This window comes from Lepus europaeus, chromosome 9 (genome assembly GCF_033115175.1).
Source record: "Lepus europaeus isolate LE1 chromosome 9, mLepTim1.pri, whole genome shotgun sequence".
In the NCBI taxonomy this organism is placed as follows: Eukaryota; Metazoa; Chordata; class Mammalia; order Lagomorpha; family Leporidae; genus Lepus; species Lepus europaeus.
Window position 1 is genome coordinate 72,916,073 of NC_084835.1, and position 144,179 is coordinate 73,060,251.

Sequence of the window (144,179 nt, forward strand, 5' to 3'; positions counted from 1 at the left end):
CAATGGACTTTGTTATTCACAGAACAGCAAGTAGCAAGAGCATCAGTGTACCTGCATAAGATCCCCTTGCTGTCATGTTCCATAGGAATGATGGGGATGAGCCCAGTTGGGAATGTTACATGAGAGGATTCCTGATCTTAGGGAACCTGAATATTTTATAATGAACAATTAACATATCTGCTTTTACTCCAGGGGAAGATACAATCTTCATCTTCTGAGACTATGAGCAAATAGGTCTTTTCTTCTGAAGAGAGATACTATCTCTGTCTTCCAAGCCTGTTGCTTTACAAATACCCTTGAAAAGATAGTCCAGGAGAAAGGCAAATAGAGCATCACTCAGAAGATGTGCATAAACATTAAAGACCCATGGAGACCTTGCTTCCAACATTATCCACCCCTCATTTTTACACCATCTTGGCTTCTGATGAATTTTCCATGAGTATTCCAATCTTTTGGCCACTCTAATTAATCTGACTGACAGAGGCTGGGACCAAATCCAGTCAATTTGTCTCATATAGCATTTAATTAAGTCCACTGTCAACAGGACAACTCCACACAGCAGGAGAAGGGCAGCCTGCAGTAGCCTCAACCCTGGCCCCAGTGTTCTGAATCCCACCAGCTGAGCAGATCCCATTAACTTAGAAAGTCTCCTTTAGTTTCTGACTCGACATTCCCACTTGGCTTGAGGAATTAATTTAGGTACAGCAGGATGCATTAGCAATTGCTCAGACATTGCCTTGGCCTTTGCTATGGTTTGAACATGATTTGGCCTCCCCTACCACATACAGATGTTTAAACTGTAGAGTATTATGTTAATGGTTAATGGATCGGTGTTAATGGCTGATGGCTTAAGGGCAGAGGCTTGATCCAAGTATGGTAACTGAAGGTGAGGCCTTTGAGGAGTGATTGGATTGGATTAGGTTGCGAGGGTGGAGTCCATGACTGAATCATGGTGGCTTTATAAAGAGAAAAACGGAGGAGGAGCAAGCTCTTTGTTTCTCTGCTTCCTGGCTTCCCCTGTGATTGTTCGTCTGCGATCCTCCAGCCTCACTAGATGGACTTGATCTTGGACTGTGAACCTCCCAAACTGTAAGCTGAAATAAGCCTTATTCATTCCTAAGTAGCACCTCTCAGTTATTTAGTTGTTGGGCTGCAAGAACACTGGAGAAGAGGAAGTCTAGGGCAGTTTTATCAGTAGCAATCCTGATCATTGAGTTGAGGCTGGTTTCAATGCTTTCACACAGTGGTGTCACTGAACCTTTCAGCTAAACTCAGAGACATCGTTTGTTTTACTCTTTCCAACTGGATGACTCCCATGGTAGAGAATGCTGTCCTTAAGGTGTGCATAAGTAATAAAGCTGCTCTTCCTCTGAGAAATTCAAATAACCAATGGTAGTCTTGTTTTGGAGCATCTCCACAGTACCTAAGGGCTCCATAATTTTCTGGTGATGGTTGCTTAAACATGTGACTTGAAATATTTTATGATCACTCCTAAGATATTTTGTCTAAAATTTAACTGACTTGTGTATCTACCATTCTCTACCTGACATAACAAGTCTAGCAAAATAGTAGGGAGTGCTCTCAGTTCCTAGAGCTCCCGTAGAAAACACCTTTAACATGTCTGGGTGTTTCCCCCCACTACTATCTCCATAGCTGTCACTATTTCCACATCTGGCTACCACACAATAAATCTAGTCCCTGGAGTAGCCACGGTCTCCCAGGGAAGGAAGCGTTGTTTACTATTGAGGTGCCCCTGCTTCCCTTTCTGGTGGGATCTCTATCAGTGAGAGGGCATCAGCTGACAGTGCTTCAACTAAGGCCTCCCACTTGGCTGGTAGAACTTAAGGTTCCCAGTCTAGCTCATGTGCCCTTCTTTTTAGCTGGCAGTTAGTCCAACCTGTCCTGTTTGTTCAGGCTATGAGATTAGAGGCATTCTCATGAGATTAGAGGAATTCCCATGGAATGACTTAGTGATAGCTAAAAAAGTGGTGGGGAAAACATCCAGAGGTATTGAAGGTGCTATGTATGGGAGGTAAAGGACCTGGGGCTATTTCCTACTTGGCTTTCTTTTTTTAAAACATTTATTTTATTTATTTTAAAGTCAGAGTTACAGAGAGAGATGGAGAGACAGAGAGAGACCTTCCATCCACTGATTCACTCCCTAAGTGTCCACAATGGCCAGTTCTAGCCCAGGCCAAAGCCAGGAGCCAGGAGCCACCTCCACATCTCCCACGTGGGTACAGGGACCTAAGCACTTGAACCATCTTCTGTTGCTTTCCAAGGCACATAAGCAGATAGCTGTATAGGAAGAGGAGTAGCCAGGACTCAAACCTGCAGCCATATGGGATGCTGGTGTCAGAGGTGGCAACTTAACCTGTTAAGACACAATGCCTGTCCCATGCTACTTTGATAGACTTCTTAGAGCCACCTGGTGGAGCACAAAAAGACATAAAAGTCAATTAAATTTAAGGTGCTTACATCAGCATGAGAGAGACACTTGAATATTTTTCTTCATGAACACAGTCTAGGGAAGTTCCAAAAAAGGCAAGTATCATTGGTGTTCTTCATACCCCTTTCCCTCCAGGATTCCAATATGTTCTCTTATCAAGTGTCAGCATTGTTATTCTCTTTCTGTAACCACAAAGTAGTATGTCCTGTTTCAGGGGTTATAATGGTCCCCCTTTTTTCAATCACTCTCTACTCACACTTGTACCTTTTTTGTTTAATACTTATATTTTTACTCATTTGAAAGGCTGAGTCTGACTCTCTCTCTCTCACACACACACACACACACTCACACATACACACATACACACACACATCTTCTATCTCTCAAGTGGATGGCAGGGACCAGTGTATTTAAGCAATCAACTGCTACCCTCCACAGTTTATACTAGCAGGAAGCTGGATCAGAAATGCGGAGTAGTCAAGACTAGAACCAGGAGTTCCAATACAGTATGTAGTCATCACAAGTGGCAACTTAACCTGCTGCACCACAATGCCTGGCCCACACATCTATACCTTTCATTCAGAAAGGTCAGCTGTGAGAAACTAAAATATGTTTTTATTAAACACACAGAAGCTCATCATATCCCCCACCTTGGCACATATGGACCACAGCAGGGGACTTGGTGAGTAGTAGAATCAACCAAGCCATTTTCATCCTTAAGCTCTGTTGCCATTTTGGTCTAACAAAAGAATCCAGGAGGCTAAGCCAGAATGAAGTTTGAGTCCCCTATGCCTGCTTTCAGCTGTGCTTCTACCCAGAGGGTAGTCCAAGCAGTCCTGCTTAGGGCTACCGTTAGAAAAAGAACGAGCATTATGCCCAACAATGGTCAGGCGGAATCTAGGATTTTCAATATAGGCTAATATATAATCATCCAACCCTTCCATCCTTATTATCTCATAGGAAGTGGCCAAGAAGAAATAACTGCTTTCTGGGAAGAACCGTAGTCGCTGACCAAATTGCCTTGTGAAGGTAAGTGTACCAGGAGGACGTGATCGAGGTCACGTCTGAAGTCTGAGCAGGCCTGGTTTCCAACTCCCTATGGTACCCTACATCTGTGGATGGTCAGGAGTATGCAAAGTCTATTGAATACCTCAACCTTTAGACCATATTGGGACACTTTTGTGATAAAAGGTGCACCATTATCAGACGACAATTGGTCTAGAAAGCCAAAAACAGGACATATTAGCTTCAAGAGTTACAATTAGCTTCCTCACCAGGAGATAAACGGATCAACTTTTGGCAGGAGTCACAAGTTTGGCATGTAGTGGTAGCTTCTGCATCAGAAACATAGAATGTTTTACTTTGTTTGCAGTCCATGATGGTGGACATGTTGCCACGTCTGGGAAGATGATGGATGCGGGCAGCCATGGTGGCAATCTGGACATTGCAGTCTCCATCAAAAGCTTGCTTCCAGCTGGTCTCATCAGAGCACAGGCTCTCACTGTGGGCATCCACAGGAGCGACCCAGATGGTTTGATTAGCAGCCATGATATGTTGCCACATTTCATGGCCCCGCAGCGGGGTGCCTTTAATCTGCCAGTCTGTAGTTATCCAAATGGCAGACTGTAGCTAAGCCATTGGCAGGAGTCCAAGAGTTGGGAAAAATATAATATGGTTCATCTAAGGGAGTATTGGCTAGCGCTATAAGAATGGCTTTGAATTCTGCCCACTGAGTAGAGCGATCACATTCTAGTTCTGCATGGCTGGCAGTGGGCACCATCAGGTTTTAGGGTAGCTAAAGCATCAGTGAATTAGGCCCGGACATTTAGGGGAAACTGGAAGAACCAAGGACTGCACTAAATCAGTGGTGGAATGGGAGAGAAAATTTTCCCTACAAAAGGGCTACTGCTTTTTTTGTGTAAAGTCAAACTATTGTGGGAGTCAGGATGGCTTTGATCTTTTTTGACAAGTTGGGCTTATTGGGCTTTCTCACCTTGTTGGTCACTGAATTCCAGTTGGCCCAGTCCCAAAAAGGAATGTCATAGAGTCACGAGAGCTCCATGGGTCAGGTATTCAGTTTAGACAAGAGCCCTGTAGCAAGCTCATAGCTGGTTTCCAGAATGGATGGACCTCTTAATCATGTCAGGAAAATGACAAGCCCAATACCCAAGGGGGCATCTTTGGGCAGAAGCTGCTTCCCTTAACCAGAGGCTCCAATAGGTAAAAACCATCAGTCATAGAGACTCGTGGCTCAAAGTGGTCATTAGGGTTGGTAGAGTTGGGGACTCCCAAAATATAATCAATTCTCTCTATGTAGTTTTTCATGATTGAGAGTCTCCCTTCCAACACTTATGGGTTGGGAAAGTACAAATATTTAACACATCAGTTGTTATTGTCCATTCAGAAGTAGAAGCAACAGTAATCATTCAGATCTGCCCAAAGATTCCATCACCAAGGTCACCTTAACTTCTCTTGTTGACTGTGAACCTCACTCAAATCTTATCAGTTGAGTTTGACTTCTTCTTTCTCCCGTGGGACAATATAGTGATGACTTGGGTGCCTGTATCCAACAGTGTCATAACAGTATTATTCCTCCCCCTTGAAATTCTCCTGCACTCATGTATGGTGCATATATCTTTTGTTCTTTCTCAGGGACCTGCAGAACACCATCTAAACCTGTAATCTTTTTCCTTAAAGCAGCTGAGGTTATGGTAGATACAGAGGGATCCAGGTATGCAGGGACAGAGCAACTCTGGGCCAAAGAGCAAAGTTTTTCATTCATCCTCATGTTTGAATGATCATTTGCTCTCAGCAGAGCCAAACAAACCCATAATGCTCTAGGTCTCCCAACATGCTCATTGCAAACACCATTCATTTCAGCTCTACGGAGCCCTTGGCTCAGCATCCATAGCCATCTTGCCTTTTGGCAGGGGCCACAGGCTTGCTGTCCCATCATTATGTTTCTTCCTCCTGAACTCCTGAAGAATGCTGAGTAACAACCACAGCACCATGTGAGTGTTTCTTCAACCTAAGCTCTTCTGTTTGTGTGTTTAATATTCATTAGCATGTATTGCTCACAATTTGCCTGCCACTTTGGTGACAGCATCCTACCAGATCATATGGAGTCTTCTCACATCTCAAGAGTGCCTATCAGGGTCCTTTTCTTCTCCCAGAAAGCCAAGTCTCTGGCAGAATTTTGTTCTCATCACCAGTAATAGCTGTCAAGAACTGGAAGAAGGTGAGACTTGGCCAAACTTGCAAGCTAACATGTTAGCCTACCAGAGTTTCATGGGTGCTGGCAGGAGATACCAGACTTCTGGGTCAAAGACAAAGACCTTCATTACTCAGAGCATGGCAAGTGGCAAAAGCATCAGTACATGTGTGTCAGCTTTCTCTGTCCCCAAGTCTCATGAAGATAATGGGGATGGCCCTTGGTGGATGCTTATCTACTCAGTGCATCATGTCACAGAAGATGGTTCTGGGATTAAGGAACAATAAACATGCCTGCAATTTGCACCATAGAGATATTATCTTTTTCTGCTAAGGCTCTTTGTTTTTTCCCCATTTTTTAAAATTTATTTTTATTAATATAAAGAAAACAGTTCATATAGTTCATAGACACAATTCTAACAATATGATACATCTCTTTCTTGCTCCCTCCTGCCTTCCTTCTTCATTCCTTTTTCTTTTTTAATTTTTGTGATGGCATATTTTTAATTCACTTTATAATCACAGGCTTAATGCTTCACTAAATAAAGAGTTAGACAAATAAAAGTAGAAAGATCACTGTTCATCAGGAATATAGACAAGGGTTATATGCAATAATCAAATTTTGAGATGTCAATTTAACTCATATGCCAAGTGCTTTTCCCTTTAAGATTCATTTATTTATTTGAAAGGCAGAGTTACAGAGAGGCAGAGGCCAAGAGAGAGGGAGAGAGAAGAAAGAGGTCTTCCATCCGCTGGTTCACTCCCCAGATGGCCGCCACAGCTGGAGCTGTGCCGATCCAAAGCCAGGAGCCAGGAGCTTCTTCTGGGTTTCCCACGAGGGTGCAGGGACCCAAGGACTTGGACCATCTTGTGCCGCTTTCCCAGGTGATAGCAGAGAGCTGGATTGGAAGTGGAGCAGCTGGGACTTGAACTGGCAACTATATGGGATGCCAGTACTGCAGGCGGCAGCTTTACCCGCTACACCACAGCGCTGGCCCCCAAGTACTTTTCTAAGTGCTTTTCACATCCTGTTTCACTTAATCCTTATGAATATCTCAAGCAATAGCAGCAACAATGATTTCCATTTTTCAAATGAGGAAACAGGGTGTGAATAATATTTTTTAAAAAATTATTTATTTACCCTTGTGGCGCTGGCACACCGGGTTCTAGGCCCGGTTGGGGCGCCAGATTCTATCCCGGTTGCCCCTCTTCCAGACCAGCTCTCTGCTATGGCCTGGGAAGGCAGTGGAGGATGGTCCAAGTGCTTGGGCCCTGCACCCGCATGGGAGACCAGGAGAAGCACCTGGCTCCTGGCTTCAGATCAGTGAGATGTGCCGGCCACGGCGGCCATTGGAGGGTGAACCAACGGCAAAAAGGAAGACCTTTCTCTCTGTCTCTTTCTCTCACTATCCACTCTGCCTGTCCAAAAAAAAAAAATTATTTATTTACTCATTTGAAAGGCAGATTTACAGAAAGGTAGAGGCAGAGAGAGAGAGAAAAGGGGAGGGGAGGGGAGAAGTGGGGAGGGGAGAGGAGAGGAGAGGAGAGGAAACGAGAGACAGAGAGAGAGGTCTTCCATCCACTAGTTCACTTGCCAAATGCCCACAATGGCCAGAGCTGGGCCAATCTGAAGCCAGGAGTTTCTTCTGGGTCTCCCATATGGGTTCAGGGGCTCAAGGACTTGGACCACCTTCTACTGCTTTCCCAGGCCGTAGCAGAGAGCTGGGTCGAAGTGGAGCAGCAGGGACTCAAACTGGTTCCCGATTGGGATGCTTTCACTGTAGGCTGCGGCTTTACCGGCTAGTACACCACAGTGCCAGCCCCCAGGGCATGGATATATTTGTGATTGTCACCCAGCTTGAAAACAAGGAAGCCAAGATTTGAATTCATACAGTCTACTCCAGTTTCAGTGGTTTTAAGCACAGCTCAGGGGCTCAAGTCTAAAGATGAAATTCATTTATGTTTTTTATACAAATAGCCTGAATTTTTAAACAACATCTTTAATAATTTTGTACATGAAATGGAGTTTCATTATGCAAAATTTTCCACTTGTGGTGCCGTGTCATTTGCTCAAAAGTTTTGGATTTGGGATCAGTTCAGAGTTCAGATTTTTGGATCAAGGATGTTCAAACCGTACTGCTCTGTGCTCCCTATGTGAGGCCTAATAACAAACTCTTGCTCGCTGGGATGTTGCATTAGGATTCAAAGAGTTGTAAGATGCCTAATAAAGTGTTCTTTCTATCTACTTTTGCTTAATTAAAAACTTTAAAAAGATTCAACTTCTTGGAATTTTCTTTTTGTATCATGGTAACAACGATTTGACTAAGTGGAAAAAGATGTCCCCCCCCCCCCAACAGAAAGGGAGAAAGGCTGCACAGTGGGTACCGTGTGGCGACAGGGATTGGCGTGAAGGAATTCAACACGGCTCCTCCAGGCTGGGGAGGAAGAGCCACCACCCACAACGAGCCTGGACGCCCAGGTGTCTGTGCAAAGGCTGCAGAGTTGCAGACGCTGGCTCTGAAAGTGCTCTTCCTTCATCAACTCCAGATGAACCAAGCCACAGAGAGCACAGCCTGAAAGAGCCGCCTGAGAAATACTCCAGGAACTGACAGCCGGGGCCCCTAATTCATGGCAGCCTAGAACAAGGGAAATGTCTTTGTGCTCTTGTCCTGGTGTTGTAGTTGCGCTAATCAGAGCCGCTGCTATCATCACCGTATAGATCAGTCCCATGGAGGGCTCCAACCACAACTCCAAAACAAGAAAAAAAAAAATCCTGTGGTTTTAAAAGAAGCTTAGCCAAAAACGCAACTTTTAAAAGCCTATACATTTAGTGAGTGCAGAACAAGTAAATCTGAAACATATTTGACGGAGATGTACATCTGTGCCACGAATTCTCTCAAAGGCTAATTTATGCATCCCTGCATGATGCTGGCGTTCAATAGATATTGACGTCACACTGCTTAAAATCATTTCAAACAGACACTTGGGAAAAATGAATAAAATGACTGATGGATTTCCCGATTCAATTATTCATTCCTGAGGGATGTGTTTTCTTTATGATGACACACTTTTTAGATAAGTATGGACAATTGTGTTGTGGATTCAGTAACTTTGAGGTTCTCATTGCATTTCCTTGGTGATGGACCCTGCTGGAACAAAGGTAGTTGGTTATAGACAAGTCCTGTTAATTGGGCTGCAGTGAGAAGTAGGTCAAGCAGAGGTGAGGTCCACTCCTCCCATAATGCTCTCAATTTATAGGTCTTCAGAAACTGTAATCCCCCACTAGAGTTAATGAATGGAAGATGCTGTTGTCCTTGCTACTACCTAAAATTATTTTATTCAATCAATTGGACTCACATTGAGGTTGTGATCGGAAAGGCACTTTGTACATACTACTGTTCCAGCAACTCCTTGTGTCTTATTTCTCTGTTTTCTTATTTCTCTACACCTTCTAGTCAGTTGCTTCCTCAAGGGCCATGACCATATCTAAGCCATCTTTGTATGCCAGCAGCTAAAGCAGTTACGAACACATGTTCCTTCTAGTTCTGCACACTTTCTCCCCTTCGCCATATACATTACTTTTGCTAAAGGCACACACAATTAGTCACATCATCTTAAGTCCTAGTTCTTCATTCTTTGGTCTGACTACCTATAATGCTGAATTCCCCTATAGATTTTTTTTAAAAGATCTATTTTATTTATTTGTAAGGCAGAGTTACACAGAGAGGGGGAGAAACAGAGGGAAGTCTCCCATCCACTGGTTCGTTCCCTAGATGGCCATAACAGCAGGCACTGGGCCAGGTGGAAGCCAGAAACTTCTTCTGGGTCTCCCATGCAGGTATAAGCGCCCAGGGAGTTGGGCCATTCTCTGCTGCTTCCCCAGGCTGTGCATTAGCAGGGAGCTGGATTGGAAGTAGAGCAGCCAATACTTGAACAGGTGCCGATATGGGATGCCAGTATTGCTCTACTTACCTTTCAGAACTCGGCTCCGAAACCACTGCAGAGGAATGTAACAGAGAGTCTTGGGGAAGCAGTCTCGGTTCCCATGGCCAGAGGATTCCTGTTTGTGAGACTAATGCTGCAAACTATGTAATTGAAGAGACTTCAATTCTGTTTCCATGGCATCCATTTGTATTGTCATGACTGTTTCTCAACTATTTTGATGACAAGTAGAGAAAGTCTTCAGAAACTTATAACAAATTCCTCATTCATACATTGACTCTATCCTATGCATCTCTCATGTGGTAGTTAAGGCTCCCTGGAAGCTTGATTAAGATGCTGTCATACTGTACATGAATGTCTTATCTGGTCTATCTTTCTTTCTCTCACAGGCTCTGCTACCTTGAGTACTGTGTGTGCCTCTGAGGAATTAATATTTTTGGCTACTAAGTCCTGGACTTTGGTGAATTCTCCTGCTCTGGGGTGAATTGTGTGAGTGACCAGCTGGATTATCCACATGCCAGCCCTGTGCATTGCAGGGCACTGTGCCTTTCTTTTGATAGATCTACAACTGTGTCTATCTAATGAACAGAAAGAAAACAGATTTTTAAAACACATCAAATCAAATAATAGAAAACCAGAAATCTCGGAGAGAGTGTTCTAATTATCTTGGATTTGGTTAGAGGTTAGGCAATCTTACATTTCTTTTAAGAAGGGAATTGCTAAATAATTGCTAAATGCTGATAAATCTGCCACAGGTGATCATGTGTTCTGGTTCATTGCTGAACTAGTAATCCACAGATGATGCAAGTCTCACCTTAGGGTACCAAGTTCTTGTTTCCAGACACTTGGAATTTTCACCTGGAATTTGCCCAAGTCTGGAATTTGGAGAGAATCTGGACAATGAAAACTGAAGGGATTTGTTGGGTGCATTTACATGGAGCTCCTGGGGCACTGTGTGAATCACGACCTGGCTCCAAGGGGAGGGTGGGTACAGCTGCCCTGGCCCTAAGCAGAGTGCGGAGACATTGGTGCGACCTCTCAGAGAGCATGTAAATGGCTTCCTGAAGTTGGCCGGGCCAAAGGATGGGGACTCATTGCTGAGAAAGCTGGGCTGGAGAGATGCCTCTCCTGGAAGTTCCCAGCCTTCTCTTCCTGACAGTGAGCGCAGAGAGCAGGTGGCTGCACTGAGATTGGCCTGTACTTCTTCAATTTATTGGGGCAAAGTTCCTATGTTTCCCATTAGCCTGATGAAGGCGTTTGGGGGAGGCCTCCCTGGAGTTGATTTTGTTGGTGCTGGTTGTTCTGTCTTCTGCTATAATATAGTCTCATGTACATAAATAAAGCACATGAATATTTAAAATTATTAAACATTTTAAAAATTAGGATGCATAAAATTAACTGTGAAAATGACAGCTCTATGCATGAACATGTATGCAGATTTATATGTAACCAGGACTACAATCAGCATACAGTTTTGCCGTCCAAAAGTTCCCTCCCACTGCCCTCCAGGCCCCACACCTCACAATCATTATCCTTTTTCCCCCAACACTATAGTTTTTGCTTTTTTTCAGAATGTCATAGAAAATTGAATTGCACATTGTACAATCTTTTGAACGTGAACGTGCTTTCTTTTTTTTTTTTTTTAAGATTTTATTTTATTTGAGTGGTAGAGTTACAGACAGTGAGAGGGAGAGAAAGGTCTTCCATCCATTGGTTCACTCTCCAAATTGCTGCAATGGCTGGAGCTGTGCCTATCCAAAGCCAGGAGCCAGGAGCTTCCTCTAGGTCTCCCATGTGGGTGCAGGGTCCCAAGGACTTGGGCCATCTTCTACTGCTTTCCCAGGCCATAGCAGAGAGCTGGATTGGAAGTGGAGCAGCCGGGACTAGAACCGGCGCCCATATGGGATGCTTGGTGCTGCAGGCGGAGGATTAACCTACTGTGCATGGCAGTCCATTCCTCTGTTGCTGAGCAGTGTTCCACTGCGTGGATGTACACAGCTTTTAGGTTGTTTTTAGAATTTTAGGTTGTTTTTCAAATTTGGCAATTATGAGTAGTGTACAAGTTTCCGTGCAGACATCAGTTTTCATTTCTCTAGGGTTAGACCTAGGCTGCATGTAAGTGTATTTTAATTATAAAAGAAGCTGCCAAGTTATTTTTCAGAATGTCTACACTGTTTCGCATTCCTAACAGCAGTGTATGAGAAACTGTTTCTCAGTATCCTCACTAGAGCTTGAGATCGCCTTTGTCTTTTTGGCTTAATCATTCTAATAGGTGTGTGATATCATCCTATCGTGGTTTTAACTTGTATTCCTCTAGTAATTACTGACGTTGAGTCTATTTTCACATTCAGAGACATCACTCATGTATTGTGTGACTTGGGTGAGCAGAGTGTTTAAATTTCACTGATTTGTGCGTGTTGTTCCTTTGCTATTGTTGAGTTTTGGGACACAAGTTCTGTGTGAGACACGTGACTTGCAAATATTTTCTCCCAGTCCGAGGCTTGTCTTTTCATTCTCTTAACAGTGTAACAGTGCTTTACACACGGCAAACATTTTTACATTTGATTAAGTGGAACTTGTCTATCTTTTATGGGTTATACTTTTGGTGGTTGCTCTAACAGCTCTGTATGACCCAAGGGTTAATAAGATTTTCTTCTATGCTGTCTTATGGAAGTTTCATAATCTTATATTTACATTAAGATCTATGATCTAAATTTTGTTTAAATTGTCAAGGTTCATTTTCTGACATACAGATTTTAACCATTTCAACATCATTTGCTGAAAAGACTATACTTTCTTTAATGAATTGTCTTTGCCCTTTTGTCACAAATCAATGGACCGCCGGGGGGGGGGGGCACCGTGCCACAGTGGGTGAAACCACTGCTCGGGACATTCACAGCCACATTGGAATGCCTGAGATCAAGTCCTGCTTTGGCTTCTCACCCAGCTTCCTGCTTAATGCACAGCCTGGTGGGCCTCAGGTGATGACGCAAGTACTTGGGCTGCTGTCAGCCATGTGGGTGATGTGGAGGACTTCGGCCTGGCTCAGCCCTGGCTGCTGTGGGCATATGGGGAGCGAACTCACAGATGGAAGATTTCTCTCACTCTGTGAGTCTTTCAAATAAATACAATTAAATAAACTTGAAAAAATAATCCATTAATAAGTATCATTTATATTTAAAAAAAAAAAAACAGGCCATAGCTGTGTGGATCTCTCTCTAGACTTTCTATTCTCTCCCAGTGATTCATATTTCTATCCTTTCACCAACTGCACACTTGCTTGTCACTTTGGAAAAATCTTAAATTCTCTTGGCTGTTCTGGTTGCCTTGCCTTTTTATGTAACTACACAAATGGTAAGTGTAAAGTGTGCTGAAATTTTAAAAACATGAGTGATTGGGGTTGGCCTTGTGCAATGGGTTAAGATTCTGCCTGTGATGCTGGTTCAAGTACTGGCTGCTCCACTCCTAATCCAGCTCCCTGCTAATGCACCTGGGAAAGCAGAAGATGGCCCAAGTGCTTGAGCCCCTAGACCCACGTGGAGAGACCCAGATGGAGTCCCAGCTTCTGGCTTTGGCCTGGCCCAGCCCCAGCTGTTGTGGCCATTTGGGGAGTGAACCCACAGATGGAGATTTTTTTTTTCTATCTCTGTCTCTCTCTCCTCTGTAACTCTACCTTTCAGCAAATAAATTTTAAAAGGTATAAAAAGTGAGCAAGTCATGTAATTATCATCCAGACAGCAATAAATAGCCGTGGCTTCCCAAGTCTCTTTCATGTGCTTTTGAATGCTGTGGGACACAAGCAGGATCTCTCTGAGATTTATCGTAGTCAATGTGTGTATAGCAGTCACTCATTTTTTTCATTGCTGAACGTAGTATTAATATTTAATAGCATGCCCTGATTTATGCATATATTCTGTTGCATAAGGAATTTGTGTGGTTTCTAGTTTTTGGCTATTAGGAATATTGTGGCTAGAATATGTTCTAAGAAATTATGTTCCATGTTCTAAGAGACTATATGCACACATTTCTATTGGGTTCCCTAGAAGTGGAATTACTGGGTCGCAGAACATGGTTACATTGAGCCTTCATAGATATTGCCAAATAGTTTCCCAAGTGACTATGAAGAGAGAATAAAAGAACTCTAAAGAATTCCCTAGTTAGAGTGCTAGCAGGCTGAGGCTGGCAGACTGAGGCTGGTGGGCAAGGCAACTGTGGGCTAAGGCTAGCAACCTGGAAGGTGAATGGCCCTCAGTGTCCTGCCTGCTGCTGGCCAGGCTTACCATAGGACCAAACTGAGATGAGCAAACTGGAACCAGGAAAAAAGGAGTGCTTCCCCCATCTGGTGCTTTTCTGGCACCCTCTACTGACAAACCTTAACTAACCTTGTGCCAGCCTGCAATGCAGAAATGGAATCACAAGCAAAGCACTGAGAGGCATATCTGGGACTGAGAGATAATTGGCACAATTAGATTCATTTTTTTAGGCAAAACAGGAACATTTAGATTTTCTAATTCTTAGATCATCTTTGATAAGTTGTGTTTTTCTTGGAATTAGTCCATTTCATCTAAATTTTCAAACTTAGAATCATAAATTTATAATAACCTCTGTATCTTTTTAAGTGTCTCTAGGGCCTGTAGTGATAGCTTCTGTATGGATTTTTAGCCTTTTTCCTTCTCCAATTTATGTGTTTAAGACTACAAACTTCTGTCTAGCACTTCACTTGCTACATGTTTCTGTAAACTGTAACTTTTTTTTTTTTTTATTTGACAGGTGGAGTTATAGACAGTGAGAGAGAGAGAGAGACAGAGAGAAAGGTCCTCCTTCTGTTGGTTCGCTCCCCAAATGGCCGCCACGGCTGGCACTGTGCTGATCCAAAGCCAGGAGCTAGGAGCCAGTTGCTTCCTCCTGGTCTCCCATGGGGTGCAGGGCCCAAGCACTTGGGCCATCCTCCACTGCCTTCCCGGGCCACAGCAGAGAGCTGGACTGGAAGAGGAGCAACCCGGCGTCCATATGGGATGCCAGCGCCGCAGGCGAAGGATTAACCAAGCGAGCCACGGTGCCGCCCCCCCCCCTTTTTTTTTTCTTTTTAAAAAACTTTATTCCTTCTGGCTACAATGCCTAAACCTGTTTGAGAATGTCTCCACTTAGCCTTGTTTTTGAGGGTCATTTTATGTGTACAAAATTCCAAGCTGGTAGTAATTTTACTGCAGCTCTTTAAAGACATCAACACATCATTTTATTACCTAAATTTTGTTTCATGGTTTGTATAAAATCATTAGGGATGATTATATTTTATTCCCCTGAAAATCATGCCTGTTTTCTGTTTATAAGATACTCTTAAAGTAGATTAGTTGTGTTTATATTTAGTCACCACAGAATTTGCAGTGTCTTCAATTAAGTGTTTTATTTATTTTCGCAAACAGCATCTCTTCTGTTTGCTCATCTCTCTCTTTCCTTTTTAGATTCTAGTTATACTTACAGAAGATTCTAGTTATACTTACAGAAGTCATTCCATCATATCCCTTAGGTTTCTTAAGCTCTTCATCTATATTTATTATTCTTTTTATTTATTGGAGGAAATACCAATCTGAATATTTTCTACTAATCTATATTCCAGATCACTAATCTTTTCTTCTGCTATGTCTAAAGTATTTTTAAGCCCAATTACTGAATTCAGTGTGGTATTATTGAATTTTATATTTTCTAATTGATTATTTTTAGGTTTCAGTTGTTTGATGAGATTTTCTATAATGATACTATTCATACTAAGCTATTTATAGTTATTTAGAATTATATATGCAATAATTCAAATATTCACCTTTGCATTTGCTCTAACATCTGTTCTTTTTTAACCATTAGCTCTTGGTCATTTGATCTTGTGTTGTGGCAGGCTTGTCATTTTGATCTACTGGCAGACATTCTGTTTGAAAAACCGGGCATGCTGCGACTGATATCTCCCTGTAGAAAGTCTTTAATTTTTTTTTTCTGACAGGCAGATAAACCGCAGGAAGATGATCATGATCCATTGGACTGGGGTTTCAGACTCCATGTGAGAGCTCCTGAGAACTGGTTTATTTCAGGTTTATCTTTATTCCTGGAGACTATCCCTTCAAGGATCTCAAGTGTAAGCCAGTATATTTATTTGGGATTCTCTTTCTTGGCAGGCTACGAACTTCAAGTTTTGTCTTTCCAGTACCATGAGACTACTGAAATGTCTGCTTAGATTTTTAGCTTCTTGGCGGCTGCTTTTTGCTTGTTTTCTTGGCAATGTGCCTCACACATGTGCAGCTGGAAGTTGGAAAATACCTCAAAGAAAAATTGTCCACATAATACCTACTCTCCATCTCTGCAGGTAGCTTTTCTTTCAGCTCACGATTCCTCTAGTTATCCTGGCCTTGGTAGCCCCGTGCATCAGAATTTGACTTCCTGCCAATGAGACTGTTATAAACTCGTGTTCAGCTTCTATGTTCCATGAGGCAAATTGGCAAGTGCCCTGAATGGGGCAAGTATGTGGTGTTCACTTCTGTTTTCCTCATTTCCAGAATTTTGGTCTTTCAGTATTGAGGGACACTTGGGTGGTACCATGAAACTCTCATAGGAGAGTATATGTAGGGAGGACTTCAAGAAAACCAGGGGATGGAAGAGAGGATGGGAGCAAAAGAAGAAAAAAGTTCAAAATTGCAGAGGTTACAGATGGTTGAATCCCAGCAAGTGACCCTCAAATCAACACACAAAAATGCCCATGAGAAGAAAAGATCCAACTTCAAACATCTGCTTGGCCCAAAGAGCAAGAAACTATCTCAGGGCAGTACTGGCTCAAGTAAGGGAAGGGATTTCTTATTTCCTTTTCTTTTCCTTCTTCCCACACTTCAATCAAACTTAGATGAGTCACAGCAAATTGTTAATAGGGGTGAAGGAGAGGAAAAAGAAGAAAAACCCAATCCCCACCTCCCACACTAGCCTACAGTGTGTCTGTGTCACGATAAACCACTCAGTCGTGGAATTACTGACATTTTCCAATAATTCACCAGGTTGTCCCAGCCCCATTTCCAATGGAAGAACACCTGTGTCACTGACACCCAGGTTCTGGTTGGCTCTACCTGGTGGCATGAGGGGCCTCTCAGAACGAAGTTTGAAAGGCAGAGTGGGTCTGAAGGCTGATAACGTAGAAACCCTGAACATGAATCCTGAAGAGCAGACTTGATTGAACCCAACATGCTGATATCATTTTTTCCCTTGCATTCTGAACATTTCCATTCTGTGCCGACTAATTCTATCTCACTTCTAAGCATGAAATAAATATAGCAGCCAAAAAGGTGTTTGTGTCCCACTGACTAACGTAATACGCGTAGTTGCTAAGCAGGAAATTCCAGAATCCTCCTGTGGCCCTGCCTCCTATTAGGCAGGAAGAAGCTTCTCCCCAAAGACAAAGTTGACCAGAGCCTCATGTCCCCAGAGGGCCTCTTTGGAAGTTGGTCTTTGGAAATTTTTGCATAAACATACTCCCACCCACCTGGCTCATGAACAGACCATGAACAACTTGGCTTTTCTTCCCAGAAGAGCAGTTTTATGTATGAGTCACTTCTGTCTCTTTATTTTGGACTTTCTGCCCCAGGGGACTTTGAGGATTCATCCAGTGCTGTACTGAGGATGCCTTCAGCACTCAGCAAACAATGAACAATAGAAAACCTACTGAAAAGGCTTATTTCTCTCCTGGTGAGGCCTGGGAACATGGGCCTGCTACCCAGTTCAATGGAAACCAAGAACCTAGGCCAAAGTCACACAGTGCCACAAACTCACAAAGAGATTTGCCACAAGATGCAACTCTGGGTTTCTGAGTGGAGACACGGCTCAATTCAGGTCTGAAAAACTCCATGAGGGGAGGTCCGGGAGAAATTTCCATGGGAGCAGTTTGGAGCAGTCATGATCCTAGACCCCATTTCCAGGTTCACAGCTGCTGTAGGACATGTACCTCTTCTGGAAAGAAAGGGGCCATGGCAGAGAGACATCACCCAAGAAGAGAAGGTTGCAGGGAGAGACACAAGGGGGCGCAGTTGGGGCAGAATGAAGAACACACAAGGCTTTCCTATAAACATCCTTGGTTTGGTCCCTGGGCCCTTAGTGGAGGTTCCAAAGTTTTGCCTTAATGGATTTAGTGTCAAATTATTGGACTCTCTGCCTGTTTTCAAAATCACTATCCTTAAGGCAGCACATTAGATACGAAATTTGTTCCCCCACCAGCCAGATATAATAAATGAGTTTTTACACTTACATTCTTAATCTAGTAGACTGAGCAAAGCTTCTCCTCTTCTAGCTTAAGTTTCTGACTATGCAAACCATTATTAACATCTTGGGGCCCCTGGAAATATCCCAGGTCCCTGCGGGTGCTTCCTCGAACACGGCCTCGCTAACATTTATCTGTCTAACGTGAAAGGTATCTCTAATGATCCCAACTGACATTTATTCAGTGCTTCTCACTCAGCAATCCCAAAGAGCTCCAGCAGCTGATTTACGGGCTGTCCACGGAGTGGAAGTGAATGGTAATGACCACGGTGATGAGGATGGTGATGGATCACCCAGGCTCGGGTATTTGATATGTCATGTTGTTTCTGGGGCATTTCCAATTTCCTGAGCTTCCTGGTGATTAGAAGCATAAGGGTAAGAGAGTGCTCTGTCCATTTCATGCTGCATTTCTCAGTGGAGATGGTTCTGATTGGGGCCTTGGGAGGCCTTAATTCTCTGTGCCCCTCACACAAATTTTAGTAATGAGCAGAGAGCAGACATTTTGAAACGCTACAGCGGGGTCGGGCTGCATCCCTCTTCTTACGGGACGTGGAGACCTCTACTCGCCTCCCTTCTCTTAGTGTCTTCAACCGCCGGCCACGTTGGGCAAAAGGGAGGAGGCAGAGCCTGGAGAACCTCTCTCAGTTTACGTAATCAGACCCAGAGCCTTCTGGTTTTATTTTTAAGCCATGGAAGCACTGCTCCCTTTTCTTTGTAAGCAAAACTCTGTAAGGAATCCACACAGGAAGCAGATAAAAGTGAGTTGTTCTGCTCCAGTTGCCCTGCCCCCATCACCAAGGCCTCCGACACCTTGATGGAATGCCGCGGACTTCCTGGGTGCTGGATTGTGACCTACACACGGGCACCTTGGATGCTTTTGCAGGCTGCCCACTGACTTTTGAGTAAATTATTGAATAGCTATGCTCTCCCTCTGTTTCATCTCTACAACAGAGACAACATACTCTTCATTAAATATTACAATTAAGGCTTTTAAAATTAAAATGTACTACAGCTATAATAACAATGGGGATAAGAACATTCTAGGCATACTTTCAAATAAATCTTCTCTTTTATAACTGCATTTCACCCTTGTAACCTCCATATGAAGAAATTACTAGTTTTATTCTGTTTAATAAAATTATTTTAAAAATTAAAATTATTTTATTTGAAAGGTAGGGGGGAGAGAGAAAGAGAAAGAGAGAGAGGGAGGGAGAAAGAGAGAGAGAAAGAGAGAAAGAGTGAGAGAGAGAGAGAGAGAGAGAGAGAAAATCTATCTGCTGTTTCACTCCCCAAATGTCTACAACTGCTAGGGTTGGATCAGGCTTAAATCAGAGCCAAGAACTCCCACCTGGGTGGCAGGAATCCAACTACCTGAGCCATGGCCTGCTGTCTCCTTGGTATGCAATTTGCAAGGAAATAGAATCAGGACTAGAGGTGGGCCTTGAACCCAGGCATCCCAAGCAATGGATGGGTTGCATCCTTTAGGGTTGCATCCATTCACTGCTATGTCAAACGCCCATCCATACTGATTTTCTCACTTTAAATGAGAGACAGTGAGGCACAAAGAGGTCATGCGAACTTTCCCAGGTCATCTAGCCTACAGCTGGCGTGGGCCCAATGCAGCACCAGGCAGCCTGCTTCCAGCCTCCTGGGAACTAAACCTCCATTGCTCAGTTTTCAGACTTGGTAGTGTGTTTTTAAAAATTTCAGAAGCCCAGGCTAGTTCATTCCCAGTGCCTGGGGGTGCAACGTTAGTGACTGTGTTTGTTAGAGCTCCAATCATGGGTTGAACTGTGACCTCTACAAAATAAATGTTGAGGCCTTAACCCTGGGTAGCTCAAAATGTGATCTTATTTGAAAAAAAGAAAAAGACTTCAAAAGTTTGTGGGAAAAATGAAACTAAGATTTAAGTTTATTTGGAGGCGAAGAAAATGAACTCCATGCATCATTTTTAACTCAGACACATTGTCCCTGAACATTTTGATGTACCCTCATAAAGTCATTGTGGAATATACTACTTAAGTTAAAATGAAGTCATACCAGACTGCACTGTGCCCTTAATTCAGTCTTATTGGTATCCTTACAAGAAGATGGCCATGTGAAGACAGACACACAGGGAGAAGGCCACATGGTAATGAAGACAGAGGTTACAGTCACATAGCTCCAAGCTAAGAAATGTCCAAGATTGCTACAAAATGCCCACAGTTAGAAGAGGCAAGGAAGGAGTCTCCCCTACTGGTTTCAGAGAGAGCATTGCCCTGTTGACTCCGTGATTTCAGGCTTCTGGCCTCCCGAACTCTGAGACAATCGATTTCTGTTATCTTAAGCCATCTACGTTATGGTACTTAGTTATGGCTGCCCCAGGAAATGAAGACAGCTCCCTATGTGATTTCAGTGAGCACATGGATTTGAGAAGCACTGCAGGATTCATCTTTCCCCTTCAGAATTCACTGTGTAGATGGGAAAAACACTGTCTTGACTAGGGCCGGCGAAGGTCATTTGCCCTTCTTTGCTAACACTGGCTATGTCACCCTCTACGAAATGGGCCAGTGTTGAGCAAGTAAATTGAGAAGGAAGATGATCGGCATGAATGGAGATTTAGAGAATCACTCTCAAGGCTAACCAGATCGATTTCTCCACCAACCCACAAGTATCTTTCAGGATTTACATCTTCCTTCTTCTGGACTCAGGGTGGATGGGAGTTTCTCTTGCTGTAGCCACTGGCTTTATGGGGTTAATGTGTCTTGGACCAAGGAGGGGACAGTGCAGTCCACGTTGCTCAATTTTTCTGCTGTCTTTGCTGGTGTAACTCCTAGGTTCATTCCCCAGCTTCCTCTGCACATCGTTAGGCAACATGGGGAGACTTTTGTGCACAGTGCCTGGTACAATACAGGGACTTATTGCACAGCTATGATGCAGAACTCTGGACATAAGCAGGATTGAGTGGAATCAGGAAATAATAAGACCAAGTTTGGTTTCCTGATCTTCTAGTTCCAGAAAGAGGTGCCTATAAGCAAGGAGAAAAGTGTGGAGGAAATGACTCATTATCATCATTTTGATTTCCTAGCACTGGAGAAAAGAAAGGATATGCTGTTTGGACGAGGTCAGCGTCACTGGTGATTTGAGTGATTGGAGCCAGAAAGAGTGTGAAAGAGATTGGTGGACTATTACCATGGTCTCCTACCTGATGCTCTTCCTACCACTCTATCCTAAACATTGCCTTGATCTCTCTCTGCAGCACACGTTTTTATCAAGTTATTCAGCTAAAAATTTTTTTCCTATGACGTTCCATTGCTTAAAGAAGCAAGTCTCAGTGCTTTCTTGGGGCAATTAAAATCCTCTACCCTCGACCCATCCCGACTCTCCAATCTTTCCTCTCATACTACTTCCATCACAGCACATCAGCACTCCTTGCTGCCTTCATTATCCCCTCTGCAAATGGCCTTTGTCCTTGGGCTTTGTACAAGTATCTCCTAGAGTCAGGGCCCATTTGCTGTGTGGCCAACAGTCCTTATTTCTTCAGTGCACTTTGCCCTTTCAACAGCCTTATCCTCCTCCCTCCCAAGCCCCCTTCTTTTCTTGCACTCACAGTTTGCCTGCCTCCTACTCCACCTGCATATTCAAGTTAAAACTTAGATTATTTAGAAAAGATCAATAAGCAACTAATTAAATACATGTAATTGAAAAGAGTGTGGTCTGCAATCTTAAACTTGTAAACTTGGAGTGAGAACTGTGGTCTTTGAATTTAGCTTTCTGTAGCATGAGACTCAGAACAGAAGTGACATTGGGAAAGCCGCAGCTTCTCAGGGCCAAGTCTAAGGCTATGGTAATGTAAAGGCTTTAGAGAAGATATCAAGAATGTGCAAATAATCAGAGCATGTGAGTAGGAGGCTCCTTCAACACTTAGCTTGCCAGTAGGGAGGAGTTTGGGGGAACCTGGACCAGTAATTGTCTGTGGGCTAACTGACCACCTTTCTGAGTCATTCTACTCACCAGCCAACTGGAATTTAACAGATTTCTCTAATCTTGATTGAGTTGACTCAGGCACTGTAGCACATTTCTTCTTAAACCCAATGACTCCATGGAATTAATCAAACTGCAGGTTTGTCTTTTATAATCAGTTTAATAGTTGCTTTCTGCTCACGAAGGACTCCATGCCTTCATTAAATCAGAAGGGCTCAGCTTTTGTTATCACATGCCACCTCAATCAATACAAGCAAGAGCAGGTCTCTGCAACGAGGATGCCAAGCGGAGGCCCTGATAACCAGTGATTACTAAACACCTAATTATCTTTCTGCTTCTTAGGTGGCTACAGGAAAGTCTACTCAATGAGGAATCAAAGCTCAAACTGCAGGGAATTGAACCCACTTTAAAAACCCTTTATAAAATCTACTCTGTTACTTTCCACTCTTTGTTTTTCTTATTTAACATTTTATAATAAGCATTTTATAATAAGCAAAATGTTCCAGGAAACACAAAATGGCACCCAGAAGTTGGCCAGACTGCAAACCATCAGCTTCGTGGCAGTTTCTTTCTCAAAGTGGGTAATGTTTCCGTAGAATGGTGGTTTTTGAGTGCTGTGTACCAAATTAGTCTCTCCCCATTCACATACATGATAGGATTGTATTTCCTGATGGCCTTGTTGTTGAAGTCACGTGACTGGCTTTAGCCAATGAGTTGAATGAAAAAGCAACATGTGTTAATGCTTTCCTGGAACATCAGTGTCAACATGGGACACTTCAGGATTTAATTTTTTCCTTTGCTACCTTATTAGTCTGAGTTCTCCAGATAAATAGAACAAATTATTATAAAAGTTGATATATTTTACATAGGGAATGAAAGGTAAAAATAAAGATACTTGCTTGATATACACACAAATATATATTCACAACAAAACAAGAAAGTGGTACTCATAAAAACTATAGTCCTCATTTCTGTAAGTAGGTGGCATGCGTAACTATCTTCTCCCACTACCCCTTCTGTATTTCTTTGGCATTTAGTGAGCACCTCAGCTGGTTATTGTACTTTACCTAGTACAGTGACCCAAAACTTCATTTCTGAAGAGGCTGAGTCATTAGTAACCTTACTTGAATTTTATTGTTGGCATTCAGCCTCTTTTTTGGGGGTTGTCTGAGGGGCCTATTTTTGCCATAACTTAGCCTTCACTTTAGAAGGGATATTTCAACACCATTGGACCCTTAATAATTTCACCAAGGACCTTGAATTTTTAACCTATTTCCTACCCTGGTATATGCAAGTATCTTAATAACATCATTAGAGTAGTTACTAACTCTTGTTCGCTAGGCCCACTCAGTGCAATGTCCTTAATGTAATGAAGCCATGTGACATTTTGTGGAAGGGAAAAGCTATCAAGATTCCTGTGAATTAAACCATGACATGGGGCTGGAGAGTTGATATGCTCCTGAGGTAGGACAAGGTGCATTGCTGGCCTTGTTAACTGAAAGCAAACTACCTTTGGTGGGTCTCAAGGACAGATACAGAGAATAGGGCATTTGCCAGGTTAATAGCTGCATATCAGGTACCATGCAATGTGTTACTTTGGTTAAGAAAATCACCACCTTGTTAAGCTCATGGTAATCTGCTATCATTCTCTAAGGCACAGTGCAGTCTAAGGCACAGATCAAAACAGGTGGATTGAATGGGGATGTGGTGGGAACCAACACCTGTATTAGTCAAGGTTCTCCAGCAAAACAGACCAATATCTGTTGGTTAGTGTGATTACGAAGGTTGAGATACCCGATTATCTGCCGTCTGTAAACTGGAGACTTAGAAAGGTGTAGTTGTGGTCTGAATTCAAATTCCTGTAATCGGAGTGCCAAAGACGTATATTCCTGTCTGAAGGCCTGAGCACCAGGAGTACCAATGAAGTCCCAATCCAAGGGCAGAGGAGAGCAATGTCCCAGCTCAAGCAGTCAGGCAGGGTGAATTCTCCACTTTTCTTACTCTGTTTAGTGTTCCAATGTAGGTAAACTGCCCGATCAACCTTAACCAGTCTACCAATTCGAATGCTAATGTATCCTGGAAATACTCACAGATGCATCCAGAATAACATTTAGTGAAATATCTGGACATTTCATGCCTTCAATTTGATTCATGACATTAACTATCACACCACTCCTACCTTGTTCAATCCTTCATGGTAGCACTAGTCTCTGTAATTCCTCCAGAAACATTGTACTGCATTTGGTTTACTATTTTCCTAGTAGAGACAGTTCTAGCAGCTTATGATTAATATTTCCCATAATAGCAGCTCTTCTACAAGTCATGGAACCAATGTGGGGAGTCTGCCAGATGCTGAGTCTATTATAACACTGCATTCCAGAACTGGGGAAAAGCCACGGATAGGTTTAGGGTCCCACCGGATCTACTGCAAGATGGGCTCTAGCCAAAACTCCATTGATCACCTGAACACCTTAAGCCCCTGCTCTGACTAGGGGGCCTCGGTGACATTTTGGGTCTTTTTGAATCAGTATTAATTCAGAGCCCATGTCTAGTTGTTCTCCAACGTCCTGTTTTTCAAAGCACAGCTGCTCTGGTGAAAGACCATAGTTCCTTCGGGGGAATGCTAAGAGAAAAAGTAACAGTTTGCATTTTTAGCAGTGTACTAGGATCCTTCCTCATGGGAACCTTCCCCCCCCCCCCCCCTAGACTGTGGGTCTATCAATGGACTCAAGCCTGGGAACTGACTGAGGTTTATGCCTCTGTTTTCATAATTTGAATTAGATTTCTGTTCACTTCACCTAGAACCTTTCTGCTTTTACAAGTTAAATAAGAATTTGGTAGACACCTTATATATTTTACTTCTAGGAACACCATGATTAACTAGCCACTGACATAGATCCAAGCAAGTCAGACTACTCTGGCTGCTGCTTGATTCCACTATTACAGTAATCACACTCACCTTGCCCTTGGACTTGGAGTGCTGCCACTTGGCCACTGCTACCCTTGGATCCAATTCCTCCCATTACATTTGTTTTCCAAATTCAGTATCTACAGCTCCCACTCTAAGTTCTGACCTATAGAGAAATGATCACTGAGCTCTTCAAGATTATCAGAACTCCCCTCACAGATTTAATTCTCACAATAATGGTGAAAGACTTGTTTTCTGGACTCTAGCAGGGTGGGTGAATGGGTCTTGAGTGACACATCCACTCCAATATCCCAACCCTAATCCTTTGAATCTTTCCTTGTAGGTTAAACCAAGGTACATCTACCATTTCTATTTTGCTCCCTGTAGGGTGCCTTTTGGTCCATGATTCAGCCAACCAACCAAACCAACTGTTAAAGTCCTCCCTAACTTCCTGAGTTGCAATATTAAATGCAGAATCTCCATCTAGTAGGCTGCTATCAATACATGTGACCAGAGCCAATACAATGTTTCTTCCACAATGTCCATTCCTATACATGTATCTCAGATTTCTAACTGTTTAATTTAAAAACTCAGGCAATTCTTTTGGAGTATATCACATCTCCCCATGGTTACACTTTTTATCTCACACTTAGGGTCTTACTGGGACTTGAATTGAGTTTTAGATTAAGAAACAAAGAGGGGTGATGAGGGTGGGTCCTCAGGATAGTCAAGTTGTCTTGCATGGAAATTACTTCTACTGAGGTTAGGGAGGTCACTTCCACTGGGAGAGGGGAGGCCTCTCCTCTGGCAAAGATGATGTGTCAGAATGTAAGGGCTCAGTGTTTCCAGTTTCATTAGGGTCTTCCCCCAAGACCCTATTCCTATGTATAGGAGCTCATTCTTTCCCAATCAATGCTCTAACTTTAACAGTAGCTACCCTGTGAGGAAGGGAGTTGAATTTGCATGCAATTCAACAAGTTACAGGACGGGATTCTGTGTTTGATATCAGCACTCTCAGTCCCGGATAAGGGTTTCCTTTATGGCTCATATAGAAGTTTTTAAGATCTTTTATGTGATCCTTGAGCTGCGAATTCAAATACCTGAGCTCATCCTTTTATTACTGTGTCCAGCAGCATTCGAATTCATCCAATCTAATGATTCATTAGTTTTCAAAAAATGTTTGAAAGTATCACGTACATAGTTACCCAGCTCCTTGCTTCTAGTAAGTGGTTGATTAGGAGTATCCAGTGGATAAATTTTCTGTATCACTGTTGCCAGATCACTCTGCAGTGTATTAGTGCTCTCTTTGCTGCTGGATATAGTTATTTGTGTCCTTAAATCTAACCAGATTAGAGAGCCAATTTAAAAAGCCCCAGAACCAACTCAGAAAACTCATCTTTAAAATTCCACGTCTCTAGATTTATTCTCATTAACAAAACTGTATCTGTCTGAATTTTTCAGAGAAAGAGAACCAATGGGTTACACAGATATCATCTAATATGAAATATACTCCTACTCATATCAAAAGGCATATTTTAAAGAATTGGCTTCTGCAGTTATGGAGCCTGAAAAATCATAAGATCTATAGTTGGCAAGCTGGAGACCCTGCAGAGCTGATGGGATAGTTCTGGTCTGAGTCTGGAGGTCTGTGAACCTGGTGGTGACTCAGTCCAGGGTGAGCCAGAGGCTGAAGGCAGAAGGAGACAGTGAGTGAAAGTGGGGATTTTTCTTTACTCAGACTTTGTGTAGTTCAGATTTGATGAAACTCACCCACATTGAGAATGGCAATCAACTAGGGGAATTCTACTAATTCATATGCTAATCTTTTCTAGAAACATTTTTCAAGGTTTTTTTTTTTTTTTTTGGGCAGGCAGAGTTAGACAGAGAGAGAGAGAGAGAGAGAGAGAGAGAGAAAGGTCTTCCTTTTTTCTGTTGGTTCGCCCCCCAAGTGGCCGCTATGGCCAGTGCGTTGCGGCCGGCACGCTGCATTGATCCGAAGTCAGGAGCCAGGTGCTTCCTCCTGGTCTCCTATGCAGGTGCAGGGCCCAAGGACCTGGGCCATCCTCTACTGCACTCAGGGGCCACAACAGAGAGCTGGACTGGAAGAGGAGCAACCAGGACAGAATCCGGTGCCCTAACCGGGACTAGAACCCAGGGTGTCAGTGCCGCAGGCAGAGGATTAGCCTAGTGAGCCGCAGTGCCGGCCAAAACACTTTTCAAACACACCCAGAATAACATTAAATAAATATCTGGGCATTTTGTGTCCCATGCAAGTTCCTCATAAAATTAACCATCACAACTACTATAATTGACAAACTAGAGTTGGCAGTTCTGTTAGCCTAGGTCCTGCAGATAATAATGAAGAGCAGAGCCCCAAGCCAATTTACTAAGGCTATGTAGCATGAGCAGGAAATCACTCATTTTAGCCACTGATATTTTCATTTTTTTACTATTATAGCACAAGTTAACATCCTAGTTAGCTAGATCTTCAAATGATTAAAAAACCTGTGAGATATGTAAGGAAGACATTGTTATCATATTTCATATACTATTGCTAATTTGAGGACTTGCAAAATGAAATTCTAACTCAAGCTTCTTTTCTGGATTCACACTTAAATGTCTGACTGTCCCACTTGGTGTATTCACCTAGAAGTCTCAAAAGATACTTCAAAATCATGTCTAAAGTCAACCTGTGAATAGTTTCCAAACATGGACTGTCTCCTGTCTTGTGTCATCACCTAGACCAGCACCTTCTCTTTTGTTAAAGTCAGCATCATCATATGCTTCTTCCTTTAAGAGGACATAATCCTCCCATTGCCAACACCTGATGATTCTACTTCCGGAACATCACTTGTCTTTATTTCTCCATTTTTACTGTCAACATTCTAGGCTAAGCCACCTGTACCTATCATTTAGACGACTGCAAAGGTCCCCAAATAATCTCTCCATCTCTATTGTGTCTTTGAAATAGATTCTGCATAGCAACCAGAATGATCTCAAAAGATATAAATAAGATCATGTAAACCCCCTTTCCATGACTTTCTTAGAAGAAATAGCCACATTTCCTACTGTGACCTAAAAGGACACATGTAGACTCCGTCTTCCTATCTCTTCAGCCTCAACTCTTAGGTCTCCATTTCCTGTATATATGTAACCATCTCTCAGCTACTAGAACAAACCAGTTTTTTTGTAGCAGGTATCAGATCCTTTGCTCTTGCTGTTGCCTCTAAAATTCTCTTCTCTTGGGTCTATAAATTGTTTATTTCTCCTTATGTCTTAGGTCACAGCTTAGCTATCACTCTTTGGAGAATCCTCAGATCTTCCTATCAAGCATATGCCTCAATATGTCCACAGTGGAACACTAGTATTAATATTAATACTAATACTAATGCTACTACTCTTTATCCTTAGAAAGAAATTCTGCACTATGTGACAATATGCTCAATGGGTGAATCTTAAAGGCATTGTGCTCAGCAAAATAAGTCAGCCACGGAGCGACAAATACTACATAATTCTTGTCACATGGCTATCAGAAATTGTCAAATTCATAGAATCAAAGAATGGAGTGGCAGTTGCCAGGACTGGGAGAGGAGGAACTGATTTCTAAATCAACGGGCATGAAGTATCAGTCAAGCAAGATGAGTAAACTCTAGAGATGTGCTTTGTGACATTGCAGCTGTTGTCAATAATAATGCATTATGGGTACACTTGAACATTTGTTAAGAGGGTGGTCTTTTTGCTAAGTGCTCTTCTCACAATAAGAAAAAAAGGACTCTTACCTTTCAATCATTTCCAATTATTTTTCTCAGAGTACTTTATCATGATCTGCAAATGTTTGATTTACTTTTGAAAAAATATGTGAGAAAACTTCAAGAGGACAAGAATCTTGTCAGTCTTGTCGTCATCGTTAATCCGGGTACTCTGAATTGAGAGTGCATGCAATGCCTTCAAAGTGTATTTGAATGCATGAAGGCATGAATCCTTATTGCACAAATGAAGAAAAGACTCAGAGGGCGCAGTGCTTGCCCAAAGTACACAAATAGCCAGTGGCAGGGCTGGGTCTCTTTTCACACTTTCTGATCCTGCAGTTTGTGCTTTCGTTCCATAGAACATTGACTCTGAAGTTGCCGCCTGAAAAGGAGAAGAAGGTAATTTTCTTGGAATCCATTTTTAATTAGAATCTTGTAGACTCTTCCCTTTTCTCTCACTGCAAAAAAGTAAAATGGCTTTGCAACACCAACAGCCTGGCTAGTTTCCTCATTTTTCATATTATAAAATGTTATTAAACTATACCACACAGATAAGTACTAGAAAAATGGCCAGATTATTTTCCTAATATAAAATTAGCCAATTTGCCTGTGTACAGGATTGGAAAGGATGCATCCCATTCAAGTGATTAACCTCTTAGTTAATAAAAGCAACAATTTTTTGTGTATAAATAACATAATAAAAGGAACATTTATACCAAAGTTATATAGCCCTCCCTTTCCTCTGTTCATCTCTGTAATTGGTAAATAATTCATCAAACTCTGAAATGAATTGTGCTCCCACCCACATCTCTTCATCCAATTATTATGAAATAGGAAAGCAGATTCTTTCTCATGAGATAATGAAACTGTTTGGAGCTTTCTTGAATCTGTGCAAGGCTAGACATAGGACCCAGCCAGCAGGGGCCCCATTGGGTAACGGAGCAATTCTTCTTCCGGTTCTGGGGAATTAAGCTTGTCCTTTTAGTTTGACCTCTTATGCCCAAAGTTCACGTATTTGTCTTTCCACTGGAATGTCCATAAATACGTCCTGGTAGGAGTGTGACTTGCCATAGTGGGAGCAGGCTTGTGCTGTGGAGCCAGTTGGCTAAAGACGGTCATACGACTTTTGTATCAAATGAGTTGCACAGATTCATTTTTACAATGCTGATGAGCCACAATTCCTGGACACAGAAATGTCCTTTCATGTTGTAAATTATGTAAGATTATTGCCGAAAGTTTCTTCTGGGAGCTATAATTTTTTCCCCTTTGGACTTCTTCATGTGTGGAAAAAATCCTACATTAGATATAAATTAATATACTCTTGGGCTGATGACCTTTGGTTTTTTGCCTTTTACCTTTAAATTGAAGTAGAATAATGCCCAACATAGTGCAATTTGCCTTTGCAAAACTCTTATATATATGTCACTATAATTCCCAAGGATGGTCTTGCTAATAAATCCCATTAAAAAATCCCTTTTTCAGATCATTTTGCTCTCTCTCATGAGTTCTGTTTAGAATTTTATTGTTATCCATACCCAACAGCGTTAGCCTCATTGTAGATGGATCGCAGAGGTTGTGTACTGAACTTACAATCGCAGTGTTTATACCTGGGGTTTCTTTATTTTCCCTCCAATGCATTAGAGTTTTATGGAAAGAGATAAAACAGTTACTGCCTCCTTTACCACAGCTTTTTGAATAGCCTCTTCAGCTTGAGGTTTATGGATGCTGAAAAATCATCTTAATTTGCAGATTGTTCAAGCACTGTTTTCTGGGCCTCCTTGCACGAGTCAAGCAAAGGGGGATATGGGAATGTCAGCAGCAGCATTTATGACTAACTCGGTGGGGAAACTTTTACTTCCGAGTCAAGATGGGAGAATTACCCAAGTGAGCTGGTGCAATGTTATGAATGAGATTCAGCCGTGAGCTTTCATGCTTCTTCATTGCATCTCTGGCTAATTGAAACATTTAGCTTTACCGTTTATACCATGAGTATTCAAACTTGAAGCAGATGCTTTCTGTTTAAAAAATGATTGTTCGAAGATGAGGCAATGTTGTTCCTGCCTTAAAACATCCCCTTCTCTTTTCAAATAAATACGCTGTTTCTCACCGCTGCTTGAGAAACAAGGTTGTGAAATTCTGGTCATTTCTGCTACTTCTGACTGCTCTACAGACACAAAGACATTTCTGCAGAAATGAACAATGGGAAAAGAACCATCCTAGAATTGGATTGACTGGACTTGCTAAAGCAAATATGTCTTAATCTTAATTAACCAGCTTTGGACATCTGGATGTCGGTTGCCGGCCTGCCACACGGGTGCTTTATCACCAGTGTCCTCTGGGTAGCTACCCTGAGAATTCTTCTCTGTAGAGTAAATTCTTTCTATCAGACACTGTACCACCATAGCCCAATCCACTGCAGGGAAACTTTGATCAAGGTCAGGACAAATGGACTTGGGGGATTTCTGGTTGAGAAGGGCAGCTATTTCTCTACAAGTAACGGGGGAGCTGCTCTGCTGTGTCTGGGAAGGGCGTCCTCCTCAGAGCGAGGTGCAGGCTTGCAGCTGCTCTCCCGCTGGCACACAGAGTGGGAGCGGATGCTGTCCTGTCAGCCTGATGAGATGCAGCCTTCATGCCCTCGGGCCCATCCCCGACCTGAGGGTTACAGCATTCAGCAGAGAATGGGCAAAGAAACGCTCTTCTGCACACAGGTGGTTTTTGATCCCCTACCTCTCTCCTCCTGCCAGCTTCCCAGTGTTCCAGGTTTCTTCCCTTCCTTCTGCCTTACCTTCAGAATCTAGCTATCTATTATCCTGGGCCTTTAAAATCTCCTCTCTCACTTTGATAGACGACATACACAGAATGAGTGGATGGGAGATTCCTCTCTTTTCTCTCTCTCCCTCCTCCGTTCATATAAAATGAAAATTTAGGTTTATAAAGAAAATTACAAACGTACTCCTGCATCTGAGCCACATCCATGCATGTATGTTAGCCCCACTTTACAGATGAGAACACTGAGGACCCTGCAGACTTAAGTGATTTATTTCATGACACACAGCAAATGAGGAGTAGAGCTGGAATTGAAGCTTAGGTGTGTTTGACTTCAAGAGCCTTGCTCAACCAACCCTTTCTAATAGAATCTCTACAAGGTTACATGATTTCTTAAACTCACTAAAATTCTCTTATTCACAAATAACCTTTTATGGGGTCAATTTTTCAGACAAAATAGGTTTCCAGGAGAGGTTTTTTTTGTTTTTAATCAGGCTTAGAAGCGAGAGTGGTTCCTGCAATCCTTGCAGTGGGCAGGCTGCCTCTTCCATCTTCACTCATAAATTCGGTTTTGACTGGGACCAGACCGTGATCAATAAAATGTGGCTGATTTTATGCAATTCCTGTTTCATTTAGGTGATGTTTGTGTGTCTGCTGCTCTTCACCATCCTGCTTTCTGTGATTCTGAGGCTTTTGGTGGATTTTCACATTTTGCTTTCTGATCCTGGCCTGGTTCATCTGCCCCCGACCTTATCTGGACTGCCCTGTCATAGCCAATGTCCTCACTGCATGCTTTGTCTCCATTCCGGCTGTATGGTTCATTTATAATCACGATCCCATGGTCTCACTCTTATCTTCTGAAACTCTGCCCATTATTTTTTCGGTTTATTATTCCTTTGTTGGCCCATCAGCTATTTGGGCTGATCTTCCCTCCATATTTCTCCAAAATGGACATCTGCTAGTTTGATTTGTTATGTCCAATTAAGGCAACAGGATGTCGGGTGAGATTTTTCTTGTGCTCTCAGAGATAGAACTCAAACCTGGAAACAAGTAGGCATTAATAACCTTCACCTTCTAAAGAGATCTGCATTGGTTAGCTTGGGATTCCACAACAACATGCTATAGACCGGGTGGCTTAATCAATATGAATGTGTTCCATAATGATTCTGGAGGCCATTAGTCCAAGATTAAAATGTTGGTAGGGTTGGTTTCATCCTAAGGCCTCTCTCCTTGGGTCATAGATGCCCATCTTCTTTTGCCTTCCCATGGTCCCATCTGTGGATGTCTGGGTCCTAGTCTCATCTTTGTATAAGGACACCAATCATATTGGATTATGGTTTACCCCCTATGACTTCATTAAACTGTACTTGCCTCTTTAAAGATCCTAACACCAAAAACAGCCACATTCTAAGGTACTGGGAGTTAGGACATCAACATATGAGTTTGGGAGGGAGGAACCCAATGAAGCCTATATAGCAGGATCCAATGGCTCTTTGGAGTGCTTTAAATGCTACCTGCCTTTCACAGTCAACTGACCCCATAGATCTGTATGAGACAATCACTGAGTGGGATGAATTGGGGAGGGTAGGGGGGCAGTCAGTAGGAATTCAGTACTGATTTTCTATGAAGAGAAAGGGGATGTGGTGCCTCCCTTCTTGCTTGTAGGCCACATGCAAGAAATACCAAGAAAATCGGTGGCAAAGATTGGGATGTGCCTGTAGAAGTGGTATCTGTCCCAGCCCCTGCTGCAGGTAATTGCATAGTCTGCTCTGCTAGTTCCCAGTGGAAAGAGGTCAAGCATGGTGAGAAAGTTTCTGACAGAGTTTGCTGTCTCTGCTGAAGTTTGGAGGTGCCCCTGACCTTAGTGACTAGTGTCCATTTTCTCCAAACGTAAGGAGCTTGCTGGGGTAAACTGCAGGAACACACAATGAGAAGAAGATCAGAGAACCTTCCAAGTGCCAATTCCCTGAAGCCCTTTGGTAACTTAAAGAATCATCATTGATTCCAAGATCTCAAATGAAGAACCATGGAGATTAAAAAAGAGGCATGAATCATAGAACAATGAGGCGACTAAAAAGAAGTAGCCATTTCCTCCTTCCCAGAAAGGAGTTTTGGGAACAGAAGCCAAAGAAATGCATGACTTTCCCCCCCTCTGAAGGGGTCCTTAGTGCACTAGGGGATGTCCAAAGAGACCATGAACACCATCTACACATCCAGGAGCATTGCAAAGATGATGACATCAAACCAAGCGAGAAGGAGACCACCCAAGAAGTCAGACAATTGCAGTGGAAACACCTGCCATCTCTTCTATCCTTGGCCCATGTCAGCAAACCAGAGGGGCTAGTGGTCCAGAAGAAAGAGTAGTTGAAGTGTTCAGAGCAGACTGTGCCCCTCCTGCCAGCTCTCAGCTAGGGGAATAGAACTGAGAAGACCCTATAGCCCTTCCCTTGGGCAGAAGCCTGTCTACTCCTCAGTGAGTTGTAAAGTTAAATAATTATATTCGAAAAAAGATTACCACATTGGACTGTATTGGGCTGAATATTTAATAGCTGAAAATGCCCAGAAAGCTGTGGGTTTTGCTGTAATACTTGGGGCTGAAAATGCAGGCTTCGCATCAACATGAAGGGAGCAATTGGAGAACAATAGAACTGTTGTATCTAAATACAGTTTAGACTGTTCAATCATAAAATCATACTTGATTGATGTTGAAAAGCCACAGTGGGTGTTATTGGTCATTCCAAGTCATTGGCTAGATTTCAGGTGAAATGAGATTTAAAAACACAATAAGAAATGACATTTTGTCGTACTTTGGGGAGGATTTATTTCATTCAAAACCTTAGTTGCAAGGGATTATATTGAAATACTAAAGATTCAATGGAAAAACATTAGATAAAAAAATTCCTTATCTCAGCTAGCCTTCTCAGACAATATGGTAGAGTGGAAGGTGTGAAGGCTCAGAAGATCCGGGTCCTACTGTCGGCTCCATCCATAACCACTTACATCAAAGCAATCACGTCTTTGGGACTTATGGTATCTTCATTTCTTTCTATTGTCACCCTAATTCAATAAGCATTTGCCAAGTCTTTTATGAGGACAGTAGGTTTTAGAATTAGACCATGTAGGTTAGAACCCAGGCATTACTGCTGACTGCCATGTGATCAAGCTACTTATCCTTTCCAAGGCTCTGTTTTCTCATCTTTACCTATGGATGTGGCAATTGAACTGGGTCACAAAGAATCAGTAGAATTTCCTCTATAAAATGGAGCATTTGAGCTATCTGATGTTGAAAACCTCTACAATTCTGAAAGTCTATTCTGTATAACCCCACAGGGAAGAGAATGGATTGCAACAGAGTCATGTGGCTTCAGATTATAAAGATGAAAGCATTTTCAGGCTCAACACCAGATACAATACTTGAAGAGGTTTTGGATCTTGCCTCCTAATTAAAAAAACAAACGAGTGACTTATGTGGTTGGATGGTTTTGCTGCGATTCTGTTGCAAGTTCAAGATGAAGTAATCAATGATTGTCAAACACACACCTGACCATGGACAACTTCAGGGGTTTTCTAGTCTTATTCATTCAAATATGTATCATTACCAATTTCCTTTCACTTCTTTCTATGGTCAATTACTGAGTATTAAAGTCTCCACATGTAAGTATAGATTTGTCTATTTCTTATTTTTTAGTTTTTGCTTCAAGTATTTTGGAACTCTGTTCATCAACAGAGTTGACACAGAAACATTTAGAATGTTATTAATGAGCTCACCTTTTATCATTAAGGAATTCCTCTATCTCTGTCTCATCTTGAAATACTTTGACACCTTCTGTCTACTCCAGCTTTCTCATGGGTAATGTTTGCATTATATATTCTTTATTTTTTATGTTCAAACAATATGTGCTTTTAAAATGTCATCTCTTTAAATTTTTTAGGATTTTAATTTGTTCTTAATGGATTACATGTGATTTGTAAATGCAATTCCTTTTTGTAAAAAAAGATTTTATTTATTTGAGAGAGAGAGAGAGAGGAACTTCCATCCATTGGTTCACTCTCCAAATGGCCACAAAGCCAGGAGCTTCTTCTGGGTCTCCCACGTGGGTGCCAGGGGCCAGGTATTTGGACCATCTTCCGCTGCTTTCCTAGGTATTTTAGCAGGGATCTGGATCTAAAGTGGAGCAGCTGGAACTTGAACTGGTGCCCAAATGGGATGCTGGTGCTGCAGGCAGCAGCTTTACCTGCTATGCCACAACACTGGCCCAAAAATTTCATCTCTTTTAAACAGTATGCATTTGTTTCTTTTTATTTCCTCTGATGATCTCTGCCTTTCAGTTACAGTGATTAGTCTGTTTAGATATAATGTAACTATTAATACGGTTAAGTTTATCGCCTATTTGTCCCTTTGTTATTTGCTTTTCCCCTCTCCTCTTCTGCTATCTTTTTGGTTATTTTCAGTGTCACATTTTGTCTCTACTCCTGATATATTAGCCATGTATTGTTGCTTTTTTATTGCTTTCTGAATTAAACTGTGTTTCTGATTTATCACAGCGTACCTTGGATTTCTATTACACTTCACACATAAGAAGCCTACTAAGGCATCTCCCATTTGCCCTATAGCAGTCATACTTTCTCTTATGTGTGTTACAAATTCCTTTTTAAAAAATGTTTATTTTGAAAGGTAGAGTTACAGAGAGAGAGAGAGAGAGAATCTTCCATCTACTGGTTCACTCACCAAATGGCCACAACAGCCAGTGCTGGGTCAGGATGAAGTCAGGAGCCAGGAACTTCTTCCAGTCTCCCATGTGGGCACAGGGGCCCAAGGACTTGGGTCATCTTAGATCCACTGCCTTTCCAGGTACATTAGCTTAGCAGGGAGCTGGATCAGAAGTGGAGAAGCCAGGACTTGAACCAGTGCCCATATGGGATGCTGGCATTTCAAGCAGTGTCCTAACCCACTATGCCACAATGCTGATCCCAATGTGATACAAATTCCAAAATACACTGTTAATATTTTTGCTTTAATAACCAACTGTCCAATAAAGAAAAAGATGGGAAACAATTTGTTTATTCACATATTTACTGTTTTCAGCACTCTTCAATTTTCATGTAGGATTGAGTTTTGGTAACATTTCTCTTCATTGTGAAGAAGTTCCTTTGATAATTTTTGTGGTAAGGTCTGCTATTGATGGATTCCTCTGTGTAAACTGTCTTTCTCTTTCAGTTTGAAGGGTGAGCTTAGCTGGATATAGAATCCTATATTGATACCTATTCTTTTAGCAATTTAAAGATGTTATTCCATTGTCTTCCACTTTGCATTATTTCTGAAGAAAAACTGCCTTCCATATAATTTCCATGAATATAATATATCTTGATTTTTTCCTGGGTTCTTTTAAGACATCTCATTATGTTTATTTTTAGTAATATCACTAAAATATGCTTATCTAGGGTTTCCTTCATACTTATCCTGTTTAAGGTCTGTTGCATCTACTTGCACCTGTTAATTGATACCAAATTTGGAATATATGACATCATTATTTCCTGAAACATTTTTTTTTCCTGTCCCAATCTCTTTCTCTCCTTTCATTCTGTTGCTCCAGCCACACATATGTTAGCCCATTTGGTACATTTTAAGAACACTGAGGCTTTGTGAATCTTTTCTCCAGTGTTTTTCTTTTAGTATGTTGGTTTGAAGAGTTTCCAGTCACCTAAGTATTTGACCATTTCTTCAGCAGTTTCTAAAATGTTGTCAACCTCATGCACTGAATGTTTAATTTCAGATATTGTTCTAATTCCAGAATCTCCCCTTGATTCTTTATAGTTTCCATTTCTCCTGCAGAGCTTCCCTGTTTACCCATATGTCCATCTTTTTTCATTAAATTATTGAACATGTTTGTAAGAGCTATTTAAAAAAAATTTGAAAGGCAGAGTTATGGGGGAGAGGCAGAGAGAGAGAGAGAGAGAGAGAGAGGGAGAGAGAGAGAGAATGAATCAATCTTCTATCCATTGGTTCACTCCCCAGATGGCTGCAATGGCCATATCTGTGCTAGGCTGAAGCCAGGAGCTTCCTCTGGGTCAGTCTCCCACATGGGTGCATCTTCTGCTGCTTTCCCAGGCATACTAGCAGGTAGCTGGATCAGAAGTGGAGCAGCCAGGACACAAACCGGTGCCCATATGTGATGCCAGCATCTGAGGCTGTGGCTTTACCCATTATGCCACAATGCTGGCCCCTATAAGAGCGATTTTAAATCAATTTTTTGTTAATTCCCATAATTATATGTATCACCTCTGAGTCTTTATGCTGGTGAGTTTTCTTCTGGCTATTGGTCACATTTTCCTGCTTTATCCATGTCTAATAATTTTTAGACTATGTGTGAGGCATTGTGGATGTTACACTCTGATAACAATTTCTCCCCCTTCTGTGAACAAAGCAGTTTCATACTGGCAGAAAGCTAAATTCCTGGTAAGTTGGCTTCATTCCAATAAGGCTTGCTTTTAGACCCTGTCAGAATAACCCTATTAGCATGGGTCCTTCCTGGGTCTAAGTGGAATGTCTGGGGTTTTCAGAGCCTTCTTTCCACTCTGGCTGCTCAGAACTTCATTGTCTCCTAGGCCTGTGCATCTTCAGCTCCCTAGCAGCTGTTCTCTGCTAGGTCTCCCAACGTCCAGCGCTGTCAGTGTGATGATTAATAGTTGACCAAAGATTCAGGGAAATCCTATGGAGATTGGAGAGCCCCTCTCTGGCGGGTTCTCCTCTCTGGTCCACTCCACGAATTCCACACATCTCTACAACCTTAAATGTTAATTGAACTTAGAATTAAAGGATATTCTACATAAGTGAGAACACAGCAATTAGAACAAAATTAATTCTATTTTTTTAAAAAAGATTTATTTGAAAGTCAGTTTCAGAGAGAAGGAGAAACACACATGCACACAGAGGGAGAGAGAAAGAGATCTTCCACCTGCTGGTTCTCTCCCTAAATGGCTGCAATGGCCAGGGCTGGGTCAGGCTGAAGCCAGGAGCTGGGAGCTTCATCTGGGTCTCCCATGTGAGTGCAGGGGCCCAAGCACGTGAGCTACCCTCTACTGCTTTCACCAGGCCATTGTCAGGGAGCTAGATCAGAAATGGAGTAGCTAGGACACAAATCAGTGCCAAACGGAATGCTGGTGTTGCAGGCAGAGTTACCCACTATGTTATGGTGCTAGCCCTGAATTATATTTCTACAGTTAGAAAAAGTCAGCTATTACTTCTGTCTCCTTAGTAAGGGTTTCTCTGAAGTCTGTACGAGTGCTCTTTTTTAGGAAAATCATTTTGCAGATGAAGTCTAACAGTAATTACAGTTTGAAATCTTCATGTCGTAAGTTGCTGTGTTAACTGTCTTACATGGATTACCTCACTTAATTGTCAGGACAGTCCTCCCAGTGAGATTTTTGATTGGGATGAATTTTCCTGTACTAATTTATTTTCTCTAGGCAGAAAGCTAAGATTAACATGGACCTCACCTTTTTGTTTTTCTCATTCTCTGTACTTTGTAAAATGCCTGAAAAGAGTTGTTCATGTTTCTTGTCCAGTTTTTAGTTGATTATAGTGGTGAAACGTTCTGCTTCCTCATTGCTAGAATTCGAGGAACTTTATGAATATATAGTGTATTTTATGGATTATTTATTTGAAATGCAGGAAGAGAGAGAAAGAAAAGGTGGTGGGGGAGAAAGAGGGAAAGAAAAAGAGAGAGGGATCTGCCATTTACTGTCTCACACCCCAAAATGGCCCCAATGACGAGGGCTGGGCCAGACCAAAGCCAGGAGCCAGGAACTCCATTCTGGTCTGCCACATGGGAGGCAGGGACACAAACACTTGGACCATCTTCTGCTGCTTTCCCAGGCCCATTTGCAGGAACCTGGATTAGAAGCAGAACAACCAGAACTCCAACTCATGCTCTGATAGAGAATGCCAGCCTCACAAGTGGTGGCTGAACTTACTGCGCCACAATGCTGGCCCCTAGATTTCAACATTGTACCAAAATCTACTGATTCAAATTCTCCAAGGTGGTTCTAGAAAGTGCCCAGCTTGATTCTGCTGTGGACTAAGGATTTGGGCCCACGAATGCACACAGCCTTTCCAAGTAACATCAAGCTTCATTTTGGAGTCTCAGCGGATGTCTCTTCTACCACGTCCCTCTGGGAGGTCCATGAGTTAGCCGGGTTTCTCCATCATGAAGGATTCCTCAGTCTCCAGTCTACTTTCAATCTTTGATTTCCTTACTCCTGATCATTAGTCCTACCAACTTAAATGATTCCTTATATTCATGTTCACACCTCCAAAATCTAGTAGATATTTATTATGTCCCCTGCCAGTCATCATTTAACCAGGGCATACATATTTAATTATTTTAAACACCCCCATAAATCAATCCCCTGAATGCCACACTCACACTGCTTTTGATTATCTTGTCCACTCTCTGGACATTTTTCCTTATCATCACGTTTCCTTGAGGAGTTAGACCCCTCTTCTCCTGTCAGGGTCAACCGATCTGGACTATTTTTTCTATAAGCTAGCAGACTTTTTATTACTATCAGTCTATTTTAATTATAAATAGTTTTCAAGCTTCTGATCTCTCTTCTTTCACCGAATAAATGTACTTAAGGCTTTGCTTTTAATTCACAAGTTAAAAATACGTGCACATTCTTCAAGTGGAATGAATCCATTATAAATCCTGTGTGTGTAATTAAACAATCTTAGTGTCCCTAGATTTCTCTGTCATGTCTGGCACCTGGCATTGCTTCCTTGGAGGTTTTCAAGTGTGGACTGTAATACTTTCAGAATAATGAGAATTCAGATTCCACAAATCACCCAAAGCCAAACATCAGTTTCTTTGGCCAGTAAAGCATGCCCAGTTAGCTGATGGCTTTCAGAGGAGCTGACAAAAAGCCTTAGATAATGCACTGAGTATGGTACTGTTTAAGGCCATCACAGTGTGCTGTAATTATTGTGGCAGGCTCCTTCCTGTCTAGAATATCTCCCCGAACAGTCGGGAATGTGTCTTGGGGTTGACAGGTGGCTAGATTCCCCTCTGTGCTAGCGAGGACGTTAGATGTTGCCAGGAGAATTTAAAGGAACATACCCAGTGTCTTAGCACTTGGATTGTTCTGCTTTCCCCCTTAGCTTGGTGCAATATGCATTTCTTAGGCACACGCAAGAGAAAAGCCTCCTTTCTCTCTTTTTCCTGAGCTCCCGTCCTCACCAAGGCACATCCTCCAATTTGCTGGCTGCCCCCGGGGTCCGTGCTCACTATGTCCCCCGACAGCCCTGTGCCCATGTTTTATGCAAAGATGTGAGCAGCTGGCCATCAACCCCCTGAGAGTCTGGGGCTTTTGTGTTCCAAAGCCTCTTCTCTGCCTTCTTTTCCCTCCCCTCCTGGCTTCTAGGCCGTGTGATCTTTTCCTCACCGCTCCCTTGTGTCTGCACTCACTGGATGTGCTCTGTGTTTTTCCTTTTTTACAAGCCAGGCATCCATGCTGAAGAATGCGGAACCTTCCTAGAAAGTGGTGGATAAACACAGGGCGTGGTGGCACAGAGCACCTGCTACTTAACAGGTCCTTTCTTGGCTGAGCCTCTGTTCAAACCTTTTCAAAGAAGTACCGTATCACCAGGCTCACATCTGAAGGGGCACCCTATCATAGTGGATGGCATACTGGGGTCAGAGGGCAGAGCCTGGCACAAGGCTTAACTCGGACATTGTATATGCAACTCTGTAATAGCAGGAGTTTTATAGATGCAGTAAACTCATCAGCCTGCTCAGACTTTTAGTCCAGCTCTTCTGCTTACTATCTTTGTGACCTTCAGCAAGGTCACCTATCATCAGTTCTTTCATCAACAAAATGGATGAACCAGGGTTATGAAAAATATTCAATGAGTCAGCAGACAAGAAGGGCTTTAGAAAATCATCAACCATGTAATAAATGTAGAATAAATGCTCAGTAAGAAGTAGGTTGCCTACCAGTAATAACATCAGCTTTCTTATTAGACACTTCAGCAGTTCACCAGCTTCTGAACGAGGGCACCTCAAACGAGTCATGGAAAATGGAACCACAAGTTTATTTTGGTGCAAAAATTTTTGAAATTCATACACACAAGAGGTCTTTAAAAACATAGCAAAAGCAGATAATGAAAAAATAATTATGCATGGATTTCAAAAAGTTTTGCACTACACTTGTCTTTTCATTTCTCCATTCACTTTTTGAAGTGTCCTATGTATAACTTACTCCAATGATTTAGTATATGATGTTGTAGGCATAGAAAAGAGATTAAAATTCAAGTCCCAGCTCTAAGCCTTATTGTGAGTCCATGGTGGGAGGGGGTCCTTGTGTGCACGGATGGTCAGACCAGTTGACAAAGATGACCATGCATTTCACCCAGCGAGAAAAATGGCACAGAATTCAAGACCTAGGGTGTGGCCAATGTGAGGCACAGAGACCTGCCCTTGGCCCTAACAATGGGGAAATTAAACCTAGAAGGTAGACTTGTTGGCAAGTTTAAGTAATCCTGAAGCAAAAAGAAGAATAAATTAGATATCTCTGCCTAATGTCATCCTAATACTTTCCTGTTTTGAGCCTGTTCAGGAAGAATAAAAGGCTGTTCTAAAATCCAGAAATCCAATCTTTAAAAACAAACCAGGGGTTAATTACTTCTCATCTAGTTGGAAAGTAGTTCCCTACAGTAGTAGGGAAACCTCCAAAATTGAGAGAGGCCATTCTGCAGGTGTCTACCAGACCCATGGGCACATTTTCCCCCAACACAAAAAAAGAAAAAAAAAAAAAAGGAGACCTCAGGTGACCTATCAATCCAAGCTCCCCTGCCCACCTTGACCTTGAGCCCATTTGGAGACTGCCGCTGGCACCCATTACAGGATCCACTCTCATTCGTTAGATGGATAGGCATATTGGAGGCTGAGTCCTGCACAGAGCCGGGATGGGGCAGTGCAGAGTCACAGTTGGGGTTCATCTTTGGAACAAGGCCCGATGCTCATTAGAACAGAATCTGGCCCTAGGAAAAGTTTGCGTAGCTCAGTTCAAGGACTGAGGTTCGAGCTGCCTCTGATTGCCTCTGACCCTGAGAGAGAAGACAGAGATGCTCTACTGTCTCCTATTTATCATTCTCAATGGGAACCGTGTGGGCAGCTTCCATTACGCCAGGCCAAATTTAGACGAATGAAAAGGTCGACTAAGTAATTATTGATTTTATATGTGTGCATAAATTAGAGCATGGAGTCCTTTAGTTACTGCTAAAAATAAGTCTTCTATGGATTGGGTTTGGGAGGCAGAGGGCCAGTGTAACAAGGATAAAGAAATAGCTCTGGTGGTAAATCTGTACATTGGATAACTCTTTTCTGATGATTCTCATGATGGTTCAGGACTTACATAAAAAAAAAAAAATCAACCAGTGGGGCATTTTGGAAATCTGTAAGAGACTGAGCAAGGCAAATCAGAGCCTTTCTTACTCTTTAACCATAAAACTTACATAGGCCATAATCCTTTCAGCAACAAGCTTCTCTCTCAAACGGCAATGACTTACGGATGCTATTCTGGGGGAGAACTAGTCCATATATTAGTTTTCTTTTAATTATGCAGCTGTAGCAGTAAGTCATGCATGCATTTTATGGGGTTTTGTGAATTTATCATTGTTTCTGGGAAGTCAAGAATTTATTCCTATACTGTGGAGCAATTTTCTCTGGTTAAAATAGAGAAACCATACACTTCTATCTTAAAAATGAAGAGCTGGTATTTGAGTAGAAAATTCCAAGAATCTAAAAATGAACTCAGCCAAGGTTGTTAGTTAAAATTGATGAGTGTTAAGCATTTATATAACACTCTAGAAAGTTGTACTGCTGGAAAATTAGCAATTGCTAACATGCTTACAGGGGGAGAAAATTATAGTGGTAAAAAGTTTTTTGTTATCAAACATGGTACACTTGGGGTGAAGATGGATTTTTAAGTTTTTGAGGTGAATCCAGTTAAATTATGTGACTATCTCAACTCCATTTAGATTTGGGCGATTTGAAGCCAATTTATGCATTATGTGTGCATCTTAAATTCTAGATTACAGGAATTCTCTCTCTTCTTGGTTAGTAGTTCCAGTAATGCTGAGAAGCAAGATATCTTCTTGAAGCTTTACTTGGTGTTCCACAGAAGTAGCACCAGCTAGGGGCAGATTGCTACACTCTACTGCTTTAATGAGCCTCAACCTTTCCCAGACTGAAGAAGTGAGGATTAGCATGGCAAGGAAATGGGGTAGCTGAGAGAGAGTGGGGCTCTGTGAATGCAAATGCCACTCTCCAGATCCACGCGACCCCTACAAAGAGGTCCACTCTGCACTCGCCTTCAGGTCCTCCCCTAGTCTGACACTAAGAGAGTTTGGGGGCTCAGCATCTGGTCAGTCTTGTTGCTCATTCAGCTGCGACATTGTACCCTAGTTTTCCTAAAGTGATTTCTTCTTTATGCAGATGATCCAGCTTCACATTGGATCTACATCCTGGTAGCCAGGTCTGTCCTGCTCCTTGGGGCCCTTACTCTGTCAAGTCCTCTTAGAATTGTTGCCTTCTGCTGCAGGTTCCTGACCCAAAGTTAGGAGGTCTACAGCCTTACCTATCACTTAACTCCTGCTGGACCGAGAGGTGCCTGCTTCTAGAATCTTCATGCCATCCTTTGCAGTACATGTAGGGACACCCTCTGCCCCTTTGGTCTGGTCATCTCCCTCTTCCACCCCCAGCTTCTTTATGACAACTAAGAAGCTGGCAATAAGCTCTTATTGTCAGGATTTTCATTTCCAATGTCTGCCACAGTGCCTAGTTCATAGAGGACATTTAACAAACATTTGGAAAATGAATGAATTCATCCTACCTGCCAGCCAGGACTTCCTTTCAGTATTTGTTGGCAAAATCATCTTTTCAAAGATTTCTAGATCTCAGCTCACCCAAGTTTTCCCAGCTTGCCTTGTCCTACCATGAGCTGGGACACAGCACCAAGCCATTGTACCTCTTAGGTAAATTAGTGTCAGTGGCAAAATGTCCCCTCAACGAGTCATTCTTTTCTCTAGACATTTTCACTGACTTGCTTTAGTTGTGTTTTCACCATTGCCCCTGGTTTTCCCCCAGAAACTTTAGTAAAATTTTTATTTCATCAAGTCAATTCATACCAGAGCACCAGTGATGAACAATTTGAGGCAATTAACCAGTAAACTTCAAGGTATAGCCCTGGGGTATGGGTAGTGAGCCAAGAGGAAGGTCAGCCTTCAGGTATTGTAGGAACGCTTATAGAAAAGGGGACAGTTAGCTTGAGGACTCATCATCTTAAGGAGGTCGTGTGTCTGATGCATGAAAGGTGAATACCTCTGTATGGAGCACATGAGAGAACTGCAGATGATCTTGCCTGAGGGGAGCATGTAATGCTATGTTGGAAGTTGACCCTGGGTTCTCCTCCAGACCCACTGGTGAAAGCCTGGCCATGGTTGATGCTCTGTGCCAACGCCTTGGATGTCTGATTACTGACCCTTCCCATCAAGGAGGAGAGCAAACCTCAGCCTAATCTCATCAAGAACATTTTCCCAGTGGGGCCTCATCCTCGCCCTCCTGCAGTTACTCCCGAGTTCTCTGCTCTAATGGTGTTCCTCAGGATCTGCTTCTAAGGCAGATGGAAATACCATGAACATCATGCTTGTCTCCCTTGTCCCATTACAGGAATCCTACTACTTTGGCCAAAAGCTGGTTTGAAAAATTGTATGGCATAGTTCTGTCCTCTAAATTTGAGGGGGAGTCTTTTAGGGTAGGGATAGTGGTTCTTGGAAGAGTCTGTACTGTTCTCTGGAAGATGTTATATCAGTTTGTTATGTCTGAACTTCAGCCACAACCTTTCCCGGAAGCTACAGCCAGGGTACTGAGTTTTTATTGAGATTCTGAGAACTTCGTTGACTCTTTTAGAAAATGATAGAAAAATTGTGATAAGAATCAAGTACAACTTTTGAATTAGATTGATGCTAACCATAATGTGTGGTATCATTTTTTTTGGTCCCCCCCTGTGAAAAGCAGGAAAATATTCTAATTTATCCTGAAGGCAGTACATCCATGATTATAATATGTGTCCCCAGTTTACTTTTAATTATTATTTAGATTAAAAAACAATTGAGTGGAGTACTGCAAACTCAGCATGTGCCACAAGGCCATGGCTAGTGGACGTCTCTCCATCACAGATAGAGTTCAGGATTCAGGCTGGATACCCCTCTCCCAAACCCTTGGTAGAGGAAGACACTGTTGAACATTTTGAATCACTTAGTCAAATGTGACAGTCTCTGCAAAAGCTTGGTTTCTATGGATGGAGAAAAAAATCAATGAGATAAATGATGGATTTGAAGGCACCTCACAAATTATAATATGTAGGACACACAGAAAACATGTGATGGGAGTGTTGGGAAAAAGATAAAATTCTAGCTTAGTTCTAAGCTAGCAAAATTATCCTTGATTTAAGAAAGGGACCTAGAATCATCTCTTTTCTAATTGATGACTTGGGTAAGGACTAATGGGAACTAGTGGGGTTTCCTCTTTGACAAAAGAATCAGATACTTTGTCTGAATTAGCAGAGAGCTACCAGGAAGGTGGGTATCTCAGTACTGGCATCAGGAATGAGTTGAACTTATTGACTGCTGGTACATCTTTATCCACAGCTCACAATCCCATTGCTCCATGTCACAGCCGCTACAGTAGAATGCAATGTGACTGATGTAATCAGATGTGCAGTGCACTACAGCAACATGTCACGTTGCAAAATTTGAAAAGAGAAACAAGTTTCACTCTAAATCGGGGTTGAGTTCCTTCTCTCAACTAGACGGTTCCATTTTCAGGGCAGGCAGTTTTCTGTGTTGACCTTCTGGCCAAGGGTATAGTCAGCAGGGCCAGTCTTTCCCAAAGGTGGTAACCCTTGCACATGAACTGGAACCTCACGTACTAGCCCCCACCTGCTTTTCAAATCAGCTTGCCTCACCTCTTTCCACAACAAGGCATTTGCTCCAGGGGCATTTGCCACACAGCTCTGATTACTTGGAAAATAAAAGGTACTCTATCAGTTCCTCAATGGCTTTGGGAAGATGTGTATGGAAATGAATCTGTCTTCAAAGGAGGAATTTTTAAGGACTCTAACTGATTAAGCAAAGGCAACGCCATTCAAGTATGTGTATAATTTCCCCCAAATGAGAGCTCATGAGAACGTATGGTTTTTGGTGTATTTGTTTAACGATCGGCCAACTTTCTGTATAAGCTTTCTGCACATAGCAGGGTGAGTGAGGGTGATCTTCATGACCCTGTCTCATTAACAAGTATGAGTTACGGGAAAGGACTCTCAGAGGCTTGGTTCAGTGGAGACGTACAGTCTCTTCTGCCTCAGGTGGGTCATAGTGGGCTCTCTCCCCACCTCTCCCTCCCTCCCTCCTTCCTTCCCTCCCACACATTGAAGTTTCTAAAATGTTATATGAGGCAATGGCTCATTTGCCTTTAGTAAATGCAGCAAGTTGATCAGTGGTCTTTGGAAACTGACAAATGAACAGACACAAATGGTGCTGCTGAGTGTGAGGTGGGTGCAGGGATGGTGCCTGGCCTCATCTGCCACTCTCCCTTCCCTACCCCAACCTGATTTGCTGACCATTGCCCTACAGCACAGAATCAAAGGCCATGGGAATTTCATGACACAGATTGTGGCGTTCGGCTCACAGGAGACCCAGAGTGCCTCAAGACCACCAACATGAGCTGAGCAAAGAACTCCGCCCTCACATCATCCTCCCAGTTCAATGGTGTTTTTTCCCCTGGGCTGGAGTCACTTAAGCTCTTTCACGGTTCCTCTTCCTATAGATCTGCTTTTATAGAGGGCTCAGGAGGACAAAACCCCTTTCTTCCATGGATGCATCTCCCTCCTCACCCCCTTCCTGCTAGTTGTAGCCCCTCCATCAGAGGCCACAACGTCCCCAGCGGAGGCACCAGTAACACAGGGTTGACAGACTGGTGTATGGGTTCTTCCGATTGTGGAACAGAAGTTTGTCCGTCACTTCCATTAACTTCCCATTTTGCCTAGTTTCTTCTCTTTTGTGCCTCTCACTTCTGTATTCTCTCCTGACTCTGCCTGGCTTCCCCTACCCTTTGCCTCCATGGGCCGCACCCTACTCCATTTCCCATCCTTTCATTCCTTAGCCTCTCCCTGACCTGACGTTGGGCCCTCCCTCCCTGCCCCATTAAATGCCACCTCTCCCATGTATGGCTTTTTTGGAGCCTGCCCTTTGCTCAGTGATGGCTGGCTAATATGAGAAACCAATCTGTGTTAATGTTTCAACGTGTTACCACTCGCTAGCCACTGCTAGTGACTTAATGAGATTTCCAGTTTTACTTGTCTCATCAAAGGTCCTCTATTCAATTATAAACTCTGCAAGGGGGAAGCACCATTTGCTATTTCTTTGTTAACTCCCAGAGCAGCCACATAGCCTGGACTCTGACTACTCTATACATTGTTGTTGAATGGGCAGACTTGAGTGAAGAGAAGGTAAACAGATTCTATGACAAAGTTGCTTTTCAAGCAATGCCAGTCAAATAGGTTGGCAAGAGAAACTGGTGAGTCTTTCCTAAAAAAAGAGCTTAAAAATAACCAGACAGGATAAAGGGACTCAACCAAACCTTCAATACAGATTGCCTTAACTAAAACAGCAGCAACAAAAACAATAATATTATGAATCCACAACCTGGCTGAGAAGTGGCCCTGAAATCAAAGGTTTCTGGTGGGCATCTCACCATCTTCTGGGAAGGTTTGTTTTGAAAAGTACAAAGCAAAACTGCTTACAGAAAACACGTGTCGTTAAAGCCCTGGGGCGCTGCCGAAGTGCATTAGCTACAGGCTTGTTGAGTGCAGTTTCTTGCAAACTGAGATGCAGGAAATGAAGAGTCTATTGGACTGCCCAGTAGAACTTTCCCTGCTGGAAATGCTGCTATGCCTGCCACAGTGGCTGCAGAGCACTGAAATGAGATGAGGCTGTATAACTGATAACCTGTAACATTTTTATTTTCATTTAATTTTGCATCATAAACAACTTCATATTTAAGTTTAAATACTCTTATTTTTTAAAAGATTTTATTTATTTGAAAGGCAGAGTGACAGAGATCTTCACTCCCCAATTAGCCACCATGACTGGAGCCAAGAGCCAGGAACTCCATCCAGGTCTCTTATGTGGGTGGCAGGGGCCCAAACACTTGGACCATTTTCTGCTGGTTTCCTAGGGACATTAGCAGGGAGCTGGATTGGAAGCAGAGTACAGCAACTGGGTCTTGAACCACTACTCCAATATGGGATATTGGTGTTGCAGGCAATGACTTAACCCGCTGTGCCATAATGCCAGCCCCATCTCCTATTAAATGGTATTTAACTTGAAGCATAATCTGTTGTCAGGAGTACGGGAATAATCATGCAATGATGTGCCACTTAATGATGGGGACGTGTTGCGAGAAATGCATCTTTAGGTGCTTTTGTCCTTGTGTGAGCATTATAGAGTTTTATACAATCTAAGATTACTACGGTGCTACTAGGCAAAATAACCTTATGGGACCACCACCATTATATATGCTAAAACTTTTATTTTTGACAGTCAGAATTAGACAGTGAGAGAGAGACAGACAGACAGAGAGAAAGGTCTTCCTTCTGTTGGTTCACCCCTCAAATGGCCGCTACAGCCAGCGTGCTGCGGCCGGCATGCCACGCCGATCTGAAGCCAGGAGCCAGGTGCTTCTCCTGGTCTCCCATGAGAGTGCAGGGCCCAAGCACTTGGGCCATCCTCCACTGCCTTCCCGGGCCACAGCAGAGAGCTGGACTGGAAGAGGAGCAACTGGGACAGAATCTGGCACCCTAACCGGGACTAGAACCCAGGGTGCTGGCGCCACAGGCAGAGGATTAGCCAAGTGAGCCGCAGCGCCGGCTTATTTGCTAAAACTTTAATTAAATAATACTGTTTTACGTTAGAAGAGTGTGTTTGGATGCCTGTAAAGGGGAAGTGGTGTGTAGTATAGCATAGTATAGAAGAGTACAGTACTGTCTCTACTGCAGAGGACATATTTTAAGACCCCAATAGATGCCAAACTGTAGATTGAGCCAAAGCCTATATGTATTGTTATTTTTTATCCATGCATACCTATGATAAAGTTTAATTTATAAGTTAGGAGCAGTAAGAGATCAACTAATAGTAGACTAATTATAAAAATGTATAGCAGTAAAAGGTAACTGAATGTTCTTTCTCTCAAGAGTCAAGACAGGGGCTGTTGTGATGCAGTGGGTTAAGCTACTGCCTTCGATGCGGTCATCCAGTATGAGCACTCGTTTGAGTCCCAACTGCTCTACATCTGATCCAGCTCCCTGCTGATGAGCCTGGAAAAGCAGCAAACATGGCCCAAGTGCCTGGGCCCCTGCCACCAGTGTGGGAGACTTGGATGGAGTCCCAGGCTCTGGGCTTTAGCCTGGCCCAGCCAAGCCTATTGCGGCCATATGGGGAGTGAACCAGCGGATGGAAGATCTCTCTGTCCCTATCTCTGTAACTCTGCTTTTCAAATAAATAAATAAATAAATCTTTTAAAAAAGACAGTCAAAAGCCAAATACTATATTGATATTTTTGGACCATGGTTGATTGTGGGAACAAAATCACAGAAAGGGAAACCACAGTTAAGGGGAGGTCACTGAACTGGGCGTCTCTGGTTTCCTGAGGCAATTGCCGCCTCTGCCACCCATTTGGACCTTTGTTATTTAATTCATTTGACTGCAAAGCAATATACCAAAAGAGTATTTATATAAGTATTTAAATTACATAGTGTTGAATCAATTTACCACTTCTAACAACACAGGAAAATCCATTGCTTTGATACAGACTTGTTAATCTTACTCAGAATTTCTTCATCTTTAGCTAGTATTCAAGTCCCTCATTCTCATCAGTCACAGTTTTTGTGAATACCTAGTAATTCTTGCACATAAGAGATGCTTAATAACTGCTTGACGAGAAAAACGAGCTGCTTTCTGGGTATAGAAAGTCTCTTGACTATGTAGCTATAGGAATTGAAGTCATACACTAAGCTAATGTAGTCTTATCACTGGATCTTTTTGTGTATGAAGGGATGTATTAAAAAATAAGCATTTGTTGTGACTCTGTGTAATGCTAGCTCTATAGTTATTTGCTTCTAAGAGATTTTCCTGCAGTTAGGTGGCACTAGTACTTCAGGCCTGGTTTGGAGTTATAGGAAAAAAAGACTGATTTGAGAAGATATTGTACTTCTGTTTATCTGATCACACGTCATTAAAATTTTCTATTTCTGGTTTAATTTCTGATGTTGTCACTTCCATCCTTACAAGAAAATACTAGACAAATGGGAAATCAATAGCCTTTCTACTATTCAGAAAATTGGAGTTGTAGGGCAAGCCTCCACTCCGATATCTGGAGAGATAGGCCCACCCAGAGACTTGCCAATGACATCTGCTTACCTGAAGCAGGAGCTGATGGAGCCATGGACTGGTGAGAACACTCCAGAGTCATTCTGATGAATTGTGGAGGCTAAGTGTGGACTGGCCTGAGAGTGAGATACTCCTGGAAATGCAATCTTGAGAGAGGCCCATATTTTCTTGGGCTTTATCTCCAGGGACCTTACTACATCCTCATGGTTAAGATCTGAGAAAGGCTCCCTCCTAAAAATAGCATGAAATATACCAGGAGGCTTCTCCATAATAAGACCTACTTTTTAGGGGAGAAGCCCTCAACGGAGGTTCATCCGGTTGAGGAAGGGCATTCTTCCCATCGCAGAACCTACCTTCCTACCTCACTGAAGGGGCTGGGAATGAGGACCATAGTCAACAGAAGTCATGTTTTCTTTTTTTAAAAATTGTTCTTATCTATTCAGAGACAGAGACAAAGAGACAGAAGGAGAGAGGAAACTCTCATTGCTGGTTCACCACAAATGGTTGCAATAGCCAGGACTGGGCTGAGGCTAGGAGCCAGGAACTCAATCCAGGCCTCCTGGGTGGCAGGAGTCCAATTCCTGAGCCACCACCATTACCTCCCAGGGTCTGCATCAGTAGGAAGGCTGTAGTCAGGAGCCGGAGACAGGTATTAAACCCAGGAACGCCAGCTTGGGATATGAGAGTCTTAACCACTGGGCCAAATGCCCACCCCAACTTCTTGTGTTCAAGGAAATAGGTAGTGAACGCCTCATCTAATGCAGGAAGTAGAGTGCAGGTGGGGAAAAAGTGATAGCACTGGAGAAGCACCTGTGAAGATCAGAGCCCCATGACACACATCACTGAACACTGATATGCAACTGCAAGTTCATAAAACTCTCCTTCTGCCACATCAACAGGGCTTCGTTGTAATGGCAGCTGGAAGAGCTGCAAGACACAGGCTCCCTCTGAGGAGGAGTACGTAGCACAGTCCAAAGTCCAGAGGATAGAAAAACCAAGGACAGGAGAGGAATGTGGATCTCTGGCGCTTGCAGCTACTGTAAACTTAAGATGTAGTCCAATTCCCAGACAGATTAACACAAATCCTCCCCCTGAAAGGCCTCTCCACCCTGGTTCATGTCATCCAATACATTATGTTCTGCTTTTAACAAAAACAAGGCATGCCAAAATGAGAGAGGAAATGCAGTCTAAAAGACAAAGCCATCGTCAGGACCAAGTTAACTTATAGCAATGGAAAATGGGCCAAGACGTGTCATAACAGAATATTGGAGACTGGGTAATTTATAAAGCTTGGCTCAATGGTCTGGTGACTGGGAAGTCCAAGAGCATGGTGCCAGCATATGCTAGGCTTCTGGTGAGGGCCCCTACTACTTCAACTCATGGTGAAAAGTGCAAGCAGCAAACTTGAGATGCAGCCTGGCTTTATGACAGTCTGCTCTCTCGATAACCAATCCAGTCCTGAGAGAAAGGCATTAATCCCTCCTAAAGACCTAGAGCCCTCTTAGAGGTCTTACCTCCCAACACTGAAAAAATGGCAATTCAATTCCAACATGAGTGTTGCAGGGGCCAGTTTACATTCAAACCACAGCAAGACAGTTATTGAGTTAGCAAACAGGGAATCTGATAACTACAGTTAACATGTGGAAAAGTAAATAGGCAAGGAAAGGTAGAGAAGGGAAACAAGAGATAAATTCTAAGATAGGGTCAAACGGAACTGCTAGAAACTGAAAATATGGGGCTGGTGTTGTGACACAGTGGAGTAAGCCACTGTTCGCAATGCTGGCGTTCCACAGAGTGCTGGCTTGAGTCCCAGCTGCTCTACTTCCGATCCAGTTTCCTGCTAATTCTCCTCAGAAGGCAGCAGAGACAAGACACCCAGTGGGAAGCCAGTGGGACTTGCTGATCCTGACTTCAGGCTGACAGCCCCAGTTGTTGCAGACATTTGGTGAGTGAGCCGGAAGATCTCTCTTTTGGTCTCCTCCCCTCCCTCTGTCACTCTACCTTTCAAATAAACAAGGAAATCTTTAAAAACAAATAAACAAACAAACTAAAATGCTGTAGGAGAAATGAAAAGTACTTTCATTGGGACCCTCAGTAGACCCGGCACAGACTTGTTCAGAATTAGTGAGCTTGAGGATAATGAATTGTGAACAGAAAGAGGAATGGGAAAAGAAAAAGAAAAAAAAAAATGGTGCAATGAATTTGAAGATTCAGTAACCAAGGAGAAAAATTAGAGAACAGGGCAGAAAAGAATATTTGAAGAAATAATGGCTGAGAATTTTCTGACATTAATGGCAGACACAAAACCACAGATCCAGGAAGCTCAGAGAGCATTCTGCAAAACCAGACAAGAGAGCATCTTGAAAGAAGCAAAAGGGGAACCCTTAGCTACTGACAAGGAAGGAGAAGGAATATAACGTGCTCATCAGAATCCATGTGGGCAAGAAGAGAGGAATGGAATTTCTTTTTTTTTTCCTTTTTTTTTTTTTTTTGACAGAAAGAGTTAGACAGTGAGGGAGAGAGACAGAGAGAAAGGTCTTCCTTCCGTTGGTTCACCCCCAAGATGGCCACAACGGCTGGAGCTACGCCGATCCGAAGCCAGGAGCCAGGTGCTTCCTCCTGGTCTCCCATGCGGGTACAGGCGCCCAAGCACCTGGGCCATCCTCCACTGCCTTCCCGGGCCACAGCAGAGAGCTGGGCTGGAAGAGGAGCAACCGGGACTAGAACCCGGTGCCCATATGGGATGCCAGTGCCGCAGGCAGAGGATTAACCAAGTGAGCCACGGTGCCAGCCCCAGAATTTCTATAATGTTGAAAAAAATAAACCATCACCCTAGAATTCTATATCCAGCAAAATTATCCTTTGCAAGTGAAAGCGAATAAAGGCCTTCACAGTCTCACAGAAACTATCTCCTACAGGTCTGTCCTGCAAGAAGAGGTAAAAAGTTCTTCATGCAGGGAGAATGATATAGGTCAGAAGCATGGATCTATATACGGAAGAGTGTCAGAGAGGGATAAATGAAGCACCTGTCCCCGAGTGAACAGAACCGCATCCATCTCCTCTTGGCATAACAAGTACACACAACAAGTACATCTGCTAATCATGATTCTATTTTTAAATAGAATGGTATAAAGTGCTGAATTCTGGCAGCATAGTAAAAACAAAAATACACAATGGATTTTTTTTTTGTAGATTTCTAAACAGTGAACAGAAAGTTTAGAACCAGCACGAAGATACTGATTTTATAGCTTAAGAAAGCTGTGAAACTTGCTTATTTATGGCTACGTATATAGATTGTACATATAAATATTTGCATTATTCTAGTGACATGAGATATTGGATAAGCCAAGGATTTACTCCATGGAAGATATGATTTCTAAACTCAAATGCTTTAATACTGTTAAATTAGAAAAATAAACTTGCAAAACAAGGATTATAAGCAAAGACTTTACACAGGAACTTTTTCAAGGGAACAAAATCTTGGGAAAAAAAGTGGTGCATTTTTACATAGTTTTTGAGATCCTTCTGTGTGTTGCGGCAGAGATACCAGGATGATTAAGTCTTAACAAGCTCATTGTATGGAGGTGCTATTTGGTATTTTACACAACAAATAACAGTGTTTTCATTGATAGCAGAATTTACTCCCTACTGAATTTCTGGAGTATGGTATAGAGACTTCTCGATGAGAGGAACAAACCACTTATTTATAGATCACCTCTCTTGTCACAATGCCTAATCCTTAATAACAGGTGCACAACAAGTTTGCTCAATAGAAATTTACAGCATTGGCAAATCACCACCCTCAGGACACATCTGGCCAGTGGGCCAAACCCGGCCTGTGACCTGTTTTGGAAGAGCTCTAAAGGTGAGCATATTTTCTATAAGGGGATTTCAATAAGTCTGGAAAAAGAGTAAAATGTCAAGTTTATTTTGTACAAAATTATTGAAATTCATGAACACATTTTTTCATAATATGCATTTTCCATAAACTTTGGAAGACTCCTCATATGCATGAGTGTCAGATTCTTTATAACAAAATAAGTTTTTGGTGACTTTCAAATATTTATTTATTTGAAAGGCAGCATTACAGATAGAGGGAGAGATGACAAGAGAGAGATCGATCTTCCATCTGCTGGTTCACTCCCAAGATGGCCACAATGGCCAGGGCTGGGTGAGACTGAAGCCAGGTGCTTCTTCCAGGTTTCCTACCTTGGTGGCAGGGGCCCCAGCACTTGGGCTATCTTCCACTTTTTCCCAGGCCATTAGCAGGCAGCTGAGTTGGAAGTGGAGCAGCCAGGACCAGTGCCCATACGGGATGCCAGCACTGCAGGTGGTGGCTTTACCCACCACAGCCCCTGCCCCTAAGCTTATGTTTTAATTCTACTTTTCCCACTCTTTATTTCTTAAAATTTTTGATTCACATGTAATATTTGAACATTTTTATGGCCTACAGTGAAATATTTCAATACACATACACAGCATAAACCAATATAAGCAGGCAATTAGCCTTTCCATTTTCTTCTGATTTGGAGCCAATCAGCTCAGCTCCCTCAGTTCTTTATATAACATACAGTGTTGTCAATGATAGTCCCCCCTCTGTGCTGTGCAACGCTAGAACTCAGTACTCCCCTCTGACTGTCTTGGTACTTGTTATCCAACTCCCTCTATCCTGCCTCCCCTAACAGTCCTGACTCCAGTAATAGCTTTTTTAAGGTCAGACCAACCAGTGCTTTAAACTTCCATATATGAGAAAAAGTATAAGATATTTGTCTTTCTCTGTGTGGCTTATTCCAGTTAATACAATGGACTTCATTTTCATCAATTTTCTTGAAATGTTAGGTTTTCACTCTTTATTTTTTTTAAAGATTTATTTATTTACTTGAAACTCAGAGTTACACAGAGAGAGAGGAGAGGCAGATATATATATATATATATATATATATATATATATAGAGAGAGAGAGAGAGAGAGAGAGAGAGAGAGGTCTTCCATCAGCTGGTTTATTCCCCAGTGGGCTGCAATGGCCGGAGCTGTGCCTATCTGAAGCCAGGAGCTTCCTCTGTATCTCTCACAGAGGTGCAGGGGCTCAAGGACCTGGGCCATCTTCTGCTTTCCCAGGCCATAGCAGAGAGCTGGATCGGAAGTGGAGCCGCCAGGACTCAAACCAGTGCCCATATGGGATGCCAGCACTGCAGGCAGCAGCTTTACCCACTGCACCACAGTGCCAGCCCCTTTCATTCTTTTTTATGGACAAATAATATTCTATGTGTGTATACCCTGCACTTTCCTCATCCATTGATTCCCCGATGGACACCTCAGCTGATTATACATCTTGGTTATTATGAGTAATGCTGCAATGAACATGGGAGTGTAGGTATCTCTTTCACAGGCCAGGTTCATTTACTTTCAGTTTTCTCACTTGTGGGTAAATAGCTGATCCCAAGATAGATCTATTTTTAGTTTGTTTTTAAGAGTTTCTATACTGTTCTCCATAATTGCTATAATAATTTGCATTCCCACCAGTAGTGCATAAGGATTCTTTTTTATTCACAACCTTGCCCACATTTGGTATTTTTTTGTTCTTGTGATAATAGCTATTCGAACTGGAATGAGGGGATACCTCATTGTGGTTTGGATTAGCATTCCTTTGATGACTACTGATATTAAGTATCTTTAAATGTATCCGTTGGCCATTTGTATTTTTTCTTCTGAGAAATGTCTATTCAGATCTTTTGCCAATTTCTTAACTGGATCATTTTTTGTGGTTGAGTGTTTTAGTTTATTGTACATTCTGGATATTAATCCATTATCATATGCATTCTGTCAATTGTCTTTTGTTTATTTGATGTGCACAAATTTCTTCATTTGATATAATTAAACTTATCTTATTTTTGCTTTTGTCTCTTGTACTTTTGAGGTCTTATCCAAAAAGTTATTGCCTATGAGAATGTCTTCAAGTGTTCCAACTATATTTTCTTTAGTAGTTTCATAGTTTCAGGTCTGATATTATATCCTTAATCCATTTTGAATTGATGTTTGTATGGGGTCCATCTTCAATTTTCTGCATATGGATGCCATGTTTCCTCAGCACCATTTAGTAAGAAAATGATCCTTTCTCTTGGCACCTTTGTCAAACACCAGTTGGCTGGAGACACATGGATTCATTTCTGAGGTCTCTCTTCTAGTCCTTTGGTCTGTGTGTCCATTGTTATAGGAGTGCCATGCTGTTTTGGATGCTCTAGTTCTGTAATGTCTCCAGATCTGGTATTGTGATGCTTCCAGCTTTGTTTTGTCCAAGTTTTTTTTAGCCATTCAGGGTCTTTTGTACTTCTATATGAATTTTAGGATTGTTTTTCTAGTTTTGTGAAGGTCCTTAGTATCTTGATAGGGATTGAGATGAATCTCTAAGTCACTTTGGGTAGTATGGAGATTGTATTGATATTAATTATTCTGGAACTAAATATGTGAACTCTTTCCATTATTGGTATATTCTTCAACTTTTTTCAAATCATTGTTTTGAGATTTCCATTGTAGAAGTCTTTCCCATCTTTGGTTAAACTTATGCCTTTTTCAGTGGCTATTGTGAATAGGATTGCTCACATAATTCTTAGTGAATTCATTATTGCTATGTAAAAATGCTATTGATTTTTTGTGTTGATTTTGTATCTTTACTGAATTCATTAGTACTTATATTGTTTTGATAGAGTTTTTATATTTTTCTGTATGTAGAATCATGTCATCTGCAAATGGATGATTTGACTTCTCCCTTTCCTACTTGTGTGCCTTTTCTTTCTTTCTCTTACCTAATAGCTCTAAAACTTCCAGTACTAGGCTGGATATGAGCAGTGGCATTAAAATCTTTGGTTCCAGATCTTATAGAAATGTTTTCAGCTTCTACCCATTCAATATGATGTTGGTTGTAGATGTCATACATAGCTTTATTGTGTTGAGATATTTCTTCTATACCTACTTTTTAAAAGATATCTATTATTAATGGATGTTGAATTTTAACTTTGTTTTTCTACATCTATTGAGATGATTATTTATTTATTTATTTATTTATTTTTATTTGACAGGTAGAGTTATAGACAGTGAGAGAGAGAGACAGAGAGAAAGGTCTTCCTTCCGTTGGTTCACTCCCCAAATGGCTGCTACAGCCAGCTGACGTGCTGTGCTGATCTGAAGCCAGGAGCCAGGTGCTTCCTCCTGGTCTCCCATGCGGGTTCGGGGCCTAAGTACTTGGGCCATCCTCCATTGCCTTCCTGGGCCACAGCAGAGAGCTGGACTAGAAGAGGAGCAGCTGGGACAGAATCTGGCATCCCAACCGGGACTAGAAACCAGGGTGCCAGCACCGCAGGTGGAGGATTAGCCAAGTGAGCTGAGGTGCCAGCCTATCCGGTTTTGAAATTAAGGTAATGCTGGCCTGGGGAAATGAGTTTGGAAAAGTTCACTCCATTTTAATTTTGTGGAATAGTTTGAAAAAAAAAATGGTGTTAGTTCTTCTTTAAATGTTTGGTAGAAATTGGCTGTTAAGCCCTCTTGTCCTGGGCTTTTCTTTGTTGGGAGACTTTCGCTTACTGAGTCAATCTCATTACTCGTTACTGGTTACTGCTCTGCTTAGGTTTTCTGTCTTCATGATTCAATTTTGCTAACTTAGCTAAGACCCAGAATTTTATCCATTTCTTCTAGATTTCCCAATTTGTTGACATACAATTGTTCATAATAGTCTCTCAGAATCTGTATCTCTGTGGTATCAGTTGTAATATCTCCTTTTTATCTGATTTTGTTTATGTAAAGCCTCTTTTTTTCTTAATCTAGCTGAAGGTTTATCAATTTATCTTTCTGAAAAATAAAGTCTTCATTTTATTGGTCTTTTGTAGTTTAAGTTTCTATTTCATTTATTTCTTTAATTTTTATAATTTTTTCTCTCTACTTTAGGTTTGGCTTATTCTTATGTTTCTCGGTCTTTGGAGTGTATTGGTAGGTTGCTTATTTGATTATATATACATTTATGTAATAGAAATCACAATATGTATAATATATATGTAAATATATTATATATCAATATATATATTTTTTACTATAAATGTTCCTGTATTACTTTTACTACATTCCATCATTTTGTTATGTTGTGCTTCCATTTTCATCAGTCTAAGACTTTTTGAATTTCTCTTTTGATTTCTTCAATGATGCATTGTTCATTCTAGTGTTTTCTAGTCTACATGTATTTGAGTAATTTCTGTTTTTTTCATTGTAGATTTTTAGTTTTATTCCTTTGCAGTCAGAAAAAAAAACATTTAAAAAAATTTTTTGAGACATGTTTTTGTGATTTAACATATGGTTCATCCTAGAGAATATTTCATATGCTGATGAAAAACATTCTGCAGCTGCCGGATGGAATGTTCCATAAATATCTGTTGGGTCCATTTGGTCTATAGTGTGGTGTAATGTTTCTTTGTTTATTTTTTGTCTGAATGATCTACCCCTTGGTGAAAATGGGGTGTTGAAGTCCCCCAGTGTTATTGTGTTAGAGCTTATCTCTCTTTAGATCAAATGACATTGGTTTTACAAAATTGGGTATACCAGCATTAGATGCATATACATCTATAATCATCATATTTTCTGTTGAATTGATCCTTTGGTCATTACATAGTGAACTTGTCTCTTCCTACAGTTTTGTTTTAAAGTCTATTTTGTCTAACATAAGTATAGCTACTCCTGCTTGCTTTTGGTTTGTTTGTGTGCAGTATCTTTTCCATCCTTGCACTTTTAGTCTGCATGTATCTTTAATGGTGAACTGAGTTTCTTGCAGGCACTCCATTTTGGGTCTTACTTTCCTATTCATTCACCCAGTTTGCATTGTTTTAATTAGAGAATTTGGTTTGCATTCAAGATTATTTTTGATAAGTGATGGCTTAGTCCTGTCATTTAAAAATTTTTCTTTGAATATCCTTTGCTCCTTTTCTAGTGGATTTTATACTTTCACATGTTCTCATTATGATCCCCCCCCCTTTTTTTTTTTTTTTTTTTTTGCTTTTGTATGTTGGATTCCCTTAAGTAGCTTTTGAAATGCTGGTGTGGTGGTGATGAATTCCCTCAGCTTTTGGTTGTCTTGGGAAGTCTTTATTACCCCTTCATCCGTGAAAGATAACTTCACTTGGTAAAGCATTCTTGGTTGGCAGTTGCTTTCTTTCAGAACTTGGAATATATTATTCCACTCCCTCCTGGCTTGTAATGTTTCTGTTGAAAACTCTGCTGTTAATCTAATGGGGCTTCCCTTAAAAGTGACCTGGCACTGTCCTCTATGCAAAGTTTAGAATTCCCTTTGTATACTTAAGCATTTGACTATATTGTATCACAGTGAGGTTTTCTGGGGGATCCTATGGGCCTTCTGTACTTGCATCTTTCTCCAGGTTGGGGAATTTTTTCCAGCTATTAGATAATTCAATAGTTTCTCTAAACCCCTACTCTTTTCACCTTCAGGAATCTCCACAATCGGAATATTAGTTCATTTAATGTTGTCCAAAAGTCTTGGAGTCTATCTTAATTATCTTTTTTTTTTTTAGGATATTTAAGAGATTTGTTTTCAAGTTCAGATATTCTTCTGCATGATCTAGTCTGTTGTTGAGCCTTTCACTTGTATTTTATTATTTGACTTACAGTGTTAATTTCTAAGATTTCTACTTGGTTCTTTTTCCAGATTTCAAGCCCTTTACTGAACTGCACATTTATACCATGCATTGTTTTCCTGGTTTTGTTCAACTGCCTATTTCTAGTCTCTTGTGTCTCTTTGAGCATCCTTATTATTCTAGTGAATTCTTTATCAGGCATTTCATCAATCTCCCTTTCTTTGGAGTCTATTACTAGTTATTATTGTATCCTTTTTGAGGGTATCCTATTGTCCTGATTTTTTTATACTTCCTGTGCCCCTAACATTGGTATTTTTGCATTTGGGGGTTGGTTCTTTCTACCACTTTTAACAAATGGATCTCATGGTTTAAAAAAAAAACACACAGGACTTTTTCCTCAAGACATAATTCGGGTGTTCATTTGGCAGTCTAGTTTGGCTTTATTTTCAGTTCAAGGCTGTAGTATAGTTTACCTATATCTGTTTCCACAGTAATTTATGGCAGCATCAGGAATGCTTGTGGCATTTTTCTTAGCCCTGGCAGCAGTTCATGGCTCTCAGCAGCAGTGCATTAGGTAGGATGCAGGGTTACCGGGGGACTGGACTTTGGACCACTGCTACTAGGGTTGTAGGTGTGTTGGCTTGGAGACATGGAGGGTTGCTTGGGTATCTGCACGGGCAGAGGCATTGTTGGGATCATAGTAGCCCCAGCCCAAAGTCCAGCGAAGATGCCATGCCAGGTTTCTATGCAGTGTCTTGACTCCCACCTACCGTTTCTTCCCCCCAAGCAGATAATTATTCTCAATGTAATGCTGCCTGGAGTTGGGAAAGGAATGGAGTGAGTAGCCCTGTGGCCACCTCTGCTGCAGTGTTCCATCACACAGCCCTCCAAGGCCAGTGGAGCATAGGGTAGGGTCAAGTCTTGCTTTGTTATGAGCTCCCTGTTGCTGAAATAGACCCATAGCCCAAGAGTGCTGCAGTCAGTCACAGGTGATGGTGGCCTGGATGCCAGTCCAACTGACTGGGGCCAAGGGTCTCTTCTTGGGATTGGAGCAGATTCACTGGCTCCACCCACAGGCACTGGCCTGGGGACAGGGATTAGTATCTGCCCAGTGATGGTTTCACCAATCCAAGATACAGTCCTGTGCTCACTTTGGTGTCCTACTCTGGCATGGCTGAGGTATTACCCTTATTGTGTGCCCGTGGTTGTGGGGAGGGCTGGGGAAGGCAGTCCCATGGCCCCGCAGGCTGACACTAAACTGGGCTGCATGTGAGTCTTCCAGCTACAGGGGCCTGTGCTGCGTCAGGGTGTATACTAGGTCTACGAGATGCTGGTAGTGATGCAGGCCAAAATGAGTCCCTCCCACCAAAGTGCACCTCTCAGCCTGATGCCAGGGTCTCAATGCAGCAGGCCAGCACTGAGCCTCAAGGCAAAATTCTCAATTCCTTCTTCCATCCTACTCCCCAGCTTCTGGAGTCTTGCTCTACCGTCTGTCTGAGGGAAGAGGGGTGTAGGCAGTTTCTTGGCTACCTAGGCTGATGTTAAGCTGGGTTACACCTGAGTCTGGCAGCTGTAGGGGCCCACACAGACTCAGGATGTACTCCAGGCCTGTGAGAAGCTGGTGGTAATAAAGACCCAAAAGAGTCATCCATCTCACTGTGGTGCAGGTCTCTCCCCAATGCCAAGGATGATCTAGAGGCTGAGTGCTGGCTTTGGCATAGATGACTGGGTCTCACTGCAGCAGGCCCAGCTCTGGGCTTCAAGGCAAAGTTCTTAGTTAACTTTTCACCCTATTCTCCCAGCAGCTGGAGTCTTGCTCCAATGCCAGCTAGAGGTTGGGACAAGAGTGGTGGCAGAAATCCATTGGCCAACTGACTCAGGAGGGTCCAAAGACCCTATCTGTTGTACGGACCCAGGAACAGAGGTCCTGGAGCTGTGTCCAACTCTAGGTTTCACCATAGTAGACATGGTACTAGGTTCCAAGTCTAAGGTCTGAACCTTATTCTCTTTCCCTCTTGCAAATGAGAGCTATCTCTCTCCATTCTGCTGCTTGAAACTGGGAAAGGGGTACTGTAGCAACTCATTCCCTTCTGCCTTTTCAAATGAGTCTTTTCTTAGTATCATACTAAAACCAGGCACTTGGTCTCTCACTGGCTTCAGCAGCTCTTGTGAAGGTGAATATGTGCATGAATAGCTGTTCAGATTGCTGACTTTGTGGGGGTGACATTTGCCGGAGCTTCTCAGCTACCATCTTGCTCAGCCCCCTTACACAAACTTTATGAAGTTCCATTATACATTTTGACTGTGCCCATCTACCTCCCTCCCTCCCTCACACACACACACACACACACACACGCACACACACACACATGCACACAAGGCTATTGTCAGAAACCATATGTGAACACAAAATCTAAAGTATTTATTATCCTTCTGTTACATAAAATAACTGCTGAACCTTGATTTATTGCAGTATGCCATTTAAGTCTTTTGGAACTTTATCTTGGAATGAGATTTCTTTTCATGCAATAATATACATTTTTGCACTAAAGGCTTGTCAAAGCCATCTTCCTTGGATTCCAGTGGTTTTGTTCCACCCCAGTAATAGGCGGTTGGGTTCTAGAACCCAGCTTGGGTTCTAGGCCATTGAACATGACCTTCTTAACTTGCTTGTTTAATTTTACACCTGGACCAGCAAAAAGATGGTGCCCTTTTCTTTGGTTTCCTGGCAATTCCTGTACCATGCAATTGGAGAGAGAATGACCAAGAGCCAGTCTTAAATGACACCAACTTCCTGCTCTTTAAGATGTCCCCAACTGCTTTCTCTTGCTATCTGTTTTGTTTGCATTTCATTGTTTCCTTCTTGACAGTGCACACTCCTTTGCCTTCCCATCCAGTCTTCAACTTGAACACTCCCTTCAGTGACGAGTACGGCTCACTGGCCAGGCATAGGAACCACTCCAATTAAACTCACTCACAAGCTGTGTCCAAAAAAAGCCCATAACTCCTGCAGTCCAGTGGATTTAAATTTTTTTAAAAGTTTTATGAAAAATAAAAAACCACCACCCCACATAAGAGCATAGTATGTCATTTGATACGTGTGCATACTTGAACTAAATTACATGACTGTTGAGGACAGAAATTCATTCTTTGTTCCCCACTCCTAATTCCACCACATGCTCAGCAAAAACTGATGAAACAAGAAGAAGGGAAAAGCATTTGAAGGAGCCTTGAGTTTTTCAAACATGTCTCACCCTTTAGTATCAGAGCTGATGAACTCAGCATCGCTGTGGCTACGCTCTGCGAGGGGAAGCGTATGTGTCTGTCGAAAACACGAGCCAATGGATAAAGACAGGCTGTCATTGTGCATCCCCAATCTAGAATTCTGGAACAAAGTGCCTGAATATAGAAGTGATGAATATTTACACTGGAACTTTCTAACACAGCCTATGGGGACTGGGGGGGGGGTGCTTTGCACAGTGGGGTATATTGCTGACTTTTTACGTGTCTCCAGAGCATTGCTGATTCAGGGGATATGCAAGTAACCTCTCACTCTTTTCAGAATTTGCCATTTAGTTCACTTTTATTGTTTGTTTTTCTGGGAACCAAAGGTCAAACTTGTTATATTTGTGCCGCACCTCCTATATGGGAGGTCAACAGAGACCTGGATCTTGGTCTTTCCGGCACTTCGCCAAAGCCGTGGGAGATGCCAGACTTTCCCTTCCGCCCAGGGCCTTTGGAACTTTCGTTGGGTTTCTGTTAGTGGAAGCACACCACCAGCTCTGTTTTTCACTGGCAACCCTTATTTTTAAGAACATGTATTAATTTCTCGCTCTAGCCCTCTCCAAAGGCTCTCCCACTCCGCTGAACAACGTCTTACTGAAGATAAAAGATGTCAACGTGGTGTGAAAAAAGGAGGGACCTTGTTTTTGTTTTTCCCCAAAGGCCTTATTTATGGGTTTCAGATGGTGGCAGGGATGTTTATATGAACCTTACCCAAACTGCCTGAACCTCCTGGGTCTGAAAAGATCAGGCTGCAAATTTCATGAGAACAGAACTTTTTCTACAGGATGGGGGGAGGGGTAACTAAGATTTCCTGTTCCTCCCGTTTCAGAGCTGCTGGAAATGAGACAAAAACTGTATTTCAGGATTTCAGTACCTGGTCCCAGCTGGAATGTGGACGTGCAGATGTGCACAAAGAAGGGACACGTGCACTTATGCTCACACCCAACACAAAATACCTGTGAACAGGCACCATCTGTACTCACGGAAATGCTATTTCAGACACTCAGATAGTCCGTTCCCCATCAAATGAAATGGATTCAAATTCTAAAACATTTCACAAAAGCCTTTCAAAGTTTCAAAACCAAACCAAACAACAATCCAGTTTGGAGTGGAAAGGGTTAGTTCATTATTATTTTATCCAGATTGGCCTGCTTATGCCAGGGGGGAAAAAAAAAGATGGCAAGAAACAAAAACTCAAACCCAACCACACGCAAATGTAACCTATTAAAAGCCAGGAGCAGTGTGGCATATTAAGCCTTGACTTCTACCTTCAACAGCTCCCCTTCTTTGTCGATCCCTTCTTCCTCACTTGCTGAAATCAATTGTTTTCAAGTAGATTGGGAGCATCCCCATCACCACGTGGCAGGCAGATGAATCCAGGCAACAGCACTGTCCTCGGAGGACACGGATTTTGCCCTGCTCAAGTCGGCATAACATATATTTGGGGGAGGGGTAGAGGAAAAAGGTTTTAAAAGAACCGGAGTGGAAACGATGCAAAACTACAAATTAAGTGAAGTATCGGATTAGCGTTCAAGTCCCTGTCTGGCTGTTTGAGGCCGACTGTAACGATGTGACTTTGATCCCACGCAGGTTATTGCTCACGGAGAGCAGCGCCTCCAGACATGCACATCCTCACAATGGCTGGCCCATGTGCAGACGTGGAGCCAGCAGGTCATTAATGGGTGGCGCAAACAGGACGGGCCCATGGAACACGGGGAAAGCGAGAGTCAGAGTTTCCAGGAACCACTTGCAGTTGGCAGAGCTCTGATTGGAACCATGTGACAATTTTAGGCGATGTACCATAGGCAGCCAATTTATTACATATGGCAATATGATTAATGGTATCAAATGCCTTTTTTTGGTAACATCCAAGAACACTCCGCCAGCCAACTGCTTGGAGTCCAAGGCAGTGAAAATCTGTTCCATGAATTTAAAGTCAGGCAGATGAGGTTAAATGAGAGAGGGCCAGACGCCAAGGCAATGATTACAAAGTAAGTTGTTTCAGGAAAAAAAAAAAAAAAAGCAAAAGAAAAAACAGTATGTTTAAAATCTGGTCTTGAGCAAATCCCATCCTGTCCCCACCTACCCTGACCTATTTTTCTCTTTTCCTTTCGCCTCCTTGTTTCTTGATGTCAAAACCCTAATAGCTACAGTCTGGAAGACATTTCTGAAGCCAGGCTGTCTTCCATTTGCTCAGAACCTTTTTCAGGCTCAGGCAAATCCACACATGACCACCAGCTAGAGCTTTCCTTGGGCTTCTGCACCAGAGACCTGCAGATAAGGTAGAGCAAGCCCTATACCCCATCAGAGGAGATGGCCTTCCAGCCTCATTGTACTCCCTTTGGTAAGCAGGGGTCCCCTTTGCTCTGCTCTCTGTGAGGAGGATTGCCCGGGACTTTCAATGTGATGCAGGTGACAAGGAAGAAACTGTCACACTCATGGGCAGAGCTACAGAGGGAGGGAATAAACTGTGTGTCTGTGTCTGTGTGTGTCTGGAAGGCAAGAGTCTCTATCACTTGGAATTTCAAGAATGAGCATCAGGAATGGGGAAGGCTGTTAGAAGGCAGGGTCTCAAGTTATAATGTGTTCCCCAAAGTGTCCCCTATAGCATACAGGAGGTGCTTACTACATACAGAATGAACATCCCTTATTCAAAAATCTGAAATCCTGAATGTCTTTTGCTTATTATTTATAACCCTGTTTTCCTACTAGACAATGGTCTTTTTATCTGTTGAATTCTTTATTTAGCAGAGCCTTTAAGGCTTTGGCTATAATGTCAATTAAATGTTATCTAAAAAAATAAGATATCAAGTTTTTTTTTTTTTAAAAAAAAAGGAAAAAAAAAAAAACCTAAAATCTGAGAAGTTCCAAAATCTGAAAACTTTTAAGTGCCAATGTGGCTCACAAGTGAACAGTTCCACATCATGAAACTTTATTTCAAGTTGAAAATTACTAAGAGCATTGTATAAAATCACCCTCAGTCCAGGGATATAAGACGTATGTGAAATATAAGTGAATTTTGTGTTCAGACTTGGGTCCTATCTCCAAAATGTCTCATTACATTAAAAAATACTTCTAGTCCTCAGCATTTTGTATGAAGGATGCTCAACCTGTATTTGTTAAATGAATGAGTGTAATTGTTGTGTATTCTTGGATATTTCTAGTGGATACATGTTCTTGTGTTAAAGTGTGTTACTTCCCTTTGTAAAGGACACTTTTCCTCAAAAAAACCACATTTTGATTGAGGATCTACGAGGCACTGGAGGGATTATTCATTAATTGGTTAAGTCTTTCAGACTATTTATTTAAAAGTATCTATTCTATAAAATTTAATTTTATTTTCATGGGCTATAAATTGGTAGATTGTAGTTATTTCTAACAGATGAGATTGACTGCTAACCCTGTGGTTTGTGGATTTTTTCCCCCTTTGTTATAAGAACTGAATCTGGTCAGTTATTTGGGGATTCATCTTATTCCTCGGGGCTCAGTTCTCAAGCTGTCAGTTTGGAGTGCTCTTTAGACCTTATCTGCAGGTCCAAGATTGCATCTCTGGCCAGAGAATTGCACATGCAAAAACAAAACTTAAAATGAAAAGTACGAGTACATAATGAAAACACATGGAAGTTAGTGACTGATCCAAGCAGGAGAGCAACGATGTGTTCAAGATGAGGCAAAAGGGTCTTGGAATTGCGAGTGGACTCTACCGTGAAGGGATAGGGCAATCACGTTATGACCGCCACCCGTGGGGACCGAGGTGTAACCTTGATCAAGATTCTTTCTTCAACTTGCTCTGTTGGAGTTTTCAACCCATTCCAAAATACTGCCTGTATGAAGGCTGAGTGACAAGTGGTTTGATTGTATTCTAGTACCTTCTCTGGGACACCACTGTCAGTTCATTGAAAATGGCATGAAAACCAGGATTTAATATTGACCCTCTTCCCACCCACCCCTGGCCCTTTGAAGTGAATCCAGGCAGCACTGCCCTCTGAAACACAATTTGTCTTGCGTGACTCATGCTCATTTTTAAATAAAGACTTACTTTTGTACCTTTTCATTGAAGGCTGAAACGGAGCCCTCTCTGGTTAGAATTGTCAGGAGCCTGCTGGTCCTGCTGGGCATAGAGTTGTGTGCCTTTTTAGACCTTCACTGCCAGGGAGTGACACAACCGACTTCCGTTCCATTTCTTTCCTATTGTAGCCATCGTACCTTACCCCGGACTTGGTAGCTCTCAAAATAGCTCACATGTCTCACCCCCACAGTTCTGGAAGTCAAGTGTCTGAAGTGGGTTTTACTTGGCTGAGACTGGCGTGTGTTTGGGGCCGTCTTTCCCACCAGAGGCTCTAGGCGAGAAGCAGCCCTCTTCAGCCCAAATTCTCCCTCCTGGAAGCCAGAAGTGTAGTGAATCCAAACCACCAGCTCCACGCCTGCTGCCACACCTGCTTCTGAGCTCAGGTTTTCCTCTGAGAAGGACCCTTGTGATTTCATGGAGCCTGCCCAGATAACCCAGCGTAATCTTCCATCTGAAAATCCTTAATTTCACCTGTGAAACTCTTTTCTACCAGGAATAATAGATACATAGGTTCTGGGGATAAAGGCATCTTTATTTTTAGAAAGCTTTCAATAAATATAAATTTCATAGGTATAGCTTTTGGAATATAGCAGTTCTTTCCCCCATATCTGCCCTCTCACCCCCACTCCTGTCCCATCTCGTACTCCCTCTCCGATCCCATTCTTCGTTAAGATTCATTTTTAATTATCTTTATATTCAGAAGACCAAGTCTATACTAAGTAATTATTTCAACAGTTTGCATCCACACAGACACACAAAATATAAAGTACTGTTTGAATACTAGTTATACTGTTAATTCTCATAGTACAACTCATTAAGGACAGAGATCCTATATGGGGAGCAAGTGCACAGTGACTCCTGCTGTTGATTTAACAATAGACTCTCTTATTTATGACATCAGTGATCACCCGAGGCTCTTGTCATGAGCTGCAAGGGCTATGGAAGCCTCTTGAGTCCGCAAACTGACAGGGCCATGGCAAAGTGGAAGTTCTCTCCTCCCTTCAGAGAAAGGCACCTCCTTCTTTGATGGCCTGTTCTTTCCACTGAGATCCTGCTCACAGAGATCTTTCATGTAGGTCATTTTTGCCACAGTGTCTTGGCTTTACATGCCTGAAATGCTCTCATGGGCTTTTTAGCTAGATCCAATTGTAAGGCATCTTTAGGCACCACTATTGTGCCTACCACAACCATTAGGATGTAGGAAAGAAGAGAACAAAATAACCAGGAAGTCATCCAATAAGGTGATGGTGAGAAAGCAAGAAGCGGGCAACTCTTCTCTGCCTAGCACTTCAAAATGAAAAAGCTGCCTCTGCCTCCTTGAGTTCTTGCCTTCTGTGTGCTTCATTCATAATTCCACTGAAAGCAAGACTTACTGCAAAGAGGACAGCTCTAATTGTGTATCTACTTTGTGACAAGCTATCATCTATTAATTTTCACAAGGGGTAGGTGCTGTAATTGCCTCAACTTTACTGACAACAAAATAGAAGGCTTAAGGAATTAAGTCATTTGCCCAATGAAGATGCACAAATCCATGTCTATAAGATTCCACAACCCCCGTACTTAACCACTGCATTTTTTTTTCTAGTCCTAAAGTCTTACAAAGGAAAGAGAAGAAATGAAGGGGGATAGGATAGCAGAGAATTTTTTTTCTGTCCATCTCTTAAATTGGCTCAGTTTAAAAACACAAGTTACAACCTCACCTCCTATTCTTGGGCTGATTGTTTCATGACTTATTACTGGCTCACAGAGTGCTATGTACTGAGTTCCTGGATTAGGCCTAAATGGGCCTCAGTGACCATGTGTCTTCTCAGTCGGGTTTTTTTCCACCAGTCTCAGGGGCTGGGGAGAACACATCTACCCAGTGGCCGATGGCTATGCCATTTAATGCTATTTTTTCTGTTTTAAAAAACTACGCTGACTACACATATCAACAAGCTTCCAAATGAATAAAAGCCTAGCCATACATTACTTTATATAGTTAAAAATGCCTTTCCATTCTAATTATGCTTATGTAGTTATACTATTAAAAATACGAAAGTTTAAGTTAAGTTAAAGTAGTCTTGTTAGAAACTGGAAGCAATGAGAAAAAAATGTTTTCAGCTTACATCAAAATGGAGGGATGAATGACTTTTGTGCAATATTTACCTAGTTTTTATGCATAGTGTTCTGCAATCCAAATTCTAATCTTTAAAGGATCTTAAATACAAGAGACACAACCACGCAGTCATGGGACCCATTCCAATTGCCAAAATTTGCCTCCGTAAAGCAGTCACAGCTTATAGAGTGTAATAGAATTGACAGATGTCAGACCCTGGTGAGGGAATATAATCATTGCCAAACCTTCCTGAAAGGAACTTTTGCTGTAAATGTTGGGTACAAGTAATTCAAGATGTAAAACCCACAAAGAGCCCCAAAGAGGCAGCAGCTGCCTCAGGCTCCACAGCACTTTCTGGAAATAGAAGAAAGCATTAGTTTTGCTTAATTATTAAGATAAATATTTGTTTATTATATTAGCAATAACAATAACACAACTTCTAAAGAAAAAGACTCAGATTCAGGAAACTTTGAGAACAAAATCATGGCCTGGGCAAATGGCCAGTTCTTTAGACTACAAATCTTCATGTATAGAACCTATAAATAATCACAGAAACACATGTGAAAATAAAAATTTTGCATTTTCAAGTCCTGATGGTCAGATTAGACCCATTTGTAAAGACCCAACATTTGAGTCAAAAAACTACACAAAATGCTTGTAACCTTTATCACTTAGTTATTTTCATTTTATTTAAACCAGAGAAACATATAGAGAGGTGGAGAGAGATCTTCCATCTACTGAATCACCCCCCCCCCAACTTCCTGCAACAGCCAGAGATGGGCTAGCCTGAAGCCAGGAGCTCCCTCGGTTTCCCCAAATGGGTGTCAGGGGCCCGAGTACTTGAGCCATCATGGTTGTTTCTCAGGGTTCATGATAGCAGGGTCCGAATCAGAAGCAGAGTATTCAGGACTCTAACCAAACCAGGCACTCCCATTTGGGACACTGGTTGCCCAATAGGGACTTAACCACTGTGCCACACATCCATGCCCTTTGCATTAAAAAAAAATCCAGTTGCTGCCATGTTTATCATTAGTGCCTGGAACGTTTGGGATAAAATGATTTACACTTTCCCCAGGTTTTCCTCTTGTCTATCCATAGCCCCAACAAGGTCATAGTAATGACATGGGGCCAGGATAGGCAGGAAGTCGAGAAAGGAAATGAAAGAGCTGGCCAATTTCCTGCAGTTTCTGTCTGTAGCCCTAGTGCCCAAACTCCACTCCCTTCCATGTACTTTCCCATGATGCACCTGAGCCTTCTACACTATGGAGAAGACGCCTCAAGCATAGGTACATGGAGTTCCACATGGGGACACTATAGAAATATTCCCAGAGGACATTATGCACACTGAACCCCATGCAAACTCCCTCCCATTTGTATGTTTGACCAGGGCACCACCCCAACCTAAATAAAGGGGACCACTGGGCAGGTGAGCAGCTCTTCTCTTGCTCACTGTCCTTGTGCGGAGACCAGTCTTGCTGTCTCTCCCTTTCTCTCTCTCAAGGGGCATCTTTCCTTTTGGGGTTGCTCACATACTCACCTTAATGTATACTCACTCTCACTTTAAATCAATCCTGCTCCCATTATTCCTCTATACTTATGTCTCTGCTTTGAACTGTTATCTCACATGGGGCCAAGAACCTAGAATAAAATGACGAGGAATTATATTCCTACAATAGTAAGCTAGCCCTCCTCTTTTGGTTTATAAAGAATTCTCTCTTCTTTGGAACCTGCAATTCAATGATCATTATCTCTAGTACTTACATGGATGACACAAAGTTGTAACTTGGAAACTTGCTTTTGAATAAGGTCGGGGTAAGGGAAGCAGACTGGTTCATTTTATTTTCATGTTTGCTATGTTTTGAATCAGCTTTCACCATACAAATAAATATATGGGGGAACTGCAAGAAGTTTGTGGGATAGAACTAAATTTATTTTGGTACCACAAGTTTTAAAATTCATGAACAGTATTTTCATGCTATGTAGTTCCCCAGGAACTTTTGGAAGACCCATTGTAAACAGCCAACAAGTTTAAAAGCAGAAATTTGGACAGGTACGATGTATGGGTGACATCGCCTCTAAGAAGGTTTTCTCCATACTGTGTCTCCTCCACAACCTGCAGGGTGCATGTGGAGAACCTGGATGCTTGTTAGAATGCAGGCTGCAGCCTGCACGGGGGCAAGGCAGGTTCAGTTGCCACCTGTGACGCCTGCATCCCATATGCATGTGGTTTCAGCACCAACTCCTCCCTTTCTGATCCAGCTCCCTGCTAATGCACCTGGGAAGGCAGCAGCAGATGACCCAAGGCGTGGGCTCCTGTCACCCACGCGGGAGATCCGAATGGAGTTCCAGGCTCCTGGCTTTAGGCTGGCCCCAGTCCTGTTGTTTTGGCCATTTGGGGAGTAAACCAGCAGATGGAAGATGGCTCTCTCCCTTTCAAATAAAATACATCTTTAAAAAAAAAAAAAAAGAATGCAGTTTGCAGGGGCCCTGGGTTTGTGTTCAGTGGTCTGGGGAGGAAGCAGAGAATTTCTTTTTCCAAGTTCTCTGCCAAGATGCCAACACTGTTATCCTGAGGACCCCTCTGGGGAGCCAGAGCTCTACACCATTGACAGGAATGTCCAAGCTTATTTTAAGACTATTTAATAATGAAATGAAAGAAAAAGCATGGGCAGAAAAGTAAGACATCTGTAAGTACCTGTTACAGATTAGAAACAGTTTTGTGCACTTTACAATCAATTACTTCCTTCCATTGTCAATGACCCTCAGGAGTGGGTGTTTTTTATTACCTCCATTGTACAGATGGACAAAGTAAGGCTGAATAGGTGAAATGACCTGCCTGAGGCTGCCCAGCTCCAGGAGACCGGACAGGGACACACAGCCTGTTTCTCAGACTCCACGCTGGCTCCTTAAGCCACTGGCAGTTACTGCTTGCTTCTTTAAAAATCCTGACGTGTTTCTGTTGAAGAAGAACGCGTACCAAACTAAAACTCCTCACTACTATCCTGGGATCTGGAAACGACCCAAACGCAGGGGTGGAAGGGGTGCGTGGCTCTGGGGGCCGGTGCCCAGGCTCACCAAGGAGAAACATTTCCATAACAAAGGCGAGTGCTCCTCCCGGAGAGGAGCAGGCAGGGTGCTGGAGTGCCAGTCTGTGATGTGATCCACATTTAATGCTTATCTGGGTGAGAGGGAATTTGATTAGAGCAAATACAAAGCCCAATTCAGAGAACAAAACCCCTAATTCAAAGGTGCTTTTCCTAGGGATGCAAAATATTTCAAGCCTGTTAGAAGGACTGAAGACAATTCCATCGAGAAGTGCCTTATATCTTGTCTGATTTCTCAGACCTGACCACTGCCAAGGGCGGCTGCTCCGGGGTTTGCGGGGCGTGGGGGCCTGGCATTGCTGGGCCACTAACAGGGCGGCAGGTGTCCGGGACCCACGCAGGTGCATGGTGGAGGTGAGGGGGTCCGTTCGTCCTGCAGACCCCACTCCCACTCCTGACCCACGCTGGTGAGGAACCCTGTCTGTGCATCTGGTGGCTTCCCAGCCTGGAAGCAGTGGAGCCCTGCAAGCCCCCCCCCCCCCCATATGTTTGTTTTCCTGTGGGCTAATTTTATCAAGGTCTGGGGTCATTATTAGCCAGATCACAAAAGTAAGAGCTCATTAATATGTATCAGCTCCCAACCCTATGATTTCATCTGTTAATTTGATCTTGTTTTTCCTTGTTTATGGCAATTAAATCAGACCTTGATAAATCTGCAAATGAAAAAAAGAAGCCACCAGCAAGCACAGCTATTATGATCACTCATTAGAAAACCAAGCAGACTCTCTGATAAATCGTGCCAGGGTTTTTAAAGACTAGATGATTACCTGCTTAAACAGCATGGAAGCTACCAGTAAAATGGAGCAAAATGATTAAGGAAAAAAAAAAAAAAAGGGAGAGAACACCCCCATCACATCCAAGTGTAACAGATGGACAGTTGTACTTTGGGGAATGTTCCGTGAGCCTGTTCCCTCCCCTTCCAGCTAGGAAGGGCAGAAGCCACGGACCCTCGTGGGCACACAGGAGAGACAGCTCCCCTCTCTACTCCCCTCCCTCCCCAGCCTCCCCCCTCTTCCTCCCCCACCCCGCATCCTCATGGCTCGCAATGGATCGGGGATGCTCAGCTGCCACCAAGTCCTCACTCCACACGGTGACGCTTAATAGTGCTGAGTACCAGGGGTGAGTAGGTTTGAGGCGGCCGGCCGGCTGGGGCACCACAGGGAATGACAAGATGGATGTGACCTTTCCTGTCACAAACAAGGAGGAGTGTCACTGTGGTGGCACGCGTGTCACTCTCTCTGGCCTGTCCTCTGTGAAAGGAGGACGGATGCTCATGGGATGTAGAGATTGCAGTTGAAAATGCCAACAGCTTGCTCTCCTGGTTTCTCTGCTAGGACCCAGATGCCGCCCCTTCTGGTCCTGAGGGCACCTGGAAGGGCTCCCTTTCTGGTTGCAGGACCTTGGAAGTCCCCAGGGCCACTGGGGCCCGCAGCTCTTGTGTCTCGCTGGTATCCACAGCAACAGTAGCAGGGGTTCCCCTCGCTGGCAAAGTTGTGTGTTGGGGTTTGAATGCCAGCCCTGGAATCTGCTTTTCTGGGTGCCCCAGTGTGTCTGCAAACTGATCAGCGTCCCAAGAACAAAACTCAGTGAGTAACTTGGCCAGAACGGTTTGTGTCGCAGGGAGGCTACCTCCTCGTCTCCAGAGCAGCGGATGCCACCCGACTTGCATAGGGTGGCGGTGGGCACAGGGCTCAGATCCCACTCCCCCGCCGCCTTAGGCGCAGGCTGTGTTTGACAGGATCTCGCCTGAGCTTTTCCAAGGAAAGTTGTTTTTTCCTGGGGAAGTTCTCTCTGCAATCTCTCCGTCTCCCTTGTCCCCATAAAATCATGCGATTTCTTTAAGCCCTTCTGCTGCAATCTGGCCCCTTTTGCCTCCGAGGTCTCTGCAGGGATCCGCGTGCAGCCAACTTGGCATCTCGCTGTCTTCTGGTCCCCTCACACCTTGGGATGGCTTGTCCCAGTGCCTGCAGGTCTGTTTGCTTGAAGAGCGTCCAGCTCCTCACGCTCCCTTTGTCTTTCAGCCTTTCCTCCCATTTCCAGTCCTCCCGCTAGGTTCGGGAGCTGATTCAGTGCAAGTCTCCTAAAGATGATTGCACTGCCGTCTCCTAGACTTTCCTTAAATTCAAGAATCTGCCCTTTCCCACGTCTGCTTCTACAACTCCTGTCGATCTCTTCACTTTCAGAACCTTGAGTGGTTTCTGTCATTTGACTCTCTCTATCTTCCTTAGTAGAGAATTTTCTGAAACTCCCCAAAAACTGGTTTGAAAATTTGGGCTTGCTGATTTGTTTTTTTTTTAATTAAAAAATGTAATTGATGCCTAATTGTTTGTATTTAGAGAGTAACATGTATTATTTTGATATATGTAGGCTGTGTAATGATCAAGGTAGTGTAATTAGCATATCTATCACCTCAAATGTTTATTGTTCCTTTGTGTCAGGAACACTCAAAATTTCCTCTTTCACCTAATTTGAAATATTCAAGAAGTTACCATTAATGGTAGTCTTCCTCTTTGATGGCTCGGGAGAACTGAAACCCTAGTCCTGCACAACTCTCACCCAAAGGAGCTTTGTGAGGTGACCAAAGCAATTGTCACCCACCCTCTTAACTTCTAGTGACCTGTGTTTTGCTGGCACTTCCCTTGAGTGCTAGTACAAGTTCTCCAACATCTCACCAAGTCCCCTCAAATTATTTTTGGGAGCCCTCTGTAGGTTTCACTCAGTGTGCTCATGGCTAACCACTGAGGCCAACCACGTGGTCTCCATCAGTCATTTTTCTTCTCACTCTGGTCTTTGTCAATGGCATCTGCTGCCTGTGGGGAGAGGGGACTGGCCTTGCCATTGACTTTGGTAGTGGGGGGACTTGCCGAGCAGGGCTTGCGTGTTGCAGAGCTTTTGCTGGGGCCACCAGGCATCACAGCTACAGTTCCTCATGTTGCCGAGCCTAGCTGTGCCCTCTCTTACTTTAGAAGGAGGGGTGGTGGTCTTGGTGCTGTGGCACAGAGGGTTAGGCCACCTCCCCTGATGCCAGCCACCCCACATGAGCACGCGAGGAAAGAAGGAGTTGGCCCTAGCCCTTGGGCCCCTGCCACCCGTGTGGGAGATGTGGATGGAATTCCAGGCTCCTGGCTTTTGCCTGGCCCAGTCTTGGCTGCTGCAGCCATTTGGGGAGTGAACCAGCAGATTCAGTTTCTGTCACTCTGCCTTTCAAATAAATAAATGAATCTCTAAAAATGGGGGTGGCTTTCTCTCCTCTTTCATTAAAATAATTTTTTATTTACTTATTAATTTGGTGGAGGCAGATGGAGAGAAAGAAAGAATACAGTTCCATCTGCTGGGTCACTCCCCAAATGCCTGACATGGCCAGTGGGTAAAAAGGCCCAGAGACTCAGTCCAGCTCTCCCCAGTACATGGCAGGGACTCGATTACTAGGCATTACTGCTGCTTCCCAGGATTTGCACTAGCAGGAAGCTGGGATCAGGAGACAGAACTTGGAGTGAAACCCACGTACTCTTCGCATCCGCCTCCCAAAGCCCTGGCGTGGGATGGCCCTTCTTCCCCTCACCCCACTGTGCAGTTCTCTTGGGGCTTTTGTCACACTTGCAGCCTAAAAAGCCTATCGTGTGATTCACTATTTGATGCCTGTCCTCTCCGGTAGGGTAAGCAGGGGAGGGTGGGGCCTCCTCCTGGCTTCTGTATTGTCAATATCCAAAGCTTTGCCTGGCATTTGGCACCTAACAGGAGCTCAGTAAATAGTTGCTCTGTAGGCCAGCACCATGCCTCAATAGGCTAATCCTCCGCCTTGTGGCGCCAGCACACCGGGTTCTAGTCCCGGTCGGGGCGCCAGTTCTGTCCCGGCTGCTCCTCTTCCAGTCCAGCTCTCTGCTATGGCCCGGGAAGGCAGTGGAGGATGGCCCAAGTGCTTGGGCCCTGCACCTGCATGGGAGACCAGGAGAAGCACCTGGCTCCTGGCTTTGGATCAGCGCAGCGCGCTGGCCGCAGCGGCCATTGGGGAGTGAACCAACGGCAAAGGAAGACCTTTCTCCCTGTCTCTCTCTCTCACTGTCCACTCTGCCTGTCCAAAAAAAAAAAAAAAAAAAAAAAAAGTTGCTCTGTAATCCTGTGAATATCTGAGATTCCATCGTGACAATTGTTATGCCAAACAGAAAACTCTTATTTTAGGGAAAAAAGGAGAAACATGGCTTGTTTTCCTCTTGGCTGTTCCTTGGTAGTAGAGAGGAGAAATGACTCTGGGGATAGTTTCCCCACCACATGAAGTCACCTGAGGCTGGGGTACCGGTCTCTCCCTGGGAGTGTAACCCCACGAGAGGGTGGTGATGCTGGGAATGGTAACTGTGAGGCGATCGTCAGGGCTGTCCTATATGATGAAGCTGGGGCTCTTTATTTTTGAGATGTGGAACTTCCCAGGAATGTTAAGCAAGCTCCCAGCATCATCTTCTAAAGTTCAAAATCCATAATTCTGGAAAATTGTTTTATAGTATCCATCATTACTAGTTATTGGCATGTCACAACTGGAGTTCTATCTTGTATGAATGAATAGAAATACATACACATGAACATGGTTATAAGTAGTGGTGATTTCTGGACCATACTTCTCCAAATCCTTGAATATACTCTTAAAAAGATTTATTTGAAAGGCAGAGCCCTTAATGGTCAGGGCTGAGCCAGGCCAAAGCCAGGAGCTTCTTCTGGGTCTCCCACGTGGGCACTTGGACCATCTTCTGCTGCTTTTCCAGGCACATTAGCAGAGAGTTGGAACAGAAGTGGAGCAACTGGGACTTGAATATAGGATGTTGGTGCTCCAAGCAGTGGCTTAACTCTCTGCATCACAGCACCTGCCAGTGAATATGCAATGTAAGAAAAAGTGTTTATTTCCACCTACTTGAGTGGCAGAACAGTAGAGAGAAAAGAGAAAATGAAAGACGAGAAAGATTTTCCAACCACTGATTCACTCCCCTAAATGCCTACAACATCCAAGGCCAGGCCAAGCTGGACCCAGTATCTTGAAACTCCATCTGGGCATCCCACATGGGTGGCAGGGACTCAAGTACATGAGCCATTGTCTGCTGCCTCCTAGGTACACTTAACAGGAAGCTGGATCAGAAACAAGCAGCTGGGACTTGAACCAGGCCCTCCAGCATGGGACATGGGCTTCCCACACAGTGGTTTAACCTGTGCTTCCACGCCTAATCTGAGAAAGCACTTTCCATGCTGCTCCCTCCTTCAGGCCATGGTGAGTGGAAGAGGGAGATATTTATTGTTCACCAAATATTCACATATTCCTTAATGTTTCCCCAGCCTCTTGCTATTGAGTTGAGCCAGAAACATGACTTCCATTGGCCAACATATTGTGAGATGATATGTCACTTCCTGGCTAAAGCATCGAAGGCCCTGTGGTTCTTCCTGCTGCTGTGGCAACTGTAGAACCTCGTGTTGAGATATTGGAGCATCCATTGATTGCAGGCCCTGCCCAGTACTGCCTACTAACCCATGGTAGCCATATGACTGGCACAGGGCAGAAATCAACTTTACTTTCAATACATATCCATCAGGGTCTGTCAGAATTTCTACTGAGAAGGTTCAACTGCAGAGACATTAGTGTAGGTGCTACTGACAGGTGTGAGCAGTCCAGAGTACCAGCCAGAGGTGTTGAGACACTCAGAGAATAGAGATGGAGAAGCCTTGATCACCCCAGGTGCAAAGCGATGAGGAGAATGCATGGTGCAACTGAAGCTCCAGAGAGCTTGAGGCAACGGGAGAAGCCACGGAGAGGGAAACACGTGACCTGCTAGAATTGTGGCGTCAGAGGGAGCAGGGAAGAAGCATCAGGACCTCTCCTCCTTCCTGCTCACCAGGCAGCACCCTCAGCACACCTCTGTTGGGAGGCCAGCTGGGAACTGGAGGGCATGAGTGGTATGGCCTCCAAGGGTCAGCATCCAGGGGCCCAATGGAGCAGGGTAGAAGCCAAGGCAGCCCAGCCTGGCAGAGTTGTGTCTGCCTCCTTGTGTTTCTGTACTCTTGGAGCATCCACAAAGGTAGTTCAGAAAGTTCATGGAAAGTGCTCCAAATTTCCCATGGCCTGTTTTTAAAAATAGATTTATTTTAATATTCCGCAGGAGGAGAGAGAGAGAGAGAGAGAGAGGGAGAGAGAGATCTTCCATCTGCTGGTTTTCTCCCGAAATGGCCACAATGGTCAGGGCTAGGCCAGGCTGAAGCCAGGAGCCTGGAACTCCTTCAGAGTTTCCTTTATGGGTGGCAGGAGCCCAAAAACTCAGTTCATCTTCTGCTGTTTTCCCAGGTGCATTAGCAGGGAGCTGGATGGGAAGTGGAGCAGCCAGGTCTCGAACCAGTGCCCATACGGGATGCCAGTGCTGCAGGCAGCACTTAATTCACTGCATCACAGCACTTTCCCTCCATGAGCTTTCTATTGTGTTGCATTCCCAGATGGGCTATGCATTACCTCCTCTGCTTCACGTTGTTAGCTGCTTGAGAGCAGCCACAGGGCTGTACCTTCTTATATCCCTCTGTCCTGTGCTGTACCTGTTATATAATCTTGTAACACATAAGCTTAGAAATATAACAAATTCCTTTGGTGAAGTGCATGACAGATTCCTTGCTAGGAGATGCTGCATTAATTAATACCAGGCGATTGTATCCATTTGCAAGTTTCAAGATCCAAATAATAACCGATAGCAGCGAGATTCATGCCTTAAGTGATCCTATTAATTTGCCAAATATTTTGGTTTTACTGTAGGCAGCAGAGAATGAAAGCTATTAATTTTGGCAAAAGCTTGCATTTTCCACTTACGGATGGTATGTCAGAACACTAGGGCAGTGGAACCCCAGGACCTGTTGTCCTCAGAGAATAAAACATCACTTCAGTACAGAGCAAAGTCACCTAAAAGACCTCGTCTCCCAGGCCAAGAAGGGACAGGGCCCCCAGAAATTCTCAAATAACCCTTAGTCACCCCAGTATCAGCTATGATATTGGGCTTTTTTTTTTTTTTCAGGAGGAAGTTTTTTTTTTTTTTTAACTTTTATTTAATGAATATAAATTTCCAAAGTATAGCCCATGGGTTACAATGGCTTCCCCCCTCCCATAACTTCCCTCCCGCCCGCAATCCTCCCCCTTCCCGCTCCCTTTCCCCTTCCATTCATGTAAAGATTCATTTTCAATTCTCTTTGTATACAGAAGATCAGTTTAGTATATATTAGGTAAAGATTTCAACATTTTGCCCATATAGCAACACAAAGTGAAAAAACTACCATTGGATTACTAATTATAGCATTAAATAGCAATGTACAGCACATTAAAGACAGAGATCCTACATAATTTTTTTTTCAAATTAATTAATTTTCTATGCCATTTCCATTTTAACACCAGGTTGTTTTTTTTTTTTTTCATTTCCAATTCTCTTTATATACAGAAGATCAATTCAGTATATAATTAGTAAAGACCTCATCAGTTTGTGCCCACACAGAAACGCAAAGTATAAAAATACTGTTTCAGTACTAGTTATAGCATCACTTGGCTTTAGATGACACATTAGGGACAGATCCCACATGGGGTGTAAGTACACAGTGACTCCTGTTGCTGATTTAACAATTTGACACTCCTGTTCATGGCATCAGTAATCTCCCTAGGCTCTAGTCATGAGTTGCCAGGGCTCGCCAAAGGGGAAACCTGTTAAGTGAAATGGACACTATAAGCAACAATGAACTGAGCAGCTCCTGTCCTGACTTTAGATGTACAATGTAATACTTTATCCTTTTTAGTATTTGTTGTTGTTGTTGTTCTAGTACTATTGGTTGAACTCAGTAATTAACACACAATTATTCTTAGGTGTTTAAATTTTAACTGAAAAGTGATCCCTGTTAAATCTAAGAGTGGAAAAAGAGAGGGAGGAGATGAACAATTTGGAACATGCTCAATCGGACTGGCCGCAAATGGTGGAGTTAGAAATGTGCCAGGGGATTCCAACACAATCCCATCAAGATGGCATGTACCAATGCCATCGCACTAGTCCAAGTGATCAATTTCAGCTCACAATTGATAGTTCTGATAGGTCTAAGAGTCAAAGAGATCACACAAACAAGACAAGTATCTGCTAATACTAACTGATAGAATCAAAAAGGGAGAGAAAGATCCAACATGGGAAGTGGGATACACAGCAGACTCATAGGATGGCAGATGTCCTAAACAACACTCTGGCCTCAGAATCAGCCCTCAAGGCATTCAGATCTGGCTGAAGAGCCCATGAGAGTATAGCAGGCATGGAAAGCCAAGATGTCATGGGAAAAAAAAAAAAAGACCTAAATGAAGGATCTCTGTGAGTGAGATCCCAGTGGAAAGAACGGGGCCATCAAAGAAGGAGGTACCCTTCTCCGAAGGGAGGAGAGAACCTCCACTTTGACTATGACCCTATCGGAATAAGATCGAAGTCAGCGATATTGGGCTTTTAAATTTAGCTACAACTGCTGCAAAGTCCCTCTCCCAGACTCCATGCTAGCTGCAATGTTTTTGCTAGATTTCGGCAAACCCTCAGGAGCTCACGTGCCCTTGGTCTCTTTGGCTCTGAGTTTACGCCCCTCCTGAACTCTTGACCCAACTTGTGCCTCTGATCTTGGGCTTCTCTCTTCCAGCTACTATAAGAGCTACACAAGGTCTTTGGGAGTGGCAGATATTATCTAAGTTTTGGGGTTAAGAGGGTTTTCTTGTTTTTAATGCAGAATCCCAGGCTCCACCCCATGGATTCCAAGTCAGAATCTGCATTCTTAGTTTTGCTGTCTATTTTTAAAGAGTAGAGTTATTTATTTGAAAGTCAAAGCAGGGGCGATCAGGGGAGAAAGAGGTCTTCCATCTGCTGGTTCACTCCCCAGATGGCTGTATCAGCCAGGGCTGGGCCAGGCTGAAGACAGGAGCATCATCTGGGTCTCCCACACGGGTGCAGGGGCCGAAACACTTAGGCCATCTTCTGTTGCTCTCCCAGGCCATTAGCAGAGAGGTGGATCGGAAGTAGAGCAGCTGGAACTTGAGCAGGCATCCACATGGGATGCTGGTGTCACAGGCAGTGGCTTTACCTGCTGTGCCACAGCACAGGCCCCTGTATGTCCCTGTTCTTAAATATACTGCAATACTCTATCCCTGGGGAGTCCTCTCTGCTCACCTTCTGTTTTTTCAAACAAATATTGTCCTGGTCCCCTTCTGTTCTTCTGTCTCTTCCTCTGTTTTCTCTTCTCTGTTCTTCATTTCTGTTGTATTTGATTTGTTGACATGGCATTTCCAAATTATACAAATGCGTGAGTACAACCAGTTTGAAAATACAGAGGTATATGGCTTTAAAATACTACTCACTTCTCTTCAGTATTAGCTACTAATATTTTTAGATTTTGTCAATCTTATTAGCAAGAAGTGTTATCACCTTGTTGCATTAATCTATATCTTCTCCGTTACTGGTGAAGGTAATTTCTTCTTTTATTTATTGACCTTTGAGTTTCTTCTGTGAATCATGACTTCATATCCATTGCCCTAGAGGCTCCAGCAGCAAATCTGATTTTCAGAACTTACAAGCGAATCCCTATCTCTCGGGGTGATCACACAGAAGTATCAGCACCCTGTGGGCCCCGCCTGGTGGCCTACCTGTGGTCTCCAGGGACTATTCTGCCAGCACCTGGTTGCCACTTTCAACAGCTATCCTACTGTTAAGGTTACTTATTTACTTGTTTCAGGATTTTTGAGTTTTTCATTAGTTTTAACAGATTCAGTATAGTTTGTAACACAATTCTAAGAATGTAATGATAAAGGTCCCTCCATTGTTGATTATTTCAAAATAGAACAAGTCCTTGCAAGCTGTCCACCTTTGGGGTGCCACGGGCAGTGTGAACTTCAACACAGGCAGTCGCCTGAAGCGCTAGGAAGACAACTCCGATTTGGGGTAGACCGGGTATTCAGCTGGTTCCCAGGGGGCACCTGAGCATTATAAAGGAAGAGTGGACAATTGCATCCGTCTAGTTCAGCTCTATTTCAGGCCTGGAGCCTGTCCAGACAGCACTGTCCAAAGCGTCCTGGTGTGCACGCTAATGTCAAAGCCCACCCTGTCTTGGTGTAGCCTTCAGCAAGTCACCTGGTTTCAACCAATGATCAGTAGACACTCCTCTGCCATGCAAGGTACCAAGTTTGAACAGGACTGGAGCACGTGTCTTATAGAAGCTGGCGACATCACAGGCTGCAGCTCTGCAACAGAAACCCTGAGAATAAGCATTTCTGAACGGACACACAAATAATTGAATTCAGTGGTTTTTTGAGGACAAGCCTTTGAGGGATGGCTAAAACCTGCACTGCAGGCCTTCCTCCCAGGAAACACCCACCCACATGTACTGAATTTCATGTACAAATGTCTGCACATGTACCCACATGCCTTACTCTGCCCCCAGTATTACAAATGAAGAGATTGAAATTCAGAGAGGCGAAATGATACATCAGAAAGCGGGAAAGGTGTTTGATCAGCAGCTCAGATGTTGCTCGAGATGCCTGGCCTCCCTCTACGTTCCAGCCTCCTTCCAGTGTGGACCCTGGAAGGCAGCAGGTGATGGCTCAAGTAGTTGCGTCCTTGCCACCCATGGGGGAGACCCAGATTGAGTTCCCAGCTCCTGGCTTTAGCCTGGCCCAGCTCCAGCAGCTACTGGCATCTGGAAGACAGGACTAGTAGATGGGAGAGCTCTGTCTGCCTTTTAAGTAAATAATTTTAAACAATGCAGAAAGTGAAGTAAAAACAGCTCAATGTCCTGTGATTTCTATTCCATATTTGTTCTTCATGGTCTTCCCCAATGCCAAGGTTATTTTGTCCATGGGCAGTTAAAGCTATAGAAGAGAATTCTGAGTGGGGTATTACTGAGAATTTGGAACAGTCTACCCTTTAAAAGCAAAGCCCGAGCTGGCCCTCTTCTCAGTGACTCGCTCTCAGGTAATCTATGGAGTTCTCATCGATATTTATGAGTCAATACCTGAGGGTTAGCAGGATTTGCAGAACGGACCCTGCAAACACTCATGTCCCAGCTTGCTTGCTGCTCTGCTCTCACGCCTGTGTGTGGCTCGGGTCAGTAGAAGGGCTCTCAGCAATGTGTCCTTTGAGGCAAGTTCTGGCTTGGCCTAATTGCCTTTGCCAAAAATGTCCTACTTACTTAGGCAATTGTTCTCTATGGTAAGACCACCGTCTTCCGATCCTCCATTAATAACCCAGTGTGCAGGTGTGGCAACAGGAGTGTCTGAGCTGGCTGTTATGGAGCCTCGGGAGGTTCAGTTAGCTTACGGTTCTGGAGGCTTGCGAGTCTGAGAGCATGGCCCCAGCACCTGGCAAGGGACTTCCCTTTGCATCATAGCATGGCGGGGAGCGGCACTGCCTGGCGAGATGGGGCAAGTGTGCCAGCTCAAGTCTCTTGAAAAAAAGAAAAAAAAGATCTATCTGAAAGCCAGAGTTACACAGAGAGAAAAGGAGATGCAGAGAAAGAGGTCTTCCATCCACTGGTTCACTCCCCAGTTGGCTGCAACGGCCAGAATTGCTCCAATCCAAAACCAGGAGCTTCTTCTGGGTCTCCCATGTGGGTGCAGGGACCCAAGGACTTGGCCATCTTCTACTGCTTTCCCAGGCCATAGCAGAAAACTGGATTGGAAGTAGAGCAGCTGGGACTTGAACTGGTGCCCATATGGGATGCCGACATTGGCTTTACCTGCTACGCCACACTGCTTGCCCCTCTTGTTCTTTAGGAGCCACTAGTGCCAATAAGACCACCCCACTGCCTGACCTCAGCAAATCCCAATGACCTCCCAAGGGCCCTACCTCCAAATACCATTTTAAAAAATTATGTATTTATGCATAAAAATTCTTCATATATATTATATATTTGAAAGGCAATGACAGAGAGAGAGAGAAAGAGGGAGCTATCTGCTGGAACAGATGCCTGCAACAGCCAGGGCAGGGGCTGCAACAGCCAGGGCAGGGGCTGAATCCTCACTGAGGTCAGGGGCCAGGAATTCCATCTCAGCCTTCCAACATGGGTGACAGGAACCAAGTACTAGAGCCATCATCCATTGCATTAACAGGAAGCTGGATCAGAAATGTGGAGTGGCCGGGACTAGAACCAGGCACTCAAACATGGGATGCAAGTGTTGGTTGTGCCACAGCACCCGCCCATCCCTCCGAACACCACTAACATATGGCATTGGGGATTGAGTTGCCAACATGTGAAGTTTTGGAGGCCATCTTCAAATCATGGCCATAACCATAGCAGGGTTAATAGCTCTTTCCAGAGCAGTATCTAACTCAGGTCTGTATACTAGCAACTAGGCAGTGCTTGGACATCACATGGCCTCCAAATAGTTGCTGAATGACATAAATGAAGAAATCCTCACGGGAGTTTTTTGCAATCCAGCTTGCCAGATAAACTCTAAGTAGGGAGAGCCCTCTGCTTTTAGGGGGCTGAGGGCTGATAGTTCCAGCTTTCTACTGTTCCACAGGTCAAAGCAGCATTTTGCAGACCCATGGTTCTTTCTCCTTTGTTTAAGGTTAAGTCTCAATAAGCTTTCCTCATTAACTGACCTGTGATGCTTTCAGTCATGGTTTTGGAGGGAGTTAAAATATTAATGGATAAATTGCTGCATTTCCCAGGGGAGAAGCATCTGAGCTTCTAGCCAGGTTTCTATGGCCTGGGGCATCACATAAGATCCCCCCTCTTTTTTTTTTTCCAGGTATCTGTGTCAAAAAATAAGTTTGCCAAGGAGCCAAAATCTTCATCTGCTCATGGTTTTACAGCTGGTGAAAAATGCAGGATCATTAGAAGCTAATTACTGGTTTCATAGCAATATTTATCACAAAAGCTAATTTGATCTTTCAGAAGTCACTTTAGGGGCTAGCCGAGCCCATTACCAAAAAGTAGTATAAAGTTTTTTCCAAGTAGTTTATTTTTGTTTTAAATTTATACAACAGCTTTGTTAACAAACCAAAGCCAACTGGGGAAGACAATAGACTGGCATGGCCTGACAGCTCAATGGTTTCCATCTGGCTTAAGTCATTTCTGAACTAGCTGGTTTCAAAGGCATTCCTTTCTACTGAGAGGAAGATGTTTCAAAGATTCATACATGGAACATTTAATTGAGTATGCTTTTCTGCGCATCCTGAAGAACGGATTATTTTTAAATGCAGTTAAACCACTTCCACAGAAGGCATAAAGATACAAACACAGAGCCTGTGTTTCGAGTGCTGGGAGCGCTTTGCTGATGGCTGTATTTCCATGCTGTTGCCTTGGCCTTCTTTGTATATGTTGGTGCCCTTCTGAATGTGAATCCACTGGTGTCTGTATTTGTAGCACATTCACTTTTTCAGTAAATAGGTGCTGGGGTTACAAAGGATTCTATTTCATGTCCTCTCTTTTAGCTGTGGAGGTAAGATAAATGGTAAGTCAGAATGCAGAAACTGTCCCTGGATTAGTTCCGAGAGGAATAGAGTGCTAGATTTGGTGGAAGAGAGTGTGAGTTGGAGACTTGACTTTGCCTCTTCATGGAGTCTCCATGTTTTCAGTTGTAAAGTGGGATAACAAAATGCTGTGAGGACTCAAAGGGATCTGAGAAAATTCTATGATGAGAATTTATAAGTTAAGCACACTTAAAATTAATCTTCAAGCATACAACCGAGTGCATTAGAAGGACAGACAGATGACTTTTTTTGCACATGTCTTGAATGCTATTAATGAAACTGGCAAAGATGTGTCCACAGTGTGACCACTGCAAGTCTATTTTCCTAAAGAAAAGCCTCACAGGGCACACCTAGATTTCCCCGTTACACCTGATTTCGCTCCTCTGTCTCTCTCTGCCCGCCTTTAAACTTTGCTTCTGTTTTCTGCATCTACTACTGCCAGAGAGGCTCCATGGAGTAAGCATGAGAGGAGGAAAGAGAACAAGGACCTGGGTCTGGATTTGCTGCCAATCACCTGTGTGTTCTTGGACATGCCACCATCATGACGATGTCTTCCAGGGTCTGCTTTATTTTTCTCTTTTTTGGAATTCAGAAAAATCTTTCATCAATTGATTCACTCCCCCAAATAAATGCCCACAATAGCTAGGGCTGGACCAGGCCCAAACCAGGAAACTGGAGCTCCATTTGGATCTCCTACATGGGTGGCAGGGACTCAATTACTTGAGCTATCACCAGCCACCTCCTGGGTGATATTTACAGGGTGCTGGGTGCAAGCAGACCAGCTGGGACTCAAACCCAGGCACTATGCTATTGGGCAGCTTAGTGTGTCGGGACCACTGTGCCAACGCCTGCCTCTCAGGCCTGCTTTCATCACACAGGCGTGAGGTCAGCAGACTCGTAGGCTCCCTTTGAGCTCCCAATCTCTAGGAGTCTTTGTTGTGAGTCATTATTTGAGTTAAGAGACATCCTAGCAGAGTTTATTTTAACAAAAAATATTGAAGTTATCATATGTTTCCCCAGACGTTAAGGCACTTTGGATGTGCATGGATAAAACCTTGGAGGTCAGGATCTGTGTCTTACGATATCTTAACCCTCCCATTGTGCCCAGCAAGGGGCCTTAGACTTTGCAAACATATCTATTGATGGCTGGATGAAAGAACAACTTTTCCTCCAAATGAAGGCATCTTGTCTACAAAGAGGACTCTTTGTACTGCACTTTGGAGAGTCTGGTTGTTGGGACCAACTGTCACGTTAGAGAACACCTTTAAATACAATGTGGAGTGACTGACCAAGCCTGCACTTTTCATTTATGCACACCTCACAGTGTCTAGTATGGAGCTTATGCGAATTATGGATTCCCAACTAATCTCTATTCAGTGAATTCAGTCTATGAGGTAAAAGACATTTGTTTTCACCTAATCACTATTTATTCAGCCTGTATTATAGACATGTTGAAAGCCAAAAGTAGTTCTAAACTTCTTTCATCACTTGTCAAAATATTGGTAGCATTTAGGTGTCCAGTAGGACTTAATCTTGTACAGACTGTCCATTTTATAATCACTTGTCTTTCTGTACTCTTGATCACAGGGAGAAAAGGAGGCAACCTTCTCCCTATCCCCAACATCCACCTCCAAATTCTATCTCTAAACCACTCCCTGAGCGCTACTACAAGTTCATATTACCATGAAAATGAGCTAGCATGGAACACGATGGAGCAGGGAGGGGATTTCCATTTTGCTGTCTCCTTCCTGTTAACTGTGAGGACCAAACTGCTCTGATTTGTTTTAGCATCTGGTTCTGCACACTGCATGGTGAGGGTGGTCCTCTTGATGACACCCAGGGCCAGCCCCATGAAGTAACCATCTCTCATGATGCCTCAAGCACGGGACTTGCATCAGGCATCTACACCCATTCCATGGGTGGAATGGAACCAACAGATGGACAGGAAATGAACATCTTTCAAAAAGATCAGATTCTTGTGCCCCTCCTCCTCCATCCCAACCTGGTCCCTTCCTGTCTACACTATACCTGTGCAGTGCAGTGTGCCCCAGGCTATAGACACCAGAAGCTAGAAGCCACCTGCACCTTATCAAATCCCAAAAGCAATCAAGTCCTGGGACCCAAGAGACTCCCTCTCAAAAGTATTTCTCAAGTCTCTCCCGGCTTTCCCCAGGTTTTACTATGTAGCTTCAGCCTCCTTTTCCAGGCTTGCCTCCTACTGCTTGCCCACAGCTTCTGCCTCTCTACCTATTTTCTTTCTGCAAGGCCTTCTCCCCCCACCAGCCTGAGGAGGAGACATCCTACTGTCTTGAGCATCACCTCCAGCGTGACACTTTCCCCGCCTCTCACCCTGCAAACTCTCACAGCCTCTAAGCTCCCTTTCAGCCCAACTCATCCCTTTGCTGAAGGTAATCACATTGCAATTCAATCATTTGTAAGTGGTGCTCTGTTTTCTTTCTTTCTTTCTTTCTTTCTTTCTTTCTTTCTTTCTTTCTTTCTTTTTTTTTTTTTTTACAGGCAGAGTGGACAGTGAAAGAGAGAGACAGAGAGAAAGATCTTCCTTTACTGTTGGTTCACCCTCCAATGGCCGCTGCGGCCAGCACGCTGCGGCCAGCACACCACGCTGATCCGAAGGCAAGAGCCAGGTGCTTCTCCTGGTCTCCCATGGGGTGCAGGGCCCAAGCACTTGGACCATCCTCCACTGCACTCCCGGGCCATAGCAGAGAGCTGACCTGGAAGAGGGGCAACCGGGACAGAATCCAGCGCCCTGACCGGGACTAGAACCTGATGTGCCGGCGCCGCTAGGCGGAGGATTAGCCTATTGAGCCACGGCACCGGCCTTCGTGGCGCTCTGTTTTCAATAGAATGTTCTAGAAGTTGATTCTATGGCTCCCTATCTCTATCCCTCAAAACACCACAGGGGTCTTGCACATGAAAAATAATAAGTCAATCAGTGCTTGGTGGATAAATGACGTGAGGATAGAAGGGGATAGAAATAAACAGAAATTAAAGTACAGAAAACAGCGCCTAGAGCTGAAAAGATGTTGCGTCTTCTTCAGTGTACTTTGTATATATATTTTTTAAAGTAAAAGAATAAAACTAGGGTTGGTGGCCTGGGATTAGTGTGGAAAGAAGAGAGTGAGGTGGGGGTAGAATATTCTTCAGAGATGGCACACTCCAGACATAATCTCAAGGCACAGATTGCTGGGGGGGAAAGGAGAAGTACTTCTTTTCTTATTTCCCTTGCAAATGCTTGTTTTTCTTTCTTTTTCCATAATCCTTTGCCATTTGGAGGACACTCGTTAATCTGCAAAGCAAGCCCCCTTTCCAGGCCATTAGTGCCAGGACGATGTGAGATAGCAGCCAGCCTGGGCCATTAGTGCCATGGTCATTTAAAACACCAGCCCGTTCAGGTTATTAGTGAGCCAGGGCAATTTGAGTGAACAACCTGTCCAGGCAATTAATGCCAAGGTAATTTAAAGTGCCACACCACTCGCAGGCCTGTCAACTAGCAAAGTGTCTTCCATTTTACAAATGGGGCATGCGACTCCTCGGGCGCATTTGAGGGGCAAAAAGTCTGGTGCCTGAGTAGCTCTCACACCCTGTGTCTGGTAGAGCCTCTTGACTTCAGGCAGGTTTCTGGACTTCAGACCTATGGGTGGATGTGAAGCCACAAATCTTCGGGATGCTCTCTGCCCGTGGCATCCTGTACGAAATGTTGGGCTACAGGAAGATCCTTCACCACGGCCCAGCACATATTGTAATGCAGATCGCACACTCCCCAGAGAGGCAGCGCACCATTCACCAGCTTCTGCAGTGGTCCTAGGGAGTGCCGATGTGTGCCAGCTGCCTGGGTATCACATAGACCAGCCATGCTCTTGGCACGCCGGAGGGGCTTGGGTGCCATCTCCCATTTTCTACAAAATCCAGCCTAGAAGCACAGATGAGCTCTGTGTTCTGGGGTGTTCCTGAAGGGATTAAGGCTGTTGTCTGTCACACACATCATGGCTGGATCTGGGGAAGTTTGGGGGAAGGCACCAGGGAGGGCCAGCTGGCTCAGGCGCACCCTTCTGCCTGCCTCCCAGTTTCCAGGTGGCTTCTCAGCATTGGCTGCGGGCGACACAGCCCTGCCAGGTCAGCTGCGGAATGTCAGGTCAGGACCCATAAAGAGCCGTGTGAGCTGAAGGCTGTCGGCTTAGCGGAAGGCACACGGCATCAATCACTTTTACGAGGTGCTTTGACCTTGTAGGGGAGCCAAAACAACTTCGCAAACCTGAAAGCGTTCGTAAGTTCCTTATGATCATTCTGATAATTATGCAGCGTGCACAAAGCTCTTCGGCTGAAATACATCCTGCATCGTCTTTTATTAGTTACCGTGATTAATCATTCCCATTCAGCAGTGGAATTCAATCGATTAATTTAAAAACCTTTGTTAAACACATGTTCGGGAAACACACTAGGCACTCTGCAATGGAGTGCAATAAGAAAGACCCCCGCTTCCAGGAGTTTGCAATTGTATCAGAGTTCTCTGCCAAACCCTTTGTGGCACTACTTATAAGTACAATAAATCACGCAGATTTCAGAAGGAAGGTAGAAAAAAAAAAAAGAAAAAGAAATAGAAATCAGAAGTCAGGAAAGAATGACAAGAATTTAAGTCAGGAGATGAGGATGGAGAAGGGGGCTGCAATAAGATTCTCTGATGGCTTGAAACACAATATAAAGCAAACTGAATTTTCCCAGAATCGCTTGAAAGCTCAGATCTTGGGCCTCTGATCCATACAGACTCTTGCAATTCTAGAGTGTTTTGTGCCAGGGAGGAAGCAAACTGAATTCCCAGACACCGAGATTTTCCAAGGGGGAAGCTGAAGAATCCTAGCAATAAATCCACTTGTAACCAATATTTTCTATCTGTTAGAGATTTACTAAGTATTCACATAGAGACAAAACCCTTGGAGTGTTTGCTTGCACATAGTAAGGATCGTCATTCAGATCCAGCTCTCTGCTATAGCCTGGGAAAGCAGTGAAAGATGGGCCCCAAGTCCTTGGGCCCCTGCACCCATGTACGAGACCTGGAAGAATCTCCTGGCTTTGCATCAGCCCAGCTCCAGTCGTTGCAGCCATTTGGGGAATGAACCAGCAGATGGAAGACCTCTCTCCCTCCCTCTGTAACTCTCTGCCTTTCAAATAAATAAATCTTTAAAAAAAAAAAATCAAATGCCATCTCTTCCTTGAGTTTCTTCAGTCCTCTTCTAGGGACCCACATTACTTTGTCCTTGAGCTCCTTCTACTTTTCATTACCTCTTAGACTTCTGGGGAGCAAGCAAACTAAGGTATGTTTTTTACTGTTTTACTCACAAACTACCAAATCCTACAAAAATTCTGAAGTTTTCAAACATCCACATTTTTCAGATCACCTCCTTTAGACAGAAATAAAGTAAAACCATTTCAAAAAGTGTTTTCCTTTGTAGGCTATATCATTCTAGTTATAATTAAAAATTAGCAAATAATTCTCAATATGGCTGTGATAGGGACTTGTCTTATATCACAGAATGCTTAGCTATCAGTAAGGACTTACAATATTGAACTGAGTCTACTTTCTGTAAAGTGTGTATGAAATGCATGACACTCAGTAGGACACAAACAAGAAATGGCTTTGCTCGTCCTTAGCCATCACTTCCTATTATTTTCTGGGCAAATATCCCTTCATTGCATCTTTGCAGATTCTCTGAGCAATCCCATGTCTTCAAAGCCACTTTTGGTTATAGAAAAACTCCCTTTCTGATATTTAACAGTTCATATTCGATTATTAGAAAGTCCAGTATCATAGTATCTAAAATTTCAACCTCACCTCTAATTAAAAACTTATCTCACTGAACCAAGCCAAGCCTATAATTTGGGGACCTACAATGGGAATTCAGCCTATATTCTGTGATAATCTAACATCCAAACAGAGAGAAAAGAGATATTTTGGGAATACAACACAATGTGCTTGGGTCTATCTTCTTCCTGTGGACAAAAAATGAAGACTAAGATTTAAACTGGTGAATTCTTTCATGGGTTTATAATGTTCTGATGACTATAGCCACCTTTATGACTTTAGCCCACCTGGAACCAGAATCAAACATTACTGCAGCCCCGAGTAGAAATTGCCTTTGTAGAGATGAGGCTAATAATACTTTTGCTTTGCGTTCTGAATTTAGAATTAGCATCTGACAATCCCCTTGGAATTATAACTCTTGCATTGTTACACACTAAATAGCTACACTTGTCTTGTTAATAAAATCATAGTAATTGAGTAGCATTTTCATTAAGACAGGAGTGTGGTTCATTTTGAAGATAGTTTATGAAAATAGAACCTGGAGATTCCATAGAAACTCCACTTTCCCATTCAGGTTGCACAGAACCCATATTGATGAGAGAGTGTTTGGAACAAACATATCAGCAAGTCACATGCCATGCCCCCACTGGGGTCAGCACAATATGAGTGCCTGCCTTAGGGGTGATGGCGTGTTCTTCATTAGCGGCCAAGTGACTGCACATACCCCATGTTAGAGACTCCCTTAACATTCCCCCAGTCAGAAAGCTGCCCGAGATCCGAGAGCTTCCTGGAGTAGATGCAGAGCTTCACCAAGGCGTTCCCCCTGTTACACTGAGTAATTTAAGACATTTTATACATGCACTCCGAGCAAATCACAGTTAATAATAGATCCCTCGATGGGCCGGCGCTGTGGCTCAGTGGGTTAACGCCCTGGCCTGAAGCGCCGGCATCCCATATGGGCGCCGGTTCTAGTCCCTCTGCTCCACTTCTGATCCAGCGCTCTGCTATGGCCTGGGATAGCAATAGAAAATGGCCCAAGTCCTTGGGCCCCTGCATCTTCATGGGAGACCTGGAAGAAGCTCCCAGCTCCCAGCTTTGGATCAGCACAGCTCTGGCCATTGTGGCCACTTGGGGAGTGAACCAGGGGATGGAAGACTTCTCTCTCTCTCTTTTCCTCTGCTCTCTCTGTGTAGCTCTTTCAAATAAATAAATAAATATTTTTAAAAAATAATAGATCCCTTGAGATCTAATAAAACCCCACATAAAATCCAGAATCCAGGTTTGGTAGTGACTCCCCCACCTCTGAAGCCAAATGAGATGAGCTAACTGTTCTCCAAGGTGATAATCAGGTGTGGGAGCAGCTGGAGGTGTGCCGACTGCCATCCGAGTTGTGCTTGAACCTGAACCTCAGAGGATGCAAGCTCTGAATACTGGTTCTGGGTAACAAGATTGAGGTTTTGGGGGCTGTGTGGCAGGATATGGATGGAGATGTTGGACCACCTTGGCAAGCTGCACAATCTAAATGACAGGTAATCCCTTGGTTCTGAGATGTGGAGAAGATACATAGTCATATGGCACCTGCGAGTCTAAACAAACTTAAAATTAGGCAAAAATGAAGATGTCTACTTTGTATCTCAACAGAGACTACAGCACCACTCCAGGACTCTAATGCCATGCTGCTTAGAGCCACAAGGTGTTTGGCAGCACTGACAGAGCTAGGTGGTCAGCCCAGCACTGGGCTATAGGGGACATTTCACACAGCTATAGGTTCTTGTTCCTACCTCCCAGAACCTCAAAATCTGCCTCTTTGATTAATATTTACTTGGCAAATATTTATTTGGCAACATCACTGGTGCCAAAGAGACAAAGAAAGGTAAATTGACCAGATGTTGCTTTTCTGATTTGATGGAAGAACTTGGGAGTCAAACAGTCCTGGATTTGGATTGTGATGCTACTCAAAAAAAAAAAAATAGAGTTACAGAGAATGAGAAACAGAAAGATCTTCCACCTGTTGGTTCACTCCTCAAATGGCTGTAACAGTCAGGGCTGGGCTAGACTGAAGCCAAGAGCTTCATCCAGGTCTTCCATGAAGGTGTAGTGGTCCAAACACTTGAGCCAAATTCTGCTGCTTTCCTAGGCACATTAGTAGGGAGCTGGATCAGAAGTGGAACAGCTGGGATTTCAACAGGTATCCAACATGGGATGCCAGCATCATGGGTGGCAGCTTAATCAGCTACACCACAGTGCTGGCCCCCTGATGCTGTTCTTTGCATCTCTGTGGTCTTTGGTAAATTAGTCCACCCACTCTCAGTGACCTCACTATACTTAAGGGGGGAGACCCACCAAATTCAAGTCAGTCTACTTGTACCGATTTCCTTTCTTCAAAGAGAAGGTGTAGCCTTGCTGAAGCAGCCTCTCTCAACTTAATGCAATTCCTGGGGACAGACATGGCTATGAGCCATGGGTAGAAAATACTCCCACCTGCCCAAAGGTAATCTCTTTGTGGAGGTCCACAGCCCCCACTCAAGGGACCCAATGACCATGAGCTGCTCTCTCTCTATTGCATAATCCAAGACATAAAGCTCAGTGGAGAGACAAGACATACTGTTGAGTACTAAGTGAAACCTCTTAGCAGCACAATTGTGCATAGTGTCATGAGGCTCAAAAAAGTGAAGAATGGGATTTTAGCAAGAGTCACTCACAGAAGGCTTGAGGGATATACCCTTGAAAAACCTGAGTAAGAGTGCTTCATCCTATGTGTCACAGACCAGGAGTGCTGAGCAGTAGCAGAGGAGACAGAGCTCCGGGAGGGCTAGGGCAGTCGCGGGGAGTTTGGAGGGCAGCATCCACTCATCCGAATCCTTGCTTGTGCTTGTTAATGATGAAGGCCCAGGATCCACTAACCGCTGGGGACTGAACTTGGATTTGCTTGGCATAGGCCCCCAACTATTCTGATGCATGCTGAGAGTTTGAGGGGCTGCGATTAGCAGCTTCAACCCATCTTAGTCTTACCCATTCTTTAAAAGTTAGGCCAAATCCTATCTCGCTAACTTGTGGAGCATTTGTGACAATCAAAACCCTGTATCAAACCCAGATTCTCTGCCATCAAAGGGCTCATGATCTGATGGGAGGGCAGGAATGCAAACATGTTGTGTGGAGTCAAGATTGACAAGGGCTGATCATAGGAGGATGGCTTTGCCGCTATGCAGATCTGAGCTGTAATCCACATCCTGGTAGCAGTATGCATTGGACAAGTTCCAGAATAAAAGCAGAGATTGACTCTTAATAGAAGACACTCCTCAATTCTTCTTGGGTGTAGGGAAAGAAATACTTGTAGGTCTTCGTAGCATCACCTGCAGGTACTAAAATATGGATATGAAACATTTAAGACTAAATTGCATAGCCCAGAACCCCTTCTTCCCACTCTCGAAGGTACTTAGCTCCCAGTTATTCTTCCAACTATTCTCTTGTAAACACCTAAAGGAGAAACCCGCGGATGGCCACTGACAGTCTGCCTTCTTCTCACCATGTCCTGTTCCCTTTGATGAGCTCCAGGGCCCATCTGACCTCTCGGCACTGCCACAGTGATGAGCCCAGGTGGTTCTAGAGTGTAGACCTCAGCGGAGCCAAAAAGATCCAAACAGATGCATGCAGAGGGAGAGGGAAAGTGACCGGCTCTGTCTCCGGGTCACTGTCTCCCAGGCCCAAGGAAATTGTCACATCCAGTTGCTCATGAACACTTTGATATTTTGCATCACATCAGAAAAACTCCCAAAAAACATGCTCTTTTAGTTCTCATCCACCTAATCGTGGGGACTAAGAGCCAGTCCAAGGACTGGGTGGGGACTAGAGACTGGATCCGTGTTTGTTGTCCTTCTCTTCAGTTAAAATGCACTTCCGGAAGCAGCAGTCTCCCTTGATACCATTATTTACCTGGCCTGCTGGCTCCTTGCAGCAACAAGGTTTCATCATGTCTCCATTTCAGCAAAATCTCTGCCTTACATCTGTTCTGCTAGATGTCCATTGAAGCCCTTTCCCATGAATCACCCGGATGCTCTGCTGAAGGCTGCCCTCATGGCTCCAACTCTAGTGAACCTGACGTTGCTCACACTTTGTTTTCCTGGTTTCTGTCATCCTAATACTGATTCATAGTATCCCAGGACCAAGTCAGACCTTGTGATACCTGTCCTTTCCCTCTCTCCAGCTGTCAAGGGAGAAACTCCTCCCTGTGGTCCAGGAAGTTAGAGCACAGCACCAAAGCCATGGCCATAGTGGAAGGCCATGGGGGCCAAGCCCTCCTGAATAAGATCAACACCCTTAGAAAACAGGCTCAAGGAAGCTCGTCCACCCTTTCTTCTAAGTGATTGCACAGCAAGACAGCACCTAAACAGTGGGCTCTCATCAGACTCCGAGTCTACTGCATCTTCATCTCATTCTTTCCGGACTACAAAAAGGTGAGCAAACGTCCACTGTTGTATGAGCCACCTGGTCCACGGTATTTTGATCTAGCAGCCTGACTGAGCCAACACAATACCCAAATGTTATTTGCTACCTGAAAAAAATGATATTATCATGCCTTACAGGTGAGGATCTCAATGCTAGAGCATTCAAGTGACTTGAACTTGAGCAGCCTGACCCACTCTACCTTTCACCACATACTGGGCACCCTACAGGTGCTTGACCTTGAAGAGAGTTTAGAAGGCGGAAACGTGTGTGCTAAGTTTCTGCAGTAACTGGTACAGCAATAGGGTTTATGTATGATTAGGCCCCTAAGGTCATGCAGGAGTTAAGACCTCCAGTCTTATGTTAATGATATTAAGAGTGGAAACCAGGGCTGGTGCTGTGGCTAGCAGGTAAAGAGCCACCTGCAGTGCCGGCATCCCATGTGGGCACTGGTTCAAGTCCCGGTTGCTCCACTTCCGATCCAGCTCTCTGCCATGGCCTGGGAAAGCAGTAGAAGATGGCCCAAGTGCTTGAGCTCCTGCACCCATGTGGGAGACAGGGAAGAAGCTCCTGGCTCTGGATAGACACAGCTCAGGCCATTGCAGCCATCTGAGGGAGTGAATCAGCAGATGGAAGACCTCCCTCTCTCTCCCACTCTTTGTTTCCTTCTTTTGAACTCTGCTTTTCAAATAAATAAATCTTAAAAAAAAAAAAGCAGTGGAAACTTAATCTGAGTATGGTGCTTAGAGGTGGGGACTTTGGAAAGTGATTAGGTTAGATCGGTCCTTGGGGGTGGAGCACCCTTCATTGGGTCTGGTGGCTTTACAGGGGGGTGGGGGAGAGAGAGAGATGCCTCTCCCCAAATAAGCTTTTTATTTGAAAGGTAGAGAAGAGAGAGATCCATCAATCTTCCACGAGGAGAGTCACTCCCCAAATGCCTGCAACAGCTGAGACATGGCCAGGCTGAAACAGGATGCAGAACTCCATAGAGGTCTCTCACCAGTGGGTGGCAGGGACCCAATGCTTAGGTCATCATCTGGTTCCCAGGCACATTAGCAGAAAGCTGAATCAGAAGTAGAATAGCAGGGACTCAAACCAGGCACTCTGATGTGTGATGCAGGAATCCCCAGGGCAGCTTAATCCACTGTGTCACAATGTCTACCCCCATAAACTTTTCTTTATAAAGGAGAGGAGGGGATGGAAAGTGACAGACAGAGGCACTTCATTGATGTTTAGGCAGACACAGGACCAGACAGAGAGCTTCCTAACAGAGCTCTCTGGAATGCAAATCTAGTTACATGAGGTCTAAGCTCACACAGCTAATCAATGGATGAGCCAGGATTAAAACATGCATCCAAGGATCCCCAGCCAGCAGCTTTCTTCCTGTCATTCTCTCAGGCAGACATTATTACATTGCCCAGTCAGAGCTGACCACATATTGCTTTTTACATAGTGTATCTTGTAAGGCCAGTGTTCCAAAGGGTAAAACACTTACACGCCCACCGATGAACGGGGAAGCGTGTAGCAAGAGGCCTGTCTCCCCTGGTTAGCAGACAACCTTATATCTAACTCATCATCAGCACGATTCATGCCACAACTGCACCCTTGCTGAGGGCAGGGAAGGGCTGTCCTCATCACTGTGTTCTCTTTGAGCCAGAATATTCCTAGGGTGGGCTTGGTATAAGGCACACATTTCGTCAACCTGAATGAGTCCCCGGAGCCAGCTGTGTAGGACCAGCTGCTGGAGGGGGTCTGCGGCCAGGTTCCCTTCTTCCCTGTGCATGGCCCTCGACAACAGAACAAGACTTGAGATATTTGAAGTTAGTAGTTCTATAGTTATTCTCACAGTGTCTAGTGTGAAAACTGACCTACAGAACCACTTGCTGCCTCCTTTCTATCATATCTCGGATTACTCCTCCTGAAGCTTTTGCTGAGGACCTCTGTCTACTCTCCAGAGCAGTGGTGCTATATTCCTTTTCCTCTCTCTTTCCCGACTTTGGTCTCATTTTCGCTTACCATATATTCCCCTATGTGTATTTTTGTCTCCTCCTTTCCCTTGCCCCTGAGGCTGTTGTAGTCAAGTGATGTGAATGCTGTCCTTGAGGTCAGAGGGCTCGAGTTTCACTCTGGCTCTTCTTATTGTGTGTCCACAGGGAAGTTGTTCAGCTCTTCAAGCCTTATTTTCTTTATTCACTAAATGGGATGATCCACGTAGGCACCCAATTATACCTTTGTTGCCTGTGGAGTTATTGTGAAATTAAATAAGCCCATATTTGTGAAGCTTTGCTGATACAAGGCACAATGTGCACATTTAACATCATTATTACTTCCTATTTTTATTCTTCCAGGTGCTTTTCTCAAAGAGTATGTGTAAGGATACTAAACACACACAGAGAAAGGACGAAAATTAGAACTTTCACTCGGGAAGATGCTTAGGATCCCAGAGTCTGGCTCCTTCAGAAATTAGGTCAAACGATGCACTTTGATTTATGTAGCATTTCTTCATTCATTTATTTATACTCAGGAGCACATTGTATCTCACACATTTTAAAATACTCATTTAGTTGCATTCATCATATCCTTTGTGAGATGAGGAAGGTGCTACAATTTAAACACGCTTTGGCTATCCAAGTCAAGCAGACCTGTAACTCTTCGGTCAACAGATTAATGATTGGTATATTTAGGGTGGAGGCTTGATCTATTGAGGGTGTCTGGGAGGTGGCCTGGTGGGAGCTCTGTAGCTCACTGGGGGCACGCCCTTGGTAGGCAGCTCTCTTGAGGTGGTTGGTTATGTAAGCTGGACAAGTGTGTCCAATTCCTGACTCACCATGTGATCTTTCCTCTATACTCCACCCTCTGACACCAACATACTCATCAGATGTCAGATCAATGGGGCCACTTGATCGTGGGCTCTGAACCTCCAAAACTGAATGAAAATAAACTTTCCACCTTCTGAAGTAGCTCCTCTCAAGTATTTTAGTGGTAGTAACAACAAATGTGACTAGTACATATGGGATGGGAGGAAGACTGGGGAAAGATGAGTGAGAAGGAAAACAGGGTCGTGGATGCTTGCTGCACAAACCAAGGAGGAAAAGGGAGGAAAACCAGCAACCAGGATGGATTTCCAGCCTGCAGTTGGGAGCAAAGGTCCTGGACTCATGAGAAAGGTGACTGAATGATGAGGGATATGGCCATTTGAGCTTGTGGAAGAGGTTGGCTGTTCAGAAAGAGCTCTGACCCCCCTCAAGTCTAGACTTAGAAGCCCTAGAGACCAGGTCTTGTTTGAGGTGACCAAGACCAGGTTGTAGAGAAGGCTATGCCTCCCTCTTCATAGAGTAGAGGCAGTGTCCAGGCTCAGAGCCCACAGTAGCCTTCCCTCTCCTCCATGCACTCCTGGAGGGATTCCCAAAGGTGCTGATGCCGGCAGCCCCAACATGTTCACTCCATGAAGGAGGCTAAGTGACACAAAGGGTGTTGGCAGTCCAACTTCATATGGGCACAGAGTAGAAGAAATCTGTAAGGCTCTGTATTGCTAGGCAGCTAAAGATGACCCAAAGATATGTAAGCACCAGGTGGCCTTGGTGCCTCCATGTATGGTTTATTGATGGTGGGTGAGGGAAGCAAGTCATTCTGATCTTCTGGGATTCCTTCAGTTCTCATCACTGGAGTTCCGTTGAGATGTGATGTTTATATTCTGCCCCCCCCCCCACCCCATGAGGCCTCCGTTGAAATGAAAGATTGTTTTGAAGGGAAAGCACTGAACCCAGGGCTTTCTACTATTGCTTTAAATGGGTCCCTTTCAAGCACATGAACCACAGAGCTGGCAATCACAGGCTCAGGCTATGGAGCCCAGACTTCCTACGAGTTCCAACCCAGTACTACCTTTGCAAATCACCATGCTTTAAGTGATCCACTTCACTTTCTGTCTACTTCTAAAGTGAGTGTTGAGGCCAGCACTGTGGCACAGTGGGTTAAAGCCCTAGCCTGCAGTGCCGGCATCCCATATGGGTGCCAGTTCGAGTCCCAGCTGCTCCACTTCTGATCCAGCTCTCCTCTATGGCCTGGGAAAGCAGTAGAAGATAGTCCATATCCTTTGGCCCCTGCAACTGCATGGGAAATCCGGAAGAAGTTTCTGGCTTCAGATCAGCTCAGCTCTGGCTATTGCAGTCATTTGGGGAGTAAACCAGTGGAATGGAAGACTTCTCTATCTCTCTGGCTCTAACTCTCTCTGTAACTGTCTTTCAAATAAATACATTCTTTAAAAAAAATAAAAACAGAGTCTCAGGCCTGTGGTTCTCTGATATCATCTCAGTAATTACCTCTCCCTCTTTGTGCTAAGGGCCACAGAGCAGGAGAGGACCATCTGCTTTGTCCTATCCCATCAGTGAGACATTGTTATCTCACTCATGTCTGTTGAAGCTTCAAGAAGGAATGCTTTTCACTTAAGACTTGAGAAAGCCCAGAAGATTGTTAGGTATCATTATGTTACTGACTTTTCATTTGCAATATTCCAGGAGTCTGACTAAAATGAATTAAGCTGTGCTGCATCATATAGTAGAATTCTACATTTGTATAGCGAGGCAATCCTATACATGTTTATATATGAGACACTCACAATCTATATACATATCATATAACCTATTTCTCTATTTTAATGTTGTATTTATTTGTGTATTGTTGTATTAATGTCTTCATCCTATACCAGATGGCATTCTTCAAGAATGCTAGAACCACATATGTCTCACTTATTCCAAGTCAGCTCTGTTTGGTACAATGCTGAGCATAGCAGGTGCTCCTAAGACTTTGTTGGATGAGTGAGATCCACATATATCCCTAGTACCTAGTCCTGGACACTCCTCATTGCTGCCATCTATCTTCTTGCCTGCCCTTGCTTGTTCTACAATGGTATGTTATTTTTTAAATCTTTTACTGAGATAGATACAATTCACATATCACAAAATCTGCCCATTTAGAGAGCATAATTCAGTGGTTTTTAGAGAATCCAAATGTCTACACAGCCATCATCACTATTTCCAGACTATTTCTGTCACCCCAAAAAGAAACCTGGTGCCCACTAGTGGTCACTCGTGATTCACCCTTCCTCTTTTACCCCAGTAGCCACCAATCTACTTCTGTCTCCACAGATTTGCCTGTGTGGGTCATTGCAAACAAGTGGTCTGATATAACATGTGCTCTTTTGTGTCAACTGTTTTTTATAGAGAGAACAATGACTTCAATATTCATCCATTCCTTTTTGATGGCCGAATAATGTTCCATTGTATGGACATACCACATTTTGTTTATCCAATCATCAGTTTGGGTCATTTCCCCTTTTTTGCCTATTATGTACAATTTACATCCCTCTACAAGCTTTTGTGTGGATATATGTCTTCATTTCTCCCAGATATCCCTAGAAGTGAGATAGCTGGCTCATTTTTCTCACGAATTCTTGTAGGTGCCTATTTTAATTCTGTTTCTCCTTTGTGTTTCCCACTAGTTAGAACACTGTGTTTTAGATCGCTGTAGATGTGAGAATCTCAGTTATCACTGAGTGTGCCTCACTGTAGTACAGTGTAGCTGACTATGAACTGGGCATACAGCCTCATTGCATTGTGGAAGTTTCCTTCCAAAGACAGCCATGGATTGCAACCAGGGTCACCTGAGTGCTGAAAACAGCACTAACAGGGCTTAGCATTTCAATCTCTACCCTTACTGTTCTTTCATTTGTTCCCAGCAAGTCCCCAAAGAACCATCGTAAAGTCAGCTCACTGCAAGGCTCCCTGGTGACACAACTTAGCAGAAAGCCCAAGGACCAGCCCGACTCCACAGGATATAGAGATGGGCGCATACCTTTGCCTCACAACCAGGTGATCTGGAAACTTCAAACATTTTTTCTCATCAGCGGAATAAAGGAGGCAATCAGAGGTGGGCTTGTGGGCTGTGCTGACCATCTGAATACTGCTTGGCTGTCAGCAAGTGCAATGTTTTGCTGGGGAATGATAATGTCTGATGGCCAGATAAAAGGTTCTAATCAATGAGAGGAAACTTGTCTATGCAATGGAAAACCTTTCACTGTGGCTGACAGAGGCAGAAGTGCAAAGTCAAAAAAGAGCAAAAGTTTGTTTGCCAGTTCCCTTTCTAAGCATCAAGAATGGGGGTGGGGATCACATGCATCATGGGGGTTACTACCATTTCAAGGATTGCAGGACCACATCAGTAAAATATAGAGAGTAGCTATTAAGCTTTCTTATCCCTCAGCTGGCCGATATGAGCCTCTTCCTCCTTCCTCTCCATCCATTCAGGGAGGTCGTTGGTTCTAGTTTAGGCCAGTGCCTATGCTGGGGAGTCCTCCTTTGCAACAAGTGTCGCCAGTGGGATTAAACAGGAAGTCAGCCAGAGTGGTTTCCTAAGTCAGGGACATGAAGGCGGAAGTGAGGGCATTTTGGCGTGAAGCTCAACAAGCAGGCAGTAGCTGCTGGGGGAGAAGCTGCTGGAATTCACAGCTTCAAAGGTGCTGTTTGAGGCATCTCATTTATCTTGGAGTCAGTCCTACCCTTGCTTGGTCATAGTTGGAGTAGGTGTCCCTGCTCATGGTTAAGTTTGAAATGTGCCTGGAGGTCCTCCTCACCCTGTCCGGCTTGTGTGTGACTGCCAAAAGCCCACCATTAGCTATTCTTTCCTTTGGGTTAAGATGTTTTCCTATTTAAATGAAAATGTTCCTGGGAAGAATACATTGAACCAGCTCATCATTCACTTCAGTACATACGTGAGGCACCAGATTGTTTTCTGGCAGCCATTCCTGAAGGCATATTTTGATGGGACTGGGCGGCAGCAGGATGGCAGAGTGGAGAGAAAAATTCAGCTTGATAGCTGAGGCACCATCTCTAGAAAGCGTGGGTCTCTGGACCGCAGAGGGAAGTGGTTGGGAAGAGGCCCAAATACTGTGAAGGGCAGGTCCATGCTCACCTTTGGACATAATACGGATGCATACCTGTTCTGCAGTTGGTTTTCAGCCTCTGCACGTCACATCCACTAATGTCACCTGGCCTAAGGTGAATCTCAAGATGAACCCCTGTGCATCCTTCTTCCTGCCCGAGCTGCCCTTTGCCTGGGCAGAACAGAGCACAGACATCAAGACAGCTCTGTCTATTCTGTGTTACTGCGAATGAATTTCCAACTTACTTCATACCCACTGATGGTGCAGCAGGAACCTGGGTCTGCAGACAGCTGGAAGCTGCAGCCAGGCTTTTTAGCCAACTATGTGGCAGGGAGAACACCATGTTGACCACTCACCAGTCATCTGTGTCTTCATCCCCAGAGCCCAGAAAGAGTGCCTTTCCATGGCAAATCCAGGTCATTGAGTTAAGGACCCCAAGATGGAGAATTATCCAGGTGGAACCTTCCAGGCAGAGAACATGAGCACTTCCAGCTGTGGTCAGGGAGGATCCCAGTGGTGGCAGAAGGGTCAGAGGAAGGCAATGGTCCTGGCTTTGGAGAGGGAGAGAGGGAGGAGGCCAGGGAATGCAGGGGGAAAAATATTCCTTTGGAGTTTCCTGAATGAAACACAACACTGCTGACACCTTGATTTTAGCCCACTGAGACCTGTATTGGATTTCTCACCCATGGGGCTGGAAGGTGATAAATCTATGTTGTCTGAAGCCACTAAGTCTCTGGTTGTTTGTTACAGCAATAGAAAGCAAAACACTCCTAGAAAGATTGAGATGAGTGAATCCATCCCTGCCCTCCAGCCTGTCTGTCCTGGTTACTTCTATAGTAAAGACTCTCTCTCCATCTTCTCCCTCTTTGCCATCCATTCCCATTTAGCTTCAACCCCACCCAGCACAGCCATCCAAACATTTCTTACTCCACCCAATTGAAATGCCTTTCACTGAATAATAAACACTTCTATTCACGTATTGTCTTATTGAATGCTTGTGTATTACAAAGCACTTGGATTTTTCATATATGGAAACTAAGGCTTAGAGAAGTAAAGCATCTTACCAAAGGCCTCCAAGTAGGAAGTGTCAGAGGTGGGGTTCAAGTCCAGAACACAGCCTGTGTTCTTAGCCTCTACTCCAATGCTTCCCAAAGGGCTTGCTGTAGGATAATAGCTTCAAGGGTTACGAAAAACGTCACAAGGAAGAGGACCTCACGGCTTATTGTCCGGCTCTAACCTTCTACTTCCTCACTGCTGTCTGCCAAGGCCACACCACCCCTGTGCTCCTAATCCACAGACTTTTCTGTGCTCTGTCACCTGCCATCCTCTCAGGGCTTCTATGTGTATGCAGGGTGTCCATCAGGCTTCTTGTTCCATAATCCTCTCCTCTAGCTGCTTGGTCATCCACCCTCATACTAACCCAGCTATGTAAAACAGCTCTACTTCTGAAATGCCAACCCTTGGTGCTCAGCCCTCTGCCTGGATCCTTGCTCCATCCAGCTCCCTCCCCTTCTTCACTCAGCATCTACTCTTCCCATAGGCCTCCCATCTCGGATCCTCCCTTCCTTCCAAGTCTATTAGTTGCAGCCTGGCTCTCCCAGGTGCATAGTAGAATTGTCTCACAACCCCAAACTGCAAACCACAGAAGCTGGGAAAAGGGTCAGATGGACACTGGTGTTCAAACTTCCCCAGGTGGTTCTGATGCACAGCCAAAGTTGAGAAACAGTGCTCAAGTGTAGCCTGTACTCTTGGGGGAATCTCCCAATCTCTAGTTCCCCCTCTACTGCTCCCTTGCTTTTTATATGAAATGTGGAGTTACAGAGACCAAGAGACCTCCCATCCACTGGATCACTCCCCAACAGCTGCAATCGCTGGGGCTGGGTCAGGCCAAAGCCAGGAGCCTGGGACTCCATCAGGGTCTCCCATGTAGGTGGTAGGGGCCCAAGCAGGTGGGCCATCTTCTGATGCTTTTCCAGATCTGTTGGCAGGGAAATGGATTGGAAGTGGGGCAACTAGGTCTCAAACTGGTGCCCATATGGGATTCCAGTGTTGCAGGCAGTGGCTTAACCTGTTTTGCCACAACACCAGCCCCTTCCTTGCTTCCTTGTTGCAAATCCAACAGTCTGCCTTCACCACTGTTATGGTTAGGAACCCTTGGGTTTCAACTAACAGCCAACCAAAGACTTTTTCAGGAAGCACTTCTGATGAGAAAGCTGCATGAATGCAGCCTAGACTCAGGGCCTGGAGCCTTCAAGGGAGCCCAGCACTGTCTCTGTCTTGCTCCCACTTCCCTGTATGCCTTTGAGCCACTCTCCTTGTTTGCTGCTTGTGATTTCTGCTTCTTGTCCTCATGGTAAGAATAGTTAACAGCCAGAACTCCCTGGTTTATAGTCAGAGAGAGGGCAGACTGAGGTGGGGGCCTTTCGATCCCACTCAAAATTTCTGGAGGAGGGAGTCTGATACACCAGGATTGGATTGGATTCTCGTTCCAGGACCACAATCATCAGTGGCCATCTAAATGCAACCACACGGCACAGACATAGGTATTCCCCAGCAACTTGACCGCCTACATGATCGGAAGGGGCATCCAGGCTGCTGGAGGGTGGAAGGGGATCAGCACAGCCAAGACAGCAGGGCTGCTGAACAGCATGGAAGGAATTTGCCCAGACAGCAGGAGTGGTCTCTTGCGGTTTGCTTTACAGTATCTGCTGGCCCCTGGATAACGTTATATGTTTAGTCATTCTCAGGGTAAACCTTTCCACCATGCTTCCTGCTTTACAGAAGACATGGAGACCATGGGGCATGAACTCCTTCACCTCCCCTTCCTTCTAGCTGAGAGATGGGTGCACGACATCCCTTTAGTCTCACTTTCCCCGTCTCCTCCAATTCTATCTGTCTGCATGCTTTCATGAGGTTCTTAGTCCTGCACCTCTAACCCTAACCCTGGCGGTCTCTCCACAATACCTCCCTTGACCTCATTCTCTGGCCCCTGTGCTGGCAGATTTTGGCCTTCAGAAATTTAGTTAATTTCCTACTCAATCCTCAGTATACTCAGTCTAGCCCTCCTACCACTGATTCCCAATAACATCTTTGATGAAGGTCACTGGTGACCTAACCACCTACCCCCAGGAGCGATTTCCAGCTGTTGTCCGCTGCATTTGACATGATCTCCTAAAGATGGCTCTCATCAGTTTTTCCTGACTTGTGGCCATGTCAGGTCCTCTTCAAATTTCCCCTTTTATAATAGTGCCCTCTATAGCTTCCCTGGGCTTTCATCTTACCACCTCTTCCTATAGCTGTTAGTTATTTTTCTAGAATAAGATCTGATCAAGCTACTCTCCCATCTGTACTCTCCCATCCGAAGTCCTTCCAGGGGCAGGCATTTGATCTAACAGTTAGGATGTCACTCAGACACCAATGTCCCATATAGGAGGGCTGGATTCAAGTTCTGGCTTGGCTCCCCATTCCAGCTCCCTATTAACACACACCCCAGGAAGTAGCAGGTGATGGCTCAAGTAGTTGGGTTCCCATGACCCATGTTGGGGACCTGAACTGAGTTCCTGGTTCCTAACTTATTTATTTATTTATTTGACAGATAGAGTTAGATAGTGAGAGAGACAGAGAGAAAGGTCTTCCTTCCGTTGGTTCACCCCCCAAATGGCTGCTATGGTTGGAACTACGCCAATCTGAAGCCAGGAGCCAAGTGCTTCCTCCTGGTCTCCCATGCAGGTGCAGGGGCCCAAGCACTTGGGCCATCCTCCACTGCCCTTCCAGGCCACAGCAGAGAGTTGGACTGGAAGAGAAGCAACCGGGACTAGAAACTGGCACCCATATGAGATGCCAGTGCTGCAGGTGGAGGACTAACCAAGTGAGCCATGGCGCCAGCCCCGTAGTTCCTGACTTTGACCCTAGCTAGTCCTGGCTCTTGCTGGCATCTGGAGAGTAAACCAGCATACAGAAGATCTGTGTGTGTGTGTGTCTCCCCCTTTCAAATGAAATGAATTAAGTAAATCTTCCAGTGCCATCCATTGTTCTCCCTGGCTCCCAGGTGGGTTCAAGATCCTAAGCTCAAGACACCAGGTCTTTTATGCTATGGGCCCCTCCTACCTCAGGCTCCTCTCCCTGCCTCTCCCGCCTATGCCCACTCATAGCCAGCTGCTTGTAACTCCCACACAAGCCATGTTCTTGCTCGTATTCTTCCCTCCACCACTGTGCCCAGTATATCCCACTGCCTTCACACCTCAACTCAGCTCCCCTCCCCGATTGGTGAAGCCTTACCCTGACTGCTCCTGGCAGGGCCCATGGCTGTTTTCACCATCATTCCCATATCCCATGTGCTTCTTAGCTGTAGGGCTCCTCATACTGCATGCTATGATGTCTTTACAAGTCAGCATTTCCCACAAGAGCGCAGGCTCCTGGGAGGTGAAGAAGGGGTTCAATGGCACTTGGTCAGTAAATCTGTAATGCACTGTTAAGTGACGGGAGGCCAGTGTTCAGGGCTAAGCTCCTACACAAGGCCCCAGAAAACCAGACTAAAGTTTAAAATGGAGTCACTCATGCTAAGTTTTCACAAAGGGAATCTCAGTTGCATCTGATCTTGAGAAAAATAGCCGAATTTCCCAATGAAGTCGGTTTTAATTACCAGGATAATAAAGTTCCCTGTATTTTAATCCTTACCAAAAAAGGTACCCTGATGGTAACCAATTAGTTATTTTTCTGTTGTTCCATCTCACTCTCCCCTCATAGGGGGAAATAACGTTGAAATGCCCAGTTTTCTTTCTGTTCTTTGTTTCTACTGTCCCCTTCTCATCCATAAAATCAACCCCTTCTGGTCAGTTTATTGGAAGGCTTCTTCTATTTTCTGGAGTGAAGTGTTGCCTAGAATCACAAACAAGGGCAATTAAGATACATAAAGATAGTGCTGCCATTTTGGTTTTTGGCAAGAATCATGGGTGAATGGGAAGAGGGTAGCCACGGAGACTGGACTGGAAAGTGAGGCAGTGCTTGTTGACAGGGATGGTCCCACAAGAATGTAGACAACCTTGACATTGTGCGCTGGATCCCCTGACGGACGAATATGTTTAGTCTCCTCATCCCTGCTTCAGGTAAGCAGCACCTCCATGCTTGCAGCTGCTTCCCCTAATAGCCTTTCCCAAGGTAGTACTCAGCTTTTCCTGGGTTCCGCCTCTTCGCTTTTCTCCTTAAAATCCGATTTTGAAATGCACGTTCAGGCATTCAGCCACTGAAAGATCTTCATTGATTTATTTTGCCTTCCTTATTTATTAATGGGACTTCTCCTTGATACTTCTTTTCTCTCTGATGTGTGTGTAAAGGCTCTGCTCCTTCCTTTTAACCTGGGGCATTAGGTTTGCACAGGCTCTAGCCTTCCTTCTCTCACCTTCTCCTTCCCATCCACTGCCACTCTAACTGAGATACTTTTATGTCTGCCCACAATCCCTTGTTCAGCAAAATTTTCAAGTGGTCTCAAACATTCACATTGACCCTTTGAGAAATCAAACTGCACAGTTCTTAATCCCTGCATATTTGTTCTTTAAAATGGTTTTGGCTCTTGACTAGCACAGGGATTAAGACTGCCAGGGTTCAAATCTCAGTTCTATCACTTAGCAATGGTGTGATATTTTTCCAGTTTTTTAAGTTCATTCTGCCTTAGTTTCATCTTCTGCAAAAGTGGCCTTCATAATTTTATTCATCAGGTTTTTGTCACTATGACAAAATACTAGAGGCAGGTAACTATATAAAGAGAAGAGACAGGGGCTGGGTTGGTGCAGAGGGTTAAGCTGCTGCCTGTGATGCCATCATCCCATATGAGCAGCAGTTCGGGTCCCAGCCACTCTGCTTCCAACCCAGCTCCTTGTGAATGTGCCTGGGAAAGCAGAAGATGGCCTGGGTACTTGGGCCCCTGTGCCCAAGTAGGAGACTGGAATGGAGTTCTGGGTTCCCAGCTTCAGCCTGGCATAGGCCCAGCGGTTATGGCCATTTGCAGGGTAAGCTAGTGGATAAAGATCTCTCTCTCTCCATTTCTTTCTCTCCTTCTGTCTGTAACTCTATTTCTTTATTTACAGTTTATTTGAAAGGCAGAGGAAGGTTTGTTCAGCTTAGAATTTTGGAGAGTCAAAATCCAAGATCATGTGTGTGTGTGTGTTGGTGGGAGGGGGATATTGGTTTGGCCTCTGGGGAGAGGTAAATGAGCGCACATCATGTGTGACCGCCTCTCCCCAAACAGGAAGTCAGAGAGGACAGAGGTCTCCTTACTCCTTCTAAGGGCACAACTCCAGTGATCTAAGAACCTCCCACCAAATCTCACCTCTCAAAGGTTCTCCCATCTCCTGATAGCTTCACACTGGGCACCAAGCCCTTAACATACTTTGATGAGGGTCAGGGGCACCCAAACCAATATCCAAACTGGAGATTAATCTACTTCCTAGAGTTGACCTGGGTGTGTTTACTGAGAGCCTAGCACAGAACAGCCCTGCACCTGGGTCAGTTCTTCCTACTGCTTCACCTTCACACCCTCTCTCACGTTCTCCTTTACTTGTTCAGAGCAGATCCTCTGGTTGGTTAGGATCAAATATGCAGGGGCTGGCTGTTCTAAGTGGAAATTCAAGGTTCTATGTGTGTAATGACCGGCAAGTGAACGTGATACAAACTAGAGCCAGATGCTGTTTACAACCCTTTGGAATTTTAACAAAAAAGGAATGGAAATGATCTGTTATCAAGTGCTTACAGGGTGAAGCAGTGTGATAGGTGGTTTACACAGTTTATGATATACAATTTTGGCTGGTGCCATGGCTCAATAGGCTAATCCTCCGCCTGCCACGCTGGCACACCAGGTTCTAGTCCCGGTTGGGGCGCCAGTTCTGTCCTGGTTGCTCCTCTTCCAGTCCAGCTCTCTGCTGTGGCCCGGGAGTGCAGTGGAGGATGGACCAAGTGCTTGGGCCCTGCACCTGCATGGGAAACCAGGAGAAGAATCTGGCTCCTGGCTTTGGATCAGCTTGATGCGCTGGCCACAGCAGCCATTGGGGGTTGAACCAACGGAAAAGAAAGAGCTTTCTCTCTGTCTCTCTCTCTCTCACTGTCCACTCTGCCTGTCAAAGAGAGAGAGAGAGAGAGAGAGAGAGAGAGAGAGAAAGATTATATACAATTTCTTCCTTACTGCAAGGTCTGTATGTAAAAATTCTATTTCAGTGCCTTGTAGAGGAAGAAGTTGGAATTCAGTCAGGTTACAGTTCTTGTCTAACATCGCACAGCAGTTAAGTTGCAGAACTGGAATGAGAACCCAGATTGGCCTGGCCACAAAGCCCATGCCCTTAATCATAAAAGTGTTATGATTCTGGGATCTGGCATAAACTAGTTTCAAGCAGAAGGAACTGGAGCCAGGCATACCATTGTTCTGGTGTAAGTGCGAGGTAGGGAGGGTTCAGGCAAATGTGGAACCAGAAGTGAAACTGGAAGCAAGTACTACATTTGCCCCTGAAGGGGTGGGGGCAGCTGCAGTTGTGTTTGCTCAGGGAAAGTTTGCGGCATGAACACATGAATGTAAAACAGCAGTGAGGGGTGGCTTGGGGCTGAGCTTGCCTGGGGCAGGGCTGTAAGTGGGGACAAAGGGGGTTCCAGAGGGAGCAGGTGCTTTGACTCAGGACAGGAGCAGGAAGCCCTGGTGGTGGGCTTACAAGAGGCACTAGAGCTGTAGAGTGCAGAGAGAAGATCAGGGGGACCTGCTGGGGGCTGTCTGCGGTTGACTGGCGGCTGGAGCAGGGTTGGGTTCGTTAGGAATTGGACGAGGCCACACTTTCACTTCCTCCATGATGGCGGGCCTAAGGCAGCTTCCCTGGTGCTCATGTTCTGCCCAGTAGGTCTGGACTGAATGTGGAGGGCTTCGCAGCTAACTTGGGCCAACCCACATGCACAGACGTGTCTGATGGTACCCAGAGTTTGGAGGGACTCATTTGAGGCAATGGTAACGTGGAGTAGTGGGGCCTGGTTACAGGGCTGACTCAGAGCCCTTCAGAAGCCACTCCTGTCTGCGACCTGCCCTCAGAGTGGAGTGGGACACTGGCCTCCAATCTGCTCCCTGTGGGTCTCTGTTCTACCACCCAAGAGGGTTGCCTATTTTTGCCCTAGGTCTTTGTGCTGGCTGTTCTAGCTGCTTAAGACCATCAGCTGTGGTTCCAGGAAGGGCAGCTGTTTTGAATACTCCTAGTCTCAGCTCCAGTATCTCCTCCTCGGTGCCTCATATATAGACACCTGCCTAGCACCAGTCTCACTCATATCACATTTTATTCTTTCTAGCGTTTGCTATTATCTTCAAGTATGTGGCTTCCTTTTAAAAAGATTTATTCATTTTGAAAGTCAAAGAGAAAGAGAGAGAGATATCTTCCATTTGCTGTTTCACTTGGTAGATGGCTGCAACAGTCAGGGCTGGGCCAGGCAGAAACCAGGAGCTGGGAGCTTCATCCAGGTCTCCCACCTGGCTAGCAAGGGCCCAAACACTTGCGCCATCTTCTGCTGCTTTCCCCAGTCCATTAGCAGGGAGCTGGATTTGAAGTGGAACATCCAGGACACGAGCCAGTGTGCAACATGCTGGCCTGTATCTGGCTTCTTTACATGCTTCCTTTGTCCTCTTCATGTATTTTATTTTTAAGATTTTATTTGACAGAGCTAGAGAAAGAGAGACCGAGAGAGTGTATGAGATCTTCCATCAGTTGACCCACCCCTTAATGGCTGCAACAGCCAGAGCCAAGTCAGGAGCCTCTTCCAGGCCCCAAACATAGGAAGCAAGGGCCCAAGCACTTGGGCCATCCTGCCTGCTTTCCCAGGCCATTAGCAGGGAGCGGGATAGGAAGTGGAACAGTCTGGACACAAACTAGTGCCTGTATGGGATGCCAGCACAGCAGGCAGCTGTTTTACACATCCTGCCACAACACCAGCCCCTTCCTCCTGCACTTGAACTCTGTGCTTCTGTGGGAAAAGCTCTGATTTGTTCATTGTTATGGCCCCAGTCCTGAGGGCTATACCTAGCACATAGCAGTTGCTCAAGAATTATCTTTGGAACAAATGAATCCAAGCCTCAATCTTTTTTATTTGACAGTAGAGTTAGACAGTGAGAGAGAGACAGAGAGAAAGGTCTTCCTTCTGTTGGTTCACCCCTCAAATGGCTGCTATGGCTGGCGCACTGTACCGATCCGAAGCCAGGAACCAGGCGCTTCCTCCTGGTCTCCCATGTGGGTGCAGGGGCCCAAGCACCTGAGCCATCCTCCACTGCCTTTCTGGGCCACAGCAGAGAGCTGGACTGGAAGAGGAGCAACTGGGACTAGAACCCGGTGCCCATGTAGGATGCAGGTGCTGCAGGAGGAGGACTAACCAAGTGAGCCACAGTGCCAGCCCCCTGAGCTTCACTCTTAAACTCAGCTTTACATGAGCAGATTCGGTCTCCGATTAAGATTTCCGTCATTTCTGATTTCAAATAAAGAATATAAGTATAAAGAATAGAAATTATAAGTTATATTCAAATGTAATTATATTCAAATGTAAATTATATTCAAATAAATAAATTATAACTATAAACCAATGGAATTTAGTTGAACATAATACCAGGCATAGAGTTGAAGATACCAGGCATAGATCACAGAAGAGGAAGCCACCTGCATGGTTTTAAAGTTCGACATGGCGAGTTACTGTGAAGGGGAAGAGACACTCACTGAGCCACATTCTTACATAAATTATATTTTCTTATTTCTAGTTAATAAAGAGAAGATCCACCTTGATGCTGGCTTGGGGTTCACCACTCGAAAAGTTCAAAACTGAGAACCAGTAAAAGAAATTTAATCCTGCCTATTCATTTGGAAATGTTTCAATGGAGATTTTCTAGTTTGTGCTTTTTACTGGTGATGGCTCCTGAAGCAGCTTTACTCTTTCTTATTTTAAGGAAACAAATCAACCCAGATAGTGTTCATCATAGTCATAGTCTTTATCACTGTCTTCGCAGAAGGCCCATTTGTCCTGTGGTGGTCAGGCTGACACCTGCTCCAGAGCCATTCCCTCACTCAGCCCTGTCGCTCCCACAGCGTATTCTCATCCTAGTTCCATTCCTCCTTTCCTGGTAAGAATTCTTTATTTCGACGTCGTGCCTATACTTGAAGTTCAGCAGCCAAAGTTGTCCACTCTGTCAGGACCGACACCCCTTCAAGTTCGAGAGTCAGCTCAGAAGTTCCGCTGATGACTTAATCCCCAAAGTGCGAATGTGGGGTCACCTCTTGCCTCTTTTCTGCTAACGGTGCTTTATGAGCAGGGGCAAAGGCCTCCAGTCTGGTGGGAAGAAAGATGCTCCCAAGAGCCTACTGGTCTTGGGCAGAAGGAGTGCTCTCTCCTTCTATCAGGTAAAATGTTAAGGATACGTATAGTAGTCCCCATTGTCCTCGGGGCTTATATTCTAAGGTTCCCAGTAGACACTCAAAAACCGCAGATAGTATCAAGCTAGCTATATAATTATATGTATATTTATATATGTATATACACACACATATACCCATATATACATTAAATTTAAATATATAGATCAAACACGTGCAGTCTCCAGAGTACAGGATATGTGAAGAGTTGTTGAAAGGAGCTTGGCTATGGCAGAAGCCATGTGGAAGAAAGTGAAGAGAAGAAACAAGGGGGAAATAAAGAGGCACAATGACATCAGGTCCCAGAGAGTGCCAGAAAGTGTTTGACGGTAAGGGGCTTCTTACCAGAAGTGTTAACCTGTGCTTCTTCTCGCTGAATCAGCTGTGGTTCAGAGGGGCAGAGGCAGAGGTGGTGGGACCAGAAAAGAGTCAGACACATGCCATGTTGGCAGGAAACCTTCAGTTCTGGCAACAGGGAAGAACCACGTCTGGGTTGTGGATTGGACCTTCCAGAGGAAGCCCCCAGACTTCTCTTACCTACAAGAAACTCCTGGAGAGAACTGATCCAGGAGGTTGGCTTACTGAATGAGAAATAGCAATACACTAACACAACTTTGTTATCAAGGTACTATAAGAAAACAGGAGAAACAAATAATAGAAAAACCCATCCGAAATCTGTTAGAATAAAAATGATTAAAAATTTTGATATAATTAAAAAAAAAAAGAAATGAAGCAATTGCCTTTATGAACAGGACAACCCTGATACACACAAGTGAGAAATCAGGAAGGCAACATAATAGAGAGAGATGAAATCGAATAAAATCACAGAAAAGATGACAAAAATCATAGAATAAAGAACTGACACCATTGAAACTATAAGGAACATAGAAAAGAGAAGAAGGGGACAGAAGTTTGACCTAATGGTTAGAGTGCCAGTAATGATGCCCATCAGGTACCTGTGTTCGGTTCCTATCCCTGGAACCTGACTTCTGTTTCCTGTTGATACAGACACAGGGAGGTGGCCTTGATGTCTCAAGATATTAGGTTCTTGCCCATCCTTGGGAGACCTGAATTAAGTTCCCAGTTCCTGGCTCCAGCCCTGGTCCAGACCCAGTTGTGGTGGGCCTTTGGAAAGTGAACCACCAGATGGGGTAGTGCTCTCCTTCTCTTTGCCTTTCAGAGAAATAAGTGTATAGATTTAAAAAGAAGAAAAAAAAGAAAAAAAGAGCTAAGAAAAATTAAAGGAAACCAAAGAGAAAAATGCCAGGTATGGAAGACAGGGAAAAGCAGCCCCAAATTCACAGAATTGGAGCCCTCAAAGACAGAAACCCAAATAAGGAAACAGTGAAAAACCAAAAGCTATACAACAATTATTTGACAAAATTGAGATTGCTCCATCAACTAACATAAGTGAGCCTCATTCTCCTGCTTTAAAAAATATTTCCAGCTTAACTTGAACAAGGACACTGGGCAAGGGCCAATTCTAAAAGTGATGCAGAAAAGGCAAAGATAAACGAATAGACACAAATATGCCAGCAAATGAAGACCTTAAGAAAGTGGGAGCTATGACCTAGCAGCAGTCAAGGTCCACGCAGGCCAAAAGACACCCACTCAACACCGGGATGCTCCAGTGTTCAAGTATGCTGACCCATAAAGATACCACACTCACATCCACACCTGGAAACTCAACATTTTTGAGAAAATAGAACTAAAGGATCAGTTTACTTGGGGACAAAAAAAAAGTTTCAAATTCATGCATGGCTTTGTCATAATACACACTTTCCATGAACTTTGAGTATCTCATGCACCAAATATCAAACTCCATATGCACAAGGCAAGAATCAGAAAATAAAAGAAGAAAGAGTAGCACCACTAAATAGGAGACATTAAAGGTTTCTCAGACAAAAACTAGGAACAATGAAATAAAGCTAGCAGTTAAAGAACAAGGTTCCATTTGCAAGAAAATGGATGAAACTGGAAAACATACTAAGTGAAATCAGCCAGTCCCCAAAGGGCAAATACCAGAGGTTCTCCCTGACCTGTGATAACTAGTAGAGCACATAAAAGACAATGTATAGAAGTGAAATTAATACTTTGAAAAGCAATGACTTTGGGCTTCCCTTGTCTCAACTGTTGAAGAACAGCTCCTCCCCTCCCCCCAATTCTATTTGTTGAACTCTTTACTTAACATAGAGTTAATCATGTGTATAAGATTAATTGAAAATAGCCTTCCCATCCTCTTCGGCATGGAGCTGGGGACTGAGCTGAGGGCACCAGCTTCCCGCAAGCTCCCCAGGCCCATCGTGCGGAGGACAGGTCATCTCACCGCGGTGCCTGTGTCCCTGGGACGCCTGCCCGAGTGTCAAGGCCTTAGAGCCATGCCTGGCGTGATCCGTACAGCAGCTATTCAAAACTTAAAGTGGCCTGGCGCTGTGGCATAGCGGGTAAAGCCGCCCCCTGCAGCACCGGCATCCCATATGGGTGCCGGTTCTAGTCTCAGGTGTTCCACTTCCAGTCCAGCTCTCTGCTATGGCCCGGGAAACCAGTGGAGGATGGTCCAGGTCCTTGGGCCCCTGCGCCTGCATGGGAGACCTGGAGGAGGCTCCTGGCTCCTGGCTTCAAATGGGCCCAGCTCCGGCCATTGCGGCCATCTGGGGGGTGAACCAGCGGATGAAAGACCCCCCTCCCTCCTTCTCTCTGCCTCTGCTTCTCTGTAACTCTGCCTTTATAAAAAACAAACAAACAAACAAAAAGATTAATTGAAAATAGATCTAGGGCTGATGCTGTGGCGTAGTGTGTTAAGCTGCAGCCTGCGGTGCTGGCATCCCATATGGGTGCCAGTTCAAATCCTGGCTGCTCCACTTCCAATCCAGCTCTCTGCTATGGACTGGGAAAGCAGTAAAAGATGACCCGAGTGCTTGGGCTCCTGCATCCACATGTGAGACCTACAGGAAGCTCCTGGCTTCAGATCAGCTCAGCTCCAGCAAGTGCGGCCATTTGGAGAGTGAACCAGCAGATGGAAGGCCTCTCTCTTATTGCCTCTGCCCCTCTGTAACTCTTCCTTTCAAAAAAATAAATCTTTAAAAAAAATAGGTCTTAGTAAAAAATAAGACTGGGAATAGGAGAGGGAGGAGGAAGAGGGGTGGGTGGGAGGACAGCATGTGGGAAGAATCACCATGTTTCTAAAATTATAATTCTGAAATGTATAAAGTTTGTATTCCTTAAATAAGAGGTTTCTGGGGGGAGAAAATAAAAAGAACAAGGGCTGGCGTGTGGCACAGAAGCTTAAGTACCACCTGTGAAGCAATCCATGAGTGCTGGTTCAAGTCCTGGCTGTTATATTTCTAATCCAGCTTCTTACTAATATACCTGGGAAAGCAGAAGGTGACCCAGGTGTGGGTGTGGGCGCCCCTGCCAACCACTTTAGAGACCCAGTTGGAGTTGCAGGCTCTTGACTTTGGTCTGTCCATCCCAAGCTGTTGTGGCCATTTAAAGAGTGAATCAGCAGGTGGAAGAGCTCTCTACCTTTAAAAAAAAAAGAAAGAAAAATCCTTTCATTAGAGATTTTAAAAGTTGCTCTTTGACAACTCTTGGGCCCCTGCCACCCGCATGGGAGAAAGTGAAAATCAAACTTAGAAAATGTGGACAATGAATGCACTACATGTCAGAATCTAAGGGATACAGCAGGGCAGTGCTCAGAAGACTTTATAGCCTTAAGTTCGTCAATCAGTCAACAAAGAATGATTAGTTAGGGAGTGGTACCTGGTAGCTCCATCAATACACAGTCAGCCTCCTGTCCAACCAGAATGATGCCAAGTCCAGTGTGAGTGTTAAATCGAGCACCAATTTTGCTGTCCCACAGACACCATCTAGGTGGCACAGGTGTGTGGTTCTTATTGAGATTCTGGGTAGTCTCTCTTCCACCACTTTGGGGGCTATGGATATAGGATTACAGGAAGAATTAACTAACTAATTCCTCTCTCCCCCCGATGAACACAAGATGGAGAGGTAAAGCAATGTATGGGTCAGGAAAGAGATGGCACACTCAAGATGAGACAACTTGAGGAGGGATTATTTATATTCACACAGGTGTGGGTGACGGCCATGATTTTCAACCTTGGTTGCTTTTAGAAGCACCTGGAGAGCTTTTAAAAACTACCAATGACACTTGTGTTTCCTTCCGTAGCACTTTATAACAATTTGAGATTATTTGATCAATATCTGTCTTTCTCAAGACTGTTTCATGGGAACGGGAATCCCATCCATTTGCAGCACCTACCAGGCCCTGACTGACATGTCCAGTTCAGTTCCTGCTCAATCACTCCAGAATTTTTAATTTACTTGGTCTTAGGTCAAGGTCAAACAGTGGCATTTTAAACAGCTTCACAGGCGGCAGAGTTGGAGACTGCTGGTGTAGGGGATCTTGAAAGGAGAGTGCAGGGACCTGGTTCTGATAGCAGCCTGGCTACCACATCCTAAAACCCAAAGGGATCCAGAGAGGGACTCGTTCCTGGAACAGGAAGTGTAGACCAGGCCACGTAAGAGAACAGTAGCCTTCAATCGATGGATAAGACGAACCAGAGGCAAACTTGCAGGGAGGGAACCTGACATTGTCGTCCTTCCTCCTTCCAGGAGTTACTCCATGTTAGCTGAGGTCCATGGGGACAGAATCATTGACGTCATCCAATCAGTCTTGATGAAATTAGCCAAGAACCGAGTCCTGGCCGTACTATTTACTGGCTATGTAACTTTGGGCAAATTGGACGATTTCCTCATCTGCAAAATGGGGATAATAATTCCTACAGAGGGTTTTTGAGAGGTTACGATGAGATAATACATGCAAGAAGAAATATGCCTGTCTCAGTGAATAGTAACTAATAAAGAATCACTCTGGACTTGAGCAAACAATTATCAAAAAAAATTTCCTAGTGAATTTAATTTCAAAAAATTCCCCTTCCCCTCATTAGAATTCATTTATTTCTGGGCATTGGTTCTTATTTATTTATTTATTTATTTATTGACAGGCAGAGTGGACAGTGAGAGAGAGACAGAGAGAAAGGTCTTCCTTTGCCATTGGTTCACCCTCCAATGGCAGCCACAGCCGGTGCGCTGTGGCCAGCGCACCGCGCTGATCCAAAGGCAGGAGCCAGATGCTTCTCCTGGTCTCCCATGCAGGTGCAGGGCCCAAGCACTTGGGCCATCCTCCACTGCACTCCCGGGCCACAGCCGAGAGCTGGCCTGGAAGAGGGGCAACCGGGACAGAATCCGGCACCCCAACCGGGACTAGAACCCGGTGTGCCGGCGCCACAAGGCGGAGGATTAGCCTGTTGAGCCACGACGCCGGCTGGGCATTGGTTCTTAAACTGTGTTTGGAAAGGCAGGGTGCTAAGTGGCTATAGACTCCTAAAGTCAGGATTACAGTCTGCGCTCTTGGTTGAGTCCCGGCTGCTCCACTTCTATCCAGTTCCCTGCTAATGCACCTGGGAAAGCAGTGGAAGATGGCTGAAGTGCTTGGGTCCCTGAACCCATGTGATACCCCAAGAAGAAGCTCCTGGCTTCAGCCTGGCCCAACTCTGGCCATTTGATGAATGAACCAGCAGATGGAAGATCTCTCTCTCCCTTCGCTCTCCAAAAAAAAAAAAATCTTTAAAAAAAAAAAAGCATCTGGGCTCTGCCACAAGCTATACAACCTTGGGAATGTTACTTAGCCTTAGCTTCAAGATCTGTGATTTGGGGACAGGAATAGAGCCTTCTTATGAGGTGATATGAGGCCTGGTTAATATGGGAGCCGGGTTTTATCACATGGTTGGTAAGGCTGCAAACCGCGACACTGGCATCCCAAATAGCATGAGTTCAAGTTCCTGCTGTTCCGCTTCCAGCCCAGCTCCCTGCTAATGGCCTGAGGAAAGCAGTGGAAGATGACCCAAGTCTTGGGCACCCGCCACAGAAGTAGGGAAGCTGGAGGAAGCTCCTGTCTTCAGCACAGACCAGCCTGGACACTGCAGCCATCCGGGAAGTGAACCAGCAGATGGGAAGCTCCTTCTCTTTTCTCCAACTCTGACTTTCCAATAAGTAAATCTTAAATAATTGTTTCAAGTTCATGTGAGATTTAAAAGTGTGAATACTTTGTTGTGCTCTGCAATCTTCCTACCTTTCATTTGATTACTTCATCAAGTGACACATTGAAAATTTATTGCCTGTATCATACCACATCAAGTATCAAGTAGCCTATCACAGTGAAAAAAACTCGAGATTTGCTATTACTTTTTTTTAAAACTTAGTAATGGGACGAACACAGACACACACACACACACACACACACTCATACCCCTTCCTAAACTTAACACGAAATCATCACAAAGTTTTCAGAGTACACCAGGAAGATATTGTCCTTTCTACCTGTCCCATCCTGCTTTTAGCCCAGTTAAATGTGGCCACCCATTACTTGCTTTGCTCCATAAATGCTTGCTGTACAAAAGAAAGTTATATGAATTTCCCAGCATCTGGGCAGCTGCCCAACACTTACATCTATACGGATGCCTCCTCCTTCCTGAGAGCCCTTCTCACCAACTAGCCTAGAGTCGCCGCCACGGCTTCCGTGTTCTCACCATTTCCTCCTCCAGCTCATTGAGCAATATTTTTCCACAGGAGGCCAAAGGGTCCCCTCACCCAGCATTTCGCCTTAGGAAAGGGTCTGGTCTCATGTGTTTATGAGCCGTCTGGATCTACCAGGGAGGTCACGACTTTACAAATATTTTCTCCACTCTCAATGGCGGGTGGAATCAGTCCAGTCTTGGGCACACCAGCCCGGAAGGACACTCTTTATGGCGCCTTAGTCTTTGAGGCAGTGTTTGCCTGGGGCCAGGAGCCATGGGTTCCAGCTACTACCCTGGAGCTGGTGGGTAGTCCCAATGGGACTACCATGGTGCTAGGAGGGGAAGGGGCCGCCCTGGTTTGAGGAAGAATAGGCATGTTTGCCCCCCTACACATACACCCAGTGAGGTATACAGCTATATTTGCCACTGGTGAGCCATTTGTAATTAGCATGTGCTTTGTGGTTTTAATCTTTCTGTAACCTATAAAGCTATAAAAGTTTACAGAGCAATTTTAGAATCAAGGGAAAAAAAAGATAAATTGCACAGCTTGATGCCTAGAGTTAACCTAGGTCGCAACATTGAGACTGCAAGGAGGGTGGCGGCAGAGGCTCTCCCTACACTGCCCCGTTCCCTTTCCTCAGTGGTCCTGCTTGACCTCCCACCCAGAAGTTCCTAGCCACAGAAGCACCGTCCCTCCATGTGTCTCGGTCACACTGGCTCACACAGCACAAGGAAGAAAATAAACAATGCTGTACGTGGTATATAACTAAGAAAGGGAAAGAACATCTTAGGTAAATACCAGACTACTTATTTTATGATTTTTAAATGTCATTTTTTGCTCCAATATTGACTTTTTTTTATGGAGGATGAATTATAGATCCTGCAGCACTGGGGAGACCAGGGGTTCCCAGCTTCGACACAGCTGGTCAAGTTAAGAATGGAAGTCATGGTAATTAGTTAGCAGTTTCTCAGCTCCTAACACCAGACCGCTGAGAAAACTGTGTGAGGCGACCCCTCCAGGGGAAGACAATGCACCGGGGAAAGAACCAGAAGGGGCAACAAAGCATTGCAAACCAACATCCCAATCTTGTGGCCACAAACAGATGTTGCCGCAGGCACTCGCTTGCAAGAATGAAATACAATACAATCCCTCATTTGTCTGACGGGGCTTCTCTCTCCAAGAATTGGTTTCTGAGGCAAATTATTTCAGGGCTGCACAGGCTGGTAAAAGGCAGTGGAATTGGAAGCTATCATCCTGGCTGACCTCGCGTCTCTGAAATGAGGCTGTGAGAAGTGAAAGGGGTTGAGCTAAGGTCAGGGGGGAGACCCGGAGCCAGAAACCAGGTCACAGAGGAGGGGGTAGGGGAGGCCAGACTTTCAAGAAGAGGTTTTGAGAAAGTAGCTAGAGGGAGTCTGTCTGAACCGAGATTCCTGGAGGGAGGTCACGGCAGGCTAAGGGAAAAGAAAGAAAACTGAGTTAACACCACCCCTGCCCACAGCCACAAGTCTGTTTGTTTAGTGTCTACACAGACAGAAAAACCAGGGCTTAAAGAAATGTCCATCGAATTATGTTAATTCCATTTACACAGACAAAAAGAAGTTAATTCAAGCCAACGGGGTTAGGATCCTATGGTGGGGGAAACCCTTTTGTTTGCTTTGGAAAAGGTTTTTTAAGCCAAGTTGTATAAATTAACTAGTCTTGTTTTCCAACCTGCAGTAAAAGTACAGACAAGTGAATGTGCTTTTGTGATGTGGTATGCCAAACGCCCCATTATGCGTTAGAAGTTAAAAGGCAAATTCTGCAAACTTCTAGTTACTTAAATCTTGAATTTGTTCCTCTCTATCTATGCTCCTTAATCCAACTGCTTCTATAACCATAAGCCGTTGGGGGACAAGCACTTCTGTTGAGGACAGCTAATGATTCTTGCAAACCTATTTTGTGCCTGGCATTGCATTTGTTACAATAATACAATAACACTAGCCAATGCTTATGGAGCACAAGTAGGTGGCAGGCATATTTCAAGAGGCTTATGTATGGCAGAGCACCGAGCCCCATGACAATCCTATAATACAGGCAACTGCTTGTACTTCTCTTCATAGAGAACACCTTGGCCCACTGAAGTTTCAGGACTTACCACAAAGTTAACGCTGCTAGTTAATGCTTGGGTCAGTGTTTGAGCCACATTGCCTGGTCAAAGTCTGAGCTCTTAATCATGACACAAATTTCATGTGCTTTTAGGTAGGTAAGCAGTATTACCATTCCCACCTTTCAGATGGAGAGACTGAGGTTGCCTGGTACATGGGAGCTGGGGTTCAAACCCAAGCCTGCTGAAATCCCACCTTAACTAGAGGGAAGAGCTGTAGCCGGAATGCCTTAGACCCCTGCTCTTTAAACTTCCATGGACGTACCATCAGTCTTGTTAAATGTGGGCTCTAAGTCCATGGGCCTCAAGGGGTCCCAGATTCTGCGCCTCCACAAGCGCTCAGTTGATACTGAGGTTGTTGGATCACAGGCCTATACTTCCCAGATGACAGCTTTAAGGCTTGGGGCTGTGAAAGGATGTTTCTCAGCTGTTTCCCTGACCCCCACCATGGTCCACCTGGAGCAGGTCTTTGGGAGTAGTAAGTGTCCTGGAGGTAGCAAATTTAACTTGGAATTCTGCAATTTAAAGTAAACTATTTTTTCTCCTGAAGCAACATATAGACCCATTGAGATTCAGAGAGTTTCTTTCCAAAATATAACCTCTAATGTTCCTTAACTTACTGAAACCTATGTCATTATCAAATAAATCCTAGGTGTCATCACCTTCTCCATAAAAACCTCAACTTCTTTTACGTGCTTTCCCTCTTGATTTTCATTTCTGTCCTTTTTTTCTGATCTACCTAATAAACACAAATTGATCCTCAGCCAACAATGTATAAGGCATGTCAAGTTTAATATTCCAATCAGATTGCTTCTTAATCACCAAACTTTAGAACTAAATGTGGAATCCCATTTTGTCCATTTCACTTCCATTTAACCCATCATCTTGAGTTTCCCCGGGCATTCATATCCTCTATCTTTTCTCTTTTACCATAACTGGATTCTGAACCTCAAATCTACATGTCAACTGTGGCTTGTCCCCACCCCACCCCCGACCCTGAAGGCAATAGTACAATATCCTGGAATCCACAGTCTATGCCAGAGTCCCTCAGCCTCACTTCTACTGCCAACTGAGCTGAAAATTGAAATGCTGGCCTGTGTGGCGTCAGGCTCTGTTCTGTTGTGTTAACTAATTCGTTACTAACCTTAGCTTGGCTGGTTTGCTTGCTCAAGAGCACCTCAGATGGAAGAATTTCAATTTCACACACGAACTCTTGATTCCTTTCCCTCCTTGATCAGACTTATTCAGGGCCACAGAGATCTCCCCTCCTTGGATAGGAGTTTTCTCCATTTTATGGCGTCCTCAAATAAAACTCACAGGCACGCTGCACTCCTTCATTAACTGAAAACATGCAAAGTGCACAAGTCCTTCCAATGGAAAATGCAATGCAGAAGTCAAATGAGGCAAATTGCTTTACTTGACCCGCCCTGGGACAGTTTAGAAAGTGTTACATGTCAATGCACTGCCAGGTCTCGGGAGGATGGGCAGATTCCCATCAGAACCCCCAAACAGTTATTAAAGGGAGAGCCACTCCCCCCACTCCTGCCCCACCACACACACACACACACACACACAATGCAGTCTTGCTGATAAATACTGATGGACCTTTGATGAGGACTCCAACACTGTTTAGCAAGTGGGGGTGGGGGAGATGAGGGTGTGCTGATTAAACAGTCCAGCCAGTGACACTGACTTGGCACCTGTTTGGTGTCTACTACATCCATGCTCTGTTTATAGCCACCCATTTCATTTTGTAATCATGTCCAACATATATGTAACAAATTGTTATTCTTGCTGTGTTGTTTGCTTTGCTATGTCACCTAGAAGTTCAGCCTAATTTCTTTCTCCAATCTTAATTTGAGTAACAGTTATTCAAGGGAGTGCCTTTTAGTTCTACCTAAAGGAGGGTTGGAGGGGAGGACAGTAGTACCTAGACAATTGCAGACAAAAGCTACAGGTTTTGGGAGGGAGGAAAGAGGAAGGAAATCTCATATTCTCAGCATTGTATCCATGAACTGCATTGGATCTGTTCTCTTTGTTAAAAGTATCAGAGAGAAAAAAATTAAAAGGTTAAAAAAAAGCCACAGGGTTTGTTTTTTTTTTTTTTTTAAATCCACCCCAGATACAGTAGTCCTCTCTTATCTGTGGTTTTGCTTTCCACTGTTTCAGTAACCCATAGTCAACAGCAGGCCAGAAACATAAAATGGCAAATTCCAGAGATCAGCAGGAGGTTATCCGTTTTAAGTTGTGTGTCCTGTGCTGTGCCACTCCATCTCGCCTGGGTGTGGGTCACTGCTTGCTCCAGCAGATGTGTATGCTACCTGTCTGCTGGGCATATTGTCTCAGTTCTCAGGTCAGTTCTCATGGTATCACAGTGCTGTGTTCAACTAACCCTTAAATTACTTAATAATGACCCCTAAATGAATTAAAGAATTTCAAAAATTGCCCCAAGTGCAAGAGAAGGATAAATTAACCCTGGTACAATGCAGCAATGCATGGCTCATAGGAAAAAAAAAATTGTATGTAGGGTTCAGTGCTATCTGTGGCTTCAGGCATCCCCTGGGAGTCCTGAGACAAATCCACCATCGTCAATAGTGGTCTGGAGACCACCATAGTAAGACAGTGTTTCTGGAATAAACTTGAGTCACCCTGTGCGTTTTCACTGACTTCCGCCTCCCATAGCGCTAATATCCTAGTTCTGGAATAACTCTTCCCTGGACTTTGCATTTCAGACTGCCTTAAGAACATTCAGCCTTTTATTGGGAACTCTCAAAACCAATAGCTTGCTCCATGTCCACGTGACTGACTTTTCTCCATGCAGGCCTCATGAGTAACTGTTCATACTCCTAGACTTTGGCTCTGACCAGGCCCAGTGACCACACTGGGTGCCATACACGTGACTATCTTGAAAATTGAGAGCTCTCCCGAAACTTGCACGGTTATGAAGACTTCTACATCAATGCATCTTCACTTTTAAAAATGCCTATTGAGCGGTCTGGCTGTGGTCAGACTAACCCTGTTTGGGCTCATCTCACCTGCAGGAGTCATACGAGTGACCCCCCAGTATCGCTCCTCAATGCTGAGTAACTGATTCCCACCATGCTGATCAGCACTTCTGCATGTTTAGACCTTGGAAAAAGATTCTCAGTGTCTGGATTTACAGACATTAAACACCTCTGTGGGGTCGGGGAAGGACAACTTAGGTTCATGTTCTCTGGTCTCTCTTCACGTCTCTTCTCAATTGTGCTGGAAACATCACGTCTGCAAGAATGCACTGTGACCAGAATACACAATACGGCTCCCACAGCGTGTGCTGACAACATTGAGCCAGCAGTCCAACGGGGTCTTCACCAAGGTCTCTTGCACCCAAGAAACTCATGTAATACTGGAGGCAATTATCACCATGAGTGTACTCCTCCCTCCTGTTTACAGCTGGAAGTCAAGGTGCTATTTATGAAACATTGTGGCTGTCTTCTGAAGCAAGAAAGGCCCTCAGAGGGGATGGACTCTGCCTCTGCTGTCCTCATCTCACCAGCACTTGCCCATGCCTCTGAGCTCAGCGGGGACAGGAGACCGTGGCCTCCCTGCCGTCACCTCCTGGCTGACTTCTCTGTAGAAGGCTTTGCTGAGCTGGGGCAGCTTGAATGTTTTCTTCACCTACATGGGTGACAATGCTTAAACCCACACATGGGCATCCAGGCAACAAGCCACACTGGGGAGACATATATGCAAACATATTAATGCATATATTTAATTGGGTTATAATCTATTGACCACAGATACTAAGGCACTGAGCAAGCAATTAACAAAACAGCTTTGACAAAATATAGTTAGCACTAAATATAGTTGGTTAATTGGTATTTAATATGCTTATTAAATGTCAATTAAGTATCTTTAGCAATGAATTGGTAGCTAATTAACTTACTATAGCTATCCTGTTACTTGACATTTGAACAGCTAAATATTCTCTACAAGTTTAATGTTTTAATAAGAAACAAATTATCCATGTATTGCTCATGAATTTTTCAGTTAGTTTAATGGGATTTAAATGTGCCTCCCAACTTGGATACATGTTTTTCTTATAATCAACTGATATTTTACATTTCAGATCTCTTTTCAGTGTGGAGGGCTGATTACATGAGAGTGAGCTGTGGAAGCAGAAGTGTTCTAGTCTTGGATCTGCCACCAGACATACCGTCATCTTACCTGTGTACTTCTCAGCTCCAGAGCCTCGATTTCCCATTTGCTATGACATCCTGAATGGAAGCTGTAGTTGTGATAAAAATTGAGTCATAAAAATACAAGAAGACCCTCAAATCAGCAAGATTTCTTAAAAATGATTACAAATTCTTAGGAAGATTAAAGGTAGAATCATGATCTGAATCTTTATGTACAAACTCTTAAGACTGTTGGATTGGAAATCCAGTGGGGTCATTTCCTGAATTCTCTCTAAATAATAAAGTTGGTTTTATTAAATCTGCAAGTAGGAGAATCCTGTCAGGTACCTGGCGGGGTAGGGATCCTTTGAAAGAGACATTCTGTCCTTTTTTATCTACTTCTGTAAAACAAAATGAGATTCAAAAGGAAGAGAGAGAGAGAGAGAGAGAGAGAGAGAGAGAGAAAACAAACCCTCTGCCCTCTGCTTCACTCCCAAATGGCTGCAACAGCCATGGTGAGCCAGGCTGAAGCCAGGAGCCCGGAACTCCAACCAGATATCCCATGTGGGTGGCAGGAGCCCAACAATGAGGCATCATCCACCACCTCCCAGGATATATCAGCAGGAAGCTGGACCAGAAGCAGAGGAGCTGGAATTCATACCAGTGCTTGGATGTGGGATGTAGGCATTCAAAGCAGCAGCTTAACTCACTGCAACATAGCATCCACCCCCCTCTTTATCTATTCTTGATCTGGGTCCCATTTGCTTTATTAGTTTGAGCATGGAACAAAATGCTGATCTTTTATCCTGAGACTGTTGGTTCCTAACTAGGGCTCCATCTTAGTAAATGCTGTATTTTAATGTTTGTTTAGTTTACGGTCTGACCTGACCTCTGCATTAATTCCTCCATTAACTTGCATTAGAAGACTGGCTGATGATTTATCATCTCAGCAGCATTTTCAAGGCTGTTGGTAGCAGGCAACAATGAAAGCATTGCATCTCCATTTACGTTCACTTGTTTTACATCTTCTGCACTGCATAACCAAGGATTATTTCATTAAACACTCACAATAATTTTGGTGCCAATTACCCTATCTTTGTTCGGTATAGGAAAGTCTTCACTCTCAAACATTTGCTTTACTTCAGCTATGGATACGACAAATTAAGCAGAAAATAGGTGCTTGGTGTATCTCCCTCCAAATTAGCTGCTGAGTCTTTTATAAGTGATTTCATGGCTTCCACTCATACTTTTCTTCAAAGTCTTTATGGTCTCAAATGACGGCATTCTTGCTGCCTAATTTATAGAGGTTGCAGTCTGCCTCTTGGTAGAGGCTTAACCTAGCTTTGTACCAGGGGCAATATACATGGTTGAAGTTAATTGTTCCCTAGCCACTTTTTTCCATATGGCAGAGTGTGCCTCTCTGTAATAGCTTTGGAATAATTTATCCAACATTTGTCATTATCCTTTGGATGTTGCCTGGGAAGTCTCATGGATCCTTGTTGGTCTACAGCATATTATACAAGTAAATATGTTGAAAATGTTATCTCGAACCCACCAATTGCCTTAATTGTATCGTCTACATTGAGATTACTTTGTAATATTTTTTCCACATGTGAATTAAATGTTATTATCCTTATTACCATTGATGTTGATGTTATTGTTATACAGGTGCAAAAATCTTATTTCTGCAATTTCTGAATCTTCCCCTATGGACCTACAGTTAGGAATTAGCGCTGTATTAGTCGTTCATTGACATACAGACTTCCCGACTCAAGCTGGAAGCTACTTTTGGCTTTCAGTGAAGTTGGTAAAATGTCTTCAGTAGGCTTAGGTAGTATAGTACAGTGTCTAAAGGCACACTGATGTCAGTGACAGACTGTCATCTCCACTCTTAATAGTGGGGCATCAGAAAGCTTTGATTTTTACATCTGTAAGTAGGAAAGAAGAAAAAATAGCACTTACCATGTGGGATTGGTGAGAATTGTGGTGAGATGGTGTGTTTTAAGAATCAAGAATAGGGGCTAGCACTGTGGCATAGTGGGGAAATCTGCCGCCTACAGTGCTATCATCCCATATGGGCACCAGTTCGAGTCCTGGCTGCTCCACTTCCAGTCCAGCTCCCTGCTATGGTCTGGGAAAGCAGAAGATAGCCCAAGTCCTTGGGCCCCTGTACCTGCATGGGAGACCTGGAATTTGGATCGGCTCAGCTCCAGCCATTGCGGCCATCTGGGGAGTGAACTGTTGGATGGAAGACCTCTCTCTCTGCCTCTAACTCTGCTTTTCAAATAAATAAATCTTAAGAAGAATCAAGAATGACATCTTGCAGATGACAAGGAAAAGTCAACTTATCTTAGAAAACCATTTCATTTCAATCTCAGTATTAAGTACAATTTTAAGGACAAGATGACAGTTTTAAGAGTATCCACCAATAGCTTTATTAATATCCAAGAAAAAAAAGATCAATAACACAAGGCCCTGTAGTGAGTGTATAGAATATGAAGTCATTGGCCACTAGAGCACCTGACCATTTTACTGGTGCTTACTTAGTCAAAGAAAAAAATCCTATCCTGTACAGTGAACTGTCTTGCTGCCTTGTTTGAAACAGAGTGAAGGTTTGATATTTGTAGAACACACCATGTTTTGAAAATGTTGAGTATATTGGGCCCCACTAGAACAAAGATATTTCAATTTCCATGTCAAGATAACTAGATTATTCAGGTGTCAGAAGTATAAAATGCGCATTAAATGTCTTTCTGGTCTGGTAGAATGCAAAGCTGTATGGACAATGAATACACAATAGTCCTGAACAAGTCAAACAAATAAGTGTGATCTGCACCAGGGCGATGGAGCAGGGCAAGCACGTATGAATCAGACACTTGTGTTCAAAGAGAGCCAGACTCCCAATCTGACTGCTGAGACAGAGCCTTTGAAATGGACTTAACTGGCATGTGTCAGTTCATTCCCTGGGGCTTTTGTGTTAAAAAGTGAATTGCTTTGTAAAATAGGCTATCAAGTAGAATCTACATCACTTCAACACTTTTCTGAGTATATTGTGGAAATACACATAGACATGCAGGCATACACATACACACACACACCCTTCTCCCATCCTGGGAGTAACCAAGCAATTCAGTTATCAAGTGTTGAGCATCTATTGTGTCCAGGCAGGCATTGTGTTAGCTCTGGGGAGCTAAAGATGAAGACAAGGAGTTTATGATCTAGAGACGTATGTCACTTCCTGCAGGCAATACCAAACAAAAGGCTTTGGGAGCACAGAGGAAGTATCAGGAAATCCAGCTCAGCAATTGGGATAAAAAGTCCAGAGAGAAGGAGAACATACTGGGAAAGAAACTATAAAATTAATTTTTTAAAGCCTAATGCTATTTTTATTTAGTAACCTATGGAATTCCACACCCAGCATCCAATGGAATTGAAACCCTTGATACATTCTGCTAAAAGTGTTAGGATATTTGGTTGTATTTCCACTGCAAGTAACTGTAAGTTACAGCAAAGTTGAAATCAAATGAGAAACCATTTCATTGAAACTCACTACTTCTCCTCAAATTGGTTGGTTATTAAGTCAAAAGAGATGACTATTTTAGTATTAAATGAAGAAAGATTTGCAATGAAGAAGATTATCTGGTATCACATGCTTGTTATAACTAAGTAATTTCTCACAACTGGTCAGAATATTTAATTAGCATTGACACGTATTGACAAGCTCTGGCCCTAAATTTTCTTCTCAGAAAGGATGTTATTAATGTTATTATTTAAGTAGTATGTCCACATACAGGATTCAGAATAATACCCCCAACTCCCTGGAGTTGATAAAGTGCCTGAAATACTGCAAATCGCACCTACTTAGCTATCTGTTTGAAAGCATTTCCCCCAATTCATTCACCACACTACCTTAGAAATATCCCCTCCACACATCAGGTCTATTTATGCCACTCTTGCCTGAAAACCTTTTGTGATCTGATGTCTAGTAAAATAAAACCTAGACAGGTTATGTTTTTAAAGAAAATTGTTAAGTCAGGAGTTAAAGAGACAGAGACCTTCCATCCACTGGTTCACTCCCCAGATGGTCATAATGGCTGGAGCTGGGCCAGGCCAGAGCCAGTAGCTTCATCCAGGACCCTCTTGGATGGCAGGGCCCCAAGGACTTGGGCCATCTTCCAGCTGCCTGCTAACGAGCTAGGAAATCCAGTGGATCAGAAGTGGTGCAGCTGGGAGTTGAGCTGGCACCCACTTGGGGACACTGGTGTCGCAGATGGTGGCTTTATCTGATGCTCCACAATGCTGGCCCCTGTCCTGATTCTTCAAACCATTTATGGTTTGGTACCAACCTAGCTTTCCTGTCGTAAGTTCTTTCAGTCTCAGCAATGCACTTAGTGGTACCCAACTACTTAACTTTTCATTCCTCTTGCCCCTCCAGGCACCCATGACTTTTGACTTGCTTCTTTATCACAAAGCCCTCCTTTTCATTAGAGGTTTTACTTATTTGGAAGGCAGAGTGACACTCATAGACTGAGAGAAGAGAGTACTTCACCAAATGGTCAGGGCTAGGCAAGGCAAAAGCCAGAAGCCAGGAACTCCATCCAGTCTCCCACATGGATGGCAGGAGCCCAAGTGCATGGGCTATCCTCTGTTGCTTTCTCCAGGCACGTTAATAGGGAGCTGAAAGAGAAGTGGGACAGCCAGGTCTCCAACTGGAGGCTTGATCTGGGGTGCCAGAATCTCAAGCAACACTGTAACCCACAGCACCACAAAAGAGATCCTCAAAGCTCCATTGTCTTGTCATATGAATTCAAACTTTAAGATTCACCTTAGGGCCAGCATTGTGGCATAGAGGGTAAAGCCTCCACCTGTGAGGCTGGCATCCCTTATGAGCACCAGTTCAGCTGCTCCACTTCTGATACTGCTGCCAGCCAGAGGCCTGAGGAGAAAGCAGTGGAAGATGGCCCAAGTTCTTGGGTCCCTGCCACCCACATGGGAGACCTGGACGAAGCTCCCGGCTTCAGCCTGGTTGTTGTGGCCATCTGAGCAATGAGTCGGAGGATGGAAGATCTGTCTCTCCCTCTGACTTTCAAATAGATAAATCTTTTAAAAAACAAATAACAAGAAGTTTCAGCTTAGTTGTTAATTTTGAGAAGGTTTTTCTGACCCCGACTTTCCAATGTTAATCAGATGCAACCTTAGCATGTGCCTATTTCTACTGAAGTTTCTCTTCAATGTGTTGCAATTATTCACTTATGAGAATACCTCTTTCTCCATAATCAGAATCACCATAAGCATCGAGAACAGGACCAATGTCACTCATTTTTATGTAAGTAGAACCTATCAGAACACTTCTATAAATGTATGTAGTCAGGAATCACTCTCCTCATTCTTACAGAGGATGGGTCTGGGGCTCTGAAAGATCACTGAATTTGGCTAAGGTCATTAAATCAAAAGAATGATTGTCAAAGCTCTTGGCCACACTTTACTGTATCAACTGCTCATCATGAGGTCTGCAGATTTCAGATTATCTAGGAGCTGCCATTCATTCACCGATTCACTTAGCACACAATTCCAGACCTGGATTGATTAGTTAGGACTGGCATACCGAAGTACCAAAGACTAGGTGGCTTAAATAGAAGACATTCTCTGCCCTCCCCCTCCCCAGTTCTAGAGGGTACAAGTTCAAGATCAAGGTGTTTCCAGGGTTGTTTTTACCCAATGCCTCTCTCCTTAGGTCATAGGTGGCTGCATTCTCCCTATGACCTCCACATAGTATTCTCTGTGTGCAAATCTCTGAGGGACAGCCGTCATTCTGGATTAGGGCCTCCCATTCAACAATCTTATTTTAGCTTATTTATTGCTTTAAAGACTATCAACAAATACATTGTCCCTCACTATTCAAATAGGATTGGTTCTAGAACTCCCTGTTGATACCAAAAATCCATGGATGTCCAAGTACCTTCTGTAAAACATCTTAGTATTTTCATATAACCTATGTACATCCTCTCATAATTTAAGTCATCTCTGCTTATACCTAATGTCATTGCTATAGGATTGTTACACTGTAAAGTTTAGGAATAACAAGAAAGCCTATACATATTCAGTCTAGATGCATTGTTTTCTGATTATTTTTGGTCTATGGTTGAACCCATCGATACAGACACTGGATATGGAGGCCCAAGTGTAGTTACATTCTGAGACATTGGAGTTTAGGACTTCAACATGAATTTTGAGGGGACATGACTCATTCCATAACAGGTACCCAAGTTGTGCAGATTCTGTGGTAAGTGCAACCTTTGATGCTGACCCTCCTCATGCTCATGAGGTTGGTAAACCATCACACACTACCTTTCCATTAAGACTTACAGTAAGAGGGCAAAAGAAACTATTGGCAGTTTCCTGGGACAATTAATTAGAAAACATCATTTATACATCTGACTTATCCCTTGGCACTATCAGCACCTCCAAATACATAGGAGGTCTTTCACATTAAAGAAGTATCCTGTTCTAAATACCAGCAGCCTTATTCAGCCAGTTCTTCATTTCCATGGGTCTGTATAAATGTGTTTGGCCAACCACAGCTCAAAAATATTTGAAGAAGAAAAGGGGGCAGGTATCGTGGCACAGGAGGTTAAGTTACCAATGAGGATGCCTACATACCATGTTGGGGTGCTGGTTCAAGTCCCAGCTTCTTTCAACCCAGCTTCCTGCTAATGCATCCTAAGAGGCAATAGATGATGACTCCAGTGCTTGGGCCCCTGCCATTCTTCTGGAAGAGCCAGCTGGAGTTCTAGTGTACTGGCATTGGCCTGGTCAAGTCCCGGCTGTTGCAGGCATTTGGGGAGTAAATTAGCACATAGAAAATCTTTCTGTTGCTCTGCCCTTCAAGTAGATGGAATCCTTAAGTTTTAAAAATTGCATCTTTATTAAACATACACAGGTTTTTTGGTCACCATTTCCTAAATGATTCAGTATAATTATTTATATTGTATTCATGTTTTATTATTATAGATCATTTAGAACATTTGAAGTCTACAAGATGGAATGAGCTTTGGCTTAGAAGTTAAACCGCAAGTGTGATTGTGTCTCACAGCAGGACACATAAGTTTGGATTCTAGCTTCTTGCTAAAGTGTATCCTGGAAGGAAGCAAGTGATGGCTCAGGTACTTGGGTTCCTGCACTCATGTGGAAGCTAGATTGGTTCCCAGCTCCCAGCTTTGGCCTGGCCCAGCTTAGGCTGCTGGGGGCATTCAGGGAGTATACCAGCAGATGGGTGCCCTATCTGTATGTCTGTGTTTGTCTCTGGTATGTTTTTAAGGAGACCTATTTGAAAGGCAGAGTTACAGAGAGAAAGAAGAAACAGAGCGAGAGAGAATGTTTCTCTTTCTGCCTGTTCACTTCCCAAATGGCTGCAGTGACCTGGCCTGAGCTGGACCAGGCAAAAGGCAGGAGCCTGGAGCTCCACCCAGGTCTCCCACATAGGTGCAAGGGCCCAAGCACTTGGGCCATCTTCTTCTGTTTTCTGAGACACATTAGCAGGGAACAGCCCATATGGAATGTTAGCATTGTAGGCAGCGGCTTAACCCACTATGCCACAATGCTGGCCTCTCTAATAAACTAACAGCTATATTATTTTGTGTGTGTGTGTGTGTGTGTGTATATATATATATATAAAATGGGTATGCTTATAATGGGCATATATAATGGATATATAAAACATGTTAGTGGCAGATAGAATTGAAAGAATTTTAAGGTGTACAGGGGGATGTGAATGAGTTCTATGCAAATACTATGTCATTTATTTAAGGGATAGAGCATCTGTGGGTTATGATATACACAGGAGTCCATCCTAGAATCCATCCCCTGGGACTGCAGGATGACTATTAAAATGACTTGCTAACAAAGCTCACAATTTGTGCTCCAGCTGCAAAGGGTTAACATTGTAACATCAGTGAAGCAGAGAAACCTGCCAAGATTTTCAGAGCCAACCAGGAGGGCAGCACGAGTGAGAAATCGCTTCCCTTAGGTGCCCAGGTTCTTTCCTGGATGCTGCGACTCACGGGATCAAGAATCGGAGATAAAAAGGCTGGAAAGTTTTCTCTTTATACAGTCAAAAGGGCCGAGATTCCTCACGCCTTTGTGATGGAAACATACCCTGTAAATGATGACAATATCGGTCACAGCCTTAATGCCCACATGAAAGCACAATCGCGAGACAGTCACCTTCCTCCAGTCGCCTCTGCCAGTCCCCTGTGTGTCCCCTCCACTTTTAAATCATCACCGTCTTTCTTCTCTGCGGCGACAGTGAGCCCAGAAGGCCCCAACATCTAAAACACCTTCTCCCCAGGGCTGCTTCTAACTCAATAAGAAAGTTTCAAACTCCTGACAAAGTCTCCTGTCTTTCTCCCTTCATGTTCCCTCCAGCGTCTTCCTTTTCTATTTCCCTCTGTGATGTGAAGTATTACTGCTTCAGAAACACAATGTTAGACGAATACTGGAGAACTCAAAGACCAAAGAGGCAATGAGCAAACACACAACACGCTCTCTGAAACGACAGAACACAGACGAGGTTTGAGGGGTGACCTTGCCCACTGGGGTGCAGGGTGCAAATACCCAGCTCAGGGAAATTTTACCAGGGGGCTCCAGACACAAGTCAGACGTGTATTGTTCTAGAAACGTCCATTCTTCGTGCTTGTTCTACTGATTTACATGAGTGTCTCCATTATTTCTTTTGTTTACTTTATACTCATAAGATTAACCCTAAAGAATTTAATAAGTAGTAAGAAATAAAAAACACTGTCCTCAAGAGTAGAGATAGGGCTGTAAACCACCATCGAATCTCAAGATGTCCATTTCACTCCTATACAGTACATGCTTTGGTACTCTGTTGCTACTCCACTGCCTTCTTTTCCTTGGAATTTTTTCATATGCTCAAAGCTTATTTTGAAACATTGTTTCTTAGCAAACATTTCTACTTTATAAGACATTTTAGTTGTTTTAAGCAATCTGACTATCCCCTTTCTTGCCTGCTTTTTGCATTAGTGGGATTGTACTTCTTTCCATCCCAAGAGGAGGCCATAAACCCAGGAACTGGGCAGTTGTGCTTGGCCCTCCTAGTGTCAAGTTAAGAGAAGATGGGAGGCGGGGAGACACTAATGGATTGTGTACACCTGCTGTGGACTCCCAGCAGGAGCCTAGACTTCTTGGGGGGAGATATGTGTGTTTACTTACAGATTCTAACAGCTTGAGAAGTCATTCAGGACAGCTGATAGGAAGTAAAAGTTGTATGAAGAAAACTACACCCCAGTGTTGAGAGTCACCCCAATATGGTTTCTTCCCCCTCCTTCCTGATGTGGAACTTTCTGCTCTCCTCTGTGCAGCTTGAGCTATGTCTCCAACGGGAATAACTGGAAATCACCAGTGATGCCAGAGATCACGGAGATTTATAGGACCCAGGAGAAGGTGTAAGCCTTACCCAGTTGCCCAGGCCACGTCAGGAGAGAAGTTATTAAAATGCCTAGGGGTAGTGGCGATGTGGCAAAGGAGGCCACAGCTTAACCAAGAAGCTGTGTCTAGTACTTTCCTGCTAGGAGCATGTCCAGATACAGGTTTCCAGAGAGTGTGGGGCCCAGAGATCCTACATGGCACAAAGGGATATTTAATGTTGACTTGATCAGGAAGGAGTACCACCTCAAAACATTAGCACTTCCCCTGCTCTCCCTCTCGTTTCTGGGACATTATCACTGGCAGCCTTGAGTCACAGGCCTCTCATGTCTTCTGTGGTTCTAACCCCAGCTATGCAAGCTGTGTGGACCAGTTCTATTTTGCTACCCAGTTTCCCCATTGGTAAGCTCGAGATGACAATAGCTACTTTGCAGGTTTACAGTGAGGAGTGCGTTGAAGAGAGAAGGGAAAGAACTTAACTTGACTAGTATGCAGTACGCACTCAAGTGTATCTGGTGTTGAGGGTGCAGATGGTCTTCCTCCTAAGTCCTCTTGTACACAGTAGGTGCTCCACAAACAGCTGTAAGCTATGCCTTTGAGGAGACACCAAGCTCTCCACGAGAGGTGTCTTTGCTGATGCTCACCTCCTGCCTAATCCTTCGTACGGCCTCCTTCCAGCCACTGGGGAACAACTGGCCCATCTGTCTGGCCCTGGTTGGAGTTTCCTTCTTGCATGCTGCTTCTGTGCTGCGCCCTCTGCCTGCAGCACACCTGCCTGCTTGACTGGTTAATTCCACACCCTTCACCACCCCACCGGTGTGTTCCGCCCTCTGGGGAGCTTTCCCTGACTCCTATCAGACATCACAGGACAGGTGACTGCTGTCCTAGTCTTCCTTCCCGCTCCGCCCCAGGGCACCCCTTGTGTGCTCTTGGATGTAGGTCCCCAGGGTTTGAGCCAGGGCCTAACAAGAGGGGACACTCAGAAGAGAGCTTTTGATGACCAAATGCAAGGTTCAATGAATGAACGTGTGCCTTTAGCAGGGATGGTGCTTGTGTATTTCAGTACACGGGGCTAACAGCGCAGTTCACTAACCCCTGAGGGCCAGGACTCTGTGGCCACTGGAAGCACCTTTCCCTTCTCTCCAGGGGGTGTCATGCCAAAGTTATACTGAGGAGAGAAACGCTCAACATTTTTGCAAGTGGAAGAAACTGCAGAAAAACAGCTCTCTCAATTCTACCCAATACCACCTCCTTTAGCATTATTTGTGAGAATAATGGATGTGGCACTGTCAGAGCCAGATGGATGGGTCCCTAGGGGATGCACCAGTCTGCAGTGGGTCTGCCAATCCCTCACCATTGAGAGCTACCCTGGGCATACCTTGCATTCAGGAGCTGCTGCAAATAGAATGTGCCTATTATGATAATCAATTAATAATCAATTAGTTCAGTCATCTTTCCTGGTAGATAACCTGCTCAAAACAATGATGAATCGTGTAGACTCAACGAGAGCCGAAACACGGTAGAGGAAGGGGAGAAGTAGCTTTGCAGTTTAAATGCACACACACAGGAACCAAATCCCTAAGCTTCACCATCTCTGGAAAATGAATTCCACAGGCGCTGACTCCAAGATGTTTTATCGAATGTGCTTTGGACTTGTAGGTGATGCATCATTCCTCAGAGTCATTAAAAGGGACCCAGATAGCTGTCACGCAGCTCAGCTTCCAAGGAGTGCAGACTGTCCCCACTTGCACCACCACACAATATATGGTTATTGTTAGACGTGTGCGGCACTGCACGCTGCTTGTGGGGGGCTCTTTGTCCTTTATTCAGATGTGGGCTAAGGATGCTCTCAGCACAGCAGGATGACAGCCGTGCCTCCCCACTCAGAGCAGCCCCACAGCCCAAGCGCAAGACAGAGCTGAGAAGTTCCTTTGTTCATAACTCGACACCCATCCTTTTGTCATTCATGCCCCCAAAGCTAAGGGACATGCAGACCATTTTAAAATCATCCCAGCGATTGCTGAAGGATGTTTTGGTAGATAACAGTGTTAAGTGAGCTTTGTGATCCATTGTTGTGGACCCCATACGCTGAAGGCATTTAAGACTGTGCTTAGGAAAAACTACAGCCATGTGGGTTTGTATTTCGTTGAAAACAGAACGGTCATTATCTGGAGTCCAGATGACGGCTCCCTGTGTGACAGTGCTTGGGAGGGGGTGGCCGTCCAGGGGTCTTGGAGGGGGCATCCAACAAAAACCCTGCCATTTCCGACAAAAGACACCAGCTGAGAAATACTCAAGGGACTGCTTCGTCCAGACGTCTTAGACTCCGGGGAGGCAGCTCTGGGTGTTTTGTGCCCAAGTATGTTGAGCCCTAAAGTAGGATCTCACTTGATTTTTTGGCAGAGAGGGCGACAAACGTTGGGAACTGAAGATTTGCCCGAACGAAAGCCAAGAAGGGTGGCCAAGCTTATTGATCCCACGGAAACTCTGGCCTCCAGGGAGTGCTTGATTACATCTTAATGTTTTTCTAATGTAGCTCAGCTCTGCAGCAGTAGACATTGCTCCAGAGAAACTGTGCCTGGTGTTGTACCTTCTAGCAGGGGGGAGTGAGTCACAGGCTGAGACCCCAGTTGCTTCTGGAATGGCTGAAGAGGAAACGAATATATTTTAAGACCTTTTGTTGGACCCCATCATTTCTGCATGCTTCCCTCCTCTCTAAACTGATCTATTGTGGGGTCTGAGTGTGAATGATTGCGACCATGACCTTTTTCCACTCCTACTAGGAGCAACGGCACCATAAACACTTTTCACCTTCTATTGCAAAAAATTGCGTTCGCTCATTTGCAATAGGCCAGTTAAAACAGTTGAGTTTTACATATTGCCACCTAACAGCACGTTTTAAAGGTCTGTTTGAAGCATGAGATCATCATGATGATTTCTGCCGTCACCCGTTTCTGGTGACAATTCAGCCGACAACTCTACGGGAGGGACCAGCAGATGTCACTGTAGTTCCGTTCATTCATCTTTTCTCTTGATGGGATTTGAGTTCTATCCTTTTGGGCTCAGCCGATCACATTTCTTATTTAATCAAAGCATAATGCATCATAACATTTGTAATTCATGTTGTTGTTATTCTTTCATTGTGTGTGGAATTGGATACATATCTTTGCAAACAGAGATGCAAGCTAAAAAGTAGCCCAGACACCCCCAGTGAGGTGTGGATATCAGAGGCCCTGCTGGAGAGCCCTGATAAGATGCAGAGACAAAGAGCAGAGAAGGGCACGTGCATGCCGACTCCCGTTCTGATGGACAATCTCGGGATTAGAGATGCACGCATTCCATCCGTTCTTACGGAGGCCTTTCAGGGACTGTCAGCTGAGAGACTGGGCTGGGGGCGAGGGACAATCCTGTGTGCAGATAGCTGGGGTGGTGCTCATCAGCAGGGAAAGAGAACAGAACTTGGAGAAGTGGGGTGTCTTTAGGGAGGATGTCCCTGGGGTCTAGCATTCTTGGCATAAAAAAATTAAAACCACCACCATACTTCTGGATGTAAAGATAGATTCATGCATAAACTTTCATCTTGGTTCAGCGAGAAGTGGGAGATAGTTTCTATCAAGGTCAGTATTTGAGGAAGAGAGGCTGACCACAGGAAGAAAGGAGCAAGACTCTGACTTGGGCCCCACAATAACAGAAAATCAATGTCGAATTGGAAATCAAAAAGAGCTTTTTAGAATAACGATCTTCCAGGCAAGAGGAAACGTGGGGGCACTTATTTGTGGCGACTTTGTAACAGAGGTGAAGAAATGGATGAACTACTAGGTGTCACTCTGCCAGAGATTGGACTTCTGTAAGATCACCAAGAAGTAAATGGAGCCTTAGAACTTACAAACAAAGCCATGCTAATGGAATGAACGATCTTGAATAGAAGTTGTCATATCGCCTCTACTCCCAGACCTTTCAATACCTCACTAGCAAAAGTTGGGCTTTGATGGCCCCAAATCCTCCATAGATGGATGCATTTTATAGAAGGGTTGTCTCTGGGATGGAGTCTCCTCACTAACTCATCACCCAGCAACTACCACACAAAAATTAGATTATCCAATGTATGATTGGAATGTATGATCATCCCACTCTGGCCTTCTAAGTGTTGACAATTACTTCTCTAAGAAGCTGAGCTGTAACTAACCTTTTAGATACACTTCCATTTGATTTAGAGTTCAATAGTGTAGTCCTTTATGCAAGCCATTTAATTTAGAAAACAAGAGCCACAGCCATCATGTACTCGCTACTTTTCTAGAATTGATACACATTAATGGTGTCTTTGCCATGTGCTATCAGATCAAGAAGATATTAAAGCCTCTCTCTGACCACAAGACATGAGTGGAGAACATTTTTCATAACATGAAACCATGGGCTTGTGGTTTAGGACACAGCCTAGAGTCATGGGGTGGATGAAGTAACAGCTAAAGTTAGTATAGGTCAATACGAATCAGAGGTTTTTCCAGTAAAGACCAGTGACCAAAGACAAAGACTTCAGTGAGAGGATCAAGGGAAAACATTACCTCAGCTGATTTTGAGGGCTTACTCGTTTCTTCAGTTAAACAGGAGATCAACACATGCTAAGGTAGACTCAACATTTTCTCATCACCTCCAGAATAGGTCAACACAATAACAATACACCTCCTTCCCCACAACTATCTCCCTTTTTCCAATTTCAGAAGTCCTTGTAGAAGCAGAGCTGGAAACAACAGGCTATTTGTTGTGTTCGAAAGTCTGAATTCCTATATTTTGTTAAAGATCATACGTCCACCAAACTTAGTTCCGGAGTTCTTCTAGATCTACCTAAACCACCAAAGTATTACAGAACATTGTCAGACTCTTATTCAGATCAATAATTACTTAGACAATTAAGAGTAGAAAATCCTGCTCCAGTGGGCTGGAATTGGTGAAAATAAGATGAAGTGTCCCAGCATGTTCTTATTCCACTTGAAGGACTCGATATTATCAACTTTAAGACAAAGCACGCTCCCTGCAAACACTTGGAGGAACCAGTATTTAGTTATAGGAGTAAAAGTGAGGATGAGGAGGAGGTACAGGAACAGGAGTACCAGCTCATATTGACTGAGCATCAACCATCCAGTCATGTCTTACATGCTTTACATGGATTAACTTATTTAACCCTCAGTCCTAGTGAGGGATCCTATCATTATCTACACAAGAGGACATCAAGACACACAGAAAGGTTAAGTCATCTGACAACACTGGGCCAGTCTGTGGCAGATTCAGGAAGCACTGACATTTGAGGCTCCCCTTGAGGTCCTGTTTCCTTTGATGTCTGGTTACTGTCCCTGTTGAGGCCCTTGTATATGTTCCCTTCTTAAAGCACTGCCTCACTTGGCACTACGCAATGACTCCTAGTAACCAAAACCATGAAGGCCAGGACGGACGAGATGCAGAAGGACCCTTGGTCAGGGCAGGAAGAACAAGAGCTTGCCACAAAAGTATGTTGACAGTAGGCTCAAGCTACGTGGGGGAGAGGACTTAAGAACTTGGTAATTAGCACCAATGGAAAGACTCATCTGTTACCAGAGATGCCTCTGACTAGGAAGAGACAAGGTCAACATTCTTCTTTATGTGCATAACTACAGCCACGGATCCAAGAGAAGCTAGCCTGTGACAAAGCACAAGGAAGAAGTATTGAGCAAGAACTTCAGCATCAACACTTGGGCTACTACAATGGAAGCTCTTTGAAGAACTGGACCTACTAATCTTGAGCCCCAAACACAATGTCTTGCACCCTCAGCTGTTCAAATATATTGACCCAATATTTGAGTAGGAAGAACAATTATATACACATAGCCAGTGAACCATAGTACAGGAAATAATATAGGCCCCCAGATGCAAGTCTTTGGTACCAGGGACACATGGATTCAAGTCCAGACTGCCTTGTCTTGCCTGTGTAATTGGAGAAGTGACTGAGCCACTGTGCATCAATTTCCTCACTTATAAAATAGTGATTGCAGTATATAGGTCAAGGAGATATCGTGAAGATGCAATTATGAAGTAACAGTTGGAAGCATGGATTTGGGAACAGACTACATAGATTCAAATTCTTCTTCTGCCCCTTTATGTATAGGTAGCCCTGAGAAAGTTATTTAACCTTGCTTTGCCTTGTCTTATTTGTGAAACGGTCATATGAAGCCACTTTGCTGCCCCTTATCTGCAGGGGGATTTTTTTAAAGACTTTATTTACTTATTTGGGAGGAAGAGTTATAGAGAGTAAGAGACAGATAAAGGTCTTCTGTCCACTGGTTCACTCCCCTAATGGCTACAACGGCCAAAGCTGGGTCAATCCGAAGCCAGGAGAGCTTCCTCGGTGTCTCCCACATGGGCAAAGGGCCTTTGGTCATCTTCCACTGCTTTCCCAGGCCATCAGAAGAGAGCTGGATTGGAAGAGGAGCAGTTGGGACACCAATTGGTACCCATCTAGGATGCCAGCACCATAGGCAGAGGCTTAGCCTACCATGCCACAATGCCAACCCATGCAGTAGATATGTTTCAAGATCCACCCCCCCCCACACACACACACACTGAATGCTTGAAACCATGTATAGGACCAAATCCTATATGCCCTGCTGGATTTTCAGAGTATAATCTGATCTTCCATGGTCTATGCCTTAGTGCCTGCTTTTTATCACTGCAATTGCACTTTGGAGCTCTTCAGTACAATAAGGGTTACTTGAACACAAGCCCTGGGAGACCATAGCAGTCCATCTGATAACCAAGAAGGTTATCAGATACATGGTGCCTACACATGTGGCTATGCTGGAGAAAGAGATGACTTATGTCCTGGGCAGGACAGAGTGGGACAGCTCAAGGTTTCATCACACTTCACTGATCAACACACAATTTAAAACTTATGAATTAGTTTACCTCTGGAATTTTCCTGTTACTATTTTCAGACTGCTGTTGAGTGTGGATAACTGAAACCTCAGAAAGCAAAACCACATATAAGGGGTGGGGGTAGTTATTTGCATCTACCTCATGGGGCTTTTGTGAGGAGTAAGGAAGTTAATGAATATAAAATGTGTTGAACAGTGCCTGGCACATAGCATGTTCTATGGAAGGGTTCACTATTATAGTTAAGTCATAGAATGCTTTTAAAGATTGTGGCAGAGTGCCCAGCACACTGTAAATGCTCAATAAATGATTGTAATTGCATATTTTACTGGTAATAGTCAACATTAGCTGGAAGGAGGGGGGCTATCTAATGTGAAATGTGAATGAATTACAAATTGTTACACTGTTGCAACTTTAACAATGCTGTTGTCTTTTTTCCTGTGACTGACACTGTTAATTCAACTGTTTGCTCACCAAGTGGCTGTTTCCTGGGAATTTTGAGTTTTTTTTTAAACATCCAATAGCTCCAGCATCACATGTTGACTTGTTAGTGATGATGGTGTTACGGGTGCCCAGTGCCAAACCTCAGCCACAGCCCAAGTCTCTGGGTCTTCAGTACTCCTTCTATGGGAGAGCTCATCCTTAAAGGTGTGCCTCCCTATTTTGCTGTGCCTGTGTTTCTCAAATGCGGAGCAAGTACTGGCAGAACGGTGGAACACCTTTAGACCCTGTGGAAAAGCCTGAGGGACCAGAACTTGGTTTCTTGTTCTCAGTGTACTAAACTGGGCCAGTGCCATCCTCAATGCAGACACGCTCTCATTCTCGCTGTTGAGTATCAGAAGGCTCTCCTATCCCCAACATGTCCCTGCTGCCCTTGTTCCTTGTCAG